Below are 136,364 nucleotides of genomic sequence, written 5' to 3'. Positions count from 1 at the left end.
GGCTATTTTAAATTACTAGGAATGGAACTGAGGTCTTGACACTTTACAGGTTATCTGCTGTGCCACAGGTGTTCAAAACCAGGAAGCTTCTAGCTCTTGTTTTGCTGCTATTTCTATTCCTGGGCTGTACGATGGGTTTGAATCAGCCTGGGGTTCCTGCTCCTTCCCATGAAGGGCACCAGGGGAAGTGGACAGACAAGGAGTCTCTTGGACTCAGGTGCAGTTTCCCCAGGACCCTAGCATGGCCGGGTAGACGGGAAGGCACACGCACATAGACACGGGTCATTTCAGAGGAGAGTCACGACGGGGACTTGAACACGAGAGAGACAAAAAAAGAAGCCAACCTCCAAATATGGTTTTCACTGGCTGCAATAAGCAAATGTGGCCATTTTAATCGCAGCAGGGCAACAAGGCGAAGGCATGATTCAGGGCCGGGTGGCCTCCTCCCAGCTCATGATAGGCTCTCCCTGATGGGAGGGCAAGGGGTTAGGAAACCCAGAGTCAGGAAAGGCCATTGTATTCCAAGATTCACAGGAAGGGGACGCTGGATCTTCTATCATTGGAAGAATGCTTCATGTATGCAAAGATTTGATATTTGTCTACAGTTCCCCTTCTTACAGACATGACCGCAGGGAATATCAGCCACTCTGAGCCTCCGTTTTCTCATCTCAATTGGAGAAGGAATCAATCATCGCTACTTTGCAGGATTGGTGTGAGATTAATATAATAAATATAATGCTCACACCGGAAGGATTGCCTGGTGCATGGTAGCTGTCTAATGAAGTAGCTGTTTTAAAGGCACCTTTGATAGGCTCATCTCTCTTTCTTCTCCTTATAATCCCTTGTGACCACCCCCTCCCTTCTCCCTGGCTACAGAAGCTGAGGTCCCAGGGCTGAGTGGCTGGCCCGCAGTCACATGGCTGGGCTGTGGTTGAGGTGGAAAGACCCAGACCTCCTGTGTCTGGTGAAGAACGAGGGGTCCCCAGAGGCGAAAGGGGGAGCAGCACTCCCTGGGCTGGTCCGTGCTCTGTAAGAGAAGACAGCGTGGAGGAGGCGGGCTGCAGGTGCACGGATGAGCCAGGCACCCTAACCGGAGTGTTTTTCTCTCTCCCCCACAGCTGGGCCTGCTGCCTCAGCCTCGGGGACTCAGGTGAGCTGGGCCCCCTGCCCTCCCCCCACCCTCTGTGTTACATCTGCCTCCTGATCCCGACCCGCCTCTCCCACAGGACAGTTCTGTCATCTACACGGAGGTGGCACAATCACAGCTTGGTGAGCTTCCAGCCGCGAAACGGAATCCGAGAAGCAGGACCCACAAGGCCCTCCCTGGTCACTTCGAGGAGGTTCTCCACTACTAACGGCATTCCCCCCAACACCACCCTCTGGTGCTCCCCAGGAGGCCAGCGGGGACCCCAGCCCCTTCTGTAGGTCCCCAGTCCCTGAGTCCGGCAGTGAGGGAGCCCCGTGTCCTGGCCAGGGTCCCCAGGAGACTCAAGGAGCGCCTAAATGATCTCGGAGCCCCCCTCTGAGCAGAACAGGCAGCGTGTGGGCAGGGACATCCGCACTCACTCATGACGAGGGGAGCGGACACGGGAGCCACAGATGTTTTCTTTCACACGAATGGAAGCATTGCAATCCCTTCTGTCTACACATCTGTAAGTGCTTTCTCCCACAGCCCTCGGTCCCCATGGATGTGCTTGGCCTCACCCTGCCGGAGAGAATTAATCTGCACACCCTGAGGGCTGGCCCTGGGCAGCTCCCATAAAGCATTTCCAACTTCCAAGCTTCTGCTGAGGCCCCTGAGTGACCGGAGGGCTGAGGGCCTCTCAGAGGCTCGGGGGCATCAAGGGGCGGGGCGGGGGGGGGGGGGGGGGGAAGGGCCTGGAGCCCACAATATCACACAACTCTTAACCCCTGAGCCAGAGCCCCCCCAGGCCCGGAGAACGCTGCCTTCGCATGCAACCCGTTTCTGTCCACACCCCTTCCAGGCTCCCAGGTTACCCACGTTTATGGAATGAGGCCTGCCCCGAATCCCCCCGTGGGGAGCACCGCAGAAAACTGTTACCCCTTGTGTTTGCAAAGATGCATGCTGGTAGAACGTATTTGTCCATAGAAAAGCATCAATATTATTCGCCAATACCAATCGCTTGTAGTGCCTGCTGGTTCAGTTTGGTCTGGGGTTGTGGAGCCCACACTCCGTGACGCTGAGAGGGTCGCACTAGTAACTAGGAAGATCAATTATCCCTGCTTCTCCTCCGAACCCCGGTTCCCTCCGGGTCCCTGCTCCCGGGTCACAGAGTGGGGTCCCGCAGACCCCGCCCGCCTCTCCTGGGAAGAGGTCCACATTTTCAGAGGACTCCGGCCCGGACTCCCGGAGCTGGACACGGTCAGGGTTCATCCTTGAGCTTAATAGACACGTAGCCACTCAGAGGCAACCCCACATCTGCTGAATCTCAGTCCGCATTGAAAATAAGATTTCTAGGGGCGCCTGGGTGGCTCAGTCGGTTAAGCATCCGACTTCAGCCAGGTCACGATCTCGCGGTCCATGAGTTCGAGCCCTGCGTCAGGCTCTGGGCTGATGGCTCAGAGCCTGGAGCCTGTTTCCGATTCTGTGTCTCCCTCTCTCTCTGCCCCTCCCCTGTTCATGCTCTGTCTCTCTCTGTCCCAAAAATAAATAAACTTTGAAAAAAAAAATTAAAAGAAAATAAGATTTCTAGGCGGTTCGTATTGCCCAGTAAAGTCTAAAAAGCCTGGTCTGCCTCCAAACTTCATGGGAATACCTCTGTCCACTCGCCTTCTGGAGCGTCACTGGATGACACAAGGGGGCCCAGAGAGCTACTAGGCCAACACATGTGCTGGCGTTTCTCACTTCCCTATGCCTTCTCTTCCTTCCCTCCCCCCACCTGACCTTCCTCTTCCGCAGCCTCTGCCTCCTCTTCCCCATCTCTCTCTTGGCTGGTCCAATCCACATCCAGGATACACCGGGGCCCCTCCCCGTCGCTTCTTGTCTGCCAGGCCGAGAAGCACATGCCAGGTCATTGGAAGCACAGGGTCCTATCTGGTCAATCAGGAAGCAACTGTAGAAGCCAAGCCTTGCCGCGCCCTCTATAAACGGGCCGGGCCCCTCGTAAAGAGTCCGGTCAAAGACAGGACAGCTCATGAAGGAGACACTGATGCTGAGGACCCGGAAGGAGCCGGCCCTGCCGGTCATCCCCAAGGACCGCCTCCTCCCTGAGAACTCACGCCTCTTGCCCTCTGCCCTACACCAGCGACAGGGGGCCCAGCTGGGGATGGTCTTTACCGTCCCAGGATGGGCTACGGGGAACAATGAAAAGCAAGAACTTAGACCCATTTATAGCACCCTGACGGAGCAATTTTGTTTGTTTAATATAGTCCTAAAAAAGAGCGCTTAGATTTTGTATGTTTCTTTTTCTTTTAGTTTTTAGTACATTGCTTTTATTGTATCCTACAAAAGTACGGGTCCGCGATGGATGGGAAAATAAAGAAAAACAGTTCCTTTGACCCAGATAGGTGAAAAGTCCCACCCTACACACACACAGACTCGGTCTACATACACGCCTGGCCGGGTCTCCGCCCCCCTCCCACTATGCTCCTCCCCCAGAATTCCTCCCCACCCCCACTTCTATTGACAGAGCCAAAAATAGCCTTTCCCCTCAGTTTAGAAAAGAGTGAGCCGCCATCTTTAAAAATGAACAATTACTCAGAAAAGTGAAGACAAAGAAAATCCCCCAAAAGAACATAGAGAAAGCAGCGGCACCCGGGTGGCTCGGTCAGTTCAGTGTCCAACTCTTGGTTTCCATTCAGATCATGATCTCACGGTTGGTGAGTTCGAGCCCTGCATGGGGCTTTGCGATGACAGTGCAGAGCCTGCTTGGGACTCTCTCCCTCTCTCAAAATAAATAAATCAACTTTAGAGGGGGAAAAAAGACCACAGAGAAGGCAGAGCCTTCAGAGGGGACCCCGGACGGGACCCCAGACTCTGGCTGCAGCAGGCGGGCCCCAGGGCTCGCTGCCAGCCCTGGAAGCAGGAACCTGCTGCTGGCCCTGGAAGGTAGTGGTGGCGAGGAGAAGAGGACTGTCACGGGTCTCTGGGGACAGACCCTGCAGACACCAAGGAAGGAGACACATGGCATCCCCAAGCACCGCTGCCCGCAAGGCCCTGCGCTGCAAAACATCATTCTCCTCTCTGAGTCAGAGCTAAATGCAAACAGCCCCCCCAGCCGCGGCGAGTTGTCTGCCTGCTCCAGGGACAGGGGCTCCGAGGGGCCACAGCACCTGCTGGGCAGGCGACAGAGATCACCCGCTGGGTGAGCGGGAGGGAAAGGACTCCAAGCCCAGCCGGGCTGAGGGCGGAGGCAGCCACCGCCCCTTCGGGGAGACTGAGAGCGGACGGGGCCTCGCGGCTGCCCTCTGCTGGCCCCCCTTGGGTCCGACCACCCGCCGGACAGCTTCACCGCGCGGTGCCATCAGGCACCGGGCCTTGCTTTGTGTGCGGCTCAAGGCTTTAGATGCCAACGACTAAAATGAAACGTGGCCCTTCCCTGAACCGGGCAGGTTGCAGATACTAGGATTTCTTTCAATTCTGGGTTTACTTTAGATTTGGCTAGAAAGTAAGGTCTTGGACAGTTTGTCCTAAGCAAGCATCCGCTAAGCAGCCCTGCAGGGGGCGCCTGGGTGGCTCAGTCGGTTAAGCATCAGACTTTAGCTCCGGCCACGATCTTTCAGTTCCTAGTTCGAGCCCCATGTCTGTGCTGACGGCTCGGAGCCCGCTTCGGATTATCTGTCTCTCTCTCTCTCTCTCCCCCTCCCCCAATTGCACTTGTCTCTTTCTCTCAAAAACAAATAAACATTTAAAAATAAAAAATAAAAGAAAAACAGAAACAGCCCTGTATCCTTCATCTTTATATTGACTCTCAGGCTCTTTGAAAGATCAGCCTGCGTTGTACTTGTTGGGGGATTCTTTCTGCCTGCGGGGTGCAGATGGGCGGTGACTAGGGCCGAGAACCGCCGTCCAGTCCTCTGCTCACGGGCTTACCGAGCTGAGTGCTCTACACACCCGCTCACCGGCGCAAGGTGCCCAGGGTGGGGATCCCGCAGATGTTTGCTGAATGACCGAATGAGAGTCCAGCCCCTCCTTCGCTACCCCCACGAAGCACAGTCCTGGCATTGTCGCTTTTGTATGCAGCCTGCCTTCAGCTCTCTGGGGAAGTATGTTTGTGCCTCAAAAGCAAATCCTACCAAGCCTCGGACCGCCCCACCCAGTTCCTACGGGCTGGTCCCCTTCTCTCCCACCTTCCGTCTCAAGCTGCCTGCACCTTGCTCCCGGGCACCAAAGAGCAAAGACTCCACTCCCTGTCCCCGGCAAGGCCAGGACCAGGGTGGGACAAGACAGGCACCATCCGCACAAATATTAAAGAGGCAGCTCAGGCCGTGCGCGCAGGCTGACAGTGTCCTCTGGTGGGAGGTCAGGTGCACCGTTTCCACACGTTCGGGCACTGCCCCTGCTGCCCAAGCTGGCTGCGGAGGGAGTGGCGGGCATGGGCTGCCCCACCCCGGGCAGCCTTGGGGGCCAGCAGGCGCCCGGTGGCACCGTGTCGGCTTAGGCGGGGCTCTACCTGGCCTCTCAGCCCCCACCCCCCCACCCCTCAGAAGGTAACATCTCTGCCCCCTTCGCCCACCCCGGCTCCCAAAAAGCCTGCTGAATGCCCCTCCTTCCTGCCCCCCTGCCTGCCTGCACCCCTTTTTGTCCCTCCTCCACCTCTCCCCTCTTCTGGGTGGCCCCATTCTGTGTCCAGGCCAGTCCGAGAATTAACGACAAGTGTGAGTGGGCAGGGCAGGTGCCTCCCTGACACGCACACCCTCCCCCAGATTCCACTGGCCCCGGACAGAGCTCAGGCGGCCCGCGTGGTCACTGGGGACACCTGCTCCCCGCCCCCGCCCGCAGTGGAGGTAGGCTGAGGGCGAGGTGCAGAGGGGGCCGCAGCCTGGAGCCCCAGCGTCTCCCTGGGTCAGGCTTCCCAGAAGGGCCCAGCTGCCAGCTGCTCTCTTAATTAAGGAATGTGGGAGTGGTGCCTTTGAACTCCCAGCCCGTGACTCGAGAGCCGTCCCCGCGGTGGGGTAATTACCGTGCTCTGCACCAGTGACCAGCAGCGGGGGCGAGCCTGTCTCCGCAGACCCAGCCCAGCCCGCACTGCGCCTGTCCATCTCTCTCCAGCCGTCACACAGCCTGGAGCTCTTCCCTTTGGGAGACGGAATGTCCGCTGACCCCCCGCCAACCCCCTCCTCACCCTTCCTTGGCTTCCCTGAAGTTCCCCTGTAGGTAAAGGGCACGGGGTGGGCTGGGAAGGCAGCGATTTCAACTCAGCGCCTGCTTGGATAGACCAAGTGGGAGAGGAGGGAGTACGACCGCCCACCGTCTGCTCTGCAGGAATTGGGCGCCCCTTTCCCCACATCCCCGCCACGGCCCCACTCCTGCGTCTCACGCCCTCGCCGTCCCAGGCCTGACACCTGACCGGACACCTGACCAGGGCACTCCGGCTTGGGAAGGCTGCCCGTGGCTATCGACGGGGGGCGAGGCGGGGGGCGGGGCGGGGGGGGTTGCCGGAAGGGGGAAGGGTAGGGACCTGGCCCTGTCCTCACCAAGCTTCCAGTCTGGGACCGGCGGATGGAGCTACTCACACCCGAACCCCCTTGCTCTGCATTAACCTGCTCTCCTCTCTTCCCCCCCTGGCCACTTAGTAGCAACGGTTAAGATTCTTGTGAGTGCTGACCACGCACCAGACCCCATTCTAAATAAGCCCTTGCAAGCCACCCTTACCAGGCTGACTGTCATTATCAGGTGACACAGCCCATCCCCTCCTCCAGACTGCAGACTCCTCGAGGGCAGGGCCACGCCTTCCATGTCTGTGTTCCCGGCACCTGGCACGTAACTAGGTGCTCAATAAACCCCTGATGAAGAAGGATGGAATTCGCAATGGGGTCATGAATGAGTCCCCTCCCCTGGCCTCTCTGCCCCAAAGCCAGGTGGCTTCCGAGTTCGGTCCCAGCTCTGCCTTGTCCCTTCCTCTCTGCTCTGGGGGCTTCCGTTCTAGTCCAGCCAGGACCATCCCAACGGCTGCCACCCAGGCTTCCCTGCCTCTTCTTTCTCTGCCCACCTGCCCCGCGTGTGGTCCTTCCACCAGCCAGGCGCCCTCAGCTCAGAAGGGGCCACATCCCCTCCCTCGGAGCCTTCCCTCGGCCCACCAGCTGCAGAATCTCCTGGAACACAGGCTGGTTCCACTAGATTCCCGGGTCCTGGCCCAGCCCCCACTGAACCAGAGTCTCCAAGCATTTGAGCCCAGCGAGGTTGAGAGCCGCTGCCCCCAGAACCACAACCTGATGCCTAAAAGCCAGTAGTCAAGGGATCTGACCTTCGACCTCCTTTTCCAACCCTACCCACGCCAGCCCTGAGGGGCTCCTCCCCTCCCTGCCCTCCTTCATCGTCCTGGAGCCCACCTGGGGCTCCCCCTGCCTGGCCTTATCCACTCGGCTCTTCTTTTCCGGCCTCTGGCTCATCCCTTTTCTCCACCTACCCAAATCGTGCCTATGTTCAAGGTGCGGCTCAAAGCCCACCTTCTAGGGAAGCGTCCCCTGCCCGCATCCACGGACGCCTCTTCCCCACCGCACCCTCTGCACGGAGAGGCCGTGCTGCCCATGGAACAGAGCCGTGCCTGTGGCACGGCCGACCTTCGTCCTGGGCATATCCAAGCCAGGACACTTGGCTTGTGAGCACCTGGAAGGCGGGAAGCCTATCCTCCTGCTGTCCCGACACCATGGCTGCCTCGTTCCTGGTCGGGTCCCTAGCAGAGGCCAGGAGTTCTGCGGGACCAGACACGGCGAGCCACGCTCGGGACGCGGGGACTCCCCTCGTCTTCCCGAAAAGCCTCCCCAGACTGGAGCGGCCACATAACCGGAAGCGCGAAGAGACTCGGGGCGGGGGGGGGGGGGGGGGGGGGGGGGGGACACAGCTCTGGCAACGTGGCCCGGGCTCCCAAGGGCGAGGCTCCTGTCCCAGCTCGCACTCGTGACCTCCGCACGGGGCTGACCTCAGCCCCACGCCTGACAGGCGGCTATGAGACCCTCGCGGAGGAGGCCTGTGACCGTGTGCAGGATTTGTGCGCTCCTTTCCAAGTGTTTATTAAACGCCCACGGTGTGCCGAGCGCCAAGGGGAACACAGACACGAACGGGTGAAGACCTCGCCGGCAAACAGTGCGTGGAGACAAGAAAGCCATCACAGGACAGCGTGCCAAGGGTCATGGCAGAGACCCGGCCGGCACCGGGCTCAGGAGAGGAGGTCCCTCACTCCGTCTGCTCAGGTGGGAGCCCACTGGCTGCAGCCTGCCCGGCCCGGAGGGGCGAAGGGAGCAGGGCGCCCACTGGAGGAGCCAGCACCGGGCTGGAGAGGGCGCTCCCAGGAGGAGCACTCCTGGCTTGGGATGGCCAGAGAGCAGGCTGGGCCGGGGAGGCCAGCTCGGACAAGCGTGCCAGAGTCGAACTTAGGAGAGTCTTGCACACCAGGCCGAGAGTTTCGTCTTTATTTTGAGGGCGGCGGGAGGTGCGGAAGAATTTTAGAGAAGTAACAGAGGGAATTGCGATCTGGAGGCCTCTCTGTGGCTGCGGCAGGAAAGGCGGCCAGCCAGGGGACCAGTGGGATGCAGGGAGGGCCGGCGGGTCCCACAGGAAGACGTGGGCTTGTGTTGGGGCGCCTGCCACTGGCAATGGTATTGGCCAACCACGGGCACATGAAAGAGGCTGACTTACAAGAATCCGCTCCTGAGAAAGTCCAGCTAGGCCGACGGCCAACTTCCACTTTCCTCTGGATATTTTCACTTTCGGGCCATCTTGTTCTGAGTCAAGATTCCTCCTTCTGAACATGGGACTTCCCAGAAGGACCACAGCTCCCTCTGGGTATCCACTTGACCCAGGATGTTCTGGATTGGGGTTGTGGAAAGAGCTTGCTGGCCTCTCTGGAGAAGGATGGCCACGTGGTCCCTGTGGAGTCTGCTTCTCTGGGAAGGTGAGTGGGGCAGGTGCGTGACCAGGGCCCCTCACCAGCCTTCTGGGCAGGGGCCTCATCCCAAGCAAGGACCCAGGGGCCGAGGAGGGCCAGGGAAGGCGGAAGCAGGTTCTCAGGCAACCTTGAAAAGCCGGAGGGAGCCAGAGATGCAGGGTCCTGGATGGGACGTGCTGGCTGCTCTAGAAGCATCCGCGTCCGTGAGACACGTCCTGTGGTCCAGGGCCGTTAGAACTTAGGCTGCTGGTGCCCGTGGTTCGGACAGAGACGGTTGTGAGAAGGGCGAGACGATTCTCGTAGAGGAAGACAGGGCAGAGCAGACTCTCACAAAGAGGCACGTCTTTCCATCAGCCTGCGGGAGGCCTGGGAGCCTCGACTGGGAACCAGCACCACTCTGCACGCCCAGTACGCGTGTTAGGGCCCCAGTCCGCATTAACACTGTAGCCTCTGCGGCCGGGCCCGATGCGTAGGGCCGGGGAGGGCAGCGAGAGGGGCAGGGGGCCGGCCGAGCGTCGCCCCCAGAACACGACTCCTCAAGCAGACGCCCGGCGCTTGGGTGCGTTCTCTACGGGCCGTGTTGTGCCCCGCACCCCGGGTGCCCCCTGTGCCAGGTGCCCCCTGTGCCAGGCACCAGGTGAGTCCCCCGGGAATCCCATCATCCACCCAGTACGGCGAGTTGAGTTTCTGAACGGTGGCGGGCAGGGGGTACGAAGAGGACGAGGGGCTCGCCGTCTCGCGACAGGCGCCTGACTCATCTATGGGCAATCGCAGCAGAGGAGCAGGGCGCCCCAGGGTGCTGGGCGCACAGAGAAGCAGCGTGGATGTTGCCCTGACGGGAGGGGGGGTTCAGGGGAGGCAGTGGGTCCGGATGAGCAGCGATCGGCCAGCAAAGGGCTCAGGGGTACCTCCCGCAGAGGCATCACCCCACCTCAGCCTCTCCCCTCTGCCAGCTCCTGACGGCAGAGACCGGCGCCCTCGGGTCCCTGGCATCCGTGACTCCCCCTCCTTGGCTCCCCGGACCACAACTAGGCTCAGGCCTCACTGATTGCACACCTGAGTCCCTCTCCACCCCTCCCACTTCTCCCCATCGCCGCTGCCCACCCCCCTGCAGCAGGAGTTCACTCACTGCAGGTGGAAAAGCAGCAGCCCGCCCCTGAAGCTTCCAGCACATTCCCCGCGCCCCCCCCCCCCACCATGGTCTTTCGAACCAGAATTTCATCCTGTTACTCTCTTACTTAAACCCTGTGCAAGGCCCCCGAAGGCTCTAAAGATAAAACCAGACGCTGCTTTCAGGCCCCGGCTGGCTCCCGCCACGGAGTCCACAGTACGGTTTCTGACTCCCCCCTGCAGAGAACTGGTTTCAGTTCCCCTGCACCCTGCCCTCCTGCTCGCCTGCTGGCCGGGCCTTCCTACCCTCCGCCATCCTTCCCTCTGCCTGAGACGCTTCCCGGCTCCAGACAGCCCTCTTCTCCTAGGCCTGGCGGATCCCCACTCCTCCTTCTGGTCTCAGCTTAGCCATTTCCCCTCTGAGCCCCTCAAGACCATTCACCCTCCCTGGGTTCTCCCGGAGCCTCCCTCTCTCCCCATCGTGGTGCTTACTATATTTTAATCATTCGCTTAGAGTCTGACTTCCTCTGTGAGCGTAAGGGATTCTCTCCCTTACGGTTTTATTCCCGGTCCCTGGCACGGTGCACCTGCTCAGCGTGGGTGGCGGGAGCGTGGGGAGAGGGGCCCTAATGTGCTTGCTTCACGGCAGCTTGGCGGGGTGCGGGAGGAGCAGAGGGAGCGAGGCGAGGAGCTGTGGGCCAGGCAGACTGATGGGCTCCATCCTTTCAGCCCTCCTTCCCGCCGCCGTCCATGGTGCCCAAGTGCACGGCCAGGTCGGGGGCTCCGTGCTGCTGGCGGCAGAGTGCCCCCCTGGCTTCCAAGTCCGAGAGGCCATCTGGAGATCGCTCTGGCCTTCGGAGGAGCTCGTGGCCACGTTTTTCCGGGGCGCCCCGGAGACCCTCTACCACTCCCGCTTCCTGGGCCGAGCCCAGCTGCACAAGAACCTGAGCCTGGCGCTCCAGCCGCTGGAGTCGGGAGACAGCGGCAACTTCTCTGTGCTGCTGGTGGACACGGGAGGTCGGGCCCGGACCCAGATCCTGCAGCTCAAGGTGCACGGTGAGTACCCCCGACACTGGAAAGGCATCCTGCGTCCTGGGAGCTGGGGAGGACAGGGTTCCAGGGGACCTCTGGCCTCTGACCTCCCGGCTGACGCAGGGCACAGCTGTCCCCACGGCACAGCTGAGAAAGTTCCTCCGGTGCTCCCAGGTGAGCTCCTGGCTGGGGCCGCCTGGCTTTGCCACCCCGCGGTCCTCGCCTGAACTCCAGAGCGGCCTCTTCTTGGCTCGGTGGCCAAGGACACAAGGTTAAGCCTCTCTGGCGCTCACCTTTCTCCCTTAGAAAATGGGCGTCGTGAGCAGTGTCACACGAGGCGCCTACAAAGGGGGAAATAGAGCGCATCTGAGAGGGCGCGGGGCCCGCACTGCAAACTTCTAAGCTCATAGGATGTGCCATTACCTGACAAACTCCTACAAGGGAAAAAAGTACGGCCCATCAGACTACGACACGATGTTTTTTATCATACAGTATGGAATTTTTATTTGACACTGCTTTCGAGAGTTCTTTTCGCCGTGTTTAGAGATTTTCCGACGTATAACGGTCACAGGTTCTCTCCGTTATTCACTGTCGCAGAGCGAACCGTCCCCAAACCTACGGGCTGAAAACAACGCTGTTAATTTCTCGTGATCTGTGGGTGGCGGGGCTCGGCTGGGTGGGCCTCCTGCTCCCCGAGGTCCGCCAAGGTCGTTCAGGCGGCTGCATTTGGCACCTCAGCTGGGGCGGCTGACTTCACTGCGGACTAGGTGGACCCTGCTTTCCAGCAACTTCCCCCCTACTCCCTCTGCCTCCTGCCACATCACCTCTGTCACCATCAAAACCTCTACTTCTGCGTCTACTGCCCCCACCTGCACTGTATTCCTGCCGATCAAGAAAAAAGCAGCGGCCTTTGAGCTCTCATTCATCTACCTAATGGCTCGGAAAAGGTGGGTGAGTTACCCCCAACCACTATTTCAGTAAAACCTCAGACATTTGGTAGAGTAGTGGGGGGAGCAAAGCCCAACTTTAAGAACTAAAAGCACGAGCGACCCCTGGGAGGAAGAAGACGGAGAGGGAGAGAAGGGCAGTCGTAAACTGGGAAGGAGAGAGAGCCCCCCACGAACCAACCCAAAGACAGCTGGCTGGCTGCCCTTGGGTGAGCCCCTGGGGGTGCCAGTGTGCGGTTAGATGGGCGTCCCGAATGCGCGCAGCCCTGAACCCAGCTGCCCAGCTTGGCAAGCAGAGGGGGGGCTGGATTTAGGCAGCCCCACCCTCACCTGTTATCCCCTCAGCCCCATTCCCTTGTGCAGTGAATAACCTCCACAACCACACAGGCAGCCCTGGAGCCTCTTCCTATTCTAAGTCTCAGCTGCTGCACATGTGAAGTGAGGACATTGAATGTGATAATACGTGCGGCACCCACACCACTAAGCTCTAAAATGCCTTGTTCTCAGCATCTGAATTACAGATTTTAAGGAAATTGCTGTTTTATTGCTTCCAAATACATAGCGTGATTAGAACTAATTGCACAAAGCTGCCAAGCAGCCGTCCTTGGGAGCTCTGCTTTGACAATAGATAAGAATGATTTGAATTAGCAGATCAGTTACTAGAAATGTCAATGGGTGTTTCTACTGTGCCTGATAGTGTTTGGAAGCAGCTTGTCCTCTTAAGTGATGTAAATATCCACCACACGCGCGCGCACACGCACACACACACACACACACGCGCGTGCGGTAATCTTTGTTTATACTATTAGTGTGCCCAGCAAATCTTTCCTTTTCCATCTCACAAATCCCCCCAGATTGAGCTGGCATTAATGAGGTTTTACTCGGCTTGACTTTGGAATACTGTCAGAGACTGAGCCCTCCCGTTGTCACTAGAATGCTCTCCCGCTGGCCTCCATTGCCACAGAGACTCAGGATTTACTCATCAAGCTACACAGGAAAGGGAAGCCACAGTCTAGGATGCCAGGACTCCAATTTGCGCAGTGCTCCAGGTGTCTGTGCACCTAGAGGGCTAGGGTTATGAAGATAACAAAACAGAACCCCCAACCCCTGCCGGGGTCTCCTTCATAGGGGGTTGCAGCCTTGTAATTATTTTCTTAGTCATTCGATCACTTGTCTTCTCCACCAAACTGTAAGCTCGAATAGTCCAGGAATGTGTCTGTTTTCTTGCCTGACTCAATATCTGCCGATCATCTCTCTGGCTGATATATCATGAAGAAAGTGCTATGACACGGGACAGACCGAGTTCTTGGAGAGTTCGGAGCCTGGAATGTGAGGGAAGGCTTCACAATCGGAGCAGTAAGCAACGTGTCCGAGCTGGGTTTGAAGGATTGGTAGGAGTTCCCTAGGAGGAAGAGAAGAGAAAGGCACACGTGCACAGGTGACCCATACGAGAGCATGAGAGACGCGGAAGGGCGCCGTGCTCCAGAGAACTGGAAATTCATTAGGGCAGGTGAGTCAGACCAGCAGGAGGCTACAACTGGAGAGGTTGGCATTGACTATCTCCTGAAGGGTCTCGACTCCCAGACTAAGGAACTCAGCTTCTGTCCTGGACAACGGGAAACCAGACTAGGCTCTGCAGCAAGAGTGCGGCGCCTGGTCAGAGGTGACCTCCAACCCTGCATGGATCCCGGGGCTGGCGCTCTGGGCCCTGCCAGCATCACTGTAACCCGTGCCTGCTCTTCTGTTCTTGCCTAGATGCAGTGCCCAGGCCCGTGGTGCAAGTATTCATCGCTGTGTCAGGGGACGCTCAGCCCCCCAAGACCTGCCAGGTCCTCCTGTCCTGTTGGGCCCCCAACACCAGTGACATAACCTATAGCTGGCGACGGGAGGGGACCACTGACTTTGGTATTGAGCCAAGCAGCCTCTTCACGGATGGACAGGTGCTGAAGGTTTCGCTGGGACCAGGAGACAAGAGTGTGGCCTATTCCTGCACTGTCTCCAACCCTGTCAGCCGGGACGTGGCCACCGTCACCCCTTGGGAGAGCTGCCATCACGAGGCAGGTATGCCAAGGGCCAGGGGTCAGTGGTTAAGGGATTGTGAAGCCTCCAGCCCCCCTCTGACCCTGCCCCCTCTGTGTCCAGCCCCAGGAAAGACCTCCTACAAAGACATGGTGCTGGTGGTGGTGCCCGTGGCCCTGCTCCTGACCCTGGCTGGTCTCCTCTCTGTCTGGCACCCCTGCTACCCAGGTAGGAGTCCTCCAGATGCCAGATGTCTTTGGAGGAGGAGGACCTACTGGGAAGGAAGGCAAGGTTGGACCTCTTCCGTTTTAGGCTTCACATGGTCTGTCCTCCTTCCCTCTATCACATCAGGTCCTGACTCTCACCGCATCCCCTGGTCTCCAATCAGATTGAACAAGGCGAAGTGTCTCTTGCACTTCTGAAAATGAACGCTCCTCTTGCCTGCCTCTTCAGGCCTTTGTGCCAGCCGTTCTCTCTGTCTGGAACGCACTTTCCATGGCTTCCCACCCCATCCCCCTCCTTGGTGTGACTATCTCCTCCACAGTCCCCAAGGCGCACCTGCTCCCGGAGGCCTTCCTGACCTGCTCCCCCAGCCCAGGCGCGGTTGGTGTTCTTCCTTTAATCTCCATTGCTCCCAGCCTTCATTGCATTCACTCTCCTGTTGCCTTCTCAACCCCTTAAAGGCAAAGGCTGACTTGCCACCAGGTATCTAGCGATGGTCCCTGGAACAGCGCTCGTAGGGATAAAGTTCTGTTGAGCGCAAGTCTAAATGAACGCCAGCCCCGTGCTTGCCCACCATTCCTAGGAAATGCTCCCTGAGAGAAGTACCTGTCTGGCCGGGAGCTGATAGGTCTTCCTTCTCCAGGAGAAGAGAAAAGGGGAAAGTCAGAGGTGGGGCTGGGTTCTGAGCCATCCCTCCGGCACAGCCCCTGCCTGGACCCCAGGATGCCCTGCCCCTGACAGACACACCCCACTGACCTGGGCTTCATGGGGAGGTCCACCCCAGGCTGTCCGGGATGGCTTCGGGCCAAGCTAAGATTCCAAACTGAGAGGGCAGATGTTGGAAGGTAACCTTTCTGGTGTCTTTGCCAGGGAAAAAGCAGAAGGACATCTGTACCGACAGAGTGGCTCCAGAGACGGAGAATCCCCTTGTGTAGGGTCTGCAAAGAGGGAGGATATAAACTGTTGCCTGGACCGTCAGGAGGTACACGATGCTCTGGGCCATAGCTGGTGTCTGGAAACGACCATGGTCCTCATGCCTCTGGTGACACTCCTGTCCCACCTCCTGGAGCAGCCCGGGAAGCTCTTGCACTGGGAGCCACCACACGGAAAACACTGGCACAACCTTCCACGTCCCCTCCTTCTCCGCCCGCCCCCCCACCCTCCGCTCCTTGCGTGTCCTGGCTCTGCTCGGGGCAAGATCCCAGAGCACCCCCTCCTTCACCTTTGTCTATCTCTATCTGGATCTCATGATAAGGCCTTGGTCATCAGGGGACATCGGGGTCTCAAACTACAGGGGTGGGGCTGGGGCCAGAGCTGGAAATGGGCGATTCAGAGTTTCTCTGTTAGTTCAAATATCTAATATCTTTCAGGATCCGGGACCCAGACTGGATGCAATTCTTTGGTGCCGATTAATACTTGCATCGGTCTGCTAGGGCCGCCGTAACAAGATATCACAGAATCGGCGGGGGCTTAAAGAACGGAAATTCACTTTCTCGCAGCCTTGGAGGCTAAAAGCAGAAGACCGAGGTGTAGGGAGCTTTGGTTTCTTGTGAGGCCTCTCTCCTTGGCTTGCAGATGCCTTCCTTCTCTAGGTGTCCTTCCGTGGCCTCTTCTCTACGTGTGCACGTATCCCTGGTGTCTCTCCCTCTTTTATAAGGACACCAGTCATAATGGACTAGGGCCCATCCCGGTGACCTCATTTAACTTTAATTATCTCTTTGAAGTCCTATTTGCAAGTACAGTCGTATTGTGAGATCTTAGGGGTTCTCACTTGGATGAATGGAGTTTGAAGAGACAAATCCAGCCCACAACAATAGTTCATCAGCAGTGGGGGAAGGGGGTGTGAATGCCTGAACAGTCAATGTCCCTGTGGATCCTGGAGAACATCCAGTGTCTTAGAGGGGATGTTCTGTGATCCCAGTGAGGAAACGGGGCAAGTTTTGAAGTATTTTCCCAGGGAAACTTCAGTCACTCACTAGGTCAGTCCTGTGCCAGGATCTCCTCTGTTTCTCCCAGTTGCTGGAAAGTCACTTTACCTTCAACGAATGGTCAGCACAGCTGGCCTCTAGCGTCACATCCCCACTCCTCCACTCAGCTTGTTCTGGAATTTCCCTGCCTGCCGGCTCTGCTCAGTGGTCCCCAGCGGGTCACCGGGGCTACACCTGTCTTCTTGCCTTTCCTGCACCCACTTGTCCCCACCCAACCTTCCCCCTGTCCCCCTAAACAGTGCCCATGGCCTCCCAACCTGGAAACGGGTCTTGCCCCCACCTGCCACCCAGAGGCATTCCCTGTGGTCACTGATTTCTCACGCAAAACTGGCCTCCATCCCTAAAAATGATGTGAAAGAGACAGCCCAGGAACTAGCAAGGAGCCATGGTGGCTGTGTGGAGGAAACACACACACAGACACACACAGACACACACACCCTGTATCCCCCCCCACTTTCTTCCCTCCATCTCCCAGGCCCCACCTCAGATCAGGCAAATTCTGGATGGGGGGTGGGACCCACATTTCTCCCTTCATGAGTTAACTCTTAGTGACCTCATTTAGCCGTGGTTCTGTGATGCGGTGCACCGGGGCCTTTTGAAATAGGCCCACGCCGCTCAAATAGACGGATGTTCCCATTCCCCACGATACACTTGTCAGCTGGTGGACTAATCAGCCCTCCACCGAAAAACTCAAAGAACTTCCGAGAGAACCACGTGCTAACAAGCACCGGGACCGATGGTTTAAAGGTCACACAGGACAAACATCGATTGAAGGTTCGGCACTTGCTGGGTACGGTCTGAGGCAAATCAGAAGCGGACAAAGCCCTTCCTTCGTGGAGTTTATATTCTAGAAATACAAACAAGCAAGGAGGTATGTGTCAGAGGTCGATGGGCTCTAATAAGAAGATAAAGCAGCGGGGCACCTGGGTGGCTCAGTCGGTTAGGCGTCTGGAGCTTGATTTCATGGTTCCAGTTATGATCTCGCGGTTCGTGGGTTCAAACCCCGAGTCAGGCTCCGCGCTGCTGGCACAGGGATTCTCTCTCTCTCTCCCTCTCTCTCTGCCACGCTCTTTCTCTCTCTCAAAATAAATAAACTTAAAAAAAAAAAAGAAGATAAAGCAGAGTAAAAGGCTAGAGAAGGGTGTGCTGGGGAGGCAGGGCCCATCTCAGATGGGCGAGTGGGGTGAACAGTGCGGTGGGTGGGCCAAGAGTAATCCAGAGAGCAGAGGATACAAAGAAAGGCCCGGAAGTGGGGGCATGGTGAGTGCTTTCCAAAACTCCACTCTAGTGGAGGCCAGGGAGGGTGCGGTGGGGGAGGGCGGAATGGGAGGGTCGGGGCGACTGGGGCCACAGCAGGGGGGACCTTGTGGTCTTCAGAATACACATCCCTGGGGTTGAGGTAGCCAGGAGCGCCCCCATCTGTTTGGGAGCCAGATTCCTCCCACGACAACCTTTATACCATTATTTCCGGTAGGCTCTGTTTTTCGCTGTTTGTTTTCATCCAACTTTCCTTGAGCAAGAGGCTTTGTACCTGTCCTTCTATGCCAAACACAAAAGCAAGAACTGCTAGGGTGGAGGGGTCCTGTGACACGATGCCGGAGAGAGTGGAGAGGGGGGCACGGCAGAAGAGAAGTGTGAGAGATACATGGTTTTTTGGCATCAGTGGGGATAGGAACGCCCAGTTCCGCATTTAAAAGAAGTTTCGCAGGGGCGCCTGGGTGGCTCAGTGGGTTTAGCGTCTGACTCTCGACTTTGACTCAGGTCGTGATCTCACGGTTTGTGAGTTCGAGCCCTGCCTCTGGCTCTGCTCTGACGCTGTGGAGCCTGCTTGGGATTCTCTCTCTCCCTTTCTCTCTGCCCTTCCCCTGCCTATGCTCTCTCTCTCTCTCTCTCTCTGTCTCTCAAAAATAGATAGACATTAAACAAATTAAATAAAAACAAAAAAGGACGACACAGAGCAACCATCTCAACCACCCCCAGATCCGGGAAAGTTTCAGTGGGTGCCTCCCCTCGGGTTGTACCCTGGTCAGCGTCGGCCCCGTCTACCGGGGGTGTGGGGGAATGGCAGGCTGAGCACACGGGTAAGTAATAGAGATACTCCCTCTGCACAACTAGCCAGTTCTGGGAGCCACACTTCCAGGGAACCACTGGAAAACTTGGGTGTCAAAAAGAGAATGACCCAAATCGCGCAAAGTCTAGAAACCTTATCGTCCGAGAAATGACGAAAGAAACTGGTCATACTGAGCCTAGAACAGAAGACTCAGGGGGTCCCCAAGTGTTCAAAGGGCTCTCCCGTAGGCAGGTTGTACAGCCGAGGCCACAGGAACACATCCCTGAGAGGCAGACGGTGACTCATACCAGTAATAGGACCTTCAAGGTGGAAGGAAACTTTGTGGTTTCTCAGTTCAGGTTTCTCATTTCTCAGGGGGAAAGCCAAGGCCCAAAGAGATGGTTACTCCTTGGAACAACATAATTGGTCAGTGGCAGAGTCAGAGTTAGCTTCAGGTTATCGAATCGGCCCAGCCCCTCCCCTGCACCGCACTGCCAGGGAAAAGCTCCCTGCCAGATGGAGAGCCCAATACGAAGTGAGCTGTTTCGGCGACAGCGGTGGCACAGAACCCATCGCAGAGCGATATTACAGACTAGAGCCTTTTCGTGTCAGATGGGAAGTCGCGGCACATCGGGAATGACAAATATGCGCTCCCTCCACGCCGCCCTCCAGCCCCGTGCCGGGCATAATTACTTATGACACACTGGTCCCACTGAGTCCCCAGGCAGCCCAACGCTCAAGTGACTCGGGCCAATTAACAGAAGTTGGGAGCCAAGATGAAACCTATTAGCCATCCCTGCCCTACACAACCCATAAGAGCCTTCCCACATCACACGAGAATTGTAAAGTAAGGGAAGAATGAGGGGACAGTGAAATGAAAGAGGCCGATGAGACGATGCAGCTTGTGTGTCAGAAACACGCCAGCTTCCTGCAAACAAGATTTCTCCCAGCTTCCTTTCCTCCGCCCTTCTCTCGGCCTGTTGCCCAGAAATGTACCAGAAATGAACAGGGGGAGGCATCAGTGGGAAAGCCAGGAAAGCACAAAACGGCAGGAAATCAGCCAAATAAGTCAATAGGATACATTTGGCCTTTTAATAAGTCATGTTCTTGGGGCGCCTGGGTGGCTCAGTCGGTTACGCATCCGAGTTCAGCTCAGGTCACGATCTCAGGGTTTGTGGGTTCGAGGCCCGCGTCGGGCTCTGTGCTGACAGCTCGAAGCCTGGAGCCTGTTTCGGATTCTGTGTCTGCCTCTCTTTCTGCCCCTCCCCCGCTCATTCTCTCTCTCTCTCTCTCTCTCTCTCTCTCTCAGATAAATAAACATTAAAAAAATTTAATAGATAAGTAAATAGCCATGTTCTTTAGGATATCTAACAATATTGTGAAACCCTGGCATCAGAGTTCTTTGGAGGCAAAGAACAGAAGCCAACTCTGGTTTTAACTAATGCAAAAGGAGGAATTTTCTAGAAAGCTGTAGGTAGCTCAGTGTCTTAGTTCAGGCTGCTGTAGAAGAATACCAGAGTCTAGGTGGCTTAGAAACAACAGAAATTTATTTCTTGTGGTTCTGGAGGCTGGGAAGTCCAAGATCAAGGTGCTGGCTGATTCGGTGTCCGGAGAGAACCCGCCTCCTGGCTCACGGATGGATGGCCATCTTCCCACCGTGTCCTCACATGGCAGAAGGGGAGAGAGAGCTCTCTGGGGTCCCTTCTATAAAGGCACTAATTCCATTCCCAGGGGCCCTGTCCTCAGGACCTGGTCTCTTCTGAAGGCCCCACCTCCAAATACCTTCACACTGGGAACAGGATTTCAGCATATGAATTTGGGGGGAGGGGGCACAAATGTTCGGTCTACAGCACTGGGAGAGCCAAAGAAACCACTGAGGAACCGGGCCTCAGAAAGGACAAAGCCAGGTGGCCTCGGGGATACAGGCATGGGCACAGCATCCTCGGGGCCGCCGTCGAATAAATCTGCTCTCTTTCTGTTCCCGAGTGGCTCACTGAAGATTGAAATTCCCGGCAAACAAACTGGGCGCAGTCGGTCTAGCTGGGGTCAGGGGTCCTCCCTGTGGGGAACGGAGAAGAGTCGCGGGACATCTTGTCCGAGGGGGTGTCGGTTTAACAAAATCAAGGGCAAGAAGAAGTCTGAACTGGGATCAGTAGGAAAGGCAATGCGTCTATCGGTCCATCTGGAACACACCGACCGCTCACCTGCCGGTCTCCTCTTGCCCCAGCACCAGCCGGGAGGCAGAGGAGGCCGGATAGAGGCGTCGCAGTCCGATGCCAGCGAGTAAACCGTCATGCAGCCCCCAGCGTGTGCGCCAAGGCATCTCCTGGCTCCTGAGACCTCGGTCCCCAAGGAGGGCAGTCAGGTCCCCGAAGAAAGTGACGAAAGGGACAGAGACTCCGGCTGGGAGTGAAGCTTCCATCAGGAGAAACTACGGCACAGAGGTTTCCAGGGGCCGGTCTTCCCAGGGCAGCATCCCCGGTGGGTCGGCGGGTTGTCCTTAGGGTCCCCTCCAGGGGACAGCAGCCAGGAGGAACTGGAGAGCTCTCGCGTATGACTCACCCGAGAGGGACCAGCTAGAGCCTCGGCCAACTCCGGGCAGCGGTCCCTGCAGAGTTTGTTCTTCCGAGGGTTGTGTCCAGCAAGGACAGGTACAACAGGGTGTCTGCCTCTCCACTCCCTGTCCAGTTACTCCCGGAGGCCGCGAGCATAGATAGTGTCACCCTTCTGCCAAGGCGAGAGGGCCGCGGCCCCGGGTCTGTACCGCAGAGCCTGCTCTGAGTCTCCTGCACAGGCAAGGGTCCGTCCACCTGGAGCTCCCTCTTACCCTTCCAGAACAATCCAGAATCCTGGAATCCCTTGTCCACATGGGAACCTGGGCCTTGTACAAGCCCTTTCCTGCACTCGCCCTCCCAAAGATGGACCAAAGTGCCTGTATGGGCACCCCTACGCCTGAGGGCAGCTAAGAGGCACCTTTGGGGGTCAGCGCGAAGCTCAGACACGGAGCCAGGGTGCCACGCAGGTGGGCAAGCCCTTCACAGTGTGGGACGGAGTTGTGGGCGAGAAGGGTGTCTTCTTTGGAGACTGAGCTCTGCTACGAAACCCCCAAAAGCCAAGATTTCGGAATCTGGATCTGGCCTTCCGGGTCATTTTGAAGGTGTACTTGTCAAAGCAGAAGGGCAGGACGTGTTTTATGTAACAAACTGTTAGCTTGGTTTAGCACTGCAAGTGTTAAGGGCAATATGGACACTTCTCCCCCTGGATTTCTTTCTATCATGATTCCCACCCACCTCTTGAACCTGAGACCTCCCCCCGTGGCGTCCCCCACCAGCTGTCACTGCAGCTCCAAAGGAACACGGGGGAGTGGGTCTTGATCAGACCGGGACAATGGCCCCTGGTTTCCCGGAGGACTGAGCAGTCTGTCCCCAGCAGTCACCACGCAGCGCATCTTGTAATGAGCGGGTAGCACCCTGGGAACACAGCCGTGAGCCAGACAGATGGGGCCCTGCACCCAGGAAGCTTGCAGTCTAGTCTAGAGACAGACAGACAATAAACAAATACACACAACCTCCAATTAAAACTGTGTTAAGCTCTTTGCAACTACGGGGATGGAACTGGAGGGTATCGTGCTAAGCGAAATTAGCCACTCAGAGAAAGACAAATATCCGAAGACTTCACTCATATGTGGAATTTAAGAGACGAAACAGATGAACACAAGGGAAGAGAAGCAAAAATAATATAAAAACAGGGAGGGGGACAGAACAGAAGAGACTCTTAAATATGGAGAACAAACTGAGGGCTGATGGGGGGGATTGTGGGGGGGGATGGGCTAAATGGGGGAGGGTCATCAAGGAGGACACTTGTTGGGATGAGCCTGGGGGTTATACTTGGGGATGAATCGCTGGAATCTACTCCTGAAATAAGTATCGCACTATATGCTGACTCGGATGCAAATTTAAAAATAAATAAAAATTTTTTTAAAAATGCGTTAAGCTCTACAGAGAAGAGCCAAAAATTGTGAGCAGGAGTAACGAGGGAGCCAAGTAGGGCCCGGGCAGGTCGACACAAAGGGTGACTCCGGGGACCAGCCCACGCTGAGACCCGCAGGGACGGCCGAGGGGGAAGGCCTGCCGTGCTGGGGAATGAGCCACCCGAAAGCCCTTCTGGAAAGATCCAGGAGTGTCTGCAGGAAGGTCCCTGTGGCCAGGCAGTGATGAGCAAGCTGCACTCTGGGAGGCAGGAATGGCAGAGGTCAGTTCACGCAGGGTCTGGTAGGACACGGGAAGATTTAATATTTAATTCTAATGCGAAAGGAGGCCACTGGAAAGTTTTACGAAGGGAAGGAAGGCAACCAGACTTGCATGTTTAAAAGCTCGCTCTGGGGCCTGGGGGGAACGGACGGAGCAGGAGAGCAGCAGGTGAGCTGTGGCAGTGACAGCAGCAAGATCGAGACCACGGGGACAGCGTGGCTGCGGGGAGGGGTCAGGGAAGACACCGGGGCGTCTGACCTTAGTAACCAGGAGGAAGGAGGTGCCGTGTACCCAAACTGGACACGCAGACAGAATTTCCGGGGAAGGGGGCTTTAAAAGAAACAAAATAGGGGCGCCTGGGTGGCTCAGGTAGTTGAGCGTCCGACTTCAGCTCAGGCGAGGATCTCACACTCCGTGAGTTCGAGCCCCACGTCGGGCTCTGTGCTGACAGCTTGGAGCCTGGAGCCTGCTTCAGATTCTGTGTCTCCCTCTGTCTCTGCCCCTCCCCTGCTCATGTTGTCTCTCTCTCTCTCTCTCTCTCTGTCAAAAATAAACATTAAAAACAATTTTTTAAAGAAACAAAATATCTGGAGGATGAACAGCATGTTGAATCATATGAAAATGGCCATTTGTAGAAGTTAAAAAAAAGGTCCCATATGGGTAATTTCATACAGTGCAAGCTAATGGTTTAAATGCAGATGATTTGAGGAAGAAAAGCCACCACTTCTGCTCTGCTCCACTCCCCGCCCACCCTGCCCCAGGACAATGGTTCATGCCTGGAGCGGGGTAGGTGTTTCCATTCCAGATCTTTCTACTCGAACTTGAGGCTGGAGGGGCTACAAGAGCCTCAGGCCAGAGGGCCCCCCCCCCCACCGCACCCTCACTGCACCATCGCGCTGCCCTTCCTGCCCTGGTCAGCTTCTCTGCCCGGCCTGAATCCTGCCAACCCGGCCCCGGAAAGCCTGGAACACTCGGCATCTGAGGCTAACAAGGGTGGGAGGTGCTGGAGCTGCACTGGTGGCCATGAAGGGCTGTCCTTGACCCCAACACTCTCCGAATGCAACCCACCTCATGCCCACTGCTGCAGCATCCTGCGTCCCACCTGGGTGGTCCAGGTGGAGCCCCCGATGTTACTCAGGAGCGCGTTTCCAACCAAAGGGACAGTGTCATGGTAGGGCACTTCAGAGGAGTGACGGTCAGACACCACACTGTCCCACACAGGTAAGTCGCGCTAGCCAGGTCAAGGCCACGGGGTAGTGAGGACATCGAGAGGAGTGGCCTCAGGGTCAGGCCGGCTGGTGGAAGCAGAGTCTGGTGAGCCTTGGTGGATGGTAGGGAGGGGAGGGTCCAGCCTTCCAAAATGGAGGCCAGCGCCTGCCTGCATGGGGCTCTCAGCCGCAGAGCTGGAGCAGGGTCGAAGCAGAGAATATCTAGCTACCGAGTCACTCTGGGCTGGAAATGTCCCAGATTCTCCTGAAGGGGCAATGAGTTACCTAGGAGAGCGGAGGGCAGGGCAGGGCAGAGAGCCAGGGGCAGCATGAGTCAGGGCCTAGGGGTGGGGGTGTTCTCAGGCCAACAGAGCGGGGCACTGGCGGTCTGCTGTGGCCCATCCCTTGGAGCTGAGGCCATCTGGCCACCACGGGCCGTGGTGAACATCCTACCCCTTCACACACAGCCTCCTGTGAGGTTGTCCAACCACCCAGTTTGAAGGACACACAAACATCCCATCACCAACGTCTCTTTGCCTTGGGGACCAGCATAGCCTCAATGCTGCCGTGAGATCGGGGCCTCCTTCCTGGTCCCTTACACCACCGAGAAGAGGAATGCTCCTGTCCTGCCTGGGGCAGCAGGCAGGGGAGACAGAGAACAAGCTGGAGTCCCGGAAGGATGAGGCCTCATTGGACATTTTCAGCAGAAGAAGTGAGGGCCCTCAGCCTACAGAATGGAAGAGGGAACAGCACATTCCCACACACCCTATCCCTGTCTGGCGAGCATCTCAGGCAACACACACACACACACACACACACACACACAGTGTGGCTGCTCTGCCCTGCGAGGCCTTATGTTAGAAATGACTGGGCATGGGGCACCAGCATGGCTCAGTCGGTTGAGCGTCCGACTTCAGCTCAGGTCATGATCTCGCGGTCTGTGAGTTCGAGCCCCGCATCGGGCTCTGTGCTGGCCGCTCAGAGCCTGGAGCCTGCTTTCGATTCTGTGTCTCCCTCTCTCTCTGCCCCTCCCCTGCTCATGCTCTGTATCTCTCTCTTATTAATGTTTTAATAAACATTAAAAAAAAAATTTTTTTAAATGACTGGGCAGTCAGCCACCTTCCATCACAGGGCCTGACACACTCACACACTTCGTCCCTTTTTCCAGGCTCTTCCTGCACCTGCCAGGGAGAATACAGCCCTTTATCCATCTTGTTCTCTGATCAAAGCTCTGAAACCAGCCCCAGCCACCCGGGGTCCCAGGACCCTTTCCTCCGGGGACCTCAGAGCGCCAAGTGTCCCCGCCTTGCAGGAAGCCGAATCAACCATCATGAGCATTATTCTTTCATTTTTCCGGATGAAGCTAACAGTCTCCCTAGGGAGCCCAGGAGCACCCAGAAGGTTTAGTAGCCCCTCCCACCACCGACACACAGGAAGTGCATGGCCAAAACGCACTCGGGAACAGCGCGGTCAGTGCAGGGTGTGGGGGGCGTGCAGGTGGAAAACAAGGCACTGTTCTCCAGACCACCCCTCGCTGAGGAAGCCGGGAGTCTCAGGGTGGGAGACTCGATACCTGGCTGTCCCCCTTCCAGGCAGCGTAGTCCTGTGGTTGGGCTCAGACCACCCTTGGGGCCTCCAAGGGAGCTCATGGGCACCCGGGAGGAGACGGGTTGCTTCCCATGAACTTCCCACCCCCTCAGGGGCCCTGGGCCGGGGGTTAACTCTCCCTGCTGAAGCTTGCCTGTCTTCCCGCATCCTCGCCAACCCTTTGAAACAACATGTATTGAGCGCCTACTGCGTGCCTGGCGTTTTTGCGTCTTAGGTACGTGAGCGAATAAGACAAAGATCTCTGTCCCCGTCACGGGGTCGAGGGTCAATCAGCAATCACCACGACAAATACACTCCTGTCCTAGCATGTTTAGAAGGGGCTGCATTCTAGGGGTTAAAGAAAAACGTAGAGGGGGTGGGCCATCAGAAGTGTGGGCGGAAGGGCACTATAACCTTAAATAAGACTCAGTGAGATACTCGAGCAGACTTGAAAGAGGTGAGGATTTAGTCGTTGGGAAGGCTGGAGGAAAGCCATTCTGGACAGAGAGACAGCCAGGGCTGATACTCTGTGGTGTTCAAGAAGCAAGAGTCAGCGTGGGTGGGTGGAGAGGAGAGGGCCAAAGGGAGAAGGGCTGTAGGGTATGTCCCTGTGGCACCATGACAGGTCTGGAGGATTAGTGTAAGGACCTTGACCTTGGTTCCAAGCAAAAGGGGAAGCCGTTTCGGTATTTGGAGCAGAAGAATGGCCTACGTATCACTCTGGCTTCTCCGCTGAGAATGACGTGTAGGTGGGCAAGGGGCGGGGGGGGGGGGGCAGGAAGCAGGGACCCCAGCCAGGACGCTGTTGCTGTAACTCAGGCTGGGAGCCTTCTGGAAGGAGGAGAGGAGGCTCAGACTCTGGAGCTCCTCTGAAGGTAGAGCCAACTGGACTTCTGACAGGTTGGATGTGTTGGGGGGAGGGCAGAGTGGGGGACAGAGCTGCCATCGACAGTTGGGGAAGACAGTACCAGAAGACACTCACCAAAGGTCAGGGGCGTGCTGAGTCTGAGATGCCCATTCGACATCTGAGCAGGTAGGGAGCATGGGGTGTCGGAGTGAGGTCTGGCCGTGGTGCGTAAGTCCGGGTGCTATCGGTGTATCGACTTTTAATTTTTTTTTTAAGTTTTTTTTAATTTATGAGCTGGGGAGGGGCAGAGAGAGGGGGAGACACAGAATCCGAAGCAGGCTCCAGGCTCTGAGCTGTCAGCACAGAGCCCGACGTGGGGCTCGAACTCACGAACCGTGAGATCATGACCTGGGCCGGAGTCGGACGCTCAACCGACTGAGCCACCCAGGTGCCCCATCGGTATATCGACTTTAGACGGCTAGGTGGAGAGCTTGGAAGGAAGTCATTGCCATCCCCACTCCTCTCCTTCTCCAGCTGTGCGTTACATTCTTGGAAAGGCTTATGGGCATTGAAAGGAGGGAATCCAGCTTCCCCGCAGGAACCCCGTTACAAGAACAGCTTAGGCTCCTGACCAAGCAATTTTCTGATGGCGATAATCACGAACATGCATTTCCTCAGGTCCGTAATAAGCTACCAATGAGAAGCCCCCTCCCAGGGCCCCAGGGTGGTTCAGTCGGTTAAGCGTCAGATTCTAGATCTTGGCTCAGGTCATGATCTCACGGTTTGTGGGTGTGAGCCCCACATCAGGCTCTGCGCTGACAGCGTGGAGCCTGCTTGGGATTCTCTCTCTCTGCCTCTCTCTCTGTCCCTACCCTGCACACTCATGCTCTCACTCTCTCTCTCAAAGTAAAGAAATAAACTTTAAAAGAAGAGGCAGAGGAGGAAAGAAGGAGAAGGAGAAGGAGAAGCCACTTGCCGCCACCCCATGCCATACAGGGAAGAGCTTCCTACCGAGCCTGGAAGTCAAAGGCATGGGGCACAGTGGCCTGCCCAGGAGAGTGCTGCCTGGTGGCCATCCCCCTGTTCTGGAAGGTCGGGAACACCAGTAGACTCTCCCCAGGTCCTACCTACCTGACTTGTTCATCAGCGGAAGAGCAATGTTCACCTTGAGGAGGACTTGGGGGGATTTGTGGGGCTTTTTCCGTCACGTACCCCCAAGGGAATCACAGCCATCGGCTGTTGGTGGTACCCAAGCTGGGGGAGAAGCGTCCAGCGTCATCTTTATCCGTCCCACTAATCTTAGGGAAGATCAGCCCAGGGAGAGAGTCTGAGCTCCCAGAGGGAGTAGATACTGGGAAAGGACGTGATCCAGCCCTGCCCTCAGTGGAAGTGTGATGGAGATAGGAGGGTGGCAGGACACTCCAGGACAGCTCAAAGATAGCAAAGTAAACATCCTCTCCCCTCCTCTGGGAGCATGTAGAGCCTGGGGTAATAGAACGAGATATGATCAGTCTGCCTCTGAAGACCTGATACAGGTTGAGAGAGACAGAGAGAGAGTTTGGGGGGAGATAGGGAGAGAAGTGGGGGAAGGAGGGAAGGAGGGAGAGAGGGAGAGAAAGAGAGGAAAAGGGAAAGAGAGAGGGGGAGGGGAGAGGGCGAGGAGGGGGAGGGGAAGGGAGGGGGAAGGAGAAGGGGAGGGGAGGGGAGGAAGTAAGAAGTGTGGCCGCAGTGGGGCTCAGGCCAGGTGGGGGCTGGGGCTGGAGGCGGGATTACGAGTTGGCTGAGCCCAGAAGCAAGCCAGTTCAGGCAGGTCGGACAGGGAGGGGCCTTGGGCTTCAAGTGGCGTCCAAGTGGGAGAGGGGGAGGGGCACAGACCAGGAGGTGTCCGGAGGGACCGACAGGCAGAGACAGGCAGGAAGTGGAACCTGTCCTGAGCTGAAGGAACTCAGCCCCAAGACTGAAGTGATTCTCCCAAAAATGTGTGAGAAACTCCTCTGCTGGGAAGGTGGCCCCTCAGCTTCGGGACAGCTGGGTGGGGACCCCTCAGCAGGGACTGCGCACCTGGGAGGGGCTGTCGAGGTCCCCGCTCCAGGGGTTGCCCCAGTGGGCACCGTGCCCAGAGGGCAGCAGACGCGGGCCTGAGTGCTAGTGGGTAGACAAGAAAGGGCACAGGAGGGCACGCCCCGCCCGGTCCATCCAGGGAGGTGGCCCTGAGGATCCTGGCAGCCGGTCCCCAGGCCTGACTCTGGGACCCTGCTGAGCTTGTGTTTCTGGTGCTTCCTGTTATTATTATTAGCAACCCTATTACTAATGAAGATTGTTGTCAATATTAATACCCGCGTGTGGATCCCGGAGCTCAGAGGCACGGCCTGGCTCTCCTCCCACTTCCCTATTGGCTGCTTTCTGGGCTCCTACCTCCTCCCCCACAGGGTAAGTCGCCTCCAGGTTCAAACCCAAGGCTTCATTCATTCCGTCCTCCTCCCCGTGTTGGGCCCGCCACCGACCCAGCCCCCACGCCCTCTGGCCCAGCGGAAGTCCCATACCAAGGGCAGGCGGGGAGGCTGCAAAGCCCCAGCGGTGTGCCAGGCTCCGTAATAAGCACTCACACAAAATAGCCCTATGACTAGTCCATTTTACAGATGAAGAAGCTGAGGGCTGGGGGCTTATTAAACACCAGGAGTAAATGGGAGATCGCTGATCGCTCCAGAGGGGCCGGGTGGGTGCAGAGCAGGGCTTTCCTGGCGGGGAGGGGGTTCCGGGGAGGGGGGGTTCCGGGGAGCGGGGGTTCCCGGGGAAGCACAGGGACAAGGCCAAAGTTCGAACCAGTCCCTAGCCTCCAGACAGTGATTGTGTAATTCTCAAAACCCCTTGGCTTCCGGGGAGGCAGGAGAAACAAGGAACCCCTCCCCAGAGTCACCCCGGGGTCTGCGGGTCCAGAGCAATGGAAATGTCATCGGGCAGCAGGATGTGGCTAGTTGAACGGCAGCCCAGAGAAGAAGATTCACTGGGATTCCGTGCCTCTGGGGTCTTGAGAATGGGGGCTTAAGAGAGGGTGACTGCAGCACGACTTCCTAAAACCTGCGGAGAGACTCAAGAGGAACTGGGTCAGGAGGGACTCGGCGTCTCGTGAAGAGACGTCATATTCATGGAAATTCCGTGGATGCCAAGCTAGGGATCTGGTGGTGACCAGGGACGCACAAGTTATCTAATGTTCCGGTGAGCAGAGGATCCGACCCCGGCAAGGCTGGGGAGGGACACCGAAGGCAGCGCTAGGAAGCAGAGCGGAGACAGCCGGCTTCGTGTTGCTGGTGTCTCCACGGAAAAGCACAGAACACCCGGGACCAGACTTGAGACTCCCTCTCCCGCGTTTGGGTGGCCCCCTGACAATGTACAAGCTCCCCCACCCCCCGCCCCGTTCAACACGGCCATTGTTAAAAATTAACTTCCAGAAATTTACAAATAAATTGCATCCAGAGGAGAGGTAGGTAGTCAAAAAACGCCTCACTTCCGAATTATTTCACTGAAGTTCACTACTGCCTCCGTGGTGGGGGTCATTTACCTCCACGGCACCTGCCTCGTGGAACAAGCGTCCTTCATGCTGCTCCCACTCGACGCGGGGACAGCTGGAAATCAGCCGCACGGCGGGGGGGGGGGGGGGGGGGGGGACGCGCGCATCTCAGAAAGGCCAGATGTTACCAGTCAGGGCGTCCCTGCCCCCGTCCCTCCCTCCACTCCGAAAGCCACTGTTAAACATTCACCGCAAGTGTTTTCTCCCCCACCCCTGCACCCCAGCGGTGAGCCCACAGGTACCCACTGAGAGCCCGCCTCTAGGCACTTCCCGGCGTGCACTGAGTCACCCTCTTGGAAGTTGTTTCCAGAACCTCTCTAAAATCTCTTACTGCTTTTTAATAAGCTTTCCTTGCCAGGGCCTCTCACTGTTCTCACCCTCCAAGGAAGGCTGTCTGAGCACAGCTCCCTGGTTCCTGGAATGAAGAAGATGATGTCACTCCACACAACCCCCGCAGCCAGCTGTCCATCCCTCGCCACCTTGCAGGAGGCTGAGCTGGAGGCTCCTCGGACTGGGAGGGCCCTCCCCAGTCATCCCGTTCAGTCCCCTGCCTTCGGGCCAGAGTGTGCCAGGCCCCGTCCCTGCCAAGGACCTAACTCTCTAGCTGCTACAGATGCTCGTGAATGTGTCCAAGCAAACAAGGGGATGAATTCGGTTCCTGCAATTCTCTGTTCCCCTCACCATTCAATGCCCTTCTCCCCTGTAACCCTGCCCCCACCCCAAAGCATTTGTCCCTGGTTCCTTCGGTCCCACTGTCTCTCCTTTCTCTTCCCACGCTCTAGCAAGGCAGAGCCTCCAACGCCAGCACCCTTTTGTGCATATCCCACACAACCGGAAGGGCTTCCTAAGCGGCATGTGACCACGCAGGGTTGCAGGGCTTCCTCGGTTCAGAGACTTGAAACCCAGGTGCTTTGAGGTGCACCCATACCCCACACTTCATGCGGTGGGTCGCAGGGTAGGAGCGGGGAGGGTTAGGAAGCCTCCAGGGGAAAAGAGGCAAACAGACAGAAATGCCCGGGCTCTCGACAGGCAGGTGGCTAGGCAGAGGCAGGCAGAACTATGCTCTTCAGAAGACCCTCCAACCCCCTAGGCCAGACACACTTCTGCTAGTGACTGCTGCAGCCATTGGGGGGGTGGGGGGGGGAGGGGACAACCACCTGGTCCCCTGGAGGCAGCCGAGAACTGAACATGTGATGCTTAGGGCTCCCTGAGGGCAGAACTGGGACCCAGGGATGAAAGCTCTGGGAATAAAAATTGGGCCCCCGCAGTAGCAATATCTCTCGGACAGAGGTCCAATGGACCGCTTTGGGAGGTAGTAAGATGACATTGGAGGTCTTCAAGGGGCTGGAACATCCTTGGTCAGAAATGCCGGGGAAGGAATTCAGGTATCAGAGAACCGGCCTGAGGTCCTAGAGTCCAACATGCCTGGATCCACACCTTCGTTATTACCTCTGTGGCCTTGGTCAAGATAGCTACTTCCTCAAGCCTCTGTTTCTTCATCTGCCCAATGGGAGAGTGCACGACTTCATGGGACTAAAGCGAGGATTGAAGAAGACAAAAAAAAAAACAAAACAAAAAAAAAAACGGGCAAGCGCCTGGCACCTCATGGGCACGCAATACATGCCCACCCCCTTTCCTTTCAAGCAGGCGTGGTGGGGGGGGGGGGAGTCGCTACATGAGATGCTGTGCAAGGTCTACAAGCCCCAAAGTATGGCTCTGAAATCCTTCCTGGTGGGTGATACAGAAGGAAGGCATACAGCCTGGGGAGAGAAGGAAGTCGGCAGGAGGTAGATGAGGGAGGAGGAAGAAGGCGCCGAGGGTGGCCGAGAACCTTTCGGGAGGTCAGCCCTGCCAGTCCCCCCCGGTCTCCCCTCGCCTGCTTCAGGAATGAGAGGGGAAAGCAGGACTCCGGGCCTACCAGGCGGTTCCCCGTCCGCAGGGCGACGGAGGGGGGTTGGCAGCCCCTCCCAGCCCAGCCCGACCGTCGACCTTCGGAGGTGGGAGGGGAGGGACCGGGGCGGAGGGGCAGCAGCCTCCCGCCCGCGCCCCCGGCCGCGCGCCGCCCCTCCGTGGAACCACAGCCACCACAATCTCGGGTCTTAACAGTCGCTTTATTGTGCTAACACCGCCGCTCGGGGGCTCAGACCTGACGCGCAACCATCCAGTCCGGACCCGCACCCACTGCCGGCCCCGGGGCCCTCCGCCTCGCCTGGGGACGCCGGGCCCCCGGCCTCGACCGCGCTCGGCGCTGCCCCCTACCCACCCCCCGCCGTCCCCCCCCACCCCCCGCCACCGCGCGCGGGCCCCGGGGGAGGCGCCGTGGGTCCCGGAGGCCCGGAGGCCCGGGCGGGCGCGGCGGGCGCGGGGCGGAGCGCGTCCCCGGCTGCGGGCGGGGAGCCCCGCGGCGCGCTCACACCAGGAGGCCGTCGGTGCGCTCCCGAGGCCCCTCGGCGCAGTCGGCGGGCTCCGCGCTCTTGACCTTGACGTAGACCGGGGAGGGGCCCGCTTCGCAGGCGGCGGCGGCGGCGGCGGCGGCGGCGCAGGGCGCCAGGGCCACGTCCTCGGGGCCGCCGCAGGGCGGGGGCGCGTACTTGCGGCGCAGGGAGCGGCTGACGGTCTGCGTCGGGTACCCCAGCAGGTGGGTGACGCTGCGGCCGCGCCCGCCGGCCTTGCACCCGGGCGCCTCGGCGTCCTCTCTGTGGAAACAACAGGCGGGCGGGTGAGCGGGCTCCTCCGGGCGCGGCGTGGGCACGGCCTGGCCGGAGCGGGGGCTGCCGGCAGCCTCTCGGCCCCGCGCCGCCCTCCACCGGCGCCTCGCCTCTCCCTCGGCCTCCGCCTGCTCTCCTCTGCCTCCTCCTGGCCGGCGACCCCACGCCGCACACGGGGCCCGTCCGCGAGCGTCCGCCAGCCCCCGGCGGGCAGCCCCACGGGCGCCCCCCGGCCCCTTCCGACGTGCGCACCCGTCCCCGAGACGGGGAGGGAGGCTCGGAGGCCCGGGAGGAGCCGCCTTCCCTGTCCTTCGCTCTCCTTAGCTAACACCAGCCTCGCCCTCGCCTTCTCCTCTCCTCACCCCTGCCCCTCGACCTCCTTCTCCACCTTTGCCTCCTTCCCCGGGGCTTTGCAGTCATTAGCACTCCTAGGCTTGTTCTATTTTTATTTCTAGTCGGTTTCTAATGTACCTTATTAGCACTATCCTTACTATTGACTCTTCTTAAATAAGCATGTCCAGAGTTGTCACCGGCGTGAAACAGGGCAAACACGGGGGGGGGGGGGGTGAAAAAAAATACGGTCCCTGCCCTCCAGGAGCTTACAGTCTAGACAAGATGCACAGAGAGGTGCATAGACAGGAGGGAAACGGAGGGCAGGGGAGCAGAGGTGAAGACTGGCGCGGGACGGGGAGAGAGGAGCCACGGCGGGTGGCAGGTCGACATGCTGCGGTCCCCGGCACTCCTGGCGATGGCCGGCAGGGTGGGGGTGGGGGTCCCGGCCGGCCCGGTGGCAGGCAGGGGTGAGGAGGGGCAGGGCGCCGGTCCCCTGCCGCTCGGCAGCATGCAGCATGCATCAGGTTTTACCTGATCTCACTAGCCAAGTCGCCGCAGGCCCCTCCGCCGACCCCGCCGCCGTTGCCGTAGCCGAAGGCACCGCGGGCGCCGCCGGCCCCGGCGCCCCCGCAGCAGCAGCAGACGAGCCCCCAGATGCCCACCAGCAGACAGCCCAGCATGAGCAGGGAGCCCAGCACTGCGCCTATGATCATGCCTATGCGCCGGGAGTCTGTGGAGACAAGTGAAGACAGTCAGGCTTCCTGCAGCCCGGCAGGTGCCTCCTAACCAGGAAGTGTGGGGCCGGCGGTCTGTGGGGAAGAGAGCGAGGGTCCCAGCGGGTGTCGGGGCCCGGGGACACCCAGTGAGGAAGGATGAGGAGATGCCTGTGCCCCCCCCCCCCCCCCGCCGCGGCTTCCCGGCCCTGATGGAAATGGGAAGGCAGAGCAGACAGCCCAGGCTCCTCCAGTCCCGCCCTCCCCGCCCCAGGGCCCCCAGGGCCGCTGCCACTGCACCCACCTGAGACCTTCACCTCCACCACGCACACACTGTAGCCCACGTGGTTGGCCACCGTGCACTGATAGAGCCCGTCATCCTCCCGGGAGATGTCCTTCAGCACCAGGTCGCCGTTGTTCAGGCCTGAAACTGAAAAGGCACCACAGGGCTGTGGCAAGGGCCCGGGGGCCACCCCAGCCTAGACCACTGCCGGTGGGGAGGGAAGGAGGGAAGGCGGATGCACACGCGCACACACACACACACACACACACACCGGCCCACCCCACTCTCCCGATGACTCACTCCCCCGGTGGTGCTGAAACGGAGAGAGAAGGCAGCCCCTCTCCCAGCAACGGGACGGAAACACCATTAATTAACTCTGCCACCTTGGGCAAATCTCTCCCCTCTCTGGACCTTGGTGTCCTTCTTGGTACAGTGAGGACAAGGTGAGACCAGAGGAATTCTCCAGGTCCCTCCAGCTCTGAGAGTCTCTGTTTGGCGGTGAGTACTGTCCAGCCTCCCTGTGGGCCTCGGCCCTCTGAGTCCCCCCCCATGGCCCCGGGAAGGCAGATGCTATCGCTCCCTCTCCCTCTGTGAGGCACCCAAGGCACGGAGGGGTGCAGCCAGCCGCCTGAGGCTCGCAGCGGGTCAGTGCAGCAGCCAGGACCCAGGCCTGGCTCTGTCGGTGTGTCCCCCCGAGGTCCCGCTGTTCGCGCAGACCCACCTTGGTTCAGGGAGCTGTGGAAGGACTCCTGGTAGGAGAGCTCCGAGTGGAAGCTGTGCTGTGAGTGGTAGGAACCGGCGCGGTAGGGGTGGGTGTGCCCGCTGATCTTGGCCCACTTGTAGGAGAGGGGCGGGGTGCCTCCGTTGGCAAAGCACTTGAGCACCACGTCGTTGCCGTGGGTCATGTGGCCCTCAGACCAGCACAGGGGCACGGCGGGCCGCGCTGCGGGGAACCGGGCAGGTGTGAGCCGGGGCCCGGCCGAGGGGCTCTGGAGCCTGGGGGGGGGGGGGTGGGGGGAGTGGGGGGCGCCCGGAGGAGTCCGGCCATACCTTGGACAGTGACAATGACCTTCCGGCTGGCCATGGTGGTCTTCTTCACCCGACACTCGTAGGTGGCCGTGTCAGACACCTGCAGGTTCATGAGGTTGATGGAGGCGTCATACTGGCTGGGGTCTGAGGCTGCAAAGCGGACCCTCTGCTGCAGGTGGGGAAGGTTGCCATGATTGATCCTCTTGTCCTGGTAACTAAGGAACTGGGAAGAAAGAGGAAATGGGAGTGGTGAGCCAGGCACGGCCAAGGAGGGCCACGTGGCTCGGTGGCCTCGGGCATGTCACCGAACTTCTCCGCGACTCCGCTTTCTCTGCTGAAAGACGATGACGATGATACCTGACCCATTCACCTCCCAGTGAATGTGCGAGAGCAGATGAGATCAGGCGCTTTGGAAAGCGTTGGAAAAGTGTCGGGTCAGGCTGGGACCGTCCTGAGGCCTCCCCTGCCCTCCGCAGCAGGTGGGAGAAGGCCAACTAATGGTGATTTGTGATTACAGAGCCCGCGGGCCTGTCGCCTCATCCCCGGAGAGGCCACTGGGGACGTTCAAGGTCTTCGTTTCCTCCTCTGCCCTCTTTTTCCCCTCAGGCTGGCCTACAGGTGGGGCAAGGGGAACCCTAAGCCCAGCACTCACCACATTCTCCCGGTGTGAGGGGTCTGAATTGACCTGCATCCACTCGATGTCCAGCCCATTGGGACCATAGTCCTCAGGGTCCAGGATGTAGGGGCAGCCCAGCCTCACATTATCACCTTCTGCCAGGTACAGGATCTCCTGGCCATCTCCGTTGATCCGCACAGCAGACAGCAGTGCTAAGGGAGGGGCAGGGCAGGTGGGGGAGGGGGGAGAGAAGACCAGGGGGCGGGGGCAGTCAGCTTCTGCCCCTCTCTCTGCTATCCTGCATGGAACTGCCTGGGGAGGAGTGGCTGCTGTGTGTGCGTGTGTGTGTGTGTGTGTGTGTGTGTAAGCACGCAAAGCGACCAGAGTTGAACGCTCCGATGGAAAATCCTGGCTCATTAAAAGATGGCTTTTTCTGGGCCAAGAGAGTGTTCCCACGTGGAGACCGGAGGGTGGATGCCATGGCCGCTGGGGTCCCTTTCCAGCCCAAGGAGTCGAAGACTTGACATGATTGCAGGTGTCTCTGCGTATGACACCTGCGTGTCTGTGGCTGTACCCTTGAGTGTGACCACGTGTGACTGGCTGTGTCAGGGCGCTGAGTGATCGCTCGTGCCTGTGTGTGATGGCAGGCAGCTGGGACCGGGAGCCTGGCTGCGTGGGTCTGGCGCTGCTCGTGGCCTGGGCCTGGGAATATGGCCACATGCATCCGTAGGACAGTCTGAGCCTTGTGTGATGACACATGGCATTGTGGATTTTGTGTCCGTCCCCCTGTGCCATCGAATGGCTCAGGCACAGCCGCCCACACATGCTGGCTCCAGTTGGGGCCCCTCCCACTGCTCACAGCCCTGGTTCCACTGAGTCAGCCCCACTGAGAAGCCAAGATCTGGAAGCTGAGGACCCAGCTCCTTGCCCTCCCTCCCCTGGAGCCCCAGGCAAGCACTAGCCCCAACCGGTTGGACCCAGAGAGGAATACAGAGTGTGGGGAGTGGTGGGGGGGGCCGCCCCGACCTTGGCAAGCAGGACAGGCAGGCTCCACCCCCCAGGCTCCTGCAGCCCTCCCTGCCCAGGCCCCTGGCCCGGCCTGGCTCACGCTCCGGCCCACCAGACAGCCAGCAAATCCCCGGAGTCCCAGCCCTGGTCTCGGCAACTCCCGCTCTGCCCTTCTCCGGATCTCTCGGGGCCTACGTCTCTGTTAGAGTGTCTCACACCTCCAGTTTCACACGGTCACCGCCCCACATCGCCACACTTAACAGACCTTCAAAACGCAGACACATCTCTGTGCGGGTCCCACTTTGCTACCCACACAGACACCCGTCAGATCCAGACAGACACGCGTCTGCACACACAGTGCGCGTTCATCTGGAAGGCATGCATCCCTGCCCACGGCGCCCTCCCCGTGCGCATCCGCTCAACACTACACGTCCCTGCAGAAGCTTGGTTCGCTTCCAGAGGGCCAGCAGGGGCCTTTTTAACACCCCCAGACACCTCAGGCATCCCCCGCCCCGCCCCCAACCCTGGCAGGGCCAGCAGCCCTAACCCCACAGGCTCCAGGGTGACCCAGAGCAGGCGGGCCGGCAACGGGGCACTAGCGGATCGTGGGGACACCTCCTCCAGCCCCGGGCCAAGGGAGATGTGATCGGCTCTCCCGAGATAAGGATCCTGGCACTGACTGCCAGCTCCTGGGGCGCCAGGAGGCACACCAGGGATGAGCCAGAGCCCAGAGAGCAGAGGCTCCACCCTGGGAAGGGCTGCCGGGAGGGCTGTCCCCATACCCAGGGGGCTGGCCCAGCAGCCCAGCAGGAGGGTAGATCTGTAGGGGAGGGGGCTGGGGAAGGAGGGGACAGGCTGAATGAGAGCGCCTCCACCCTGCACTAGGCAGTGTCTTCCCTTGTCCCGGGCCAGGGAGCCTCACCCTAGCCTTTCAGTCTCTCCAGAAGCCTCTCGACCTCCGCCCTGTCCGCGGGGCTCCAGCCTTTCCACACCCCTCACTCCTGGCTGTCTCACCTTGGTCCCTCCTGCTTCTGCACTGAGGAAGTCTTGCAGGGAGCATGAGACAAGAGAGGGAAGAGAGCCAAGGAGAGAGAGCTGGACAGGAGTCCCTGGAGAGCAGGAGGGAGGAAGGGGGCCAAGGCGACGCAGTGGGCCCCCTCCCCTCCCCCCGCCAAAGCACCAGAGACTGTGCGCCCCCTGTGGGCATCCTTGGTGCGTTTCCCAGCTGCCTGCACAGCTCCTAACCCTTCCTCTGGAGGTGACAGAGCAGAGAGAGGGTGTTGGAGCATAGACACACAGAGCGCTGGTCTGTCCTGCCCCGCACCACACACATGGACGTGTCCCGGGTCCCCAGACCACAGCTGGAGCTTCGTGAGGGGGCCCTGCCGTCACCCTGCCAGTAATGCAGTCTCTCTCTCTCCCTCTCTCCCTCTCTCTCTCTCTCTGTCACACACACACACGCGTGCACGAAGGCTGAAAATGCTCCCCGAGTTCCCCCCACAAACCCGCTCCTGCGAACCCAGACCCCAGGAGGGTCTCAGCCATTTCCAGCGATGCCCACACACAGGGGCTCCTGCTGGGACTTGCCCCAACAGGGGCAGGGGGCCACAGCATCAACCTCTGAGCCCTGCTCTCGAGGTGTGCCCCCTCGGGGTGAGGGGGCTCTGGGAGGCGCCATCCCCACCACCCATCTCATCCTGAGGGGTGGCGCTACCCTGGAGCTCTCAGAGCACAGCCCGTCTCCTAGGGGGCGCTGTCTCCTCTCAAAGCAACTCCCTGCCCTTGGCTCTAGCCTGGGGGTGGGAGTGGGTCCTCCCCAGGGGAACAGCACACAGAGAGGAAAAGGGGCCTTTCCGGGGAGAGCCTCCCCGGCGACGCCAGCCTCGCCATGCGCCTGACACCCTGCCCCACCCCCAGATCCCCAGGCAAGCTCTCCAGGCAAGCCCTGCTCTCCGTGCACAGCGTGTGCGCGCACGTCCGAGCCCCACACGGCTCACAGGCACCGCGAAGATCCATCAAGGCCTGTGCCCCAGACCCTCGGGCACGGGGCCGTCTTGGCCATATCCCCAGCCAGCTGGCAGCGGGGCCTCGGACCACCTCCGAGGCGCCTCTGCGGGCCCGTTGTGGTCCCTTTCCCTGCCCTCCTGGCATCGCGTGGGTGTCCCTGCCGGATGCCCAGCCCCATACCTGGGCTCAGGCACACGAGCAGAAGGTGGAACGCTCCTCGGACTGCCATGTCTCTAGGCTTGGTGTTTCCTCCGCTCGGGCTGGGTGTCCCTGGGGCCAGCGGTGGTGGGTGTGTGGGGACAGGTGGAGGGAGGGGGAGCGGAGGGCCCAGACACTGCCCGGGGTGGCAGGAAGGTGCAGTGAGTGCCGGGGCCACAGCCGGAGTTATTTCTATAGGAGGGAGGGGGCCCGGTCCCCGCCTTGGGGAGGAGCCCCGGGAGCCTTAATTATCGGGGTGACAGAGCGGCCTACCCAGGTATTACCCAGCCCTCACCCAAGCTCTTCCCTCTCCCGAGAGTGGCAAAGGGAGGCCGGCGGGACTTGTAATTAGGCACCTGTTAAGCTTCCACTTCCTCCTGGCCCCATGCTCGGGCTAACAACAGTCGCCTGGTTCTACAGCGTCCACAGAGCTCCCCTCACCACTCATTTGCTGCCTCCTTCCCCCGGGGAGACGGGGAAGCGGAAGGAGAGCCAGGCCTGGGGAGGAAAGGTGGCCAGGCTGGGAAGGGTTAACCCGGGCCCAGGGACACAGGGGTCTGACCCAGCCTTCCCTGCAAGCTCATCTGTGACCCTGGGGGAACCCCCCTACCGCCCCTGGTTGAGGTCTGTGGGAAGGGGCAGCAGGAAAGGGGACTCGGGCTGGAAGGAAGGCCCAGGCAGATGAAAGAGCCCCGGGAACGTCCAGCCCGCCTGCCCCTGAGGCCTCTGGCCCTTCAAAGGGAGCCGGGTCTCCCCAGGGCTGAAAGAGGGAGGCGTGCATGGCCACAGGGGCTTCCCCTGGCTGCCCCTAGGGAGCTGTGGCGCCCACACCTACCTGAGGTGAGGCCAGCCCCGAGCGCAGGGGGTTCCTGGGCGCGGGGGTGTTGGCGGCCACCGGAAAGACCAGGAAGGGGGCGTGTGTGCATCAAGTCTCTGCTCGTGCACACCTTTCAGGGGTCACTTGGTGCCCTTGCTTCCAGGCACAGGAGGGGAGACTAGGCCCCTCGAGACCTGGACTGCTCACTGGGGTGACCTGGGCAGCTTGGAGCTGGGTGGGTAGGGGAGGAGGCAGAGCGAGAAGGCGGAGGACCAGCCCCCGGCTCGTTGGCCTAGGGGGTCCCAGGACCGCCCAACCGCGATGGTGGGGGTCAGGTCCTGCGTGGTCCCATTCAGCAGCTCAGCTCCCTCAGAGGGGCCGTCGCTGACAGGGGCCACAGGGAGGGCAGGGGTGAAGAGCCTTGGGGAGCGTTACGGGCCAGGGCCAGCTCAACGAGGAAGCGCGAGGAGTCCACGCGCCTCTGTGCTCCAAATCCCTCCGCCCCCCCCTCCTCAGCAATGACAGGGTGCTCTAGGGCCCGCCAGAGGTACCAACAAATATCTGTATTTCCTTGTTTATTCTGAGGTTTATGAGATTGCCCTGCACCCTCGGGAGAGCAAGGATCATTATCCCCCCTTTACAGACCGGGGGTGGGGGGGTGGGGATTCAGCCCACCTGCTGCTGCTGAGCCTGGCAACGTGGGGGGACGCCCGGGCATCCTGACCCTCAACCCAGAGCGGCCCAAGGAAAGGGCTCGGTGGTCGTGTGGGTTAGTAGATGTACCCACGGGGTAGAAGCTTGGAAGGCCAGTGATGGGGGAGGGGGGGGCGGATAACCGGGGGGGCCAGGAAGAAGCGGGACTGCACGGCAAAGAGGAAAGCTGTGGCTCCATCAGGGTCAAGTGTAGGGCCGGTGGATTGGGTCCTGGCTGTCGGCTCATATCAGAGCCGGGGCGCAGGCTGGGTCGGGTGGTTGGGATCACCAATGAGCTCGAGGTCACGCTTGAGGAACTAGGGCTAGATTAGGCTAGAGTGACAGCGAGAGCTGAGGCTAGGGTGTGCGGCTGGGGTCCGTGTTAGGATAAGGCGCGAGCGAGGGGTTCATTCACAGCCACGTGTGGTAATGCGGCTACGGCCAAACTGGAGACTGGGCCGAGGCCGACTTAGGGTTGGGGTTCCAGTAGGTTGAGGCTGGGGTTTGTGGTTTCTGCGTTCGGGATTTGAGCTAGGGTGGACTGTGGTTAGGTTAGGGACGTGCGTTAAGCGGGCCGCACGATTCATGGGGATCCGAAATGAAGTTTGACTTGAGACACGGGAAGACTTCAGTCCCCATCTGCTAAAGGGCAGACTGGCCAGCCTATCTATCCCTTGGCTCTGGGACAACACCAGCAGCATCATACCAACACGGATCAGTGTGTGAATTGAGGGTTTGGGAGGGGGTCCCAAATAGGCGTGAGCCCACCAGAAGCAACCTAGCCCCCTAACAAAGGATCCCCCCCCCCCCGAGTCCTGCTCCACAGCTTAAGCCCGCCAGCAGTCAAGCTCCCCGAGCGACAGCTGGGGAGCTGGTGCAGGAAGCTATCAGCAGGGAGTGGGGCTTGGGCTCCAAAGTGATCCGGAAGACAGGGGCCACCAGGGGCACTTTTACTGGGTCGGAGTTGGGGGGGGTCCCAGGGGACACGTGCTGGGGGAAACTGAGGACCTAGATACTCCTAGAAGAACGGCCACTTTTGAGGGCTCCACACCGGGGGCCCTCAGAGCCTCAAAAGGCAAGTCACACTGTTGTTCTCCTTTGACCCACTAAGGGCTAATTGCCACCTCCTTGCAGTTTGGGGCCCATAAATGAAGCTGACGGCCTTCCTGCCTTGTGCCCTGAGCCCTGCAGGGTTTGGAGGCTGGTGACTGAGTGCCAGCTTGGTTTTCACAGCAGAGGCCCAGCCCCCTGGCTCTGAGACCAGCCCCCAGCCCGAGTCTCTCTCTGGGCTCATCCTCAACAGAGGAAGAGAGGCCGCTCCCGGGAGCCCCCCACCCCCACCCCAACTCCTCCTCTCCCTTTCCCTCACCCAGTCTCCACCCCAAACATCCCATCTTCCCACCCACTTTCTTTTCAGGTCTCAGAGAGGCCTGGACAGATCCAGGGGACTGTTGGGGTCTGTCTGTGCCCCAGGGAGAGAAGACGGTTGAGAGAGTCCGTGCTCAGCAAAGGGGCACAGAAACACCTCTGGCATCCAAATGGCCCGTCAGAGGCTCCGAGGGGGAGAGAGGAGGCAGAGGGCCCAGGCTGCCATCTGTGGTCCAGAGTACCCTAGACGGCCCCCCTTGCTTTTCCCTAAGAAATCCACAGTTCATTCAGCACAGGAGACGGGGCCTCCTTTGCACACACCCGCCAGTTGGGGCTGTATTTGCTTTTTTTTTTTAATTTATTTGTTCCATCTTTTTTAATGTTTATTTCTTTTCGAGAGAGAAAGAGAGACAGAGCGTGAGCAGGGGAGGGGCAGAGAGAGGAGGAGACACAGAATCCGAAGCAGGCTCCAGGCTCCAAGCTGTCAGCACAGAGCTCAACGCGGGGCTCGAACTCACAAACTGCGAGATGGTGACCTGAGCCAGAGTCGGACGCTTAACCGACTGAGCCACCCAGGTGCTTCTGCTTCTCTTTTTTTCAATGTTTATTTTGAGAGAGAGAGAGAGACAGTGAGCATGAGTGGGGGAGGGGAAGCGAGAGAGGGAGAGAGAGAATCCCAAGCAGGCTCTGCACCATCAGCACAGAGTCGGACGCGGGGCTTGATTCCACGAACCGTGAGATCAGGACCTGAGCCAAAACCAAGAGTCAGATGCTTAACCAACTGAGCCCCCCAGGCGCCCTGATTATATTTGCTTCTGTCCTAAGACAGAAACAGAATCCCAAGACACAGGCTTAGAAAGGAGTGAACAGAGACACAGAGGAGGGAAGAGGCAGATCCAGGACCCAGAGAGGCCCAGAGGCTACTTCTGAGATGAGGCGCAGCCCAGCCCCACGACGTCTTGGGGAAGGACAGGCAGAGGCCCCGGCCGACCTCCCCTTCCTCCAAAGCCTTGCACTGCAATTCCACACAACCGCTGCGGGCCCGGACCTCCTGCCCTGCCCCCAGGTCCCCAGGCTCAAGCTGGAGCTCCCATCTCCGCAGGTCTGCAACCTGCCCCCTGCTAAGCTACACACACACACACACACACACACACATGCACAATCAGCAGGCCCTTACTCCTCTCCCAGGCCCCCGTGTAGACCCAGGCTCACCCCTACAACACCCAGGAAGTGGACAGCAGACCCCAAGAGTGAGCGTGCCAAGAAAACCCCCAGAGGAGAGGGTCTGGACGACCATGGACGGACATCACCACAGAGTCTGAGAGAGGGCAGACAGGTGCCCACGGGGTGGTCACACAGAGGCAGGAAGCCCCTGCGGCTGATCCCTTTCGACAGCTCTCAGCAAGGGCTCGCGGCGGGAAGGCAGCCGGACCAGGCCACGGTGGGACCAGAAGAGTGGGGGGACGGGGTGGGGAGGCCCAGGTGACATGGGGAGACACTGCCGAGCTCAGACAAGGAACGGTTGGTCGGTGACAGAGAGAAGGCTGAGATCCATGGGTGGGCTCAGTTTCGGGAACTGGGCCGGGGCTCGGGGACCGAGGTCAGTGCTGCACGGTCAGGGGTGGTGGGCAAGAGCTCCTGACCCCTGCGCCTCCCCGAGCCCCTGCTCAGGCCTCCAGAGGCTCCACGATTCCTGCTGGTCCTCCCAGGAGGAGGGGGGCCCCTGGGAGGGGGCCCAGATGTACCCAAATCCCTCCCATCAAGCGATGGCCCAGACTCACGGGAGCAAGCAGCACAGAGGGGCCCCCAGCCTCTAGCAGAGTGGCCTGCCCACTACCGTGTCGGCACGGCAAGGCAGGGGGTGGGAGTGGAGGGTTGAAGGTTAGGACCGGACCTGCTGTCAACGGAACCACCTGGAAAGAGTACTTGAATTCCCGATGACAAACCGAAGAATTAAGAGACTCTGATGATAAGATGGGGCGCCTGGGTGGCTCCGTCGGTTGAGCGTCCGACTTCGGCTCAGGTCACGATCTCACGGTCTGTGAGTTCGAGCCCCGCGTCGGGCTCTGTGCTGACGGCTCGGAGCCTGGATCCTGCTGCGGATTCGGTGTCTCCCCCTCTCTCTGCCCCTCCCCCGCTCACGCTCTGTCCCTCTCTGTCTCTCGAAAATAAATAAAATGTTTAAAAAAAATTTTTTTTTAAAGAGACTCTGACGGTAAGAACTATGTCCACCTCAAGGAGGTCAACCGTATCCACCAGGACCCTCATCCACTGGACAAGTGGGCTGGGCCCTGGGGAGGCTGCAATTAGCACAACTGGGTCTGGTGGGGACGGCAGCGAGGAAGGGGGTGCCAGCTTGCTCCCAAGGTCACGAGCCGTGGTGATGTGCGGCAAGCCCCCTCACCTGCTGGAAGTGACCTCTGAACAGCTCTGGGGGTGACCCGTGATGGGCCCGGGGCACCGCAAGCGGCTGGGGGAGCATTTCAGTCCCTGGGAAAGAAACCAGGGGACGGTCCAGCAGGACGCAACTCAGAAGAGCAGAGCCAGGAGAGTCCGCTGATGGTTACTTTTGCCCCGAAGGGAAGAGCCTTGACGGCCGGATCTCTGGGGACCTTCTCCCCATTCCCGCAGAACATTCACCGGGGTTGGAGCCAGGCCTTCAGGATGGCCACACAACTCAGACCGGTCGTCCGGGACCGCGTGCACGTCTGTGTGCAGAGAGACCTTGGGATGGGTTCATTCACGCGTCCGGTGGGACTTCGGACTTTGAACTTATAGAAATAAAATTGCCTTTTGATTCTGCCGTGTGGATTCCCCCCAACACACATGGCGGACGGGTACTGTGGTCCCCCTCGGTGCCCGGGGGGCCGCCCCTGGCCCGCCTGGCCTGCCTGGCAGTTTCCAGGGAGGTTGTGGGGAAGCTGGCAGGGGCCGAGCAGGGCCGGGTGCGTGTCTGCCTCAGCCTTCCCCGCTAAGCCCGCCTGGCCCGCCCTCACTCTCCTCTCCCTGTTTGTTTCCGTTGCTGGGAGAGGGGAAGGCGGCGCCCGAGGGGTGGGGTTCAGGGGCAGCCGGGCCAGGGCTGGCTGGGACCATGGAAGTATTAACCATCAGGAGAGCTAACTGCCCAGCCCAAGGGATAAAGGTTCCCGGCTCTCCCCCGCCCTCTCCTTCCAACAGCCCACCCCACCCCACAAAATGCTCCGAAGAGTCCTGTGTTTCTAGAATTTCGAATGCTTGCCCACATGGCTGTGTGAGGTACCTGAAGGGGTGTGGTGTAAAAAGAGCCCGGACTTGTTTCGTGTGGTCCCGGCAGCCAGGCGGATGCAGAAGATGACACTCGGACCATCGGGGCTGATCTGAGACCGTTTGGGTTGCCTTTTGAGATAATGAGCATCCTGTCTCTCAAGGTGTGCAAGCCCGAACTGTCCAATCGTTTGGTTAGAGGTTGCAAAAGGGATTCAAGCGCGAGAGGGTCTCTGCGGCCCCTTCCAGATTTGAGACTCTGATTTGGTGCTCACCCCACTAGCCCCTGGACGGTCTCTCCCCAGGGGCCATGCAGAAAAGCTCCTTAGCTCTGGGCACTTTCTCCCGCTCTCCACTCCCACCCGGGGCCTTGACTCCTCTTTCCAGGAGTCTCCTGAGAAAGCCACCCAAAATCTCAACCCTATTCCTGTCCCAGCCTCAAAGTCATCAAAAGGGCATTGGGGCGATGGGCACGCCTTGCCGAGAGTGCATGCAGAGCACAAGGAAAATGCAGAACCGGCACTGGGACCGAGAGTGTCCCAGCAGGGAGGAAGCTTAGAGGGAAGGTCTGGCTGTGTAAAGCCAGGCAGATCGAGAACGACCTAGCCTCTCCTGGGACTCGAGATTTCTGTGATGTTGGAAATGAGCTTCTTCCGAGTAACCTTGGGTGATTTGCTGGGATACGTCCCAGAGTATGGGAGGGGGAGGAGAGGGGGAGAGGTCGCCCTCTGGTCTGGAGTGTTACCTGCCAGGCTCCCCCTCTGCAGGGGGAGTGGCCAGGGTGGATAAGAGGGGGAAACAGTGAGGGACTTCGTGGCCTCCACACCTCGACTCCTTGTCTGAGACTCCAGCGTCTCCCCTCCACTGTCACCCAGGCAGCTGTCACCCTTTCTCACCCCAAAAGCCCTGTCTGGCTTTGAACTCTCTGAGCCCCTTTCATCCGAGCCGAATCAAAGTGCTTTTACTGAGACCAATTAATGTCCGGCGGTGACCCGAGTCACAGACAGGAATGCTGAGGCTTTGGGGGTGCCGAGGACATCCCAGCACCCCGCTGAGTCAGGGACTGCCGGGCTTGGCCACCAGGGAAGCCTGCTGAGTCATGCAGCCACTTCTCCGGCAGGTGCGGGGGGCTTGAGCCCGCCTCCCAGCCCCAGCAGAGGGTGATGCAGGGGGCAGGTAGGGGCGCGGGGCCAGCCCAGAGCCGGGGGACATGTGCCCACGCGGCGGCCACCTGCAGAGCTGATCCAGGGCTCTTAGGTGGAGCCCCACCCCTGGATTTGCCAGACTACACCCACCCGGCCTGACCCTGTGAGGACCCGAGGACCCAAGGGGCAGAGGACAGGCAGTTGGGAAGATGCTCGGGAACCCAGACCACAGAGTCAGGAGCTGGAGCTTTGCTTTTCTCTTCTTTCTTTTTTGTTTTGTTTTGTTTTGTTGCATTTACGTCAACGAAGACACACCAAACAGCACTTCCTGGTCCCCCAGCCCTGCTTCCGCACACGCTTCTGCCTCAGAGCAGAGGGGGGAATGCTAGAGCCTTCCCTGGGAGAGAGCACGGCCCCCCCCCAAAGGCCCGATGTCTAGCTGGTTGTTCCTGAGCTGTGGGCCCCCCGCCCCCAAGTCCTCAGGAATTCCAGTTTTCTCTGTTCCTTGTCCCCCCCATCCCCCCCTCTGCAGAGCTGGGCTCACACGGTCCCCCCCCCTTGGCTCTGCCCCCATCCTCATGCGGCCTGACCCCACCAGCCCCCACTAACGCCAGGGACCTCTTCCCTGCCATCATGCCCCCTGCCCTTCGCAGTGAGAGGGGCGGAGGGTATAAAAGACGTAGCCCGCATGTAGCTGGCATCTGAAGCAAGCCGTCAGGAATGCCCCACTTCTAGGAGCCGACTCGGGCCGGCCCTGAAGCCTGCGGGAGCCTGTGCAGGGTGTCGAGGAATCCCAAGAGCAGCAACCAAGCCCGTCTTCCACATCACGGGCCGATTCCTGGATTCCTGGAGGGGAACGACTCCCAGACCGTCTGCACCTGCCCAGAGGTGGCCGTGTTCCCCCATCCCCGAAGCCAGGCCTTCATTCAGACCTGCCACCACCCCCCTCCCCCCCACCGCGGGTCTAGGCCACGGCAAGATGGTCTTGTTCTTAGGCCGCGGGAGCTGCCAGGCCCCGCACACCCGCGGTTTCACAGCAGCAGTTGTGGTGGGGTGCAGGCCATGCTTTAAGCCTGTGAACTCTGCCCGCTTCTCCGTACAGGGCCTCACAAGTCAGCAACGGGCCTGGAACACCCTTTCTTCCCGATCCGCACTCCGACAGGGCCCTTGCCTCCTTGGCCCTCAGATGGGTGACTCAGGAAGGGATCTGGGCAAACTCCAGGCACCCGAGGCCCTTTCTGGCTTTCCTGGCAAGAGGTTGCCCTGGCACGGGTAAGGGCTCACTGCCTGGTCCCCGCAGGTAGTAACTGCAGTTGAGGAGCCTGAGGAGCTAAACCACCACAGAAGGCGCCGGAATCCTCAGCGGCGTGCCCGTGAGGTCAAGGGGTGTCTCCCGTCCTGGGAGAGTACCACATCTTTCCAAGACGGGGGGGGGGGGGGGCGCACTCAGGGCCACTGAGCAGGAAGGAGGGAGCCCCCCGCCCCAGCAGCTAGCCCGGGCAGGGTGGGGCAGGCGGAGAAGGTGCCTGGGGAGGCTTCCCTGACGAAGACGAGGCACAGGGAGAAGCTTGCCTGCCCACTCTCCCCGGGCCCTATGAAAAGAGCACTCTTGCCCGAGGCCCTTATAACCTGGCGTTGCAAACAGCCAGGACGCGCCCGGCACTGCCCTCTGCCTCCTCTAGTGCGGGGCCCATGGAGGGAAGCAAGGCTGGGCTGTGGATTCGAGGCCTAGAGCACCGAGGGGGCGGGCTGGAGCCTTCCCCACCCCCCTGGCATACAGAACGGGGAAACGGCTCCACCCCTGGGCCACAGCTCTGCAGCCCACAAGGAGCCTGGTGAGCGGGGTCCTTCCAGAAAAGGCTGAGACTATTCTAGAGGCACAAGACATTTGGCGTGGGGCAGCCGAGGGAGGAGCAGGAGCAGACTGGCCAAGCGAGAAGCTTCGGGAGGGTGGACCCAGGTCCACTGCACCGGGTGCCTGGGGGGTACCCAGCCGAGGCGGGCGCTCAAGAAGCCTTTGAATGCGCGAATGAATCAGAGTGTTTGGGGGAAACGGGAGGCAAGCTGACTAACAGAGGCGACAGTGGCCTTGGGGAGCCCCAGCTGCCAGAGTTAGGAGAGAGCAGGTGACGGGGCAGCCGGGTCTGGGCGAGGAGCAGGGCCCTGGGTGGGCCTGGGGGTGGACAGGTGTCCGTGTTGAGGCACTGCCTGGAGTGGAGAGGGCAGAGCAGGAGGGTGCAAACGCCACCCCCACCCCCCACCCCCGCCACAGGAGGTGGGGTCTGAGCCACAGGTGGGGGCCCAGCCCGGGTCCCTCCTGCCCCAGCCCCTCCCTGAGAGACAGCTCCAACCACTGGCACTGAAATACCTCTAAACCAGGCGTGGGACAGGGGCAGAGCAAGGCCGTGCTGAAGGAGGACACGAAGGCCACATCTCGGGGCCCCAAAAAGGCCAGAGGACGCAGGGTGAAGGGCCCGAGAGGCTGGGAGGGACCACCTGCAGAGGGCACCTTTCGGTCCCCTGCCCCAGGCCATCGCGCCGCCCTCGGCCCTGGCTCCCGCTCAGTACCCTGCAGCAGACACAGCCCCCCGCCCCCAAGAAAGCTGAGCCGTTCCTTAAAGAAGTGGGATAAATTTAATCTGTACCTCTAAAATGTCTAGGCTAGCGGCAGTCATGGACGCCCAGAGACTGGGCAGAGCCTGTCCCCTTGCAGGCGTCCCCGGGGACACGGAGGCCCCCCTCAGTTCACAGAGGCAGCTGGCAGGATGTTGGCTTTGCGCTCGGCTTCCACACAGTACTTCTCAGGGAGGCCGGTGGCTCTGCAGGGGGCAGGGGGCGGGACAGGCGTGCGTGGGCTGTGGGACCAGACAGGAGCAGCAGGAAGCAGGCCCCGGCGGGGGTTCCGGGACCTGGGGGCCCGCGCCCCCCATCCCGGCTCCTACAATCCGTCCCCCAGCCACGTTCCCGTCAGGGCTCCGGCCCCTGCCACGGATCCAGGAGGCCCCGGGACCAGAACCTTCTGCGGCAGCCGCCCCCCTCCGGAGCCAGGAGTCGCCCCGACTCCCGCACACCCCGTCCTTGGGAGAGGGGGGCACGGGGCAGGGCGCAGGGATCCGGGCGCACCTCAGTTCCTGGATCTTCTTCTTCTTGAGGTCATCGATGCGCTCGCGCCGCTTCTGGGCCTCCTCCTGGAGACGCCGGCCCTCCTCAAAGGTGGCAATGCGGTCCTGCACCTGCTTCTGCTGGTTCTCGCGCACTTGGCGCCGGAGCTCGTCCGCGTGCCGCAGGCGCCCCGCCGCCTTTTTCTCCGCCTCCAGCCGCTCCTTCTCGATCTGCTCTCTCTGAGCCCTGGAGGAGGGACACCGGCTGCCGAACGGCCCGTCTGGGCCGGCCCAGCGAGGAGAGGCACCCCGGGAACCTTCCGGAAGGGCTCCTCCGGTGGACATGCTTCAGAGACTGCAGCCCCGCACACTGCGGCCCTTTTCCGGGGCTCAGAGACCAGAGCTGCCCCCAGGCATGCCGCCCCCTCCTCAGCCAGGCCCGGCACTGCGGGCGGGCCCCGTGCGCGCTCTGGTTCTCCTCCATCACTGTTTTGAAATTTTTTTTTAAATTTTTTTAATGTTGATTTATTTCCAAGAAAGAGGGAGACAGACAAAGTGTGAGCAGGGGAGAAGCAGAGAGAGGGAGACACAGAATCCGAAGCAGGCCCCGGGCTCTGAGCTGTCGGCACAGAGCCCGACGCGGGGCCCGAACCCACAAACCATGAGACCTGAGCCGAAATCGGACGCTTAACCGACTGAGCCACCCAGGCGCCCACTGTTTGGAAATTCTTAATACTTTTTGAACGAGAGATCCCGCATTCTTATATTTCACCAGGAGCCAGCCCACGCTCAGGGTTTCGCCCACTGGAAGCTACTGTTCCAGCTCTTTCTGTAGTACAATGCAGAACTCGTCTCTGGCTTGTTCTAAGATAGTCTCTCTCTCTCTCTCCCTCCCTCCCTCCCTTCCTTCCCACAAACAATAACAATGACATTAACAAAACTGCAACGGGGATGCTTAGAAGTGACAAGGACTGACACCTGCCGTGCAGGCTCTCCTGTTTGCGGGAAGAAGGCGGGAGCTCGCCAAATTCCCCACAGGGGCCTCCTCACGAGGGGACTTTTACGGGCCCTGATTTCCCCGGCCAAGCAGCCAAGCAGCCCGTGTGGGCCAGACAGGCTCCGGAAAACTCAAAGGTACTGTGTTCACATCCCAGGGGGAGCGCGGTGCTAGGCCACCCTGGGCTATCATCTTAGTTCTTCTTTTTTATTTTTATTAAATTGTTTTTTTCATGTTTATTTATTGAGAGAGAGACAGACAAAGCATGAGCAGGGGAAGGGCAGAGAGAGAGAGAGAGGGAGACACAGAATCCGCAGCAGGCTCCAGGCTCTGAGCCATCAGCACAGAGCCCGACGTGGGACTCGAACCCACGAACCTCGAGATCATGACCTGAGCCGAAGTCGGACACTTAACCAACGGAGCCACCCAGATGCCTCTTGACAGAATCAAAAACCAAAACAACATGTAAAATCATCTCGGGCAGGGATTCCTTACCTGCCCCCCAGCCCTGAGGGTACTCGTGTCCCCGACAGAGCTTCCAAAAGCACAAGTCACTTACTCATCTCCCCAGACCCACAACACGCAGCATCGTCTCAACTCCGGGCACGTCCCTTACACCGGCGGGCACCTCCCAAACCCTGCACCTGCCACGGAGCCTCCCAGGCTGTCAGGAGACACGCGCTGGCTTCCTCACCCCTCTGTATTTAGACTCCAAACCTCCACCGCTCAGACACATCTGTGACAGCAGGAAGCCTTGCCTCTTTGCCTCGCCCTTATTTTCCTGGATGGATAAGGGTTTTCTGTTGTTTTACATCCTGCGAGACAGGGTGGAAATGGGAAGCTGCTTGTGTCACTGGAGATCCCCCGGGCTGGCAGGCAGTGAGAAATCTGAGTGGGGAAGAACCTCGTCACTTCACGGGGTTAGGGCAGTGACCTTGGAGCCTGGGCCTCACCCCCGGCCAGTTACATCAGAATCTGTGGAGGTGGAGCCCAGGGCCACGGTACTTGGTGAAAGCTCCAAGGCAATTCTCAGCACCACGGGGGAGGGGAGGTCAGCTCTCCCTGCCTAGTCGGTGAGCTGAGAGTCAAAGGCATCCCTCTGTCCGGAAGCAGGAAGCCCGTGTAGAGGCCATCCACAAGGTCATGCTTTGAAGTAGGAAAAGTTGGATTGCTGGCTACGGGCAGGGACATTCCTAGCACTTGAAGACACCTGGCCTGGTGGTCACGTGGCCCTGGAGACACCAGGTCTAGATGCTAACCCAGAACAGCAGGTGAGACCGAACATCTCCGAGGGGCTGGTCTCGCTTTAATAACTGGCTGGTGCATATGCTTCAGGCAAACAAAGCAAAGAAGGGACAAATGGGTCAGGGGCAGAAGGAGGACCTTAATTTCTTTCCATTAATATCTATTAGTGCCTGCTAAAGGCATGTGGCAGTGAGGGCAGGCATCTGAAAGGTAGTTTGGAGCCCAGGGGCAGAATCTTCGGGGCCATTAAGGAAGCTGCCTTCCTCGGCAGGCTTCCGGAGACCACGGCATGACCCTTGAGGGCAGGCAAAGGCCACCGCGGCTGGGGGAGCAGGCGCGGGGGGCCCAGGGTCCAATAAAAGACCAGGACCCCGGCCCTGGCAGGGACGGAGATTCCTACAGATCTGCGCTGCCTCTGGCGGGGGGCCCTGGGGTCTGGCATGCAACTAATGGGGTCAATACCAAGGAGGACCTCCGGCACATAGACCAGGTAGACGAGAAGGCCGGGCCGCACCTCTCAGTCTCTACTCACCGGAGCACGATTTCTGTAATCTCGTATCCGCACCCCCATCGCAGTTCGGTTTGTTTCTTTGAAAGCTGCTGCTATCACAGAGTCCGAACCAGAGCAAGAAAGGAGTCACTCCTGGTGAGCCCAGAACACTTAGCCCAGGGGGTGGGGTCCGGTGGCGGCAGGTGACCCCGACTGACGCCAGAGCAGCCGTGACGGCTGGCGGCTCTGGGGGTGACCCCGACTGACGCCAGAGCAGCCGTGACGGCTGGCGGCTCTGGGGGTGAACGACGGGCAGGGAGAGCGACAGTTGTGAACACCTCGCTTCCACTTACAGGCGGGAATTATCGCGGAGACAAAAGACAACGAAAATAAAAGGATGACGCGCTGGCAGGAAAGACAGATGGATACAGGGGAGGTCAATCCAAGCAGGAGTTGCTCACATCCTTCCCACAGCGATGGCCGACGACTGTGTTTTGTTCACCTCCAATATGTCCCACGGCGGAGCCTTGAGTTTCCGTGTTGGATACTGTTTATCAAATGAATGGCAAAGACACCCCCCGCCCCCCGGAGCTCTTCTCCAGTGACTCACGAGCTTGGTGTCCGAAGCTCTCTCCGTTCCTCGTATTCTCCCCCACTGTCTGCTTTATCCTCACCCCTAGCCAGCGGGGGTACGTCGAGGCAGGGGAGGGCAGAGGGACCAGATGTATCCTTTTACCTATGCCTTTAATCCTCCGGGATAAACAATCCAAATAATACCCAATTCTTTAGACACCTCCGGGTGCTGGTTTCCAAATCCCTAATCGGAAAATTCTTGGCTCCTGGGGCTCCTGGGTGGCTCAGTCGGTGGAGTGTCCAACTTTGGCTCAGGTCATGCATGATCTCACAGCTCATGAGTTCGAGCCCCGCGTCGGGCTCTATGCTGACGGCTCGGAGCCTGCTTCGGATTCTGGGTCTCCCTCTCTCTCTGCCCCTCCCACTCTCAAGCTCTGTCTCTCTCTCTCTCAAAAATAAACATTAAAAGTTCAATAAAAAACCAAAAACAAAAACCTCTCGGCTCTCCATTCTTGTCTTTGAAACATTTCAACTACCCATCCATTCAGAATGGCTCCACCGTCCCGGGCAGGAGGAGGGCACCTCTGTCTGTGCACCTGCCAGCAGGGTCCTCCCCCCTCCGGTGTGGGCCATCCCTGCCGCAGGCCAAGGAAAGGAAGCCGGGGTGCCCGGCCCCACCTACCGAAGAATCCTCTCGAAGTCGTCCCGGTCCCGTTGCACCTGAACGGCCAGAGCGTGCTCCTTGAAAGCCACCTGTTCCAGCCGGCTCTGGCGCAGTTTGGCCTCTGTCTCCATCTTCTTCTGCGCGTTTTCCTTTTCCTTCCTGCGCCACTCCCTGTCCGCAACCTCCTGGTTGCGCTTGGCCCGCAAGGCGTCCTGGGAAAGGAGAGGGTGGGGAGACCAGCGAGGGTGCAAACCGACCCCGAGACCCAGCGGGCACCTCAGGAAGACACCGGCTGCAGACTCCGACACGGCCTGCTTTGAGGCGTGGCGTGGATTTCCCTGGCGACGAGGTCATTGCAGGGAAGAGCACACGGAATCTCGTAGAACTTTCTGGTCCGCAGATACCCCGAGGGGTCACCTTGCCCTCCCTCGCCGCCACCCATCCCAATGCTCTCCTCCCCAGACCTCGAACACCTCCAGGCGGTCCTGCGATTGCCTCTCGTTTTAAAAACTGCTAATGATCGGGGCGCCTGGGTGGCTCTGTCGGTTAGGCGTCTGACTTCGGCTCCAGTCATGCTCTTGCGGTTCGTGGGTTCAAGCCCCGCATCGGGCTCCTGCTTCAGATTCTGTGTCTCCCTCTCTCTCTGCTCCTCCCCGCCCTCATCAGACTGTTCAAGTCTATGTAACCTGCATCCCCTCTTCCGCACCTCTGCCCTCCAGGGTGGTTTCGCAGGCTGTCAAAGGGGGTAGTTAAGGGAGTGGGGGAGGCACAGGGGAGCCGAGACAGAGCGGGTACCTGCTGTGCCTGGTGATCCTGCGCCTTCTCCTGCATGGCCCTCAGCCGGGCGATCTCCTTCTCTTTCTCCCTCCGGATTCTCTCCTGCTCAGCCTCAAACTCTGCTTCTCGAGCCTGCCAGGAAGAAAAGGTCTCGTAGAGCAGCCCCCACCGCTGCAGCCTTGCAGAGACACGAAGCCCCCGCCACGGTCTGTCCGGGGTCTCCACTCCCTGACTGCTTTTCGGGTTGGACAAAACAAAGCTAGCAACGCACGCAGGCATCCCAAGCCCAGCCTTCACGCTCCATCCACCGCGTCGCAGACCGTGTCCGAGTAGCAAGGCCAGTGGGCCGTCTCTCCAAGTACCAACTGCGGCATCCTGCGTGTCGTGTAAAACGCAGCAGGTGGGGGTTACCTCATTAGTCCCCGGGCACACGGCCAGCCACGCTTCGGGCAGTCCTGCAGGGGCCAGCAGATACCCAAGGAGCGAACCATCAGAGTCGGCGCCCTTTGCCACTTCTCGGAAAGAGCAGACATATCCCTACAATCTTCCCAAACCCGGCTTCCCAACTAGCATTCTTGGGTAGTCATAAGACTAATGGCTTGGGTCGGGCGGAAACGTGATCCTCCCATAAAGAATGTTCCGTAGCCATCATTCTACCTGCCCAGCCTTCTGTGAAGCCCAGTGAGTTGCCCGCTTGTGAGTTGTGCACAGGGGGCTGTGTGTCAAGCTGGCCTCGGTTTCACCTCGCCCCAGATGGCAGGGCAGGGAACTCTGGAGACTTCCACAACCAGTCTCTGCCTGTAGCCCTAGAGGGGCAGCCCCGGCTGCAAGAGCAGAGGCCCCTGTGAGGTGAGTCCGGTGACATGGGCTGTGGGCGTGCCCAAGCGCCCGACCGCTCTGCCGGTCGCCAGCCTATCCCAGCTCCGCCCCCCGGTGTCCCTTCCACATGTGAAGACCAGCCCTACTCTTCTCCTGCTCGGAAATCTCCGGTGACTTCCCCACCATCCCCGTCCCCAACCATCGCTGTCCCCAACCATCCCCGCCCCCAACCATCCCTGCCCCCAACCTCTGTTCCTGCTGTTGCCTGCATCTCCTGGCATCTGATAAGCAAGCCAAAGCCAAACAATAAATACGTTAAAAAGCTTTGTTGAGCTTCATTTTCTGTGGCTTGCATTTGGAGCACACAGGTATATCCGATCCGCCGTTTTCAGAACACGCCCGCGATGCCCCCCTGCCTGTCATCCCTACTACAGGGAAGTAGGGCACGTTCTCTGTCACCACGGAGCCTCGGAGCCAGCAGGAGGGGGCACGCACATGCAGCCCTGAGCGCCTTTCCTGCCACCTTCAGCCCTTCCTTCTTGTTTTACCTAACCCCACGTTCGCTCCGTCTAAGCCACGTTCGCTCTGTTTTCCACTCGCCGCTCCTCACTGACCCTGGTCCCTCCGGTTCTCAGCCCGGCTCCTGAGTGAGCCCACGTGGCGTGAGCGGCCTCTCCTGGATCCCCTGCTCTGCGCCACACCTGTGCTTGCGGCTTGCACAGCCACTGCGGGAGAAGGCTCTATTTTCCGACACCCAGGACAGGATGCCCAATCTAGGAATTTTCACAAGAAAGTTATGGGGCGGGTGACCCATGATTACCGGGGATATAATTACGCAGAGGCCACCAGGAATCCACAAAAACTTCCCTTTCCCCGACAGTTTTCATTTCGTTCCCTGCCGGTACCTAACCCTCATCCAACTTCTAATCAAAGGTGTTAACAAGGATATAACACCCTAAATTGGGTGTCCCTCGAGCCTGCTCTCTGTTAATGAATAAGTGAACCGGCCAACACGAAGAGGAAAAGGAGCCAGGTCCTTGAATGAAGGACATCCGTTTTGAAAGGGAGGCATGGCTGCCTGCGGCGAGTCCCCTTAGATCTCAGGCCTGCCTCTCCGTGTCGTAGATGTTTCGCTCGTGGCCACAAGCAACAGGCCTCGGAAACCTACTGTCTTCAGGGGCGCCTCGGTGGCTCAGTCCGTGGAGCGTCCAGCTTCGGCTCAGGTCGTGATCTCGCGGTTCATGAGTTCGAGCCCCACGTCGGGCTCTGTGCTGACAGCATGGAACCTGCTTCGGATGCTCTGCCCGCCCCCCCCCCCCCCACCCCTTCCCTGCTTGCGCTCAGAGGAAGAAAGAAAGAAACCCTACCATCTTCTTCTTGGTGAACTCCATCACCATCTGGTCCGCCAGCTTCTCCTGGGCGAGCAGCTCTGCTTTCTGTCTCTGGTTTTCGTCGTTAATGCGCTTAATCTCGGCTTGCATCTTCAATTTTTCCTGGTGCCTTCGTTCCATGTCCTGAAGGAAGGAAGCCTCCAAGTGGAAGGGGGCAAGACCAGGAGACACTGGCACGTGGGGGCAGAGAGAGGCAGGGGGACGCGCGCCGTCTCCGGTCTAGCCACCGCCGCTGGCCCCTGGTCAAGGGGCCCTCCAGCGTCGCCGGTGACCCCTCGCAGCCCCTCTTTGCCGTCTGTACCCTCTTGGCTTGGGGGCGGTCCTGACACTCTTGATTTCTATACACTCTCAGGGAAGCAGAGGCTCTTAAAACTCTACCCGGGGGGCGCCTGGGTGGCGCAGTCGGTTAAGCGTCCGACTTCAGCCAGGTCATGATCTCGCGGTCCGTGAGTTCGAGCCCCGCGTCAGGCTCTGGGCTGATGGCTCAGAGCCTGGAGCCTGTTTCCGATTCTGTGTCTCCCTCTCTCTCTGCCCCTTCCCCGTTCATGCTCTGTCTCTCTCTGTCCCAAAAATAAATAAACGTTGAAAAAAAAAAATTAAAAAAAAAACAACTCTACCCGGAGTCTCCATGTGTCCTGCAAAGTCCTACCCACTGTTCCCGGGCTTTTCCCCTGCCTTCAGTTTTCTTTTCTTAGGCAAACCCTAGCTTTTGGTCTCGACTCAATGGCGATGACCGAAATAATAAAGCGTTGCCCTCATTGAGTATGTTCTACCCGTTGGGCACTTTATGCAGCCTAGCTCTGAAACCTAAATGCACCCCAAGACCCTGAAGGGTGAAGCTTGTTATGTCTCTCCTGCAGATGAAGACACTGAGGCCCTGAATTTAAGTGACTTGTCCGGGGCCATCCAGCTAACAAACGCCAGTTCCAGAATTTTGGAACCTGGTCTTTCTAAATTAAAGTTCCAGTCTTCCCTGGAAGATTCTCTGTCAGTTCTCTCTGCACCTCTGAATCCCCTCTGCACTCAAGACGGTGCCACAGCTCAGGCACTGCCTTGTGGGTCCCCATTCATTCTTGTGGATTTACTCTGTCCCAGCCAGGGGACGGCAACCACGTCACGTTTCCTGTCTTCCCTGGCAACATGAGGCCCAGTGAGAGGAAAACAGCAAATACTCAATAAACTAGAACAGGGATAAAGGAGAACCAAAGTGAATGGCATGTGAGCAAAAGAAAAAAAAAAAGGTAGACACAGAGAAACACGATGAATGAATGATGGCGGTCAAGGCACCTGACCCTGAGGGACAAGATCCCTTCTAAGGAAGGAGCCTGAACTTGCAAAGCCCCCGATGATCCGACGGAGCACATTCTCAGGGCCCCATGCGGAGTCTTGTGCACAAGATGGAATGTTGGAATCTGGCCCACCTATACTCTCCCAGGAATCTCCATCTCTTTGTGCCCAATTCTTCTACCCATCAACTCCCGCCGTGTGCTGTTTCCAGTTCCTTCCATCTGTCAAAGGCCAGGACCCACCCAAGACTTCCAGCTCCTCCCCAGCCGCGCTTCTGACCTGACTCATCTGAGGCAACTTCGGGCTCTCCCCAAGCTTGACTCACAGCCGAGTTCAGGGCTCCCGGGAAGCCTCATGCACCAGATCAACACAGCACTGACTGTCCCCCCCCACCTCCCCCCCCAGGCCTGTGATGCATGAGTCATGGCCGTCAGCGCTCCCCCACTCTCGCCGTGCCTACCTCTTCACTCACCCCACTTTTCCCCACCTGGCCCAGCGACTCTCCACCCCTTTCCCCCTTCTCCCTTTCTTCCTTTCCTTTCTATCTGCTTCCCACCAGAGCTGGGGCTGCCACTGGTACCCATGCACTATTTAATCCCTTGACCCGCTCAACTAGAAAACCCACCGACTTCCCATCCACGATGCATACAACCATGCATTGACTCACGTCTTTGCCTATTTATTTACTTTTCAGTTTGTCGTTTTTGTTGGCTCACTAGACTTCCAAGAAACTGAAGGACTTTCACTGTCTCTGATCTCTGAAGCCATTGCAAAGCAACCCCAGGAACCACCCCCCCGCCCTGCTCTTCTCCCTCTTGCTAGCAAGGTAGGGAGCACTGCCCTGCACCACCCAGAGATCATAAGGCAGGCCTGAGCTGGGAGACACACGTTCCTATCTTAAATTTTTTTTTAATGTTTGTTTACTTATTTTTGAGAGTGAGAGAGAGACAGAGACAGAGCACGAGCAGGGGACGAGCAGAGAGGGAGACACAGAATCCGAATCAGGCTCCAGGCTCTGAGCTGTCAGCACAGAGCCCGACACGGGGCTCGAACTCACGAATCAGGAGATCATGACCTGAGCCGAAGCAGGACGCTCAGCCGCCCAGGGGAGTCAGCCACCTGGGGAGCCACCCAGGCGCCCCAACACATTCCTATCTTCAAGTCGCCTAAGAGCACTTCCTGGAAGCTCGGAAAGTGCCTCTTCGAAGGACAGTACCAGTACGACGAGACACATCAGGCGACGGTGTTGACTCACGGACGCCTGGAACTTTCTCAGGGAGTCCACCAATTCCCCCTCCGACAATCTAGCCGGATCTCCCGGCCTTCCTTTCCCACCCCTTCCCTGCATGCCGAAGCCCTGTCTCCTCTTCCGGGCTCTTTCCCTTGCTCCCTGAGCCAGGAGCTCGGCCAGGCCTCTCTGGCTTCTCAGCCCAGCTTCTCAAGCAGCTCACAAGGCTGCCTGCCCCCCCCCCGCCCCAGTCTTCCTGACTCTCCCAGTGCTCCTCCCCTCACCCCCCACCCAGGCCCTCACACTGTGAGGCACTCTGAGAAGCCTCCATAACCGTGAGGCTGCCCCCCAAGACCCCTCAGGGACCCCATCCCTCACCGCCATCACAGCCCAGGGTGGAGGTGGGGGGGGGGGGGGACGACAGCCATCTTAACGTGGGGAATGAGGAGAAAAAGGAAAGAATGCACACTCCACGAGTTAAATGACACCCGAGGACATAACCCGACAGGCCGGAGAGGGGGACGCTCCTCAAGTCTAGCTAGCCTGGGCGCTCCAAAATCCCAGTGCCATAGCAATGAAAGCAGGAAGGAACCAGAGTTCTTCCAGGTGAAAGCTGACAGAGGAGGCCCAAGTGAATGCAAGGTGGGGACCTTGACTGGATCCTGGTTGGAGCGACAGAAGACAACTCAAGGCGCCTTCAGGGAGCCACTGGGGGACGGAATGTGGACTCGGTATTAAACGATATCAGAGAATCATTGGATTCCGCTTTTCCAAGAGGGGCTGTGAGTGTCGTAGCGTCCACTGGACAGAGAACGTCTCTGCGCTTCCCAGACAAGGGCTGCAGCATTTAGTAGCAAAGAGCCAAGACACCTGCAGCTCACCGCCGAATAGCGCAACAGTGACAGAACGCGTTTGTGCTCCGAAAAGAGACAAGCGAGCAAGGCAGACTGGCAACCGGAAAGTCTCGAAGTCTCGGCCCAGCGCTGATGGGTGTGATACAATTCTTCTAGTTTGCCTGTGTATATAAAAATGTTTGCAGGCAAGGGGCGCCTGGGTGGCTCAGTCGGTTGAGCGACCGCCTTCGGCTCAGGCTCACAGTCCGTGAGTTCGAGCCCCGCGTCGGGCTCTGTGCTGACAGCTCAGAGCCTGGAGCCCGCTTAGGATTCTGTGTCTCCCTCTCTCTCTGCCCCTCCCCCTCTCATGCTCTGTCTCTGTCTCAGAAATAAATAAACATTAAAAAAATTTTTTTGATTTTTTTTTTAAATGTTCACAGGCCAAAAAAACGGAGTGGGGAGGGGAGAGCAAATAAATGTGCCAAATGCTCGCCAGCCAAGGGCCTCCGCCTAATCCCAGCAGACCAGACCCGCAAACAGGAGAGGATTTAAGTCTCCGGAGTTGGGGCGGGTAGTTCGGGCGGGTATGTCATCGTTTCTTCTGTGATGGATGTGCCCACGGGTTTTATTTGGACGAACGGGTTGGGGGGGGGGGGGGGTTGTGGGGGCGGCAGGGGGAAGGCTTGGTTCTTGCACACAATCACACTGGGGTGCCCTGCGCTTTGAATGAGGGAACCGCGGGGAGCCTGGGCCAAGGACCCCGGTCCGGTCCACCTGCCCGGCACATCGTGTCCCCGGATAATGGCAAGAGGGCTAGAAAACATCCCTAGGGGCTTGCGTGTGCGAGGCAGACAGCTACGTATTTCCTTTCTGCGTCCACTCACGCAGACGCGTTGGTGTCGGACCCCGCGCCCCGGGGAGGGGGGCGGAAGGCCACGCGTCCAAGTCCCTGCCCACCCCCGCCCCCCAGCGCGGCGCCACGGCCCAACGCGTGCTCAGTGCGGCCGCGACGAGCTAAGGGCGGCGACGTGAAACGCGCAGGTGCCTCACAGAAAAGCAGTGCACGCCCCAGTCCCCCGGATCTCGAGCGCCTTGGCGCCGGAGCCGCTGGGAGCGGCGCTCGGTGGGGCGCGTTACCCGCAGATCTTCCTCCTGGAGCTGCTGCATGGACGCCAGCACCTGCTCCTTCTCCTGCTCCCGCTGCTCCGCCAGCAGCGACCGCTCCTCCCGGTTCTTTTCCATCTGCTGCACGATGTGCCGTCTGCCCCTAGGAGCGAACGGCAGCGCAGGGGCTCAGGAACCCGGGGCCCGCGCTTCTCTGCTCCAGCCTCCACCCACACAGCCCCCACGATGGGAGGTGGCAGTCACAGGGACAACTCGACGAGCGCCCCGTAAAACATCGCCGTGCTTCCTGAGACCAGACTGTCCTGAGGGGGCCGGTTCCCTACCTTCCAAGCCCCCTTTCTTCTAAAATAATTTTTTAACGTTGATTTATTTTTGAGAGAGACAGACACAGAGACAGAGCGTGGGCAGGGGAGGGGCAGAGAGAGAGGGAGACACAGAATCCCAAGCAGGCTCGGGGCTCCCGGCTGTCAGCACAGAGCCCGACGCGGGGCTCGAACCCACGAACCTTGAGATCGCGATCTGAGCCGAAGTCAGATGCTTAACTGACCGAGCCCCCCCGGGCGCCCCAAGCTGCCTTGCCTGAGATTCCCCTTCTTCGTTTGTTTGCCCACGAGTGCACCCCACATCGCAACGCGCCTTCTCCCTTTCAGTGTGTCAAGGGCTTCTGAAATCCTATCGTCGCCCCCCGCAAGCCCGCCAGAGCAATCGTGGGGCACCGGCCCCCCCTATGCTCGCTTCAGTTAGAAAGCCCACCGTCTCCTTCCTGGGCTGCCTCTTGCTGCGTCCTGTCTTGTCCCCCAGCCACCTCCCCCGCCCACTTCGCTAGCCGTCCGTCTGTCTTATGCCCCGGCCCTCACCGCCGGTGGACAGGGCTGGGTGTGAGCAAGCCTCTCGGCTCAGCTCCACAGTAAAAAGCAGAGAACCCAGAGTCTGCAATCAGCGTGGCCGGTGACTCCGTGTGTGTCGTTGGGGTGACAATAAACCCAGAGGCGTCCAGACCCCATGACGGATGAGTAAAGGCAGGGACGATGAGGGAGGACACAGGTCGGGGTGAGCATGGGGAGGAAGGACTACGAGACTCCCATCCAGGTGGAGCCCTTGAATGGCTTCCTGACTCCAGATGAAATAAACGGGAGGAATGAGTAAAAGAGTCTCAGGGAGGCAGGGCTGGGGCTCAATATAAGGACCAGCTCAGATCATTAGAGCGGCCTAATGAGGCAGGCAGAGATTTTTTCCTTAATTAGAGCCGTTTGTGCAGGAGATTAAGAACTACTGAGCTAATGAGTAAATGTTTATAGGGAGCCTACTGTAGTCTGCCAGGGACCTACGAGAAGAACAGGGATGGATGGTTCCGGAAGACTGAATCAGACGGAGAGAGACACCAGCCAGTCAGTGTGGTTCAAGGACTGTTTATGGAAATCTTTCTTGCTTTCCACGGTGGGTGTTCTATCTAGCTCTGGGACACCATGATTCTATGATTTACCTCCTCTGGGGCTTGTCCTTTCCTGCAAAGGGAAGGGGACTGAATTTATTCATTCTAACAGGTGTTAACCACCGGCCAAACTCTCTGCGAGGCCCCGGAGCTACGGAAGTGAGTTAAGACGGGGACGCCGTCCTCAGGGAGCACGCAGTCTGGCGCGGGCCGGGGAGCCGCCGTGCGAGAAGCATAACAGTGTGGGAGACCACACCACGGTGTGGCCGGGCACCAGAAGGGAGCCACCGGGCCTGCCTGGTGCAGGGAGAGGGGTTTCCGGGGGAGGTGACGGCAAAAGTGTCATACACGGAAAGAAGAGAAGGCGTTTTCCAGGGGCAAAGGGGGGAAAGAAGAGGCTTCAAAGCAGGACGAAGGACACAAGCGTGAACTGTGACAAGCCCAGGGGTGCTGGGGGAAGGGGGTGGGGGGGACGCGCAGAGGGGACGGCAGGGAAAGGTGGGAAACGAGGCTGAAGGGGGGCCAGGTCGTGAAGCAACCATCTTGGGAATCAGCCTTGAGAAGCTCTGCGGTTCTCGGAATCCCTTCCTCAGGCTCTGAGATGCTCACAGATGGTGATCGTGACCATTTCTCCTCTCCTCCCTTGGCAAGGCTACCCGCACCCAAAGAGCCACGGAAGCGCCAGGGAGGGAGGCCCCCAAACCACCGCTTTACCGGATTCTCTCCTCCCTCCTCTTCCTGTCCAGCTCCTCCTGCCTTTGAATGGCCTTCTGCCGTTCCACCTCCATCATGTGATCCAAACGCCTCTCCTCCGCGTCCAGCTCTCTTTGAATCAGCTGCTTCTCCAGGATTTGGGCATCCCGGATGGCCTGGCACTTGGCATTGAGGATGATCTGGAGGCGGGGAGACGACAGGGGCCCTGGGTCAAGGCACGCGGATCGGGCGGGATGCACCGGGGGTGTGGAAGGTGGGGGCGAGAAACGGGTCCCGCTGGGTATGCTGGACACGCGCACAGCCTCGCGCAAGCCCGGGAGAGCGAGAGCATCCTGTGCTTGCCCTCGCCTCGGCGGAGCTCCACGCCATGTGCCAGGCCCCTGGTCTGGGCGAGGAGAGGCCACGGTAGCACCTTGCAGGGTATCGGGCCTTCGTGTTTCGGGGGGTCATCGCGCTTCGAGAACATAAGGAAAGCTATGGACCCCGTCCTCCTTAAGATTCACTCACACACACGCACGTTACATTTCCATGAAACTTCAGAGGTTCAAGGTTCCCCCTGGGGGACCCATGAACCCCCATATTCAGACCCTCTGTCCTGCTTCTCAGGGAACCTAAGACACTCTTGCAGAGACCAAGCCGCTAGAGTTTTAAGGGGGAAGAGCCCCACGTGACACATCAGGGGACGGCCATCCGTGAGAATGAGCGAGAGAAAGTTCTGGAAAATAAAAGGAGGTGTGAGGAGAAGGTGTAGATGAGGGGGTTGGGGGTCAGCGGTGTGCATTTGCTTGGGACCCACGTGCAACTGAGAAACAAAAGTCCAAACGAGCCTCGGGTCTTCACGCTCTGGGCTAAAGGAGGCGCTTTGGTGTCTTGAGAAGAAGCCCGCTACGGGGGAAGGGCAGGGCGCGCGGCCAGAACGGAGCCAGCAGGACAGACGCGGAAGTCGCGTCCTCACCTTCATGTGCCCGCCACACTTGGGAAAGCCTCTGCTGTGGGTTAGCCCGTTCACCCCCGCCAATCACCCTGCTAAGCGGTTTCACCACTCTCGCTCTACAAATGAAGGGAGCGAGGGGCGCCTGGGGGGCTGGGTCGTTGAGCGTCCAACTTCAGCTCGGGTCACCATCTCATGGTTCGTGGGTTCGAGCCCCGCATCGGGCTCTGTGCAGACGGCTCGGAGCCTGGAGCCCGCTTCCGATTCTGTGTCTACTCCTCTCTCTGCCCCTCCCCCGCTCATGCTCTGTCTCTCTCTCAAAAATAAACATTAAAAAAAAAAACAAACAAACACAAACAGATGAAGGAAGTGAGTCCCAGGGTGGGTATGTGACTTGCTGGGGGTCACACAGCTAGCCTGTGGCAAGGCCGGTCCTCCCTCCGACCGCAGCAACACGCCCCCTCCATCAGCCCCTCACCGGTCACCCCTGCTTTCCCCACGTCCAGCTGGGGCGGAGCCTGTCCGGGCGGGGGGGGTGGGGTAAGAGGAGGGAGGGGGTGGCAGTGGGTCCTGGGGGTGCGGGAGGAGCGAGGCCCCCACCTTGCTCATGCCCCTGAGCTCCTCCTCCTGCTCGGCCTGCAGCTGGCTGGCTCTCTGCAGCAGGTCCTGGGCCCTCTCCTTGGCCGCCTCCTCCAGGTCGCTGAGCTTCCTGTTGGTTCTCCACACCATCTCCTTGTGCTTCATGATCTTCTTACGTGTGGCCACTGCGTCCTACGGGACGCGGTCTGGATCAGTGGGGGGATTGCCCTGGGCGCTGGCCCCGCTACCACGGGTGACCCAGTGTGACCCCAGGGATGGCTTCACCCCGTCATGCCCTCGAAACCCAGAAGTTTCTCCGCCTGGCTTCCTGCTCGCCCCGCCCCCGCCCCCGCCCCCAGCAGCATCCACACCTGGCGTGCGCTCTACGGTCTCCAGGAAGCACACGTGGGTGCCTCCTGCCAAGGCCCCCTGACCAGAGCTCCCCGCTCCCATCGGCAGAGATCGGGGCTCGGGGAGGGCAGCTACCATGATGGCCTCCTTCTCCTTCTGGAAGGCCTGCTCCCTGGCCTCCAGCTCTTCTCTGCTCAGGACGTGGGACGCCCACCTGATGCGCTCAAAGTCCTCAGGGCTCATGATGAGGGACTCCCCCGAGGGATCCTTGGCGGGAACACTGACGCAGGGGATGAGCAGTCAGTGGGGAGGAGGGGGAAGCTCTCAGCACTGCTCCGCCCTCCCCTCCTCCCTCACCACTGCCAGCATCCCCCAGTGCCACCCCATGGGCCCCCTGGGGAGAAGGGGTCCCAGGCGAGGGACGGGCCAAACAGAGACGTCTTAAGGACTTTTGCTAAGAGGCCTGGTGCGTACGTTGCCCTGTCTGTGCAGCCGCGAGCCCCTGCGCCATGTGCACAGACGCGCATCCCCGCACCGGGCTGGGAGCTGACCTCCTGGGAGCCCATGCGTGCGGCTCCCGCTGCCTGTGCCGTGGCCCCACGGGTGCAGCCTGTGTGCTGGGCCACACGCTCCTCCAGGACTCAGACTCTGCTGACCGCACGCCTGGCGGCCCAGGCCGCGGCACAGAGCTGGGCCCAGAGGCAGAGCTCAAAACGACGCTGGCGACCTGAACTCCAAAAATAGCTTATTCCTCGAAGACGACTTAAAAAGGGCGAGGGGACGCCGGACAAGGTCGAAACGGATGCTGTGAGAAACCTAGGCATCCCTGTCCATCCGGCCCAGAGAGAAGCTTTGAACCCTAAATATTAATTAAAATCTCTGATCAACAACAGTTGGAGGCATGTCTGTGGCCCTCTCCTCCTAGCCGCCCAGCACATTCAACAAACCAATAGTTAATTATAATGATTACAAACAAATGACATACATAGAGGATGCAGGCGGGAGCAGCAGGGGCCAGGACTAAAGCTGCTTCTGGGTGAGGCCATTTAACAGGGACACGGCAGCGAGACGCAGCCGGTCTGAGGCAGGAAGTGAACCTCATCCCATAAAACTTGTGTGCGCACGCATGCGTGTGTATGTGTGTGAGCACGCGTGTGAGTATAAGTGTGCGCGCGCACGTGCATGTGTGCACGTGCGCGCGTGCGTGTGTATGTGTGTGAGTGTGTGAGCACGCGTGTGAGTATAAGTGTGCGCGTGCGTGTGTATGTGTGTGAGTCTGCGTGTGCAAGTGTGTGAGTCTGCGTGCGTGTATGTGCATGTGTGAGCATGTGGCTGTATGTGTACACGTGTGAGCGAGTGTGAGTGTATGTGTGCAAGTGCATGTGTGTGCATGCATGTATGTGAGCATGTGCACGTGTGTGTACTGTGCATGCACATGTGTGTGCGTGCATATGTGAGAGTATGTGTGCATGTGAGTGTGTTCACGTGTGTGTGAATATGTGCATGTGTGTGCGAGCGTGAGCATGTGTGTGTGCACGCGCACGTGTGAATTGTGTGGGTATATGTGACCATGTGTACACAAGTGTGTGCATGTGTATGTGTGTGCACGCATGTGTGTGCATGCAGGCGTGTGTGCACGTGTGTGCATGTGGCAGGTGCGCGTGCGTGTGTGTGCAGGTGTGTGTGTGTGCGTGCGCGCGTGCCCATGTGTGTGTTGGGGAGGGTCCGGGAGGAGGCCCGAATGAGTGATGGATCCGGGACGTGGCCCGGGACCTGAAGGACCAGAAACGGTCGCATCTGAGACGGCATCCCGGCCGGCAGGACTAGACCCCTCCAGGGAAGAACGCTGCCTTGGGCCCCACCAGCAGCTGCAGCTCTGCTGACCATAAAGGGCCATCTGACGCCAGGGGCTGAGCCGACCGTGCTCGCCGAGCCGTGTCGCAGCCCAGCCGGGCTTCCCCAGCTCCCGACGCGGGCGGCGCAGCGGGGAGCTCCAGTTCTCTGAGGTGCGGCCAGAGTTGGGAGAACGGTCCTGAGGGTGCAGCCGGGCCCCTGAGCGAAAGCTCGGTTCACACTGCCGAGGGGGGGGGCCTAACCCCAGGGCGCCCGGCAAGGAGGCGGCTCCAGGCAGGAAGCCGGGCTGATCCCAGAGGAACTTGGGAATCCCCCTTGGGAATTTCCTCTTCTGGCCTCAGAGCCCCGGAAGAAGCCAGGGGCCTAAGCAGCATCTGGGCAGTTCCCCCTTACTTCAGATTCTTGGTGCAGCCAGAGCAGTAGGGGGGCTCGGCCGGGACCCACCGAGCACGGCCCCTCTGCCAATAGGTCCGTCAGCAGCCAGAGGAAAGGGAAAAGGAAGATGCTGGGGGTCAAGGGTAAAGGCAAGAAGAGATACAAAAAGAAGAGAAAAAGAGAGGCCGAAATGCCGAGGAAGGAGAGCTAGGAGGCAAACAGGGGAGACGAGTAGGAAAGAAGCGGGGGCCAGACCAACTTCATGAACCCAGGGAGCCCCCTCTCCCCGCACGGGTCTTCGGCAGAAGGGCAGGCTGGGACAGGAAGGCCGGGCACCGCGCCCTGGGCACTCACATGAGTTTCCGGACCATGTCCCGGGTGACGACCTGGATGGTCTCCGGCTTGTGGTCCAAGCTCAGGGCAGCGAGAGTCTTCCGAATGGCGTGCTTATCTCGGAGCAGCACGGTAGGACTGTTGTCCTGGGTCAGAGGCTACGGGGTCAGGAAGGACGGCTTAGAAGCTGGTCAGCCCACACCTGCCAGTCAATCCTAACTTCTTCAAGGGTAGCCTTCCCCTCTTTCTTCCACCCCAGCCGGTGGCAGAGGAGGCTGGCCGGCACCCGGTCCTGTGGGGACCGCCGAGAGTTGCTGGGGCACTGAGAAAACAGTGTGGTGTTCTGCACTTGAACCTGGCTGCATGTGTTCTGTACTGACCAGCTTCTCCGAGAACAAGCCCCCCCAACCCTCCGTGTCTTGTGCAGACACTCCTGGGTGGATGGGGAGGGGAGTGCCTAGTATGTGTCCATTCCCAACCCCAAACCATCAGGAATGAAAATCTGGGGTCTCCGGGGTCCTCTCCCTCCATGAAATATTTACGAAGAGAGAATGGTCCCTCTCGGACGCACGGTGGGTTCGAGATAACACACTTTGATACAGACTCATCCAGTCTATGATATTTGGGAGTGTTTAATCTTTCCTTATGATTAATTTACTTGGACTCCCCCCCCCAAAAAAAATCATATGGAGGGAGTTAGAAACGGCTAAAGGGCCTGGTAGAGAACTGCTCTTACAACTAACGTGGTGAGAAAGTCAGGGAGTCAGAATTAGCAAGAATACATATTAAATGTATGATTTTTTTTCCAAAATGTTCCAACCGTGAAAGAGTCTGATAATAAGAACGCGAAACCACTGGGGCACCTGGGTGCCTCTGTCAGTTAAGGACTCTTGAAAATAAAAAAATTAAATTAAATTAAATTAAATTAAATTAAATTAAAATAAAAATTAAATTAAATTAAATTAAAATGAAAATAAAAAAATAAAATAAAATAAAATAAAACAAAACCAAATAAAATAAAAATAAAATAAAATAAATAAAATAAAACAAAACAAAATAAAAGAAAACAAAACAAAACAAAAGAAAAGAAAAGAAAAATAAAAAATAAAATAAAATAAAATAAAACAAAACAAAACAAAATAAAATAAAACAAAACAAAACAAAATAAAATAAAATAAAAATAAAAATAAAAAATAAAATAAATAAAATAAAACAAAACAAAACAAAACAAAATAAAATAAAACAAAACAAAACAAAACAAAAGAAAAATAAAAAATAAAATAAAATAAATAAAATAAAACAAAATAAAATAAAAATAAAATAAAATAAAATAAAATAAAATAAAATAAAATAAAACAAAATAAAATAGGGGCACCTGGGTGGGTGACTCAGTCGGTTAAGCGTCTGACTTTAGCTCAGGTCATGATCTCACGGTTTGTGGGTTCAAGCCCCGCGTGGGGCTCTGTGCTGACAGCTCAGAGCCTGGAGCCTGCTTCGGATTCTGTGTCTCCCCCTCTCTCTGCCCCTCCCCTGCTCACACTCTGTGTCTGTCTGTCTCTCAATAACAAATAAGCATTAAAAACAATTTTTTTAGTAAAATAAAATAAAGTAAAATAAAATAAAAGCACTTATTTCAGGAAAATTTTGAGCACAGGAGAGAATTTCACTTGTCCCAAATGCAGTAACTGTGATCCCAAGTGGAGGCAGGGGGATGGCCTCAGTGGAGGTCCTCCTGGTCCTGAGCTCACTTTGCAGGGACGTCCCCGGGGTGCTGCTGCCCCCTGCTGCCCATCTGCTGCCAAGAGGGCGCAACTCAGGCGCGCCGCGGGCCGCGTCTGCCCCCTACTGCCGGCTCAGAGACTTCTGACTCCCCCCGCAAGAGGCCAAAGAAATGGGCCAGGAGCGGGCATTTTTCCCACTGCCCCTCCCGCCAGCCAGCTGGACGACTCCTGGAGAAGGCGGCCCTTTCCAAACCTATCTTCGCTGCAACTAGGAAACCCCCCAAGGGCCCCAAACAAGAGCTGCCTGCAAGTGACAGTGAGCTCCTCCGATTTTCCCTTGTCCGTAGGAAACTGCTGCAGGTGGGGGTCTCCTAATGGAGAGAGATGGCCGCCTTGAACCCTCTGGAAAGCCCTTTGCGGTTCACGGTGAGAATAGCAAGCGCGGACCCTCCCCACCCCACCGCTCCCCCCACCTGCCCGCCGCCCAGGTGTTCACAGCTGGTCTTTTCTCCGTCTCTCCGTCTCTCTCTCCTGGCCTCCCTTCTTCCTTCTTACCTGCTGCACGTCCCCAGTACCAAGAATATCTCAAGCCGCTCTAGCTAGCTCTCCCTCTCGGCACCTTCTCTCCTTCGCTTCGTGTGGGCGACATCAGCACACGAAGACCTGCTTGGGGTTTCCCAAAGCTCAGTAACCCTGCTGGCTGAGCCCCCGGGGTGGGGGTGGGGGCTGGGTTTCTCCCTGATGCTGTTCTTGGACGGAGGGGAAACACCTTACTCCCTCCCCATCTGCAAACTCGACCTTGACCCTCAGACGTCTCCATCCTGGGGCACTGACTGGGCGGCGATCTGCTCTCGGCAACAGAACCCCCTCGATGTTACACCAGATTTTACACGCCGGGCGGACGTGAGGCTGGCAGGGGTGGGGGAAGCCACGTGCAGCTGTTCCCAGGGGCTGCTCGGGTCTTCCTCGGGGGGCCACCTGGAAGGGGCTGGGCGAGGGTTACCTTGACACCTCCGAAGAGGCTCTCGTCCACCTCGGAGCTCACGGCTTTGGTCCGATAGCGAGTTTTATTCCTCGACCTGTTGGAAGTGGTGGAAGAGGAACTCAGGATGCCAGCGGCGCTCAGCGGCTGCAGGGAGAGGCAGAAAGTTGGGCTCGTCAGCACCCAGCGCCGTCTGCACCCTGGGCAAGGTAAACCCTCCGGCAGCCCGTAGTGGGGAGAAGCAGGTGGAAAGCCACTGAGGGAAAGCAGCCGGGAAACCCTGAGACGTAGGAGACACCCCACAGAAGCGGGGGATCCTCTGGGTAGGGGCCGGGTGAGAAGGCCTGAGGGAGGCCAGGTCCCCGTGTGGCACCGAAGCAGGGAGGAGGAACATGGGGATGGAAGGAGGAGGACGTCATTGTCATCCCGGTCCCAGTTTCCCACAAGGACACTCTCTCGTGAGGCCACTTGGGCTGCCTCCCCAGAAACGCAGCGTCCTCTCCACCGCCCAGCCTCTCAGCCTGAGCTCGGAGCCCCCTTGGCAACTAACACGGCTCTCTGCCCTCCTCCATGTCTCCACCAGCTCACGAGGTTCCGGGGGGGAGACCAGAGGACACCGAGGATGGAAAGGCACCTGGCCCACGGCTTGGCGCGCGGTGGGTGCCCCGTAAACTCCAGTGGATCAAAGGCTCCTCTACAATCAGGCAAACTGCTTGATGGTGTCCACACTGTGGCTTTCACTCCACTCCTGGGACCCCAAAAGCGTGCACCAGTCTGCATTTAACCACCCGGTATCTCCCACCATTTGGAGAAGTCCTCATCTAATGAGTTGTGAGAGCTAAGGCCCATCTCCTCCAACTATAGACGCTAAAAACACCAGATACACATGCGCCTTCTGAGCCTGGGCAGAGGGCCTCGGCTTCACCGATCGGATCTCCTGAGCCGGAGAACGGAGGGGAGCTGGCGGCCCAGAGAGGTGCTGGCGAAGGCAGCAGCAGCAGCCGCACCCAGCGCCTGGGGCCCTGCTGATAAGGACGCCCACGGCAGCACCCACCAAGCTGCCCGTGCGTCAAGGGTCCTTGCCAGGCCAGGTCCGGGTTGTGATTTTGGCCCCGGTTCCGGCTGCAGCATCTCCCTGGGTCGCCGTTTTCCAAGCATACTTTCCCAGCCGGGAGCTCTCCCAAATCCCCTCAGTATATGCCCTTGTACTCAAAGTAGAATTCTGGCCCTTGGCCTGCAACCAAGGAGACTGGCTAAGACACCCTCCGCGCCCAAGGCTCAGTGAGGCTTCAGCTCTGCCCGGAGGGAAGTCTGTCCCCAGGAGGCGGTTTCTGTGAGAACTGTGGGGCGACTCCAGGCTTCATCTAAAGCTGATCCAAATCCCCCTTTGGAGGAGCCACGCGGTCCCACAGTTCTCTAAGCTGGGCCGTCTCGGGGGCACAAGCTACCCACTTTGGGTCTCCCGAGCCTGGGAATCGGCAGCCGTCCAGGGAAACAGACTCTGTCATTCAAGGTCACCAGACCCTGGGCAGTGTGTTCTAAAAGCTCTCTCCGACCTGCCCTGACCAACCAGACAGCCCTGGGCACCTGTTCCACCTGGATCAGGCTTTCACACCAAATCGGGAGATTATTCTCCAGCTGAGCGCACCGCCTGGCTTCCAGTGGGAGCCTCCCTTTACAGCCTCAGGCAGCCCCGGGGACGGCAGAGCAGGCAAGCTTGGATTTATTAAAAGGCAAATATAGCAGGCCCCGAGGATGCCTAATAACAGAGTCTGAAGGGTTATTATATGGTAAGTGGTGAGCAATGGCTCCCCTTTCCACCAAAAATAGAATAAGAAGAAATGAATAGAAGCTACGAAAGGGAGGAGGAGGGAACGCATTGGGAGACCTGGAAAAGGTGGAAGGCGTTGGCTCAGCAGGGATGGCGAGAGCTCTGGGTCTAATTAAGGGGAACGGTGTGGGGCCTGGCACACAGTAGACGCTTAGGATGCATTTGATGAAGAATGAATGAATAAAACCCGGCCAGGTGACCTCCACGAGGGCCAGAACACGCCTGGCTCCGGGTCACTACACCGCTCCGCGTTTTCCGAATCACTGTGGCAACGAATGTATGTGAGAGAGCTTGGAATACAGATGGAAAGTATGATTATTGTTTTGCATTTGTTTTCTCGGTTCTTTTCCAGGGCTCCTGCAGGTTTTCTTCTTCGCTCAGGTGTCCACGAGACTACGGGTTCCTCCAGGGCTGAGATCCAATCCCTCTTTCCTGCACCCTTGGGACCCGGGTCCAGAGGAAGTCACTCAAGAGATACGAGAGCCTGCCTGAGCCTAGAAGGCCGATGAGAGGAAGGAAAAGAGATGACCACAGGAAAGTGGCCCGTGGGCAGCGCAGAGGGAAGCACTGAGCTCTCTAGGGTTGGGTGGCTGAGAAACCTCACGGGGGAAATGCTGACTTTGAAGCCACAAGCCACGCACCATGGTTAGCACAGCCAGTTTCGCCAAGAGTTACAAGGACTAGGGAGGTCACCGTGTAAAAGCACTAGGAAAAATGAAGAACCAAGCAGAAATGGAAAGTTAGATCCCTCTAGGCCAGAGACGGTAGCCAAAAGGTTCTTTCAGGAAGTGAAGGGCTGGTTTTATTTCTTGCATGACCAAATAAATATCCCCAAGAAGCTGAGCGGAGCCCACGGGGGGAGGCGGCTTCCGAAGGAAGGGAAGGAAGAGAGACCGTTAAAACTGGCTATAGCTGGGGAGGCAAGAGCGACTGGGAGGATCGGGGACCGATAAAAATGCCAGCCCCGCTTTGATATTTTCATCTTGCTGACCTAGCTGACTCTCTCTCTCTCTCTTCAAATACCATCCCACCCCAGGACCACAGGAATTTGGCCTCTGCTAGGAATCTGGGGAGAGACTCTGATGCAGAAAGATTAGCTGGTCAGTCGGATGGCTTTCACTTTGTCATCGATACAGGACAATCTCCATAATACACCAACTTTTGCAGAAAGCAGGTTATAAGAAACGTGCAGGTTATTCCTGCGGAAATGTGTGTTTGGAGGGCACACGCCCAGAATGCGTATCCACAAAAATGTTGGACAGAAACTTGGGGTGACCATTAGTATCTTAAGACGGTTCTTGTAGTGGATAGTTTTCCGCCGTGGAGCAGGTAACTATTTTTATAGATAACACACTGTATTTATTTGAGAACAAAACAGGGCCGTGGGCCTGATGCTCTGACTCTGAACACAGAAAAGTGACAGCCTTAAAAACCAGATCTGGTACGTTCGGCTCAAATCCAGCAAGACAGCTGAAGCATGGATGACGTGGACGGCTGTGGACTTTGTCCTGTTACACCTGTCAGCTGAACAAAGACCTTTCACGCCCTCTCCTGGACGTGCTCTCCATCCCGGGTTCCAGTCTCTCTTTTCATATAGATTCGCACCACCAGCAGGCAAATGCAGACTTCCAGCTCTTGGCCAGATTCTATTTCCCCTTCTGTGGCCTTTGGTGGCCAAGAAGGTGGGGATGTCCACGCACCAGGCACCTGCCTTTTGCTGAGTGATCCACTCAGGCCACCTCTTTCGCCAGCCGGGACACAAGGTTGGCCATCTGTACTGAGGTCCCAACCCTCCTTCTGAAGGGTGTTGCTGTTTATTGTTTTTGCAAGAGTCCTGGAAATCTGCCTAGGTGTGACCCCTGCCTTCCTGCGGCCATCAGCACCCCTCCCAACCTCCCCACTCCTCCGAACACTCTCCAAAGCTAGTGAGCAGCACCATACATGCGCACGAGCACGCACACACACACACACACACACACACACAAGGCCTGCCGAAAGAGCAGAGATCACTCACTTGACCCACTACTTCTCAAAGGTGCCCACATGCCCAGTCCTGTCCAAGGGATTTCAGCAGGCCAACCCCGACCCTGAGTGGCCCTTAGGTGAGGAATCCCTCATCTGAATCCTCTAAAGACGACAATTCTGGGGGCACCTGGGGGGCTCAGTCAGTTAAGCATCCAACTCTTGATTTCGGTTCAGGTCATGATCTGCTGGTTCCTGAGTCCCAGCCCTGAATCAGGCTCTGTGCTGACAGTGCGGAGTCTGCTTGGGATTCTCTGTCTCCCTCTCTCTCAAAAATAAATACATAAACATTAAAAAAATTTTTGGGGGGTGCTTGGGTGGCTCAGTCTGTTGGGTGTCCGACTTCGGCTCAGGTCATGATCTCACGGTCTGTGAGTTCGAGCCCCGCATTGGGCTCTGTGCTGACGGCTCAGAGCCTGGAGCCTGCTTTGGATTCTGTCTCCCTCTCTCTCTACCCCTCCTCCGCTCATGCTCTGTCTCTCTCTGTCTCAAAAATTAAAAAAATTAAGACCACAAGTCTAGTTTAAGTGCAATTCCCTGATTAATTTGCACTTGAAATATGAAATTTTTAAAACAGGAGAAAAAGGAACTAACATTCACTGTATGCCTTAGCTGCCAGGCGTGATGATAGGCCATCACAGACAGACCCACACCCTGTGCTCACAAGCGCTGAGGACAGCTTGGAATAGGTATGCATGATAAAAGGGATAAATGAGGGGCACCTGGGTGGCTCTGCTGGCTGAGCGTCTGACTTTGGCTCAGGTCGTGGTCTCGCAGTTCGTGGGTTTGAGCCCGGTGTTGGGCTCTGTGCTGACAGCTCGGAGCCTGGAGCCTGCTTCGGATTCTGGGTCTCCCTCTCTCTCTCTGCCCCTCCCCTGCTCATGCTCTGTCTCTCTCTGTCTCTCAAAAATAGATAAATATTAAAAAGAAAAGAAAAGAAAAAAGTGATAAACGAAAGGGGATCCCCCACTACAATACCCCAGGGAATCCTCAGATATGGGGAGCTGCTCTTTGTTGGAGACTTGTTTGTTTTATAATTAACAAACCACTTCTGAAATTCCAACTTGGGGACGCTGCATTTATTTGAACCACTGAGCCCTAGAAAAGCAGGGGGACCTATGGGCATGAAACGTGTCTACGATACACCCAGGGCAGCTGGTGTGCCCCAGAAATTCTCAGGTTATTTCCCACACCCAACCAAGGCTCCATCGCCTGTCCTCTGTCCCTCGCCCTTATCCTTCAGGGACCAACACAGTCCTCACCGGAACCCAGACACCCCTTCTCGGCTCCTCCCAGGCCTGGTGCACCTGTCAAGGTTCAGGACTCCGTGATCCTTCCCACCCCGGGGAACCCCCAGGCCTGCCACAGCAGACCCAGTCCCTCTGCAGGGCTTTTCAAACCTTTCATTCACAAACGTTTGTTGAGTACCTGCTGAGTGAACCAAGCCCCCCCCCCCATCGCTATCCGAAGAGAGAAAACTGAGGGGCTCGGGACCCTAGGTGACTTGTGCATTGTCACTCTGCTAATCGGTGGCCTAACAGGTGCTATCACCCGTCACGTGGCCTCCTCACTAGTGGTTTTCCCACATCACGGTCCACAGGCCCCAGCCAGTGGGGGCCCTAGCCTGAGGGACAGGGACGAGAACATCTCTTTCTCCGCAGCTCCCCGGCTCAGCACCACCCCACGCTTTCAATCCCTAGCGACCCCACCCATCATTCCTCCTTTGGACTTCCCTTGTTTCTTCTAGCCTCGCTCCTGGGCCTTCCTGACCCCAGACTTCGACACCACTTCTGCGCTTCCCAGCCCCCCGCTCTCCCCGCTCGGAACCCCAACCCAGTTCAGGACACCTGAGGCCCCCCTCCTTGGTTCTCCCGGGACCTCACCATCTCAGCCGCAGGCTCTGGCTGCGCGCCTCCGCCGCCTCCAAAGCCCACACCGCCACCAGGGCGCTGGATGTTGATGCGTTACCATAGCAACAAGAGCGCGCGGGCTCCGGCCCCGCCCCCGGCCCTGGCCCCGCCCCTCGGCTCTTGCGGACGCACCCGGCGTCGGGCGCGGTCTGGGGACCCGAACCCCTGCCCCGCGTGGGAACAGTGGCCCGCAAAGGCTGAGCCGCGCGGGCGCCCCCGGCTCTCCTCTCCAGCTCTGGCTGGACCGTAGGGTCGGAACCCGAACCCTCAGGGGCCTGGCATAGGCCCAGGACGTCTAGCAAAGGGCCCTCCTGCAAGAGCCAGGCCCCGGGACACCCCCTGGGTTACCATGGTTACCGTTGCGCCGGTGCCCCGGAGGTGCCCGCCAACCGTGGATCAGAAGAAACAAGTTTCACAAAAGGAGAGAGTCTGGTTAGACCACAGAAGACTTCCCGCCTTGAGGATGTGTGTGTCATTTCAGGAGCAGTTCCTTGAAGTGTGGGGCCTCTGACCTCCAGCTCGGAGACCGGGGAGTTTATTCAAAAAAAAAAAAAAAAAAAAAACGCATGCCCTGTCGACTGTCTGAATGGAAATCTACGGAACCGGCTTTGGGAAACCTGCCTTTTAACCGCTTCCCAGTTTGTGCATGGACTGTTCTAGAAGTGTTTTTAGAAGTTTGATGATTTTCCCAGTCTGGTTCAGCCTCTTATACCTCCCCAACCTGCAGGGACGAAACTGAACTGACCCGGGCAGTCTGTGTGCCCCAAGCCTCACAAAGCCTCTGCACCGTCCAAGTACGTTTTCTCCTCCAGGCCCGGTGAGCAGAACGGGGGCCGAAGTGCCATGATGACTCTGTGACCCTGTGAGCCGCTCTCCCCCTCGCAAACCTCTCCCCGGTCCCTGGCAGCCTGCCGGTCCGAAGCTCACCGCCACTTGACTTCTGTGCTGCAAAGCCACAGGGTGCATTCGAGACGCTCTCTGGGCTGAAGGGTTGTCTGCAGGGGCACGAGCGCTGTTCACAGCCCCCGGGGGAAGGCAGGAAGGGAGCTGGGGTCACCTCTAGTTGTTCTTAAAAGGACCTACTCCAGCAGCCTCCACATTCTTTCTCTGGAGTTCCAGCCTTGTCTCCTTTGGGATCCTCAGAATAACAAGGGGGTGGTGAGGGCGGTGGCCACAGCTTTGGAGGTGGGATCAGGGTGGGGGTGATCCAAGCTAGCATACCCCGCAGGCCCGAAAGGGGGGGCACGACCCTGCCCGCAGTCAAGTGGGGGAAGGACTTTTCCAGGCACCTCTCCTCTCCCAGCCTCTTCCCAGCAGCCCCAGGAGGAGCCACGACAAAGTCAGCAGCCTGCTGACTGCTGGCTGATGCTTCCCGTAAGTCCATCGAACCCTCATCCCTGGGGGGTAATTATCCGCATCGCCAAAGAGGAGACTGAGGCCAAGAGAGATCACTGTCCAAACTCACAAGTCTGTGTTCTCTTCTCAACCCAGGCCGCCTCTCTGAAGGAAAGGTGTCAAGTCAAGGCAGGAAGGACAGGGTGACAGTGTAGTGTCAGGGAATCCCCTGCCAGGCTTTCTCTGAATATACCCCAAAGCTCTCAGTGCTTAAGTTTCAGGACTTCCCTAAGCAGAAGCCCTTGCAAGACTCACATCAGGGCTCGCAGCCATGTGTCTGCTTGGCCGTGTGTTTTGTAGATTTTTGGATTTCTGTGAAACCTGTGTGTGTGGTTCTCCATCAGCTGCAATAGTGAAGTCGTTGCCTACTGTCCTGCTGGCGGAATGGGTGCCTGGAACATTCCCTCTGCCGGCCTGCCACGCCACCTCACCTCACGCCAGGACCCGGAAAGTGCCAGCCGTATTCTCGGTGGGAATAGGTGCTGTGGCACCCAACACCAAAAGTACGTGCAAAGCAGAAGAAAAACAAGGGTTGACATTGTTTCAAAAGCCAGAAGCCAGTCTGTGAAAAACTTCCAATACCCCCCATCGTGTGATATTGTAAGTAGAGATGCCGTTCTTCTCACTGCCTGGCCAAAACGGAAGTTCTCTCTGGCCAGGAAGAGACCCAGTAATGCAGCAAATATAATTATGAACACATCGTATGCCTCACCAGAGAGAAAGCTGCCTCCAGAGGACCTACACTTGTCGGCTACTTCTGTTTTTCCAACAGTGATAGGGGTTTTCGTTTTTACATTCTTCTCTGAGATCATCTCAAACACATAAGCCCACTTGAACTTTTCTGAGTAGAAGGAAACAGTCTTTCCATTGAAAAACGTTTCAGGCCTTGTGTATTAGTTTTCTACTCCTGCTCTAGCAAACCACCACAAATTTCCTGGCTTAAAACAGCACAAGTATATTATCTTACCGTTGAGGAGTTCTCACTGGCCTAAAACTAAGGTGTCAGCAGAATTGTGTTCCTTACTTACCAAGGCTCTAGAGTGAATCCTCAATCCAGTTTCTGAAGCCCACGATATTCCTTGGCCCGTGGCCCGCTTCCTCCATCTGTAAAGCCAGTAGCCCTTCGTCTCTGAGCACTCTACATGAGTCACGTTTCCTTCTGCTGGGAAAGTGTCTCTGGTTTTAAGGACTCCTGTGATTAGATTAGGCTGAGCTCACCAGGATAACCCAAAAGAATCTTCCCCTCTCGGGATCCTTCACGGAGCCATATCTGCAAAGTCGTCTTACCGTGCAAGGTAAATATTTAGACGTTTTGGGAATTGAGAGATGTCTGGAGGAGGGGAGGGGCCTACCACACCTTGCCAGGTAACAGTGACCTTTTAAGGATCTGAAACATTTCTTGGGAGAGAAACACAAAATACAAAATGCAAAAAAAAAAAAAAAAATTACTCAAAAAGTTGTTACAACTTGAACATGCCTTTTTTTTTAATATGAAATTTATTGTCAAATTGGTTTCCATACAATTTGCGCTCATCCCAACAGGTGCCCTCCTCAATGCCCCTCACCCCCTTTCCCCTCCCTCCCACCCCCCATCAACCCTCAGTTTATCGTGCCTTTCTTAACTGCATCTTGGAAAGTCTCTTTGAAGATTTAAATAATACAAGTGAGATTTAACAGATATGGGCAGATGTCAAGAGTACATCCTCTTCAGGATGCCTGGCAGGCACAGTGGGAACAGCATGTGACTCCTGATCTCAGGGTCGCAAGTTTGAGCCCCATACTGGGCACAGAGCTTACTTAAAAAATTTTTTTTAATATTTTAAAGAGAGTACATTCTCTTTCATCAACTTTAAATGTATGTGTTGAAGAACAGAAAATTTACTTTAAAATTAATGAGCTTGAGGCTCCTGGGTGGCTCAGTCGGTTGAGCGTCCAACTTCGGCTCAGGTCATGATCTCGCAGTCTGTGAGATCAAGCCCCGCGTCGGGCTCTGTGCTGACAGCTCAGAGCCTGGAGCCTGCTTCGGATTCTGGGTCTCCCTCTTTCTCTGCCCCTCCCCTGCTCATGCTCTATCTCTCTCTGTCAAAAATAAATAAACATTAACAAAAATTAACGAGTTTATTCTGTACAAAAAAAGGAAACGATCAGCAAAATGAAAAGGCAGCCTACTGAATGAGAGAAAATATTTACCAATCGCATATCTGATAAGGGATTAATATCCAAAAGACACAAAGAACTACAATGTAATTGCAAAAAAAAAAAATCCAATTAAAAAATGGGCAGAGGCTCTGAGTAGACATTTTTCCAAAGAAGACATACACATGGCCAACAGGTACATTAAAAGGGGCTCAACGTCAGTAATCATCAGGGAAATCCAAATCAAAACCACAATGAGATATCACCTCACACCTGTCGGACGGGTCATTATCAAAAAGACAAGAAGTAACAAATGTTGGCAAGGATGCAGAAAAAAGGAAACTCTCGAGTGCTGCTGGTGGGAACGCAAATGGCGCAGCCACAGTGCAAACGAGTATGGAGTTTCTTCAAAAACTTAAAAATAGAAATACCATATCACCCAGCAATCACTTCTGGGTATTTACCCAAAGGAAACAAAAACACTTAACTCAAAAAGATATATGTACTTCTATGTTCATTGCACCATTATTGACAATAGCCAAGACATAAAAACAACCTAAGCGTCCACTGATGAATAAATGAATACAAAAAATGTGGTACATAGGGGGCGCCTGGGTGGCTCGGTCAGTTAAGCATCCGACTTTGGCTCAGCTCATGATCTGGTGGTTTGTGAGTTCAGGGCTCACCCATTGGGCTCTGTGCTAACAACACGGAGCCTGGAGTCTGCTTCAGATTCTGTGTCTCCCTCTCTCTCTGCCCCGTCTCTCTCTCTCTCTCTCTCTCTCTCTCTCTCTCTCTCTCTCCCTCTCTCTCTCAAAAATAAATAAACATTAAACATTTCTTAACAAAACAAAATAAAATAAAATTAAAATAAACAATAAAATTCTCTCTCAAAAAAAAAAAAAAGAAAAAGGAAAAAATGTGGTATATATAGACAACAGAATGCTAGTCGACAATAAAAAAAAAGAGTGAAATCTTGCCATTTGTGATAATATGGGTGCATCTTCAGGGTATTATGCTAAGTGAAATAAGTCAGACGGGGAAAGACAAATGATATGATCTCACTGTTGGGGGAGGTCATCAAAGACCTGACCTCGGTTGACCCATGAGCTGGACCCGGGCAATCCGAGGCTCCTTAGCCCCTCCTCTGTCCTTGGTTTATGGTTCCGCTTGGCTTTCCCCCTCCCAGAGGCTGCTCCAAGGACACAGCCTTGAGATAATGATGCGGCCCTGAGAGCATCTGGCCAGTATATGTGAACGAACCCCGTTAAGCCTTCTATATAAACTATTATGATTGGGGGGAAGCGGGGCAGGATCTACTAGTCTGGCTCCCATCCTTGTACGTAAGTTCCCTCACTCTTCAACCTGCCACCTTCCAACCTGCAGTGCTCATTTCTTTCTTTGGTCTCTCTCTGTCCTCCACATACAGGGCCAGTTTGAGATTCCATCCAGGAAGCTCCTGAGAGGGTTGCAGAGCAACACTCACTTCTGTGTAGAATCGAAAACAACAACAAAGAAACAAAACCCAACTCAGAGGTACAGAGAACAGATGTGCGGGGATCTGTGTGGCTAGACGTGGGGAGTCAGGGCTGGGGGAATTGAGCGAAGATGGTCAAAAGGCACTAGTTCCCAATTATAAGACAAATAAGTCATGGGGTGTAATTATAACATGATGGCTATAGTTAATAATACTCTATTGTCTATTTGGGAGATGCTAAGAGAGGCGATCTTAAAATCTCTCATGATAAGAAAGCTAACGGATGTTAACTAGATGTACAGCCGTGATCGGTTCGCAATATATACAAATACTGCATCATTATGTTGCCCACCTGGAACTGATGCAATGTTATGTGTCAATCATATGTCAACAAAAGTACTTCATAGGTTTATGAAACAAAAGTGGTAAAAATGAGCCATGAAATCAGGACAAATTATTTTGAAATTGAGAAGTAAATTGGAGCAAAAGTTCTTTCAAAAAAGGCAATCCAATAAGAGAAATAGACAGAGTTTGAATAAACAGGCACTTGGATTGTTTAATAATCCAACTAACAAGAAGAAAATCATAGGAACACATTGGGGATATCTTACATTTCTTACTGGTTTGACATAAAATATCGCCATTGATAGAGCTTGCGTAAACTCCTCTTAGTACACAAAAACTAGGACCTATGACGAGTTGGTTAATGAGTGCCATCAATTCAAAGAACATTTACGACTAATTACTGAACAATGTCCTGAAATTCTGCAACTCCTATAAGAAATTTAGCTCAGATTTTCCCAAATTCGACAATTATAAAAATTGCTATTTTGCCCACAGCAAACTGTGACATGAAAGAAACATCCTAATCTATTAATAATAATAAAAGTGTCGATCAACCCCTATCAGAGGAAAGAATGAATTATCACTGTATTCTGTCTGTGTAAAATAATATTATAAAATCACTGTCATTTGGAGAGACAAAGAATAAATAGCCAGATGGGGCCCCTGGGTGGCTGAGTCAGTTAGGCATCTGACTTCCGTTCGGGTCATGATCTCACAGTTCATGGGTTGGAGCCCTGCATCGGGCTCTGTGCTGACAGTTCAGAGCCTGGAGCCTGCTTCCGATTCTGTGTCTCCCTCTCTCTCTCTCTGCTCCTCCCCCACTCATGCTCTGTCTCTCTCTGTCTCTCAAAAATACATGTTTAAAAATTAAAAAAAAAAAAAAAAAACAGGGACACCTGGGTGGCTCAGTTGGTTACGCATCCAACTTCGGCGCAGGTCATGATCTCGCGGTTCGTGGGTTCGAGCCCTGCATCAGGCTCTGTGCTGATGGCTCAGAGCTGGAGCCTGCTTCGGATTCTGTGTCTCCCTCTCTCTCTCTGCCCCTCCCTGGCTCACACTCTGTCTCTCTCCCTCTCTCTCAAAAATAAATAAACATTAAAAAAAGATTTTTTTTAAGAAGCCAGAAAAGGTAAGGGCGACAGCTATTTTAGAGCTGAATTCAGGGAATTCACGCAGATTTTACGTGACTCTTTCAGATGTTACAATGTTTATAGTATTTGCCAGATTTGAAAACATTTCTACCTTGTCATGATTTGTTATTCTAAATAAATGTTTACTCCTGTAATTCGTTTTGTCTTAATAATTTTGCCTTGTCACTCTTCAATAGGGCTTCCAAAACTCTACAAGCCTGGGGCCTCACAAAGCCGGTTCCACCCCGATAAGTAGGGAGGCGACCTTCCCCTTCTCAGCAAAACTTGGCTGCAAAGTGCAGCCATATCCGGTGGGGTCGGGGTGGGGTGCCCTTGCTCTCCCCTCCCAGCCTCAGCCAGCTCTGCCCACTCCTCCCTGCCTTCCTCTCCCACCTTCTCCCCTGCGCCCCGCCCTGTCCTGGCCGTACTCCCTGTTATGCGTCTGGGTCACCCGCCTCCTTTGGGTCCCATCCCCATGCTCCCCTTTGCTCCCGTCCTCTACTCCGCCCCTTTGCGGCCCGACTGACTCCAGGCCACCCCCTGGCCAGAGCAATCAAGGCTTAAAAGGGCTAAGAGCCTGAGGAAGAGGGCAGGTCCCCACCCCCGGGCCCCACTCCCAGGCTCCCTGACCCTTCCTAGCCAGTCACCACTCCCAAAGGAGCCTCAGAGTAAACCCTGCGTGTGGTCCCAGACCCGGGCCGCGCTGGGTCCCCGGCAGCTCCTTCTCACCCCTCTGGGCCTTGAAACCGTCCTGGGGCTTCACCTGACCCCACCCTGCCAGCCTCCAGAGGTACTCCCACCCGGGCTGAGGCCACAGGGATCAGAATTTTGACTCTGCTGGATAAGCACATGTCAATGGGAGGAGCCTGGGAGATGAGAGCCATCAAGAGAGTCATCAAGTCACAGTTAAAACGAAAAGTCTGGCCTGTCGCTTGAGCTGGTGTCCCGTCCGGGAGCCAGGAGAAGGGACAGTGGTTCCCTGCTTCTGTCTCTCTTCCTCTTTCTCTCTCTGTGTCTCTCTGTCCTTGAAATGCATCTCGGAGGAGCCCTGTAGCCCAGGGATCAGTGAGGCTTCTCAGAGTGGCTTGGGGGCAACTGGGCCACATACAGAGAACGGCCAAGAGACTCCCACGCCTCCTGTGGGAGAACATAGTTCTTCGGTCGCTTATGTTGTCTCTGAACTCCTTTGATACGTACACCTTGGGACTTCTTCAAAATGGGAGCCCCACCTCCTTCCTCTGGACCTGCCCCTCCGCCCCAGCTTCTGCAGCCTCCACCCCTCTTCAAACCCAACTTCTGCTCCCCGTTGGAGCAGTGACCATCTGTCTGAGGAGGGAATTCTGCAATGCTCACTCAGTTCTCAGTTTAGCACAATTTCTTCCAGGCTGCCTCACAGCCAAGAAAAGTCCCTCCAAGGGGCAGCTCCGAAGAAGCTCTCCTGTGATCTGTGCTCCCTGGGTAGCACAGCGAAGAAGGAAAGCGGGACTCATTTTTGGAGCCAGACCAGCAGGGTTAGGACCCTGGCCCGGCCACTGGCAGCCGAGAGACCTTGGGCCACCTGCCTAACCACCTGGGCCTTTGTTTCCTCTTGTGTGACGTTCGGAAATAGCCCCAAAGAGGGCTCAGAAATCCATTTGCACGGGGCCTGGTGGTTTTTCGTCCCTTCTCCTTCCCCCAGAGCAGGGGGCTAAGCAGGAAGAGGGGAGGGCGGATATCTTCATCCTCTGTAGTATAAATACGGTCAGGCATCCGACTGTAAATCCTCTAAGTTGCAAGGGTGCCTGAAAGCCTATCTCACTGCCCCCTTCTTCCTGGAGCCCTTGAACTCTCGAACCGGCCGTCAATTCTTCCCAAAGTAGAGTAGAGCCGAACACATAAATAAATGCTTGAAGGCACGAGTTGTTTCACTCAAAGTATTTGCTGCCTCCCCTCTTTCTTCAAAACTCGCTCTCCCATCCTTAAATACTGTGGGGCCTCCCTGCTGCAGCCAGAGAGCCCAGGCATGGGGCCGGGATTGGGGAGAGGGTTTGAGGACCCCGGGGAAAGATGTTGAGCACCAGGAAAAGAGCAGAGGGGAGAGGGAAGGTTAGGAGAGTGTGCAGGGGGCCCGGGGTGGGGGTGGGGGGGCTGGAGGCCCTGGGTCCAGAGGGAAGAAGGAGGGAAGGAGAGGAGAGGACACTGGCCAGGAGGCAATACCACATTCGGGGCTGGGGGGGATGGTGGGGAGTGGGGCGCTGAACCTCCAGGGGACTGACAGAGACTTCTGGCCGCACATCGCACCCTCTACCTGGCCAGGGTCCCCCTGGGCGGACAGCCCCCGGGCCAAGGAGAAGGACGTTAAGCAATCTGCAGCCTCCACCCCTCTTCAGAACCACATCCCCACGCTCCTCCCTGCCCCAGGACCTGGGGCCAGCGTTTCCCCGGTGCCCTGAGTACGCCTCCACACGCCTGGCACCGGCTTCCTCTCCTACGTGACCAGCACAGACCCTGGACTGGGTGGCGGATGTTGAGATAAGGCCAAGGAGGGAAAGCCGCCAAAGTCAGGAAGTTACACAGCCTGTTTCCCCTGGCAACTCAGCCACAGTCGCCAAACAGTGCAGGGTGGGGGGTAGGGCCAACTCCCATCCAAGGCCTCGAGCCAGGGCCCTCCCAGACCTCTGTCTTCTGGTTGGAGAAACCTCTCTGCATCCCCTACGACAGGGCTGCCTAAGAATGATGGGGGGAGCCAGTGTAAAAAGCAAATTCAAGAGGCGCCTGGGTGGCTCAGTCAGTTCAGCCTCCGACTCTTGACCTCAGTTCGGGTCGTGACCTCCCGGTCCTTGGGCCCGAGCCCCGCGTCCGGCCCTGTACAGAGCATGGAGCTTGCTTGAGGTTCTCTCTCTCTCTCCCTCTCTCTCTGCCCCTCCCTCTCTCTCTCTCAAAATAAATAAATAACCTTAAAAAAGAAAAAGACGATGCAAATTCAAGACAGCACCCGCATCAACTCCACCAAATATTCCCAGTCTAGCAGTTCTAAAAGGACAAACTGGGCTCTGCATTTCGAGCCGGCACCCTGGGTGACTCCAATCTTGGCCGTCTGAGGACAGATGTCACTGAGAGAGCAGAAGAGGTCTGAGCAAGCTGGGATTCCTTGCGGCAGGCCTGCGGGAGGCACAGGACGGGGAGCAGCGTCGCCCAGCCCTCTGTGTCTGCTTGAGTCAGCCCCAGCCCCAGGGATGGGTACGCACTTTGGGTATTTTCAGTGTCCACTGAGCGACCAGGAGTCCAGAGATCTGAGTTCTAGGACATGCAGAAGCAATTCAAAACCATGAACTTCCCCTGAGCCACCCTCTGGGCCGGGTCGTATGGGGCCAAGAACCATGAGGCATTCGAAGATGCAGAAAGTGTGCAAGCACCCAGGGACCTTGAGCATGTCGCTCCCGGTGTCTGGGTTTTTCTCTTTTTTCCAAAGGGTATAAAAATACTAAAGCCCCGGCGGCGGCTGGGTGGCTCAGTTGGTTAAGTGTCTGACTTCGGCTCAGGTCATGATCTCACAGTTTGTGGGTTCGAGCCCACATGAGTTCGTGAGTTCGAGCCCCACATCGGGCTCTGTGCTGACAGCTCGAGGCCTGGAGCCTGCTTCGGAGTCTGTGTCTCCGTCTCTCTCTGCCCCTTCCCAGCTTGTGCTCTCACTCTCTCTCTCTCTCTCTCTCTCTCAATAACAAATCAATAAACTTAAAAAAATATTTGAAAAAAATCCTAAAGCCCCACCAAGAGGGGACAAGTCTGTCCGGATCTAGTAGCTATGGGGGTGCCTTGAAAGTGCACCTCTCCGTACATCATGGGGGTCGTGGTAGCTTTTGTTGCTGGAGGTGAACACTGGGCCGTCAGGAAGCTCCAGAAAGTCAGAGAGCGTTGGGGACGGGAACCCCGAGTCACGGGATCCAGGGGCTGGGCCTCGGGGTCCCTCCATTAGTCCTTTTCTGAAGCTGCCAGATCTTCGCTGGCCTTGGAGGGGCGTTTGCTGTGAGCTGAACTTCCTGCACGGCTCCTCAGGCCCTGACGTCTCCCTTCCTCACTGTGGCCCCGGCCTCCACCCACAGAAAAACCGCAGCTCCTGCTGGCCGCCGGTTGAACCCTTCCCGGGGTCAGCGAGCTCAGAGGGGACCCCTGCCAGGGGCGGGCAGTGAGTGTGGACGGCTTTTGCCATCAACCCCAATCCCGGTTCGGCCGCCAGCTGGGTTCTGAAGCTCCCGTTGCTCCTGGCCCCGGTCTCCTCACCTGCAAAATGGGACAGAAGAACCTGTGCGGTGGCGTCCAAAGCAGATACGCTGCTCCTGGATTTCCCATCCCAGAGACGACACTGCCCTTACCTGGTTGCTGAAGCCCTCTTCCTCACTCGCCACAGTCAACCAGAAAGCGCTGACCACCCCCCGCCCCAACAAAGCCACTCTCAGTCCAGCCTAGACCAGTGCAGTAGCCTTCTAAGGTCGACCTGCCTCCAGAGTCTTCCCAAGCCCAGGCCTATCTCTACCCTACAGCCCGAGGAAGCTTTCTAAAGAAGATACAACTCTCTTCCCTTCGGCCCCCTGCTTAAAATTTTCAGGGGTGCCCCAAGCGCTTGAGGAAGGGTCTAAAATCTTTCAGTTGACTTTGAAGCTCCTCTGAAGGGCTGGTCCCGACTTCCTTTCCCAACTGCACTCAGCCTCCAAGCCCACGTTCCACGGTCAGGTTCCACCCGTTCTCACCTCCAGGCAGTGCCCACGCCGGATCTCCGCCTGGAACATTCTCCTCACTACCGTGGACCACCCCTTCAGGTTTCTTCCCGTCCTTAGATCTCCCGGCGCAGACATCAGCATCTTCCAGAGATCCTCACTGATGTCCTCCCCACGAGGCTGAGTGGTCCCCTCCTGTGGGATCGCATGGCACCTATGCTCCCCTCACCACGCCCCAAATCACATTATACCTGGCTCTTTGCTTTTGCTTTTCTAGCTCCTCCGAGGAGGCCAGAGATTCCACCTGTCTTGCCGAGGCTACGTCCCCCAGCACCCCCAGCACCCCCAGCACCCGGTGCATACCTTGCCCTCAGTGGGTGCTCAAGAAATGTTTGCCGAAATAATTAAAGAACAAATACAAAATACAGATAAAGCTCGTAGCTCCGGGACCCGCAGAAGGTGGCAATGAATGTCAGCATCCCCCCCCACGATGGCCCAGCCCACACCAAGCCCCACTCTTTTTTCTCTCATGGAAACACAATTCAGAACTCAGGTCCTGCCAGTGGCAGGGTGAAATGGTGAGACAGCCCCAGCGTCCGAGGAGTTGTGTGATTGTCCCCCCATCCCTACCCCGCGACCTTGCTCTGTCCCGACCCGGTCTCTGGTTCGTACCCGACTCGGGCCTCTTTGCCCACCCCCACTCCAGGCTGGAAGGGAACAGCCCCTCACCCCCCACTAAAAGTTGACCTCTGATCACACAAGCGAGTATGACAGCACCTACCCGACCCCCAGAATCTGCTCAGGGGAGCAGATCCCTGAGATACACAGCCTCAGCTCCCCCACGACATCACCACTAGCCTCCACTCCAGAAATGACCCGGGGCTGCGGGAGGTTGGCATTTCTCCGATGGCACGTACCGCTGGCTTCCTGAATGATCACTGGCTGGGCTCATATCCGTTTTATCTCCCCTCCAGGACTATGTGCTCTGCGAGCAAAGAAATCGTATTAATAATCGTCACATCCCCCGTAAGGCCTGACGCAGAGAACCCCAATAATTGCCGAACGAATACATGAACTTAAAAACTGCATGCATGCGTATGCGTCCCCAGGCAGAATTGCCCACTTTCCACCTTAGGATGGGATGTGTCCTATTATCGAAAACATTCCTCTTGACCCTGAAGAGATCCCAGAGGCTAATAACCTTGGGAGTCAAGAGGATCGTTTTTCCTCGTCTAAAGTACATTTCTCTAGATGCAACCTCAGTGCGTTTTCTTTTAATATCCCCCTCTGTAGCCACTGGGACGAAAACTCATTTCTCTGCAAGGAGACAGTTACTAACTTACTCTTCAGGCTTCTCTTCAACACATTTAATCCCAGACCCTTTACAGTTCCCTCCCTGGGGCCCCTTTGTCCAGGCTTCTCCCCTGTTCTGCGGCCTTTTGCCAAGCTCTCAAAGGCCTTCCCCCCCCACCACCCCTCCCGCCCCGGCTGTAGACGCAGGAATGGGACATACTGTTCTCCACGGAGCCATGTGCAAACTCACGGATGCTTACACTCTGCCTACGCACACGGACACACACCTCTCTGCACCCGGAACCCCCGGTCCTTGGCAGACACAGCCTCACAGGCGGCCTCCACACGCGGTCAGATTCCTCTGCTCCCACCTGCTCCCCGGAGCACCCCCCCCCCCACCGTGAATTCTCACACACCTAAACACACGCTCAGAGGCGCAAGAGGAGGCCACACAGACCTCGCCATGCTTTTACCCCAAGGATGAGCCAAGCTAGGCCAAGCAGGGGGAGCCATCTTCCTCCTCCTCCCCCCCCCTCACCCCCCATCTTTCTTCTCCAGGCCTTTCCATTGGTCACAATAGGCCTAACCTGCTTTCTCTCCACCTCCGAGGTGATTTTTCAAGGCAAGGAGAAAATGAACTGAAGTTGGCTCCTCCCTCCTCCCACCCCCCCCCTCCCATTTCTCCCCCCAAATCCTCAGTGTGACCTCCATTTGCCCAGAACACATCCCCTTCCCAACCCACCCCTGGCCTCCCCCACCCCCAACACTGGATTCACAGGTTTGCACCTGTTAGAAAAGAACCACGAGGGAGCATTGGAAGCCGACAAGACAGATGAGCCGGGTCCATCTCGGACCCAATGACAGGCTGGCTGACTTGCGACCGTGGTCTGGCTGGGCACCATGTCACTGGGGCAGGCGATTCAGGAACGTGAGCGTAGGGTGACACTCATTCATTGGCTCGACAAATATTTATCCAGCAGCTACAACGTGCCAGGCACCTCGTCGCATCCACAAAACCAACACAAACCTGCCTTTTCGCGGTGTACATTCTGTGGGTGGAGAGAGAAAATAAATAAGTCAAATACACTGTGTGTCGGGTGGTGATAGGAGAAAGCAGGGAAGGAGGACAGGGTGCAGGCGGAGGGTGGGATGTGCAATTTTAAGGACGCTGGCTGGGGAAGGCCTTACGTGGAAGGGGACATTTGAACCAAGACCTGGAAGAAGGAGGGAGCCGTGGTGAGGACGGGAGGGGGACAGTCCCTGGGCGCAGAGCACTGGGAGACACCCGTGTGGACAACCTTGGAGAACGAGGTGCCATTCGGAGAGGCTCTTGCCCTCAACCCCAGGGCTGGGACCCCGAAGTGGAGGGATGGGCAGGAGAGACGAAGGAGGCCATATTAGGCACAAAACCGCGGCCTCCCGTGGCCACGAAAAGGCAAACCGAAAACAAAGCGAGTTTGGAGGTGTCCGCGCAGGCCATTTCCAGGAGGAGGGAGGTGAAGCTTCGTTGAGGGGAGACGGGGGTTTCCCACAGAGCTTGTGGGCGGGTGGCGGTCACGGGCAGAAGCGAGGCGCACCCTGTGGCCAAGCCTTTCTCCAAACCCGCCCATGTTTGCCTTGAAGAAGGGGTTATTCCCGGGGCGGGGAGGGGGGGTAGAGCTCCCTGAAGCATCGCTGAGCAAGATCAGGGCAGCAGGACGGTCAGGCGACACCAACCCCAGCGCAGGGGCCCCACAAACCCCACTGACCCCTCACTTCCGCTTCCCGGGTGCTCGCTGTGCCAGGGACGTTGCCCTGCTTTCTGCACGGGGCCAGCAACACCCTCGCGGCAACACGAGGAAGGAGCCGGTGTCTAGAGTCCTCGGGTGAGGGCCACCCCCACCTCCACACCCCTTTGGGCCATCTGTTCTTCTCCAGCCCCACTCCTTGCTGAGCAGAACCGCACAGGCCCGCGGCCAGGCCGACCTGGGCTCAAACCCACGTCCCCCCATTGACTCCTTACGTGGCCCTGGGTCGCCCTGAGACCCAGCACGCTCATCTGGGGACCAAATGGGGGGAAGCGACGCAGGAATAGCCACCTCGGGGACCGCTGTGGGAATCTGCCCCGAGAAGGCAGGGATTCTCAGTCTTGGCTCTGAGACAGGCCGAAGTGTCTCAGAAAGTCGTGAGGCGTGTGGCCAATAAGCCGTAGCTGTAAATCGTTCAATCAGGGAAGGCTTGGTTTTTTACGTAGAACTGTTAGTGAATTCAGTGTTGTCTCTGCAATGACATCACTCTCTGGCTCGGCATCCCACAGAATCTCCAGAACCAAAGGGGCAGAATGACAGCTAATCCCCTGGGAATTTGCATATAAACTGCAGCCTATCTTATCTGTGTCTCAGCCTGAGGGACCACGGCCCCCAAGCAAATACCATCTCCCCCTGCAGCATGGCGTCAGGATCAGGGGCTAATGTCCCCAGGCACAGAGCCTAGCACAAAGGAGATGCTCCTTGGCAGAAGTCACCACAACAGGGCAGTGAGAGGAGGATGAAAGTCACCCTTGGGCACAATGCTGTGGCTCTGCCCCCCTCAGGAAACAGCTGCCCTGAAGGAGAAAGCGGGGAGGGAGGAACCCACTGTGGGGGGCTGGCCCGGGGTCTGTCCAGTTCTCCGAGGAAGATCCGGGGTGTGACAGGGAGGCCGTGGGGTAAAGACACCTGGGAGCTGGAAACCACAGGGCGGAACGCCCATGCCTCGGTCAGGGCCAGCTCAGGACAGCCTGACCCCAAGATTGGTTATCTTGGTACGAGGCCGCCCACCCAGAAGGGAAGCGCTCCCGCCTGCTCTCCCAAGCACGTGGGGTCAATCAACAAGGCTTCCTCCCTCCAGCCACCACCACTGACTACTTCCTGCTCACTCACAGCCTGTCAATTCCTCCCCACCACTGCACCCTTGGCCCCTAGCCCCCAAGCTGATCTGGCCAACTGGACAGGGGCCACCATGTCCCAAGCCTGCCCGAGGGGCCTCCCACCCAGCCCCACCCTCCTCTGGCTGGGGGAGGGGGCCGACCAGGAGCACCAGGTGGGATCTCTCGGGTAGCTGTGGGCACCGCCCGCATATCCTCCAAGGGCAGCTGCGAAGCCCCGTCCTCAACCCCAACCTACCCTCACCTAAACCACAGGAGCCAGAGAACAGGGAAGAAAATCACAGATGGGGGTGAGGATCGCAGCCTTTCATCCGAAATCCTTCTCCCCTGTACCAATCACCACGCTGCCCCCCACGTTTCCTCCCTTCCCAGTGGAGGGCTCAAGGCCCTAGACACAACCAGAGTCCATCCAAAAAAAGGCAGAGATATTTATTCAAATCAGCAAACTCAGGTTTTTCAAGCCCCAGCCACAGCAAGGGGAATGGAAAATGGGAAGCCAAGAGGACCCCTGCCAGGAGCCGGCTGCCTTGATGTGTGGTGAGCGCAGCCCGGCTGTGGCTGGGGAGGCGGCCGCCACAGGCCTCTCCCTATAAATTAGGTCCCTGCAGCCACAGCTGGGGGCGAGGCATGCTTGCGGAAGGAAGGCCGGAAGGCGGCGTCTCTGACCCCCGGCCAAGGAATGGATTGAGGGCACGGAGCTCAGGGGTCGTGGGGAGAGAAGCCAAAGGGCAAGTGAAGAGGTATGCGGCTGGGGGGTGGCGAGGCCCCCAAATTTTGGTCCCAGGAGAAAAGAGGCCAGTTGTGGTTGGTCCAGTTTGGGTGGGTTTGAGGAAGGGAATGTATTAGTAAGCCCGGGGGGGGGGAGCCCGCCGTCGGGTGCCCCCCAGAGGAGGCAGGCCAGGCCCCCGCCCTGGCAGAGGGGAGTCTGCAAGCCCCAGGGGCTCTCGGGGAATGTCACTGCTGAAATATACATATATATTAACCATCCGTGGGAGGGCGGGGCAGGGCACGGTGGGATCAGAGGATCTGGCGGGGCATCCCGTAGCCGGTCATGCCTGCCTGGGACGCCCCGCGGTTGGTACCCATCTGTAGCCCGATCACATTCTTGCCCTCTTGTAGCTGGTTGTCCGAGAAGTTGCGAGGGTTCTCCTTGGATTTCCTGGGCCAAGAGAGAGTGCTGGTGAGGAAGGGGCTGGAGGCGGCCCCGGTGAGTGTCTTCCCTGGGGGCTCGGGTGCTGCCGCCAGCTTCGCTCTCCCCGGAGCCACCTCCCTCCCCGTGTCTCAGAAGGGACAGTCCTTTGCCGTCCCAGGAGAGCAGCGAGGACTCGGGATGGTGAGGGATGTAAACGTGCTTTGAGCGGGACCATTTTCTAGGGACAGGGACAGGCCCGGGACGCCCCGCGATACTCACTTAGGAAACCAGTTGGGATCTCCAGAGAAAAGCCCATCGTCCCGGGCGACCGCCAGCCCACCCAGGTTCATCAGCGTCCGCTGCACACATGCCATGTTCTTTCCTGGGAAGGGGAAGGCGGTGTGTTGGCCTCGGCCGTGCCGGGGCCCTGGGTGCCGGGGTTCCACCTCCACCCACGTGGTCAGCAAGCCTGGCTTCCCAATTCTTCTCCTCTTCATCCCCACACCCTCCACCACCCCATCCCCCAACACGGCCCACTCCTCCATGAAACACACACACACACACACGCACACACACACACACCCCTGTGCGCGAGGTGCCAGAAACCCGCCCCCTTCTCCCTTCAAGACTGCCCAGCCCAGCCTCTGGCCTCCAGGGTGACGGCGCCCCCGGCCCCGGCCCCGGCCCCAGCCCACCTTCCCAGAGGTCCACGGTCTGGAAGATGTCGGTGGTGTTGATGCCATAGCGTTCGGCCGCCTGTAAGAACTGAGAGATCTGCTCCATCTGCTTGAAGGCCATGGTGGAGGCCTGGATCTTCTTCACGGGGGCCTGCCCCTCGGGGTACAGCCCGTTGATGAGCTCACACAGCACCTGGGTGAGGACAGCAGGGGTGCAGAGGTGAGGCCGTGCTGCTGCCAGAGACGCTCAGCCCCCGCGGTTCCTGTCCTACCTGAAGGCGCTCCGCCTCCACCGGGAGGGATGCCCGGGCTCCCTCCCGCCCAGCCCCTGCCTCTGAACCCAGAGTGAAAGCCTTGCTGTTCCAGCATCACTGCCTAGAACACCTCCCTCCCCCCCCACCCCGGTTCTTCCCTGTGTCCCCCTCGGGCCTCCCTTTCGCTCCACGGGAGGGAGGAAAACACGGGTCCTCTGCAAGATAGGTGCCCGGGCTGAGGAGGAAGTGGGACGGGCGTGCCCACAGTTCCGCAGCTGCAATAACCCCAGGCGCCCCCAGGCCCGGCTCTGTCCCGGGCACCTGCAGTCCGAAGGGCCCAGCTCTCACCGTGCCATCCTTGAGCCAGTTCTGGAAGTTCTCGCGCCCAGGCTGGGGCCGGCCCACATCCTTGCGGCACTGGGTGGTGATCCACTGGATCAGGATCTGCTCCAGGTCCGCGTCATACTGTTTCTCAATCTTCTGCTGCACCTCCCGGCTCAGGCCGTAGGCGGGTCCCCTGTTGGCCATTCCAAAGGGCAGCGGTGGCTGTGGGAGCTGGGGAGAAGACACGGCCAGGACCGCAGTCAGGTCTCTGCAGCCTGCAGGGACACACTCCCTATCCCCTCGAGACCCGCCATCAAAGGAGGGAACTTTCGGCCTGACTCCGGGGCACAGGCTGAATTAGCACTGCTCAGAGCTCTAGGCTTAAGGGGCCACACAGGCCATCTCTGGGTTCCCCCAACCCTATGATGAGCAGTCTGTTTATTACACGGAGTCCTCCCATCAGATGTCGTTTGAACAGCCCCACTACTCAGATGAGACAGAAAACCCACTGGAATAGAATCTGGGGTAAATGAGGCCAAGCCTGGGGGTTCAGCTCCTCACTGGGGGTGGTCAGCTTTAGCAAAGGCAAGCTGGCCATTCTAACCCTTCAGCCCTGGGAAGGGAGATGATTTGGGGAGAGGAGGAAGACCTGGAATGGCTTGGCAGATCTCTGCCAGGAGCTAGAGAACTGGACACAACTGCCCTCACTTAGCCACTGGCTTTCACTGAGCACCCACTATTTGTGCTGGGGGTTGCGGGAGAGACAGAAGCCTTGGGTCCCAGAATGCCAACAAAGAGGCCAAGTGAGCACCCAGGAAAGGGTAAGGCTTGTACACGACAAATACCGCACAGGCCTACACAGTCAGACCCTACATCACGGAAATGCAGAAGAGAGTGTGGGCAGAAGCAACCTGGAAGGCTTCCTGGAAGAGGAGGTCTAAGTAGGTCCTTAAAAGATTTCGGCAAGCCAAAGGAAACTCCCACGAGAAACCACTGGGCAGTCAAAACAAATTCTACTTTCCTTTCTAGAAGCTGTGGTGGGCAGAGTCATGGTCCCCCAGAGGCAGCTACACCCTAATTCCCAGAACCTGTGAATGTTACATCGCAAAAAAAAAAAAAAAGGACTTGCTGATGTCACTGAATGAAGGGGAGAGTCCCCTGGACCATCCAGGTGGGCCCAGTGTCCTCACAGCCAGGGTCTCTATAAGCGGAGGAGGGAGGTAGGCAAGTCAGAGCAGGAGAAGCAAGAAGAAAGCAGAGTCAGGTCAGGGTCAGGCCCACGTCCTGGACAAGGCCCGGAGAGGGATTCTCCCCTAAACTCCCCAAGGAGGAACGCAGCCTCGCTGCCACTTCGGTTTTACCAGTGAGACCTCCGGGGGGATTTCTAGAGCCGCATGATGTGCTTTAAGTCACTAAGTTTGTGCTCATTTGCGAGGGCAGGAATAGGGAACTGACACGGGAGCCTCGGGTGGTATTTTTAGGGAAACCTGGGAGGGGAGGGAGGGTTGGGGAAATGCGCGGGAGGGTTTAGCTTCATTTGAGGACCTCACTTAGGAAGAACTGGGTGGTTTCCAGACCTGGCCCGTGGGCAGTCTGTCCCCACCTACTACCTCACTACCTAGGTCCCCCCTCCGGGACCCCAAGGAGCTGTCTCAGGAATGCTACTCATGCAAGGGGGAGCCAGGACCAGAGAAAGGACAGGACCTCACTTCCTGTCCCCATCCGCTCTATAAATGAGCTTCCCTTTCCATTCTGAAATGCAGCCAGCTGCCTGCTGCTCATACAGGGGGAGTCCCCAGAACAAGCACCTGTATTCAAGGACAGGAAAGGGAGACACTCTCGCCCCCCACATCCGGCTCTAGACCAGGTCAGACTTAAGGGCTGAAGTCACTCAGGCTCCCTCTCTCCCACACACCCCAGGCTAAACAATCCTGCCCCCCCCCCCGCCATGGGTCTTGGGGCTCAGGAGAAGAGTCAGGTCACAGGGGCAGAGTCACCTCAAACCCCTCTGGCCGCTCAGCCTTGGGTCTCAGGCTAGTCCCCTCCCCCGCACTCCAACATGGCTGTTCCTTTCCACTCCAGCTTATCTAGCAGCACATTTCCCGAAGGAATCCTCCCCACAAATCAGTTATTTTTATACCTCATTAAGAGCAACCCCCCCCCACTTCCCCTCCCCCCCTTCCCCCGCCTAAAGGCTGGGCCAGATAAATGTCGGTCTGGGCCTTGACCCACATCACCAGGCACACACACACACACACACACACACACACACACACACACTCAGCTGGGGGAGGGCAGGCTGAAGCCTGCGGAGCAAGGAGGACAAGTGTCTCTCCTCCCAGCCCAGCCCCAGCAGCCCGGCGCCCCTGGCACACAGGGGCATGTCCAGGAGACCTGAGATGAAGGACAGCCACCAGTAAGCCCCTTTTCTTGGCCCAATGTCTAGACCTCTCTCCTGGGAGCAGCTTCACTACGGTCCCCTGGGCCTCAGGGCTGTGTCTCCTTGGAGCCACGTGGCCTGAGGCCAAGGGATCACGATGGCCCGGGGAGAGAAAGGGCAGGAGAATCATTAACTCAGGCAGCAGGGTTAGCAGGGGAGAGCAGTGGAGAGCAGTGTCCCCTCCACAGGGGCAGACCGGACTTGGCCTCCCAGACCCACCTCTGGGCACAGGGAGAACGCTGAGGGTCCCTCCCCAACTCTGGAGACTGGACCCAGCCCCACTCTGGGGCCACAGCCCGTGAGCCCTGAGGTGCCACAGCTGTGGGGCAGAGAACTGGGAAGGGGAGGGGCCTGGGGAAGGGGCGGGGCAGCCCAGCCAGCCTGTCCACAGCTGTTTCTCCTCCGGCTCCCTGGGGTAGGCGCCAGCCGATGGGCCGCGGCTGGCCGGCTGGAGCTGGAGCGGCCCACCCTAGTGACGCCCAGGGGAACTTCCGCAGCCCTCCCTCAAAGGAAGGGAAGACAGCCAGGTGCCTACTGGGGTGGGGAGCGGTGTAGGAGATGCCTGGGGCTGGGGGTCCCAACAGAGACGACCGCTGAACCACCTGGGGGGCAGGCCTGGCGCGGGAACACCCCTCACCCCCACCAGAGACCCCGGGGCAGGACGCTCACCTCGCCCCACCCCACGCAGATGTCAAGGGAAAGGGTCCCTGGCTGGGGTGTTTCGTGCGGAAGACAGAGATTCTCCATTCATCGTGCACGCGGGGGAACTTCCTAACTCAGAGTCGGGGGGTCAGGGCTATTCTAAAAGGGCGAGATGGGGGTCCCTGTCCCCAAAGTGAAGCGCACAGGAAGCAGGCGGAAGCAAGGATGATGGACACCTGTGACCAAGGAGCCACGCGGGGCAGCCCCCCACCGTCAAGTCAGTGAGCAGAAGAGAAAGCTGAGGCTGCACAAACAGGAAGCCTCAAGGCTTGCGGGAGGAGGGGTGAGGTGGGGGCCGTTGCCATGGCTTCTGTGTACCAAACACAGGAACCCGGCAGGGTGGGGGCACCAGGCAGAGACACGCACTCCACACACATGGAGTGGTGACGAGGCTCTGGGCACCGGGGCCGCAGGCGGCATCCTTGGAAAGGGGCCCCTGGCCGCATTCTCAGGTGTGGGCAGGTGCAAGGGATCCCGCAGCCGGAGAGGCGGGGGGCAGCTGCGGAGGCCATGGGGGGGGGGCATCTGGAGGAGTGGGAAGTTAGGAGTTTGGGGGCAGAGAAACAGACTCCGGGAAACAGTTCAGGAGAAGAAATGCCCCGGGAACCGAAGGCCTGTCGGGAGCCAGAGAGCCCCATACCTGAAAATCCTGGAGGGAGAAGGGCTGGGGTGGAGAAAGCAGTAGAGGCCAATCCCCAGGGGGCAGGAGAGGGCTGGGGCGCTGGAGGGGGGGGTGCAGTCGGCCAAAGACGACCGCGCCGCCTCCGCGGGGCGGGCCCCCCCCTCCCCAGCCTGCCTTGGCCTTCTCTGCAGCTGTGGGTCTTCCCGGGGGACTAGGGAGGAGAAATGGGGGGTGGCGTCGGAGAGGGGGAGCTGTCCCTCTCTTTGGTGCTCCGCAGTCAGAACTCGGGAAAGCCCATCCAAGCCACTGGGCCCCCCCATCCCCGGGACCCTCACTCCCGCCTCGCTCCTTTCTGCTCCCAGATGCCAGGCTCCCCCCAGAACTTCCCGGGCACGGGCTGCAAGGGGGCTCTGGGAGGCCTGCGGGGCCGGGAAGGCGGCCGTCCACTTCCGGTCCTGCAGGTCCGGCCCCGCCGCCCCGCCTCGCCACACCCAGGGCCGTTACAGCCGGATGAGTCACCCACAGCCCGCCGCTGGGGTGACGCAGTGGTCTGGGCAGCCCGCCCGCCCGCCCGCCCGCGGCCCCCGCCGGCTTTCCCAGCAGCAGGGGGCGCGGGGTGGGGGCCCCGGCCGGGGGGGGGGGGCGGGGGGTGGACCGGAGCTCCTGCAAGCAGCCCCCTCCCCACACCACCCGCGCGCGCCGGCGGCCACCCCCCGAGGTCGGGGGCCTCTCCTCCCCAGCCCGCGACCCCGAGTCCCCAGGAAGACGGCCGGCGGGAGGAGGCACAGAGAGGGCGGCCCCCGCACGTGCTCCTGCAACCGGGAAGTGAGGGGTCGCGGGGAAGCTCGGGCGCGCGGTCCCTCGGAGCCCGCCAGCCACGCCCCGACGCCCTCCACTCGTCAACCCCGACGGCCCGGTCCCCGTTGCGGACGGACGCCCCGTCGGTGCACCCGCACCCTCGCCTGACCTCATCGCCCGGCAATGCCGGGTCGGGGCTTGGGGACAGGATCCGACAGCACCGGGCGAGCAGAGCCGTCGTCGGACCCTCGCGCCGGCCCCGGGAGCAAGTCGCCGGCGCGGGCCTCCCGCTTCCCGGAGGCGCGCCCCCCGCCCTCCCCCTGCTCACCGTTGGCGGGCCGGCGCGGCGCACTCTGGGCGGGGGCTGCGGGCCGAGTGGCGCGCCCGGCCCGGGCCGGGGGTTTTCAGCGGCTCCCGCCTCGGACGGGGCGGACCCGGGGCGGGGCGAGCGCCCAGAGGCTTTAAAGGCGCCGCAGCGCCGGGGCGGAGGGCAGAGCTTGGGGAGAGAGGGGCAGTGGGCGGCAGGGTCTGGGGAGTCGGGCCTACGCGGGCGGCTGCGGTGGTCTCCACCCAGGAGAACCACCGTCTGCACCTGGGAGCTCACGACGTGTGCCTCGGTGGGAAGCTTTTTGCCTGGAAGATTAGCGCAAGACTGTGGGCGTGTTTATGTGGGAAGAAGCGTCTTGATTTAAAAAGGGTGGTTAGGTAAACGGAGGCACGAGAAGACCCCACCCCCACCCCCACCCCCCATCCCCAGCTGGCTAAGGTGGGACAGTACCGGGGTGCAGGCCAGGACAGTACCCGCATGTGCTCCCGCTCTCCACCTACTTCAGGCCTGGGCAGGAACTGACAGTGAGGTCATTCTTTGCCCCCGGGGCCCAGGGGGCGTGACCACTGTTGGGACCCAGGGTTCAGACCTGATTTCTTCCCCTTAGTCTCCTCTCTCTGACCCGGCACCTCTTCCTAATCCTGGAGGGATCAGAAGAGGAGGACTTAGGGGGAGGAGGGGGAGGCTGGCAGTTCTGTGTCTGTGAATGGAGGGCAGCATAGCTTAGGGGTTGAAGGAGCACCCCTCTTCCGGCTTCTGCTGAGCAGTCCCCCTGGGGTGGAGCCCCTGCCGACACCCACCAGTGGGGTTCTTCCTGTAATACAGAAGCTACTGTTTGGCCTGGCTTCCAAGGACATCCACCACCAGCGTCCTTCCACCTTTCTGTCCCTCGTTCCCCAATCCTGCCCGGCCCTGAGAGCCAGGTCCACCAAGTGATTCCCTGGGAGACCCACTGTTCTCACTCCTCTGTGCTTTCTGCCTGGGATGCTTTCCCTCCCTTGACCCACTTCTGATCTGCTCTACCCCATGCCCACTGTGTGACCTCTGGGCAAATGACTAAAGCCTCTATGCTTCAGCGGGCCAGCCTAGAAAATAGATAATCCTACCGACCCCATGGTTACAGAAAAGGAAATGATATACATGAATAGCCTAGAGCAGTGCCTGGCCCATAGCAGGTGCTCAGTGACGACTAGCTATTACTGTTACTCCCATCCCGTGAGGAGCTCCCCAGGGGAAGCACTGTCCCCAGTTCGTGCTGTAAGCACACACATTGTTTGTGGGCTCCTTCCTCTGTGCTACCACAATACCCAACACCTAGCTTTATCGCAGAACCTATCCCATCACACCGTAACCGCTTCTTTGCCTGCTTCACCAACTGGCAAAAACTCACCAAGGGCAAGGGCTTGACTTCGGGAACTTTGTTCATTCTCAGCGTCTAGCTCAACGGTTGGTCTTCAGGAGATGCCCGCAGCAGGCACTCAATAAATGCTTTTTGAAAGGATGTTGAGTGCAGCCCTGTCCACTCAGGAAGGGCCGCCTCCTTTTTAAGGGTTCGGGGCTCTTCCTACCTCCCTCTCAGATGCAAAGGCAGAAGACACACAGAAACATTTGTCAGACTTTCTTTATTCACCTGTAAAAAACCTCACCCACACCACAAACACCATCACCGTCACCACACACACTCACACACACACGGGCAGATCTAAGATCCCTGTCCCAGTCCCCGGACTCCGGGGGCCCGGCATGTACACCTCCTAGCAAGCCCACCCAAGCCCACCACCACCAGAGCTGCGGGAGCAGTGTTCCGGGCCGGAGCTAGGGCTTGCTGGGGCCTCCCCTCTGCAGGCTCTGTGTGCCTTCACCCAGCCTCCGATCAGGCGCTCTCACAGCAGAGTGGCCTGTTCGGGGTGGGGCACTGGCTGTCTATAGACCGGTGGCCGGACCCTAGTGGCATCGCGGCGGCGACGGAAAGCTAGGAATTCCTCCCGGAGGACAGCACAGCGGGCCTCGGGGCCAGAAGCACGGGCAGCGTTCAAGAGGCCACCCTCCTCTGGAGTCTTCACATCTGCAAGAGGGGGGCACAGCAAGGACAGGGCTGGGGGTCACTGGTGCACATGAGCCAAGGGAGAGCAGGAGGAGCAAGGCTGGGGCCCGGGGCCCGGCTGGGAACAGACGGGGGAGACGTGGAACGGGGGGTGCCGCACCGCCTTCCTGGGGGGGCTCACGCACCTAGCTCTGGCTCAGCTTCAGGTCGGGGTCGAGGGCCAGCCGCGCCCAGGTGCAGAGTGTCCAGCAATTCCATGTCCCCGGGGAATTCTGAGTCCCACTCATAGTTTTCATCCACAGATGTGTTTCTCCTGTCACAGGGACAAATGCGTGGTACGGTGAGAAGAACAGAGGGTGAGCAGAAAAGCCCAAACCCAGAGTCCCCCAACTCAGCTTGGGCCATGGGTTTCCCCCCGAAGATCCCCAGACCTTGGCAAAAGCTTCTAAAAGGAGACAAGTTCTCCTGGTCCCAGGGTGGGAGAGCCCAGAAGGCACAGTGTATTAGGAGAGGGGTGGGGCAGTCTGGGCAGGGACTGGAGCCAAGGTGGGGAAGGGCAGGGACTGTCCTCACCTCTTGCTGACTGTCACCACGTGTTCCCTTCGGGGCCACCTCTCAGGGCCACTGGCCCAGCTGCCGGTGTCTCCCGGAGCAGGGCTGAGGTAGCTGCCTCCCGCAGAGGGGGCTGTGGAGGGGGGCCGAAGGAACGAGGCGCTGCCCCGCCCGCTGCTCTGGCTGGTGAGGCTACCCCGAGGGGCGGCAGGGAGAAGGCTTGGCAGCAGCCGTTCCCTCAGTGTCCAGTCGGCCAGTGCCGTGTACAGGGGCTCTGGGGTGGCCCCGGCCCCGACCACAGCCCCAGGAAGCGCTGCCCTGGGGGACACGGTGGCGGAGTCCAGGGGCTGAAGGAGAGATGAGGTGGGGCAGGGCCGGGTATCCATGTAATCTGGGGGTGGAGCAGGCCCGGGCTCCTCGAAAGGGGGCCAGTCCCCGTCCACATTCATCTCCCGGAAGAAGGGCAGGCTCAGGTACTGAAGCAGGGGTCCTGGACCAGGCAGAGGACTGGGCGGGGCCTCGGGAGGGGGCCCCACAGGGCTGATGTCTGCAATGCAGAGGGGCTGGGGCATCCCACTGGGGCTGCTGCTGCTGCAGTCATAGGACCTGGCCTGGTGCTGGGATGGGGTCCGAGGTTCAGCTCGCTCAGAGCCTGACCTTTCTTGGGGGGTCCCGGCGCTGGGTCCCATCACAAAGCGGCCGTCTGGTCCCCGGCAAATGGGCTCCAGGGGTAAGGGGCCCCGGCTAGGTGGAGGATCCGGAGGGGGGCTGGGGGGACCAGCGGGCTCCCCCCAGAGCAGACTCTGGCGCAGGCTGGGAACCGGGGAGCCCTGGAGCTTCAGCTTTGCCACGCTGTCAGGACTGCCCGAACCCGGAGCAGAGCTGCGGAAGGACAGGGGATCCGGCTCTGTGGCAGGGAGCCAGGCCCCTTCCCAGGACCAGCCTTGAGAGGTTTGGTGAACAGAGCAGAGCTAGGGACAGCGAACAGACACCAGGACCCACGTGGTGGAGGGGTGGCAGAAAGGCGCACAGCCAACAGTGGGCAGCCCCAGGGGGGGACCTCTGCACTCCCACCCTCACCTCCTTCCAACTTCTGTTCCGCCCCTCCCCGCCCACCCCAAGACACCACCAAGGAGGCCAAGACAGCGGCAAGACAGAGGGAAGGCCGAAGGAAGCGGAGGAGGTGGAGGGACTTACTGCGGAGCTGACTTCCCGGGCGGGGAGAAGATAAGAGGCGCATCTGTTCGGGCAGAACCAGAGGTGACACCGGCAAACCTCAGGCCCTCCAGAGCCCCAGGCGCACAGCCTCACCCAACACCCGCCGGCAAACCCTCGCCGCTGGGGACAGACAAGTGCGGACAGACAGGACGCACCTGCCCTGCGCGGGAGGCGGGTGGCCACCTCCGGGGGGGCGGGGCTGGGGCGGGAGGCGGGGCCCGCGGGGGCGTGGCCTCGGGGGCCTACCTTGGCGGAGGCGCTTGCGGCGGCGGCGGGCTGCCCTGCGCCGGTTGGTCAGGCAGGCGGCCAGGACGCTCACGAGGACAGCCACGCCCAGGAAGCAGACCCCGCCCACCACGCCGGCCAGGACCGGCTGGGGCAGGAGGCCCGGCAGCTGCGTGCGGGAGGGGTACACCTCCAGGCCTGGGCGAGGGGTCACGAGGGGCGGTCGGTGCCCGCGACAGTGGGCTCAGCGCCCCCCCCCCCACCGTGCTTACGCTCTGCCCTCCCGCCGGGTTCTCACCGGAAGTGGACACGTTGGCCGTGTTGCTCGGATCGCTGACATAGCTGCCTGCGAGGGCCACGAGGCGGAACTCGTACAGAACGTCCTGGGGGGGGGGGGGTCCGGGGAGGGGGTCAGGACCCAGCACCGCCCACCCCAGCTCTGTCCAGAAAGACCGTGCAGTTGGGAAGGGAGGGTGAGAAGCCCAGGTTTGGGGAACGGAGCCGGGGCCCGGAGCACCGCGGGGAGGAACCTCCCGGTGCCTGCCTCGCACACATACCTTGATGAGTCCAGGTACCAGCAGCTGCATGTCTGTGCCTGCCACGGCCCGGTCTAGCACCTCCCAGCCCTGGGAGCCTTGCCGCCCCTCCAGGACATAGCCATCCAGTGTTTTAGGGACCAGTTCTGGGGGATCCCAATGCAGGAGCACCCCCCGGGGTGTCCTCACTGCCACCAGGCCTCGGGGAGGTGACAGGGCAGGTGACATCTCAGTGGGCGGAAGACTGGGGGCAGCTGGCGTGGTGGGAAGCCCTAAGCAGGGCAGACAGGCATGAGATGGGCAGACAGACAACATGCCAACCCCTCTGTTCCCCGCCCCCAACTCCATGCTCAGCCATTCTCCCAGAGCCCCTAAAGACACCCCCGAATCACGTTCCATAAACCCCTGTGGACCGCAAGCTGCCCGGCTCCTCTGCCCCCTCCCACCCAGGTCGTGCCAAATCCAGGTTTTCCCTATCAGTCCTATCCCGTCCGGTCAGGTGCTGGCGTTGGGGCGGGGGGGAGATCTCTCACCCTCGGGGGCAGACAAGACGATCTCACTGAAGGGCCCACTGCCCAGCTTGTTCTGCGCTAGGACGCTGAACTGGTACTGGATATGGGGCTGCAGCCCCAGCACCAGGAGGTAAGCAGCCCCCACAGGCACCGCCAGCGACACCCAGTCGTGGTGGGTTCGGTCCGGACGCTTGGCCCTGGAGGACATGAGGAAACGGGGGGACTTCGTTACTAGGGGGGCCAGGAAGCTCTGGAGTCCAGAGACCGACCTGTCCCCTCCCCTCAGCCGTCCAGGATCTCGGGACCTGGGCCCTGAACACCAAAGATCCCCCTGGAAACAGGGCAGCAGAGTTAGGGCGGGGCTGGGATGGAAGGGTGGTGGGAGGAAGGGCAGAGGGCCAGAGGGAATCGGGTGGGGGGACAGGAGCGGCAGATCACTCACAGTGGGGTATACCAGACACTGAATCTCTGCAGATAGCCACCATCGAAGCCGGGCTCCCAGGAGACATTGGCACCCTTGGGCAAAGGCACCACGGACACATTGGTGACAACGTGTGGGCTGGTGCCTGGGGAGGGGGAATTGAGTCGGGGGGGAGGGGAGGCTGGTCAGGTAAAGAGCTAAGGAGGGTTCCCAGGGCCTCTGACCTCCAACCCATCATCCCAGGGCCCCCTGCCCCCCATCCCCATGTGGACCTCCACAAATGATTCTCCCGTCCCCTGTCCCACATGGGTTCCTCTGGCCCCCAGCCTGCTCTCCAGCCACTAACCCAGCACGTAGACATGTGTGGAGGCGGCCACTCGGGCCACAGCATTGCTAGCGGTGCACTCCCAGCGCCCATGGGCCTCCTTGGTCAGCGGTCGCAGGATGAGGCTACTGTTGCTGCCCACCTGGGCCTGGCCCTGCGGCCCCCGGCCCACCTACGGAACCACTGGTCAGCCCTGAGGACACATGCGGCCACCCCTCACCGAGGGCAGCTCCAGCGTCCTCCCCACCCTGCCTCCGATGGCTCCCTCCTTCCCGCAGAATGACGAGGGGCAGGGAGAGGCAGGGGTGCAGAGCGTGTGCGCGTGGGCAGAGCGGGGCTAGGAGCCTTACCTTGGCCCAAGAGATAGCAGGAGGGGGGTCTCCCTGGGCAGAGCAGGGGATGAGTAGCTCCCGCCCTACTTCTTGGAAATATTCTTCCTTAGGTCGTTCTAGAAAAGCTGGGGGAGCCTGCAAGCCAGATCTGGCATTGGGAGGGGCCTCCTGCACTGCCGTCTAAGGGCCGCTCCCCACTCTGGGGCTCCCATCACACCCCATCTCCCAGGGTCTCCCTACCTGTTGTCTCTGCTCCCCGGCGGGGCTGGAGGGAAATGGGGGTCTGGGAGGCCTCTCTGGGGGGCACACACCTCCCCGGAACACCCTTCACCCTCTCCTCTGCTCCACCCCCCTTTTCCTCGAGGCCAAGGTTAGCTAGTTGGGCAGGCAGGTATCTTACTTTGGGGACGTACGCGCCCTCACACCCCACCTCGCCAGCACCACCTCTACAGAAATCGCCAGCACGGAGTCTGACAGCTGCCGCCGCCACCGTTGGACTCCGAAGTGACTGCTCTGCCCCCCTCGCCAGGGCGCCCGCAGCCACCCTCACCTTGAGCAGCACGCGGGTCACCGGGGAGGGCCCTGCAGTACCGAGACTGTTGTAGGGGGTGCAGGAGTATTCTCCCAGGGCATCCTCGTTCCCCAGGGCAATGATCAGGGAGCCCTCGGGGCCCTGGGACCAGCCAGGGAGCTGCGGGGAAGTGAAAGCGGTTCAGCAGAGGCTGGGGAGGAAGGAGAAGGCCACATCCCTGCAGAGGACTCCTCCTCCAGGCCTGACCCCTCTCTGAACTCCAGGCCTACGCCTCTCTTTCCAGCGGCGCCCCCTGGAGCTGAGCCCTGCCTGCCGGGGGGTCCGGCACCCCGGTAATGAAAGTCAGCATCTTCCACTCCAAATCCTTTCCTTTCCCTGCCTTCCCTGTTCTTTGTCAAGGGCCCCACTGTCCCCACTAACCCGGACTCCTCGCTCCCCCATCGAATTGCTCACCAGATCTCTCCTCCGGGAAGGCCTCCCTCTAGGCATGAAGCCCGTCCACGCCCAGGACCCCCTCACCTCTCACCTGGACCACTTCGCAGCCTCTGAACCCCTCTCCCTGTGTCCACTCTGCCCTCCATCCACCCGACAGACTCAACTCCCGCTCACAGCTCCGATGCTGTCGCACCACTGCTCAACAGCTGCGGACTTTTTTTGTAACTTCCAACGAAAACGTATCCAGTCCTCCTATCGCAGAAGCCCCCGGGGATGGGGACACTAGGACCAAAAGATGTGGTGGTCGCCCACGAGGGCGGACAAAGACCCCAACTGCTTGTAAGAACGTAATATTCACTTGGTACCCACGCTTCTCCCTCTTGGCCCCAACCTGTTTCTCTGCAGCACCGTGTACCCACGGGCATGTGGCTCCCCCCAAACTCGAGGACTCGTCACGCCCTACACGCGAGGTACCATTTCCTGCCTCGGGGCCCTGGTTCCTGCTCCGAATGTCTGTCCACCCCCCCAAGGCCCATCACCAAGGTCCCAGAAGTTGTTGCTGATCTGTCCTCAACCAGCCCTGGCCTTCCAGCAGAGTGTCTGTGCTCTGTCCTACCCCTTCTAGGCTGTGCCCTCCTTCAAGACGGATGCTGTGCTCCTCCACAAACACCCCCACACAGCCCCCCCGGGGAAGGGGTGTATCCCTAGTCACTGACTTGAATTAGACTGAGCTAACTCCACCCCAGCTGGCCTGCCCAGGATCACACCAAGCCACACCCTTCCTTCCCCCGCTCAGAGGTCTGTACCTTATCCAGCTGCAGGGCCTGCCCATCCTTGGTCCAGCTGACGAAGAGCAGTGGGGGGTTGGCGCGGACCGGGCACCGGATCACCCCCCGCATGCCTACGGGCAGGGGGGTCTCAGGAGGCATCGCTGTCACCTGCGCTGGGTCTGGTGGGGGAAGCAGTGGCAGGTTGTGGGGCAGGAACTTGGCCTGGCCCAGGGGGAGGGAGCAGGCTTGGGGAGGGAGCAGGCTTGGGGAGGGAGCCGGGTGAGGCTTACAGAGCACAGTGAGGTAGGCAGAGGCCGAGGGCGGGCGCCGGAGGCCGTTGCTGGGCACGCAGGTGTAGCGGCCCGCATCGTCCGGCTGGGCGGCCAGCAGCCGCAGGCTCCCGTCTACCAGGATCCGCACTCGGGGCTGCAGGCGGCTGCAATGTGGCACGTGTGGGCAGGGGTCCAGGCTCGCTGAGCCGGGGGACTCCTCCAAGGCTGCCCACGGGTCCCCCGCCCACCCCCAAGCCCCACCTAACGTGGAACACGTTGACGCTGTCCTGGAACCAGCTATAAGTGAGGTTGGTGGGGTACGCCTCAGCCCGGCAGGCCAAGGAAACATCCTGGGAGGCATTGACCGTGCTGTTCTTGGGGGGCACCACGATGACCGGGGGGCCTGTGGGGGAGCACATGGGAAGAGAGAGGCCTCAGCCCTGAGGTCCCCTCTACAGTTCTTCCTGCCATCTGCCCTCTGGAATAGGGGAACTGAAACAGCCCTAACCCCTGTACCTAACGCAAGTTCCTTCTCTTCCCCAGACCAGATCCCCTTCCCACCAGGGACAACCCAATTCACCCGGACTCCCCCGCCTAGAACCTGCGTGTGCGTGTATGTTGGGGAGGGGGAGGCAGGCTCACTCTCTGCTCATTTACCCTTGACCTCCCTCCGCTGTCGCCTGCTAAATCACCTCCACGTGTCCTACCCTAATGCAGGTGCCCAACACCTCACCAGCAGATACAGCACGATCCCCGACCGAAGCTCCCCCGTCTGGCCACTCCAGCGGCCATTCGCACAGAGACACCCCCTTTGGCCAGAACACAACGCTTCTGTTCAAGAACTCACAACTCCTGGGGCGCCTGGGTGGCTCAGTCGGTTGAGCGACCGACTTTGGCTTAGGTCATGATCTCACGGTTTGGGAGTTCGAGCCCCATATTGGGCTGTGTGCTGGCAGCTCGGAGCCTGGAGCCCACTTGGGATTCTGTGTCTCCCTCTCTCTCTGCTCCTCCCCCACCCATGCTCTCTCTCTGTCTCCGAAATAAATAAACATTAAAAAAATCTTTTTTTCAAGAACTCACAACTCCTGGCTCCCACCACATCAAGCTCGAACTTCTCGATCCAGCCTCGTGGGCACTCGGGATCCAACCCCTCCCGGCCCGACCAACTGTCTTTTCATTCGCCAACCCTTAAGAACCCTTTCAGCTCAGGGTGGGCGTGTCGTGCCCCGGGCTGGCTGCACCGCCTTTGCTCTCCCCGGTCTGGAACGCTCTTTCCACAGCGTCTGGCCAGGCCGCATCATCCCTGCAAATCCGCCTCTCCCTTCTACCGCCCCACTGCTCTCTCCCCTCCCCGGGCTCCGCTGCCTGGGTCGTCGGGAATAGGAGGTGACGATCCGAGCCGGGGGGCCTATAGAACACGACAGACACGCGGGGCGCTCCGCTGAGCACCTCCCTGCACCATTTCTTTTAATCCTCACAAGAGCCTTCTGTGCCAGGAATTACTGTCTCCACGGATGAAGCAGTGGAGGCCGAGAGGCAGAGAGAAGTGAGGGCCCAAAGTTAGCAGGGTAGGCAAGACTCGTTCAGGCCTTCCTGACCCTGGCGGGCTTGGCCCTTAACAGTTCGTCAGCGCTGCCTTCCCACAGAACCAGGGAAAAGTGACACTTCGCTAACTCATCTGCCTTCCCTTTAGAAGAGGCTCTCCGAAGGCAGAGTCCAGGCCATCTCTTAGCTTTCCTTCTAGACGGAAGGTCTCGGACAGGAGTTACTAAGTGCTGATCGCTGTACTCAACTGAACCTGATTAAATTCTTACCTAGTCCTAAAACGTAGATATGAACTTCTTTATATATAGATGAGAACCTGGGGGGCTGGGGGGGTTTACACACCACACTGCTGGGCCCTAAATATCTACTCGTCCATTCACTGCTCCTTTTAAAATTAAGATGCTGGTTTTTAGGGCGCCTGGGTGGCGCAGTCGGTTAAGCGTCCGACTTCAGCCAGGTCACGATCTCGCGGTCCGTGAGTTCGAGCCCCACGTCAGGCTCTGGGCTGATGGCTCGGAGCCTGGAGCCTGTTTCCGATTCTGTGTCTCCCTCTCTCTCTGCCCCTCCCCCGTTCATGCTCTGTCTCTCTCTGTCCCAAAAATAAATAAAAATGTTGAAAAAAAAAAAAGATGCTGGTTTTTAGAGGGGCGCCTGGGTGGCTCAGGCAGTTAAGCATCCGACTTCGGCTCAGGTCGTGATCTCACGGTTGGTGAGTTCGAGCCCCCCATCTGGCTCACTGCTGTCAGCGCAGAGCTCACTTCAGATTCTCTGTTCCCCTCTCTCTGCCTGAACTCTCTCAAAACTAAATAAAACATTAAAAAAATTATATATATATATATATATATATACAGAGAGAGAGAGAGAGAGAGATGTGGTTTTAGAGCACCAGCCTGCATTGGTAGCTCCCTTTCTCTCCACGCCCCTGTGTCCTCTCCTGCTACGTGCACCCCCAGCCACAGGTCAGAGCCCCCCCATACAGGTCCCTAGTTCCGGCCCGCAGCACCCCCACCAGAGCACCTAGCACCAGCAGCTGGGTGGCGTGGGAGGCACTGCCCTCGGTGCTGGAGGCTTGACAGGTGTAGACCCCAGAGCTGCGGCGTTCCACCCGCCGGATCCACAGCGTCCCATTCTGCACCTAGGGTAGGAGGGGATGAGGAAGGTTCCAACCCCCCCCCCCCCCCCCCCCCCCCCCCCCCCCCCCCCCCCCCCCCCCCCCCCCCCCCCCCCCCCCCCCCCCCCCCCCCCCCCCCCCCCCCCCCCCCCCCCCCCCCCCCCCCCCCCCCCCCCCCCCCCCCCCCCCCCGCTCCCTGCCTCCCCTTCCCTCCTTCCCGCGGGCCTCAGACCCTGCACTTCCGAGTCTGGCCGGCAGAGGGCAGCAGCACCCCAGGCTCAGGAAGCCAGTGAGGCGTCCCTCCCTGGCCAGTCTCCCAGCGCGGCCTTTGGCCCCTGGGCCTCTAGCCCCGCCCCCAAGCCTCCCCCTCACACCCTATCAGGCCCACTTAGCCCAGCCCCGGGACTCACTTGCACCTGGCCCTGGCCCTGGCCCTGGCCAAGATCCTGTCCTCGGAGCTTCCAAGTCACATGAGGCTGTGGGCTGCCACGGGCCACACAACGCAGGGTCACAGGCTCCAGTTCCTGAACTTCCAGCACCTGGGGAGGGGTCTCCAGGAACTGAGGGGGTGCTGCAGAGAGAGAGGCATCAGGGGATGCCAGAGGGGCTCTCAGTCCAAAGAGCAGGGACACTGGTCAGGGCTGCAGGCCTCAGCCCACCGGCCGGTCCCACTGCTCGGGAGTCCCCAGCCCTGGGCCACCCTGCCTGCTGAGCTCAGGCCAAGTGAGGGTGGCACCAGCCCATCCCCACACTGGCCTGCGGACTTAGCAACTGGGGCTGTGCACAGGAGGGGTGTCAGAGCCGGGGGAGAGCTAGTGGCCCCTGGCACTGCTCTGGGGGTCCGGAGGCCTGGGTCCAGACTCCGCTCTGCCCCTAAGCAGCGGCAGGATCCAGTCTCCCCATCCGTGAAAGGGGAAGGATTCTGACCTTCCTTCCTTCTGAGGGTTGACAGAGAATTCATGAGGTCCTGGGTGAAAAGGTGTTTTGAGAAAACAAAACGCCGTCTCAACACGTGAGCCGTGTTTCGCTCAGGGCCCGGCAGCCCCCTACCCATGCCCCTCTCCCGGCCAGAGGCTCAGGGACGGGGAAGACAGAGGAAGTTCCAACACTGGAGGGCAGGCGTGGCGGTGGCAGGGGCAAGATGCAGACAGTGAGCCAGCAAACAGGAGCGTCAGCGAGGGTGGGGCCCCGGAACCACCCCCCCCAAAGGCCCTCATCATGCGGCCCCCCCCCCCCCACGCGCCCCCAGGTTCATACAATTGACTGTAAGGTGCACCCAGGAGCCGTTAACAGAGTCGTCCTCAGGGCTGTGCTTGTCCAGGAAGAGCACCCGGCACTCGTACCAGCCCTGGTCTTCCGCTCGGAGCCCCTCAATCCGGAGAGATGCCCCCTTCTGCAGCCGGACTCGCCCTGGGGGAGGAGTCCCAAACCCTGGTCACGCTGGTTACTCTCAGAGGTCAAGAGCGAGGCCCTGTCTCCTCCAGTCACCGTGATCCAGCGGGGACCGGAGAGACACGGGTGGGGCTGGGGTCACCGAGGGCAGATCCCTCCATTCAGCCGCGGATCACTCCTGCCTTTTAGCAGCTGAGATCCAGTTTAGACCAAGAGAAACCCAGAGTGGTAGCAGGCGCACAAGACATCCTACTGAACCGCAGGTGGCTTCAAGGACCATTGGGAGAAGGGCGGTTTAAGAGCCACACTTAGGGGCGCCTGGGTGGCTCAGTCGGTGAAGCGTCCAACTTGGGCTCGGGTCATAATCTCGCGGTTCGTGAGTTCGAGCCCCGCGTCGGGATCTATGCTTACAGCTCGGAGCCTGGAGCATTCTGTGTCTCCCTCTCTCCGCCCCTAACCCACTCGCATTCCGTCTCTGTCTCTCTCAAAAATACATATACATTAAAAAAAAAAAAAATTTAGAGCCACACTTAGTCTCCTCGTGAGTCTTACAGGATCTGCCCCAGCCCTGGGCACTTCGGAGGGGCAACGTATGGCTCCTGGAGGACCCCTCCCACCAGAGCACTGGCCCTGGAAACCTCAGCAGTGTTTGGGGCCCAAGCAGGGACCCAGACCTCGCCTACCAAAGCCCCTAATCCCTCGGGGCTATTATCAACGGCCTAAGCGCCTTAGGGTGGCCAGAGTCCAGCCCAGCCAGGCAGCAAGGTCAGCAGCCTCCTCACCCCATCCCTTCACGCCCCAGGGCACCCGGGGCCCCGGCTGACTGGCCACACGGAGCTCCACAAAGCCACACGGCCACAGCACAGGCAGACACACACGCCCCCCCCCCTCCGTCAGCATCCACTACGCCACCAGATTCAGACTGAGGCTGCCCCCCACATCCCTCGGCCCCCTCCCCACACAGCTTCGGGGGTCACCGGCAGTGCCGCCTAGTGAGAGAGGCCCACACTCGGGAGCCAGGGAGACCCAGAGCCCAGCTCTGCGGTGTATTCCCTTGGGCAAACTGGCCAACTCGGGTTTCATCCGGAAAAAGAGGTTAAGACAAATCTGGCTGGGGAGGGAGGCGGGAAGGGACGCGGGGCAGGCGGGCGGCTCACTGCTCACATACTGAACAAACGGATGAGCACAAGGTGCGAAATCAGAAGCGGGACTCGATCTCAGGCCTCCCCTTACCTGGTGGCAGGTCCTCTCCGCCCACCCCCAGCAGCGGCCGGCCCCACCGCGCACCGCACCGCCCTGCCAGCACCTGGGACTGCCTAGACCCCTCTCCGTCACCGCCCACGTCTGCGTGTTCAGCACGGCTTTGAGATTCTGCCCCCTGATCTGTTCCTTCTCTTCTGTCTTCACCTTAGTGTGGTCCCGGAGGATCCCTCGACTTACTCCACAGCCCACCCCGACGCCTCCTGGCCCCGAGCCCGCCTTCTGTTACGTTCATCAGCCCACCACACCTTGGCTTTCGATGTGGACAAATGAGATTTTCTAAATCTTTAGGCTGACACAGAACAACTACTGCTCTGAGACAGTCCCTGAGCACGTGCCCCTCCCAACAACCAGCCGGTGCCCCCGACTGGCCCTCCGAATACCAGAAATTCTGAAGCTGTCCTCCCGCTTCCCTTCTACCTCCAGGGTGATCTTTCCAAAATATAATCGAAGCCTGTAGGGATATAATCTAGTGCCGTCAGGGAAGAAGAGGACACTGAACAGGCTGAGGCTGGCGTGGTGGTCTTAGGCAAGGGACTTTTTCCTTCCAAGGATGAGGTCCAGGGGTGTGAACTCTCCAGGATGGGCGGACCTGGTTCCAGGGCTAGGTGTTGAAGTCTCCACCTAGGAGATAAGCCTAGGCCTTGCGGGTAAATATTTAACACGATCACACCCTTCCACACACACCCCCTTCGGGATTCCTCCGTAACCCCCATCTGCGTGGCCACGGAGCCCTGCGACCCCAGAGTGCAAAGTCCCCTTAAGTTCCAAAAGATAGCCACTTCTCATTACGGTTGTCTTTGAGCTCTACGAGAAAAGCAAGAAGAAGAAGGGATATTGAGCACTGAATGTGGACCATGTAACATTTAATCCTCGCAGGAAATCCATTAGAGAGGAAAGGACGGACACGAAGCTTCCTTCCAAAATCCCACGGCTCGTAAGTGACAAAGTCAGGCCTTCTTCCTCCAGATGGGGAACACTTTCCAGTGCACCATGGGGTTAGGATCAAGTGACGCTCGGGGCACCCAGCACTGACCACATCCAGGGTGTTCCCACTCAGGGTGTTGGTGGTCAGCGGATAACAGTTCTAAATGTCTGCGGATCTGAACATTCAAGGAGGCATACTGCGTGCCCTCCCTTTTCTGGGAGATACGGGCCGCTAGACTTGTGGCACGGCACAGGAAGATGGCCAGGGGCAGGCAGGCAGTCCTGAGTCCTCCTGAGTCCCGTAGGCCCACCCTCCACCCGCAGGGCCACAGCCTGGTGGACTTCAGACCCTCCCCCGCCGCGCCCTGCCCCGCCCCGCACATGCAGGAGTGCGTCAAGGAAGCGCGAGACACTGACTGCTCTCTCCAGCTCTCAGAAGGCAGAGAACCCACACGCACGTGCATGTACAAGCTCACATACACAGTTCAAGAGATGCTCCTTGCTGTGTTCAGAGGTTCCAAGGACCACGAAGCGAGAGGACTACTGCTTCCCGGGAGCTGTGACCACAAGGAAGGTTTTGCAGGAAAAAAGGGGACAGGCCTGGAGGGTGGAGTGTTCTGAGAATAAGAGAATTGCCTTGGGGCGCCCGGGTGGCTCAGTCGGTTAAGCATCGGACTTCGGCTCAGGTCACGATCTCGCGGTTTGTGAGTTCAAGCCCCACGTCAGGCTCTGTGCTGACCGCTCAGAGCCTGGAGCCTGCTTCGGATTCTGTGTCCCCCTCTCTCTCGACCCCCCCCCCCCCCCGCTCACACTATGTCTCTCTCTGTCTCAAAAATAAATAAACACTAGAAAAGGAAGGAAAAAAAAGAGAACTGCCTTGCAGCAAACAACTCGGGACAGAGAGAAAACTCATGCCTTTCTGCCAGCCGCGCTGTCCCGAAGTTCCCAAGAAAGACAGCATGAAAGTCAAAGACCAAGTCAGCGCGAGGGTTAGGAAGGCGTCCCAGCCTGTTTTATACCACTTTTCACCACTTTGTGCTAGTCTGTAAATCCCGGCCCCCCCGCCAGATGGATTCTGGAGTCCTCAAAGGTTGGGAGCTGGGGTCTCAGGCGTGGTCCCTCCCACGTTCTAGGCCACCAGCCTCACACTCGCAGTCCCAGACCATCTCTCCTTCACTCGCCCAGAGGGCTTATGACAGGACGGCATTGTCCTTAGCAACCTCCACCTCCCGTTGCTTAGCAACTGCGGGTTCGGAGTCCCCTGCACAAAGGCCGAGAGGCCCCTTAGACGGGAGGCAGTAAGAGAGTTAATGGGCACAGGGCCCTCCCCGCCAGCTCTGACTCCCCAGACTGGCTGGACTAGCTACTGGGGGGCGGGGGCAGGGGTGGGCACTAAGGGCAGGGGCAGGAAGAAGCCCCGAGGGGTTACTGCTCACAGTTCCCACAGCTCAGAGCGACACGGAGAAAGGAAACCCACAGGTAGCAAAGTGGCCAGCCGGCCAGCCAGCGGCTTGTCTGCCCGAGGGACCCCAAGACGGGCAGAGAGAAGGACAGCTAGGAATCCCAGGAAAATTCCTCTCCCTCCTCCGCTCCACCTGCCCCTGCCCCGTCCTCAGTCAGGCAACATTCTGTATCTACCCAGCCTCAGCCCTCAGCCCAAACCCCTCCCGGCCCAGCCCCGGCCCCGCAGAGGCAGGGAGGGTGGGCTGGTGGGCACAGCCAGTTTTTTTTTTTTTTTTTTTTTTTACCCCACTTGTCCTAATTGGGCCCTGCTTTCATCAGCTCTCACGGGGCTTGTGTAGACACATCCGCTCCCACCAGGCTGTTTGCCAACAACTGCCCCCGGTTTGAAAATAAACTCTCCTTCCGGAGGCACCTGCCTGAGCTCAGCCTGCCCCTCAGGGACAGCTCAGCCAATCCCAGAGCCGCTCTCAGGATTCAAACTAAAGAGGGGAAAGGTGGGGGTCCCCTCCCCCATCAGCGTCCCCAAGGTGGCCTTTCCTGGGTTTCCCTCTAAAGACTGTCTGGCCCAGCAGCCCCCAGCCCTCGCCTCGGGCCCTCCCACACGCTGCCCTCTGAGGCCTGCACTAAACCGCTCAGATTAAGACTCCATTCGGGATTAGGAGGAAGCCCAGCCCTCTGAGGGAGCCAGCAGGGGTGCGGAAGGCAGCTCCGGGGGAGGGGGGAGGGTCCATACGTTAGTACAGGAGCCACATAACCCAGCCTGGCCCCATCCATTCCCTGACCCTTAGGGACCCTGGTCCTCCCCAGCCCACCCTCCGTGCACATGCACCTCTGGACGGAGACCCCCCCCCCCGCCCCCACCCAGCCTCCGCTGGAGAAGCACACAGGCCACAGACCCACCCACCCCGCTGCCCGTCAACCCACTTGCCAGCCGCCTAGAGCCCCCCAACTGGCATGACGCAGTGGGGGAGGGGGAGGCAGAGCAGTGAAGAAGAGGTCTTGCCCGCCCCCCACCCAGCCCCCCTCTGTTGGGGTGTTCACAGTACCCCCTTGTCTTACCCACGTAATTGGGGTCAATTCTGGGAGAGTAGAGGCCGAACTGGATGAAGATGGGGAGCAGGAATCCAAAGCGCAGCCACTCGATGACATGTAGCGGGGGCCGGCCAGCCGGGGGCAGCAGGTCACAGCCCAGCACCGCACTGTCGCCAGCCCGGCCCACCACTGACCCCACCTCAGGCTTCCCTCGACCTGCGCAGACAACAGGGACCAGAATCAGGGCTGGGACAGGAGGCTCCCTCGGGGTCTCTGCGCGATCCCTAGGACTCTGTGAAGTGGCTGAGAGAAGCCTCGACTTCTCCAGAACCAGCGCTCTTCGTCCCCTACCCCGCGTGCTCACAGAGAACCCCCTCCCCCCGGCCCCGGGGAATGCCCCCCCCCTCCAAGGCCGGCGGGGAGCTCTTGAGCCCAGGGAATCCGGCTCACCGTCAGCCCCCTGGCTGATGACCAGGCTGAGGACGGCCAGACCGAGGCAGCAAACCATAGCCCAGCTGCCTGCTCGGCCGGCCCCTCCTATCCACGGGGCCCAGACGGAGGGGCCCGGGAGGTGTCCACAGCCCAGCAAGCCCCGGGAGGGATGCCTTCTGATCCGGTAGCAGGTTTCAGCTCTCACTCTTCTGCACGGTTAGGGCTTGGCTCACGTAACACCTGATGCAGCCGCTCCCTGGAGCACCACCAGATCTAAACACAAAACGCAAGGCAACATGCCGAGTGGGCCAATACTGGGAACCAGAAGAAACCCCACCGTCAGAGACAGGCCAGGAGGAGAGCAAACGAAGAGAGAGGAGAGCAGAGAAGCAGGGGAGGAACGAAGACACCAGAGATCTTGCCGCCCTGGGGGATAAGGGCCGGGGTGGGGGCTCTGGGAGAACCGGGGAGCACTGGGTGGGGAGACCTGACAGGGGAGGACACGGGGAGGGTGGGGCAGAGGAGTTGGAAAGATCTGAAGAGCATTCTGGGGAAACCCGGGTTACTGACGTGCCCGGAAAGCTGAGCTTGGAAAAAGATTTGTCAGAAAATGGGAGATGAAGGGTCCCCATGGCTCAGCCTCTTCTCTGTTCTTTCCCTAGTCCTGATGCTGATAACAAGTAGCAGATTGCCAGGGAGAACCAGGATTACTCCTTCACCCCACAGTGACAAATAAGGACCCTGCTCAGGGCTTGCTCAGGGGCACAGAGCCAGTGAAGGGCAAAACCTGGGCGGGAACCCCCAGAAAGCGGCCCCCAGGGTACCCACGCACACAATCCCTTGCCCACCTCCCCCGCCTCTGTGACTCCTGGAAGCTGGGGAGGGACGCCCTATCTCTTTCTCCACTCAGCCTCCCAACACTGCTTTAGCAGTGACTGAGTCAGGCAGCGGGAAGAGGAGATGCCTCCCCCACCTGCTGGAATTGGGGGCCGGGACGGCACCCTCCAGGCCCGGGCAGGTCCCGGGACAGGCAGCTGGCACCACTTTCCCTTCATGATGCTGCCAAGCAGCCCTCGCTCCGCCAGACAGCACGACCCGAGTGCCTCACCCCAAAGCTTCCCATTCGCTCTCCTCCAGTGTCCTCAGGGCCCAGACTTTGCCAGGCTTTCCCTTCCCCAGCCCTAGAGGCATGGTCCCTGAAGCCGGAAGCCTGCCAGTCCCTAGTGAGTACAAAGTGAGCCCTGGGGTGCGCAGGGTAGGAACTCCTGCGGGCCCCAGAGGGTGGTCACAGTGGGCTGGGGGCGGGACTGCTGCGGCCTTGGGCCCCGCAGATCCAAGCGGACTCTGCTCTGGCCTCCACCCCGCTCCCGGCCTCCCGGTCCCGAACTGGCTGTAAAGCATCCCGCCCTCCCCCACCGTGTCTCTCAGCCCGACCCCTGCCTCTACTTAATGGCCCCGCGTAGGTAACTCCGCACGACTCACCAGCAAACCTTCCCCTGGCTTCCCTCTGCCCGCGGCGGGCTCTCCCATTCTTCCCCGACAGACCTTCTCCCAAACGGATGGGAGCCCCAGTTCCCTCGCGGCTCAGCTTTCCGAGCACCCCAGTAACCCGGGTTTCCCCAGCATTCCTCTGCTTTCCCTATGATCTCCCAACTCCTCTGCCCACCGCGCCCCCTCCCCATGCCCTCACCCGTCTGGTCTCCCCACCAAGTGCTCCGATTCCTGCTATCCCTACTTCTCACAGCCCCCCCCCCCCCACCTCCCCGCAAATTCCCATTTTCCACACCTGATCTCCAACTGCACCAGGTCCTCCGCGGTTCCAGGCACTCCCTTCCCGTCGCCCGCAGAGTCCCCACCCATCCTCTCCGCGGGAATCGCCCTCCCGAAAATTCTCCGGCCCCAGCCCACAATACTCTCCGGATACCCCACCCTCAATTCCCTTCTCCTTCGCCTGCTCCGGACCCCTGAACTTCCCCCCCTTGCTTTTGGACACCCCCCCCAAGACCCACCCCCCTGCACCGACGCGCGCACACACACACACACACACACGCGCGCGCGCGTTACCTCCAGTCGCCTCCGGTTCTCCGGGAATCCCCCTCCCCGACCCGCCCCCCCAAAACCCCACTTCACTCCCCACAACTCGAGTTCTGCTTCCCCCGAAGAATCCCACGGCGCCCCCAGCCCCCGCCGCCTCGGCTCCCCCGGAACTCGCGAGCCCCGCCGGCGGCCGTCCCTGCCCCGGAGCGCCCCCGCCCTCACCTGCCCGGCGCCGCGCGGCCCGGCTCCCGCAGCCACACAATAGGGGGCGGGCCCGCCTCCCGCCCGGCGCCCCAGCGCCCGCGTCGCCAGGGAGACCGCCGCGCCCCGCCCCCCGCCGCCGAGGGGGCCGACCCGCGGGGCGGGGCGGGGCGGCCGCGACCCCCGAGCGGCCTGGGAGTTGTAGTTTCGGGAGGGCGGGACGCGCGGCGGCGGGCTCGGGTCGCCCCCTGGCGGAGCTCCGGGCGCCGGGCGCCGGCCGGGGAGGGAGCGGGAGAGACCCGCCGCGCGGGCCCCGGGTCGCCGGAGCTGGCCCGCCGTCCTCCCGGGCCTCGCCACCCGCGAGCCCCCGCCGTCCGCGCGCGGCCGGGGAGAGGCGCGGGGCCGACAGCCCAGCCGAGCCGTGCCGGGAGCGGGACCCCCGGGGGGATCCGCGCAGCTCGGGGGTGGGGGGGGGGGGGGGGGCGGCTCGCGTTCCCCGCCCCGCCCGCCCCTTCCCCGGCCAGACTGGAAATACCTGTCTGCACCCGCGAGCTCCCAGGTCCCGGCCCGGCGCCTCCCGCAGGGTGCCGAGGGGACCGTGCGCCCGGGCCCGGCCTGCCGAGTCGCCCCCTCCCCGCTGCAGCTGCCAGCGCCTGCGACCCGGCGACACAGGCCCGGGGCGGGACGGCAGGACGAGAGGCATCCCGGGGCCGGGCCCTGCAGGGTGCGCGGGCTTCGTAGCGCTCGGGTCACCCGCGCAGAGACCCCGCGAGGCGGGCATGACTCTGCTTGACTCGGGAGAAAACGGAGGCTCAACCAGGTGGAGCGACTGGCCCCAGACTTCCCACCTCGGGGACGGATGTCCTGCCGAGCCCCGAGAGGAACTCACACCCAACCTGGACGTCATCAAACCCACCTCCTTAGAGACCTCAGGCCGACAGATGGCTGGCATTTCTGCTCCTCGGAGCTTTCTGCTTGGTGAACTTGGACCCCCTCCGGGATGGGGGGGCCATCGTGCCTTCCCCAGCAGGCTTCATTAAGCAGCGCACCTGCCCAGGTCCTTTCCATTGACCGCTCACCCCAGCCCGAACCCCCGTGACCCCGCCTGACCACGCCAGGCATTTCATTCATGGAATCATGGCCTCAACCAGCGTCCTGTCAGGAGAGACCCTGCAGGGTGGGGTCAAGGGCTCACACCAGCATCCCAGCCTCCCCCTCCTTCCGGATGATCTCAGCCCCAAGGGCCCACATCCTGGCCCAGGAAGCTCGCCGGCCCTCCTAGGAGTCCATTCCATCCTTAGAGAGGGACTGCTGGAAAGTTCTTCCAGATGTAAACATCTGTGGGCTTTTTGCCACAGCCTGAGGTGAAAATGTGTGGGGGGAGGCAGGAGCAGGGAGGGGTGTGGTGTCCCCTGTTACCCCTCCAGCAAATTCCCCCAAAGTGACTGCTTTACTTGACAATGTAACAGACTCACCCAGCAGTGATAGGAGGAAGTTCGTTGAGGTAGTGTGAATCAGGCCTAGAAAAGATGGCCCTTGGGAGCCTTTTTTTAATCCCTTGGACCCCTCCCTGGCCAACAGGTAAAATCCCCCCCACCCCGGGGAGGGGAGGAATCAGCCACCCCTCTAGTCCAGACATTCATTTCTGCTGTCTCCACAGTGTTTTCTTGAAGAAGAGCCCATTTCTTTCAGTTGTTAAAGTCACGTTTTGTAAGCTTGGGATTTAAAACAGGTTTCCATTTTAGAAAGGTTTTGATAGGATCATTTTTTTTTTTTCTGGACACCTATTTTGTGAGCTGTATTATTATTATCATTTTGCTCTGGGTCACAGGTATCTTCTGGGCTTTTTGGCAAGGACAGGAACCTAGCCCTGCAACTGGCTCCTTCACCAGGCCAGAAGTGAAACTCTGAGTCCCTGAGGCTCAAAAGTAATATTTTCTTCTGGGTTGCCCGCCATCCACGCTTCCTACTCTCTGGGAAAGTTTGTTCAACCAACTAGGATTTTACCTAATCCGGGTATCAGGCAACCCACGTATTTTCAGCCTGTTCACAAGATCAGACAATGTTGTCAGTTCCAGGGACACTTGACCGCTGTGAGCGGTGGCCCGCCCGTTCACCGGGGCAGAAAAACAGTGTGGCTTCTCGGGGCGCCTGGGAGGCTCGGTCGGTTAAGGGTCCGACTCTTGATTTCATCTCAGGCCACGATCTCATGGTCTGTGAGATCTAAGCCCCAGGTGGGGTTCTGCACTGGCATCAGGGAGCCTGCATGGGATTCTGTCTCTCCCCCTCTCTCTGCCCTTCCCCTCCTCGCACATGCGTGCTCTCTCTCTCTCTCTCTCTCTCTCAAAAATAAATAATGAAACTTTTCAAAAAGAAGAAAAGCAGTGTGATTTCTCAGACTGTCACCTAGCTGTCGGCGTGCCTGGTTCCTGCACCCAGTGAGACCAGAGGTCCAAGAGCCTGCGGTGTTTGTCTGGTTCATGCTTGAATTCTCCCACAGCCCTGAGTACGTCAGGGGGGCCCTGCCTCCTCTCCAGACCCGCCTCTTACCTCCCGCTTTAACACACGGGTGTGGACCTCACTGTGCTCTCACAAATCCGTGTGCCTTCGGGTTCATCCTCTGTCAGGCTAGGATGTCCTTTCTCTCCCTTCCCTGGACTCCCTACTAATCCGGGGTCAGAATTCTATTCACCTCTTGCCTCCAAGGCACGGTCCTGCCCCTCCCACCTCACCCTCGCCCTCACCTTCACCAGGGCCCTGGTCACACCTCACTGTAATGACACCTTCACACACTCCAGGAAGACTTCCTTGAGGGCACACAGTGTCCTTCCTGCCTCTCCAGTGCCAGCCCAGCGCCGGACTCTCGGTAGGGCCTCGACTAGCACCCTTCTCCCTCCCTATTTGCTTTCACCTATTTCAAAGGACAGGCAAATGCTGCAAAGTGCTACCAGGTGGGTATTGTCCCGGCTTCCTGCAGAGCGAGAGGCCTGGGCCTCCCTGAGCTTCGATTCCACCTTCTGCCTTCCAATTCCAGGGGCCTGGGATGGTTTGGGGCCTCAGCCCTTCTCTGTCTGGAGATGGCGTGAGAAGTACTTGGCCGAGTCCCGGGGGAGAGCCCCGGGCCAGCTGCACAGGGACTGTCTGTTCCTTCATTCACTTTCCGTGGGCCTGACCCTGAAACACAGGGAAATCCGTTGCCCTGTATCTAACTTCCCAGTCAGTCTCCAGAAGCTGTATTACAGGAGTCGGAGGAACTGGGGCTGCGGTTTTGGCCCTGAACCTCAGGCCTGTTTGAAGGTGGGACTGCTTGGGAGACCTCAGGCCAGGGACCTTCTTCCAGGGGCGCCAGGGCTTGGGCCCTCAGGGACTAGAGCGGATCAGTTGCCTGCCTGAGGAGCTCTGTGAGGACTGGTCCCCAACCTCAATACCTCCTTCCCAGGTCCCAAGGGGCTCTGTCTCCTGCATAGAAACGTCACCAAGACGGGGCATCCGGGTGGCTCAGTTGGTTAAGCATCCGGCTTTGGCTCAGGTCACCATCTCGTGGTTTGTGAGTTCAAGCCACATGTTGGGCACCATGCTGAGAGTGTGGAACCTGCTTGGGATTCCCTCTCTCCCCCTCTATATCTCAAAATAAAACAAGGAAGGAAGGAGGGAAGGAAGGGAGGGAAGAAAAGAAGGAAGGAAGGAAGGAAGGAAGGAAGGAAGGAAGGAAGGAAGGAAGGAAAGGAAGGGAAGGAAGGAAGGAAGGGAGGGAGGGGGGAGGAGAGAGCGAGGGAGGGAAGGAGGGAGAAAGGAATGAAGGGAGGGAGGGAGGGAGGAAGGAAGGAAGGAGGGAAGGAAGGAAGGGAGGAAGGAAGGAAGGAAGGAAGGAAGGAAGGAAGGAAGGAAGAGAAAAGCGTGCCTGGTCCCCTGTCCTGTTTCCCAGGCTGTGTCCTTTGTCCCCACAACCCCTGTGCATCCCACTCCCCTTCACAGCCTGACATTCCTTCTCTTGGAAGTCCCTTTGGAGATCAGCATCCTTCTCACTGAGAGGGGAAGGTGAGATCTGGAGGAAGGTCAGGAATGTTGGCCCCTAGTCCCTCAGACTCCTCTTCCCATGGTCCCCAGGGGCATAGTCCTGTCTCCACCTCCGCAGCCACGTCTCTGGTAAGAGCCCCATTGGCTGCACCTATGCCTGCCCCTATGCAGAGTTTCCTTGTAAAAACAGACCGAGTCCGGATGCTGAACAAAATGTCCCAAGCGAGTGGCAGAGCAGAGCCCCGAGCTCTGCCGTCTTCCCCAGTGCTGTCACCCTATCCTACACCACCTCCTCCAAGTCACTGTCGACCCTCGACCCTCGAGCCTCACCACCTGTCACCTGGGCGGCTTCCTGTTCCCCTCCCTAATGCTTCCCCACCTGCCCCGCGTGGCGGCTGCATTGAGTGACACCCACAAGATCCGACGTGGGAGGGTGACCAACATAGTGGTTCAGCAGGCCCGGGGTGGGGGGGTGGGGAACGTGGACGGCTTGAGGGGATCGGGAAGGAGCAAGAGAATCAGCTTAAGGTCCTTTGCTTACAGGTGTGCGTGGAAGGGGTGGGCAGGAGCCGGGGACAAAGGTCCAGAGAGAAGGTCTGAGACATGGGGATCTTTAGGGGAGGACAGGACAATAAGACCAACCACAGACAGCGATCAGGGGTCCAGACTTCAGCTACTGGTCCAGCCGAGTTGTTGTCCCCCTGGGTCAGGCGTCAGAGGCTCTGAGCAGCTAGCGTCAGGCAGATAGGGAGGTGACTGAGGGTCATCGGGCTCGCCTCAGCCCCAGATAGGACAGCTGGAACAGAAGGAAGTTCAGGGAAGCAGGTTTGGCCCGGAATCATCCAGCCAAGGACCAAAGGCCGGCTCCTCCAGAGTGGCGGTCACCTGATTTGACTTTATTGCCGGATAATCTTCCCTCGGGGAGTATGTCCCTTGGGACACCCACCCGGTGGCCCCCTGGGAGGAGAAGCACGGTGGGGGGGTGGCGGGAAGGACTCCGGGGTGGGGGGAGAGGTTGGGAAGAAAGAGTGCTCAGCACAGGGGTCCCCAAGGGGCGATCGGGCCAGGCCGGGGAGAGGCTTCAGCCTCGTTTCTCCCGGGGGTCCTCATCCCTGGCATTCTGCATCTTTTCTGGGCTCAGATGAGCCAGAGCCCCACGGCCAGAGTGACCACGAGGAAGGAGAAGAGCAGCCCTTTGGCCCAGAGGCAGAAGTAAGTGGACGTGTCCGAGGCATAGCCAGGATCTGGGGGCAGAAGGAGGCAAGGAGAGCGGGGCTTGCCAGAGGGAGAGGGAGGTCCCCGTTAAGAGGCAGACCCCGGGCCCAGATCCCACACGGGGGGCTCGAGTCAGCAGTCAGTTGCTGTTCCTTTTCAAGTGTCTCTGGACATACGTGTTCTAGTCACGGAAGCTCAGAAACTAAGATCCGGGGGGGGGGGGGGGGCGGGTGATCTTAAGCTAAGCCAGAGAGTAGAGAACCTTTGGAAACTGGGGAGCACTGCCCCCCTGCCCAGTGCAGTGGTCAAGTCCCCCTGGGAAGGAGGGAGGTTCTGGATCCCAGGCACTCTCTTGGGAGGGGTTGAGGGAGGGAGGTGGCCACCTGTCTCTGGGGTCCCGGTACCTGCACAGAAGGGCCCGGCAAGGACCAGACGGGAACAGACGCTGCTGACGGGGTTGGTGGCCCTGCAGGTATAGGAGAGGGCATTGTCCCCAGGTCTCCAGGACGCGCTGAGGGCAGAGCCCTCACAGACTGTCTCAGTGTCTCAGGTGCTATGTTCCCAGGACAGCCAGCTGTGGGTCACATCCAGTCCCGCCTTCTCTACGGAGCACGTCAGGGACACATTAAAGCCACCTTCCCTGGAGTTCTCAAAGCCCACCGTGACGCCAGGCTCCGACAGCCGTCCTAGATGAAAGAGGAACGTGCAAAGGCCCTCTACGTAATCGGGGGTCAGATCTGTTTCCTTAAGCTCCTCAATAGTGGGGTGAAGGGTGTGTCCCCTGAGAGTCCCTTCACGTAAACAGAGACTAACAGAACCCATCCACCGTAACATCTGCTTCCAGGGTCCCCCGGGCAGCTGCTAAGGTAGACACACCTGCCTTTGGCATTTCCTACTCCCCCCGCCCCCACCGCCCAATGTCTCGCCTTCTCTCTCTCCCTTTTGCACCCCACCTCCCTCTAAACCCTATTCTGCCTCCTTGATCCCAGAAAATATTGTCACATGTTCTGCGTTGCGGAGGGGCAGGGGGGGGCATTTATAGTTTAGTCAGCGTCTCTGCAAGATTCGAGGTAGAACATCAGTCAATGTCACAGGCACTAAGAGACTTGGTCCAGGTAGAGAGGAGACGTTGGTTAGGAGCCCTCGCATCACACAGAAAGATAAAAAGCTCGGAACTAGAGGTGGCATCCAATGCCAGGAGGCAGAATCTCGGTGGGAGGGAGAGACACCCCCCCCCCGGCAAGGTCTGGGGCACCTGCCCCTCTCACCATGTTGGGAAGGTCCAGGGGAACAGCCTTAGGGCCCAGGGCCTCACTGCACCGGTGGCTGCAGCTCAGATCCTGGGGTTGGGCACACCGGAGACACTCTGCCTTCTGGTCCCAGCCCCTCAAACCACAGCCCTGAGTCCTGAGACCACTACTCCTCTGCGTGCAAAGCCCAGGAGAGCCCCAAAAAGCAGCTTTAGAATTCCCAGCCTCGACTCACGGTAGACACGGAGACTGTAATGCTGCCTGGCAGAGATCTGGGACGTCCTCAGGTTGACCTGAGCCTTGTAAGGCCCTGAGTCCCCCCAGCTCAGATTGCTGGTGAGCAGGGAGTAGCTGGGGTCCGGGAAACTCACTCTGCCCGCGTATCGAGCGTTGGTCACCATGATGGTAGCCAGCTGTCCCTCTCTCCCCAGAACCACCGTGGCAAGCCTTATGCGAGAGGACCAGATGACATTGAATGGTACCTCCAGGGGAAGGCTGACGGACTCCTGAAGCACAGCGACTACTTCCTCGGCCTCCACGCCATCTCCAGAATCCCCGTCGGCTGCAAGGAAAGTAGGAGACGGAGGCAAAGTCCCCACCGGTGTCTCGGGGCCGCCGAGCCTGGCAGTGGGGCTGTGGCGCATGCACACGGCCCCCGGACCGTGCGGCTTCCGGGCCCTGCACTCAGCCTCGCCCCCAGCCGCCTGTCTGGCTCTAGCTTTCCGCTGTGCCTGACTTGAGCACCTGCCAGGGGCTGGCTTCCGTCTGGGTCGTCCCCCTCCGGGTTTTACCTTCGTGGCTGCTGCGGGCTGGTCCCCTTTCTAGAGCCCAGGCTTCCTCATCTCTCGATCCTGCACGAAAGCCATACCCTACTCCTCTTTAGTCCAGAAGGGCCGAAGCATCCGGCCCCAGAGAAGGTGCCCAGCCAGCCCAAGCCCCAGCAGAACAGCAGAGCAGAGGGGAGGAGACTCTCTTGTCCCGGGACTGCAGTCTCTCACCTGCCCGAAGCAGCGGAAGCAGGAACAGCATCCGAAGGGCCCCCATGTCAGCGGCCCTGCGCCCGAGGAGGTTGGCCTGCTCGGCCCCCAAGACTATGAAGAAGACAGGCTGCTAGAGACAGAGCGACTGATTGACAGTCCCTAGGAGGGGAAATACATCCCACCCCCCAGCAGCCTCCGACTTCCCTTATCCTCACCAAGCCCTTCCCTGTCGGTCTTGGGAACTTCTCTCTGAGCCCAACTGCTGATCTGGTTCACTCCCTGACTCATGCTTCCTGTCCATCGAACACCACTCGGATCCCGCTTCCTCCAGGAAGCCTTCCTAGACTCCTTGCCCCCTGTATTCCCAACCCACCCCCCCACACACACACCACCTGTCCTGAGCCCTCAGCATACTCTGTGTCAGCTCTCGTTTGGAAGTTCCTGTGTCGCTGTGGTCATCTGACCTTATAAGCATCTTTCTCTCCCCAGATGGACTCCAACTTTTGGGACATCTCTCTAAGTCCCACACTAGACACAGGTGGCAACCAAGTGATATTTCTGGAATGGATGAATAAATGAAGTATTTCTCTCTCTTTTTTTTTAAGTTTATTTATTTATTTTGAGAAAGGGGAGTAGGGAGAGAGAGAGAAGGAGCCCGTTGCAGGGCTTGAACTCGTGAACCACCAGATCATGACCTGACCTGAACCAAATCTGAGAGTCAGAGGCTCACGCGACTGAGCCACCAAGGTGCCCCTGGAGTATTTCTAGTTTGCTCTTGCTAGGTCCCCACTTGAGAGACTATTCGGAGAAAGAAAACTTTCGACCCCCTTAACAAAAGCACTTTGGGCCAGAGAGCCCATTTAGGTTGTCCACATTATGGAAAGAGTAAATGGTGTGAATATGATGTGGACCAAAGCTGTAGGAAATCTGACAGTCAGAGCTGTCCAGGAGGCAGTGGTGGCCTTGCGAGGTAGTCTCCACCCCTGGTAGTCAAGCTAACACTGGAAAATCTTGGATTGTTGGATGTTGCACAACCTGTCTGGCATCAGATGGGATAACCCTTAGGGTTTTTTTAAACACTCAACTCTACGGGTCTCTGCTGTGATCAGGAAGCAAGAGTGATGTCCCCAAGACCGAGGACACAATGGGGGCAGATACATCAGTTCTGGTCAAGGGCCAGCTTTTCAAGCCTTTAGGTTGGCAGATTCAGCACTCTGTCAGCTATTTACTAAGCAGCTTCTGTGGCCGAGGCACTGGCCTGAGAGATCAGGGGCAAGGATCTGACCTCGGACAACTAACTGAGAGCTTGATGAGTTTCACCAAGGACTCATCTGGGGAGGCTAGGACAAGGGGGTCTAGCAAATTGAAGTCAGGAGGTCAGGAAAAGCTTTCAAGGAGAAACGATCTCAAGGGTAGCAGGATCTGCTGAGAGAATGAGGTGGGGTGTCCCGAAAGTTCAATTTCAGGAGCATCAAACCTCAGGGATTGGAGTTTTTTTGAAAACGTAGATCAGGTCCCAGTCTGAGTATGAAAACGTTCTTATGTAATCTTCCCATTAAAAAAAGAAATCAGAACAAACCAAAACAAAGTCACATGCCTAATGTGCAGAGTTTAAAGGGTGAGTCTATCCGTTGGGGTCTCCGAGAAGCAGGTGCTGGCGTTGGGGGTGAACGAAGTTCCACGTGGGTGGAGGGAAAAGCCCATAAAAGATAAAAAGGAAGGAAGCAGGGTCAGGCAGGGAGAGGCCACCAGCACCACTGTGCAAAGCGGACAGTCCCTGCTCTGCAGCAAAGATCCCTCACCTCTCTGCGCAGTCAAGGAAGAGCCTCCCCAGGCTGGGCCTCCCCAGGAAGAGCAGGGGCCCCGGGGGGCTGTGCTGGAGGCTGTCCGTCAGCTGCACCCCTGCAGAGGAAGACGAGTTCTCTCTTGACGGGGATCCAGGATCACCTTCGTGGCCGCTGCAGTGAACACGGTGTGACCAGATTGGTTGGACCTGTCTTCATAAATAAGCATAAACAATATGTCATGCTTCTTGTGTAGAGGGACATAATTCTCTCTCTCTCTCTCTCTCTCTCTCTCTCTCTCTCTCGCACACCGCCATCCTCCCTAAGCTCTCTCAGTCCGATGTGCAGAAGGGACTTCTCAGAAGATGATTTTCAAGCGCTCTGAAAATCTGATTTTCATTCTGCCTCGTGGGAACTCAACTCCATATCTGTCGCTCACTGCCCCTTCACTGTTGCTGTGGTTCAAAGATTTTATTTTTCAGTAATGCCTACACCCCACGTGGGGCTCGAACCCACAACCCCAAGATCAAGAGTCGCACGCTCCACCGAGCGAGCCAGCCGGGTGCCCCCGGCCCCTTCATTTTTGTCCAGTAGGGTGGTCTTCCCCTGCCTCGGATGAGAACTCTGGTCTTGGCTTCTGGTCGGAGTTCAGAAATGAGAACTTCCTGTCCCGAGTAATAACACAAAATTGCAACCTTAACTTCAAGTCGGTCTCCCCCTCCCCCGGCTTGGGTGTGTCTCAGGTTGGGAGCCTACACCGGGGAACGGGAAAGAGTGTCTGCTCGATGAAAGTTTAAAAAAACTTTTTTTTTTTAATAAAAATAAAAAATAAAAAGAGTGTCTCTGCTCGCTCCCAGCTTACCAGGCACTTCTGCCCGGAGCTCCCTGCCCCCAGCTCCTGCCCCACCTCTCCAGCAGGGTGAGCGCCTGAAGGAGAGGTGATGACGTCCGGCTAAGTGGCTTTGCTGTCTGTGGGTCTGGCAGATGGTTAAGATGGTCTCTTCCTCTGAGGAGCAGTTTTGTGGCTTCTGGAGAGTTTCTGCTGGTCCTCTCCCTCCTACCCTTGACCCAGGGCAGATGCATCTCTACTCTGGGTGGTCCTTCGAAAGGCCCTCCACAGCCCCTGGACATGTGACCAACGTTCTGTCCCCTCTTCCCGCCCCTCCGCTGTCCCCGCTGTGTGGCACCAGAGACTCAGGCAGCAGGCTGTCTCAATGCTGGCCCTCGGTGATCTGTCATATTCCTCCCTGACAGGTGCCGGGATCTACAGCACATCGCACTCCTGCCTGCCTCGAGGGGGTCAGATCTCAGCGCACAACGCTCCCAGGCCTTGGACCCTCCCCCACGGGACCCATGTCCAACCTCCCCAAGTCCTCACCTTGACCACCCCTCCCTTGGCCCGCGTCCTTTAGGGGGAAGCGGCGGGAACTCAGAATAAAACAACAGCTGTGTCAAAGAACTCTCTTTCCAGCGACCCACCCTGAATCCCCACCCCCCGGGTGAGGGGTCCCAGAGCAGGGACCCAGGCTGCCCTTCGATCCTGCTGTAAATCCCACCAGGGGAGAGGGGTCCCCCTCACTCTGCTTTGCTCTCCTGACACCTGGCTCATAGACACGGTGGTGGAACCACGCAGAGAGGCTCCCGGCTAACACCTGGCATGCGACGGACACTTTGGGTTCCCTTCCCGCAGCCTCCGGCCCGGCTGATTCCGGCGTTGCTGTTGGACGGCGTCGTGACGGTCCCCCCCCCGCACCCCCCATGCCTGCACCTCTGCTTTTCCGCTTCTGGGCTTTCTCAGAAGCAGTGGAGGCCACTCAGCCCAGGTGCGGAGGCGCAGGGGGGCCGTGTACAGACCCGGAGGCCACCCCAGCCAGTGAGGCGCCGACTTGGTGGCTAAACGCCCCCCTGCCCTTCCCTGCGACCCTGCTGAGGCTTGTGCTCTGTGGTTCTTCAAGGGTTGAGCCCCACTTGCCCACGGCAGTGACCCACCCTTGACACGGCCCGTGTTGGCTTTCCTCCCCTCCCAGGCTCGTCTTCCTCATTCTTTCAGGTTGGCTTCCCGGGTCACCTCCCCATAAAGACTTCCTCCACCCAAGCCCTTGTCCAAGGCCCGGCTCTGGGAGGAACCCAGAGTAAGATACTGTTGTCCGTGATAAAAATAGTTGCGCCCGTGACATTTAGCTCCCCGGTGTCTCCCACCGGGTTTTCTTAGGGACAAATAAGTTTCTCCTGCCATAATAGCCCTGGGAAAGAGGGGCCAGGGAGAAGCCGGTCCTGCTCCGACGGAGGGGAGGGGCAGTAATAAAGGGTCCGACCTTTCATCAGACTCTCTCTCCTCAGCTTCTCTTCGGGTCTGGACAGATGGGGACCCGCACAGCAAAGCCATGGCCCTGCAGGAGCCATTAGCAGATAAGTCCCAAATAAACCACCTCCTCACGTCTCTGTTCTATTCCACCTGCCCGGTTCGCCTTCTTCTTCAAGGTCAGGGTTAAAAGCGATGACTGAGCAGGGCCGTGAAGGTGGCAGGAGAACCCTAAAATAGCGTGCAGGTGGTTAAAGGGCGCCCAGAAGGGCCCAGAGCTCCCCCTGCACAGGGACCAGCCCTTGCGGGGTCCCTGAGGTGGGAGAGAACAGCCCCCACGCACGGCAGGGCACGTGGATCCCGCCAGGATCCCACCAGGCGAGGCCGAGAGACTGAGGTGAAGGAGCTGAGCCGGGCAGCGAAGGGGGCAGGAGGCAGCTCCCAGGGCCTCGAGGGCAGCTCGAGTATATAAGGCCCGCTCTCCCCAGAGGTCACCTGTCACGGCTGGAGAAACACAGGACGGGCCAGAGGCACACGGAGGGGGGGAGGGGGGGTGGGGGTGGAGGGTTAGGTAGAAAATCTGTTTTAAGATAGGAGACAGTTGAACATATTTAAATGCTGAGGAGAGAAGCAAGCAGGAAGCAGGAAATGAATGACAGGGTGGACGCAGAGGGGCCCCCACCGCTCCCAGAAGATGCGAGGGAGCTGAGATTCAGGGCCCGGGAGGAAGCCCCAGCCTCGGGGTGCGAGATCATCTTTTATTTTAGGAAAAGACGGCCAGAGATGGGGTGGGTTTGTAAGTGGCAAGAAGCTGAGGGGAGTCCTGCCTGGTGGTTTTAATTTTCTCGGCAAAGTAGAGGTAACGTTATCTGCTGAAACTGAGGGTTTGAGTGGGTGTGTCAAAGGCAGACATTTTGGGAGAAAGGACAGGGTTCGAAACACATCAGGTGACTCTGTGTCCAGGTTTCTGGGGACTGTCCCAGTTTACGCCTGTTGTCCTGGCCTGGGTATCAATAATGCCCCTTTTTGCTCTTAGGAAGGGTCCTGGTTTGTAGGATAAATTACGTGGATACTCTAGAACAGGAGCAAAATCTTACTAAAGGAGTCTCAGTGAGCTAGCTAAGCTTTATTATTTTTTTTTAAAGTTTATCTATTTTGAGAGAGAGAGAGAGAGAGAGAGAGGGAGGGAGGGGCAGAGGGAGAGGGAGAGAGAGGGAATCCCAAGCAGGCTCCACGCTGTCAACACGAAGCCCAGGGCAGGGCTCGAACCCGTGAGCCATGAGATCATGACCTGAGCTGAAATCAGGACTTGAACGTCCAAAGACTGAGCCACCCAGGCGCCCCGCTAGCTAAGCTTTAAGAGTTGAGGACCACCCTTAGCTCTTCTGGCCAACGAATGGCCCCGACGGTCCGGAGGAGGCGGTGGGGCGGGCAGCGGGTACAAGAACGCACCTGCAACTGTCACACTGCCTGGGCTCCTCCCTCTGAGGAGTGGGGTCCTCACCGCACCTGCTCCACCTGCAGGCAGCGGTGGAACGAAATGAGGTGTCAAAGGAAATGAGCCTGCAAAGGGTGACAACCGGGAGGGTCCATGCCTGTGGGATGTGCTTCTCACTGATGGCCCGCGACTCGGAAAGCTCAAGGGCTTTGGCCTCAGGACGACCCAGAGCCCCTCGGTCATCAGCCATGGGGCCACTGAGGAGAATACACAGGAAGTCTCTAATGCTGGACACATGCCCAGGCTTATTCGAGAAGGTTCTCTGGCAGCACCGATCCGCCGCGGTCGGGGAGGCAGAGGGCGTCGCTGGCGGAGGCGGCCCAGCTGGGAGTTACCGGGAGTTCGCGCCCCCTCCCCACCCCCCTGTGCCAGGTCAGCCCAGCACGCTCGCTGCCCTGAGCCCCGGGTGCGCCGCGCCCGGCAACTCATTCCTCGTCCCTCCCGGGCATCCAGACCCCAGAGCGACTCCTGCACACCCGCCGCCCTCGACTTCTCCCAAGTGCCATCGAGCTCAGAACGCAGGGATCAGCGCGTGCACCGCAGAGCCGCACAGAGTCCCTCGGAGGGACGTTTACCTCACCGGTTCCTCTGGCCCCGCTCCAGACCCGGGGAACCAGAGGGGGGGGGGGGGGCTGTGGGGGGAGGGGTTGCAAATCCGCCTGCTGCTCCAGGTCCCCCGGGGGGTCTGCTGCAGGCTAACATCGGACAACACCCCACTCTGCCTGCTCCTCTGTTTCACTGAGACGGAGAGGAAATTCCCCGGCCATAAATCTTTGTCTCCGCGTGAGTAGGGCTCTGAGACTGCCTGCTTCTTGGGCTGGGCTTCCCAGAACAGGAGAGGGTCTCTGGGGCTTTCAGTGCGTCCTCCTGGGGGTCCCCTGGCAACTTGGGGGCGCTCTGTCCCCGATCATGCAGGGGAAGCGGGAGCGAGGCCTGGGAGCGTCCACCTGACACGGCCCGGGTCCCGGGTCCTGTGTCTGTGCTTATCCTTTGACAGTGGCCGGGGCGGGGGGCGGGGGGCGGGGGGAGGTGGGGGCTGTTGAAACAGAAGCTGTTGGAAAACAGGGTGCCGTCGCCCAAAGAAGAAAAGTTCAGAATCTATTGGTCTCGTCCAACCCCTTATTTTATGAATTAAAACCGCAAAAAGGAAAACCAAAAACCAGAGGTCCAGATGCTAGAGGGCCGTTTCTCGGGGGCCACACGAGGCCAAGCAGACGCCCACCCCCAGGTCACCGGGTGTCTTGTCTCTCAACGGAGACTTGACTCAGTTGGACTGACTTGAGCTGTAACAGAGCTACATCTGGTGATGTCCCCGCGCACGGAAAACCCGCGCGGTACAAGTTACTCGTGTTTTGGTGGAATTGTCAGTTTGCACTTGTACACGCTTTTCACTTTTAATTGTATTTGAGGCTGGAGGCGCTCAAGGAGCCGGAAGGGTGCGGACGCCCGTGGCCAGAGGAAAGCCAAGGCCGCAGCCCGGGCAGGGGGGCCCCCCGAGAGTACTTTTCTCACTGACTTTAGCACTCACAGAGCAGGCTCCAAAGCCCAGCACTTCGACGTCCCAGAATTTATCAGAATCTGGGATGCTGCCTCGTTTTATCAGAGGTGACATCGTCAAGTGGCGCACTAAACGATGTTCATCCCGCAAATATTCACGAAGCTTCGGGTAAGCGCCGGGCGCCACTCTGGATGCGGGCGGCGGCCGTGAGCTGGGAAATGCGGCGGCTACAGCATCACGCAGGGGCTCGGGGGGCATGAGCAACGCACACGGGCAAACAACAGCCAGCAGGAAGTGGCGAGGTGAGGACAGAGCCGCCCGAAGGAACGACCCGGACGGCGGCAAGGTGTCCACTGGGCCCAGCGCTCAGACCAAACCCGCCAGCCGCAGCTGCGCCCCGACGCCTCCCGCTCGCTCGGTAAGCGTGAGGAGTTGGCGACCGAAGGCTGCCGGAGAGCACGGTGCTCGGGGAAAGGAGACGGCCTGTGGCTCAACAATTCGGCCCCAACCCCCCGCGCCCTTCTCCACGGTGCTCCCTCTGCCAGGCTGCGGCGGGCCGGCTGCAGGAGCCCCAGCCAGAAGCCAGAAGCCACCGTCGGGGTTTACCTCTGTGACTCTGCGTGCCAAGGCCACGGCCACCCCACCTCGTTCTTCTAACACGGTAGACGCTTCCAATGGACCAGCTGGTTCTTTGGAGAGATTTTGCAAATTTCATCTCTGATCCACTGAGTAGCGATTTACTAATTTAGGATTCAGAAAGCGCCCCCCCCAGCCCCATGCGCAAACACACATGCACACGTACATGTACACACACGTATGCACACATGCTCACACATGAACACACGTGTGTGTACTCACACATGCACGCGCGTGCTCGCACGCACACACACACGTACTCACACCTGCACACACCCATACACACGTACTCACACATGCACGCGTGTGCACGCTCGCATGCGTACACGCACACGTACTCACACCTGCACATGCACCCATGCACACGTACTCACACCTGCACACGCACCGTGCACACGTATTCACACATGCACACACTCACGTGTACTCACACATGCACGCGTGTGCACACTCGCACACGTACAAGCACACGTACCCACACCTGCACACACCCATACACATACTCACACATGCACACGTGCACGCACACACACACTAAACACTTCTCCTGAGAAAGGCTGCAGACCTTCATTATCCAATACAAACACTCTCACCAGAGAAAACCTTATCCCCTGTAGAGATTTCATGACACCCTATGGGGTCGCTCTGCTCTCTGGGTCAAATCCTTCTTCCCGGGCAAGAGAGGGTCTGTCTGGGGTCCTGACCCAGGGCACTGAGAGTGGCTTGGGGGTCAGGCCACCTGGAAGGGAGAGGCTTCCCTTCCCCAAGGGGGCAGCAAGCTGATAACAGAACAGCAAGGGTGCAACGTTTTCTCCCCATCTGTGAACAGGGCTAAGGACAGGGGAGGCCTCGGGGATCCCCCCCCCCAGTCTCCCAGAAGAGGAAATGGAGGGACAGGACAAGTGGAGCATCTCGGAGCAGCCACCAGGCCGCTCTGTGGGAGGGGGCAGGAGAGGCGGGAAGAATGACCCCGGCATGGACGAGGCCTGGCACTCGGGATGTCCAGTCGGGCTGACTGCGCATGGCCTCGTCGGAAGGGGTGTGCAGGGGAGAGGGGAGGCAGGGGTCCGTGCCTAACTCGACACCTTCCAGAAGCTCGCCTGGTGCCGTGTCACCCGAAGTCCGTGCCATCCAGTCCTCTTTGGAACACTGGTTTCTGAACTTTAGGAAACATCCACACAGCCCTTCCCTCCAAGGAAATATTACCAGAAACCCAGTTCGTGAAGCATAAATGGACTTTTCTGGTGGAGGCTGGGGGCTGCAGCCCCTCTCAGCGTAAAACCCGATGGCAGCGCCTCGGGGCCCTGAGGGTTCCGTGGCGGCTCCGGGCTTGCAGGGGGGCAAAGAAACGAGGCATCGAGGCACTGCCAGAGGTCGAATTCCAGGCCCCCCCCATTTACATATCAGGCTTATGAAAAGATTTCTTGGCGGGAGGGGGAACTTCCCTTTAAAAAAGCCATCCCCCAGTATACTTGAAATTCTTTAAAATAGTGTTTATTACTGCTTCTGTGGCTGTAAACGAGTAAGAGAATACCGTGTGCTCTCGTAAGCAAGTCACCATGGCTTGTCCCGGCAGAGGCCATCAAAACTGGGGTGTGGGTAGTTCGTCCCCCTGGAGAATCACAAGCCGGGTCAGGCGGGTGATCAGAAAGCAGAGAGGCAAACCCCATCCCACAAGGGCCATGCCCACTCGCCTTCTCAAGCGCTTTTGCTGCAACACCCAGAGCCCGTGGGGGACGCGCGGACAACGCAGGAGTTGCCGACGGGGTGGCCGAAAGACGCGGCTAAAGACAGTGTTCGCGGCGGCCACACCGTTTCCCGAGCAGTCCTGTGATTGCGCAGATGCCTCGCCGCCCTCCCAGACCCGTGCTGTCGAGGGGAGACCCACCCTTGTGGCCCTGCCTTAGCGGGGACACAGCGCGAGAGACGCCATTTGGATAGTGACCTTGCTCCTGGCTCCAGCTTATCTGCCTACCCCGCTGGCTTTTCATCTGATTTTCCTAACCGACTGGTGTCTTCTCTCGGACGCATTTGCAAACCGCGTGCAAGAGGGCGGCCCGGCCCACAGCGGGAGAACACGGTCCACACGAGACCACCCTCGCCTCTGACGCCCGCTGCACGTTCCACAGGGTTCCCGGAACCACCTCAGGTTCAGTAATTTGCTAGAAGGACTCACGGAACACACTGAAAGCCTTTAGGTTCGCCATTGTGCCTTATGACAGGGAAAGGCAGCCTCGAGCAGAAGGGCACGGGCCCGGGGAAAGTACCAAACGCGTCCTGTCCCCGGTTACGCTCCGCACCCACATGACAACAATGAGCTTGATGACCTCAGCCCACGAGGCTGCCCGTTAGCGTCCCACCCTTCCGAAGGAAGGCCCGGCTCGTCCGCATCCAGTCCCTCTGGCAGTAGAAATGATGCCTCATGTCCCGAAACCCTCTCATCATAAGCCACGTTGTTAGACTGTCTGGTGGCCGAGGTCCCCGTGCAAACAGAGACACTCCTATGGGACACGACACCCCTAAGGACGAACCCAGCAGCCCCTGGCAAAGGCCAGACCTCTCCTTGGGTAAAGTTAATTCTGCACGACACAACGTTAAATTCACTTGCAGACAAGGTGACGAGGAGGAAAGAAGAAACGCGCCAACCTTCCAAAGTGCGTCCATCCAGGCGCGACCGGACCCCTGACCGCTGCCCGTCGCTGGAGGTAACACCCCCAGGGAGAAGCGAAGGGACACCGTGTGCCCACAGCCTCTGAGCCCCTCTGTGAGCTGGCTGTGCCGCTCGCGTGGGAGCAGGGGGCAGGGGGGTGCCCGGCCCTGAGCAGGAGAAGAGGGACATCTCCCAGCACCCTCTGGGAGGAGGAACAGCACGGAGATGCCGGTGGACTCCGGGGTGGACAGGCCTCACCCCCCTCTGCTCTGTGACCAGGTGAGGGATTCCCAGGCCGAGTAGGTGATGTGGACACCATGCGGTACCAGGGGAGGCCTGGTGGCTTTGCAGAAGTGTCTGGAAAGGACGTCGAGTCAAGCTCAGAGCTGGCGCCCAGGGCCCGGGGCCTCAGAGCCGGTCTCACCAGGGTCCAGGTAGAGGTTCCTCTCATGCAGACAAGACAGGCCGCGGGGTGTGCCGCGTACCGAAAGCCTGTGTCCCCCCAAATTCGCATGCCGAAGCCCCACCGCCCCCAAGAGATGGTCTTTGGAGTTGCAGCCTATGGGAGGTCACGAGGCGGGGCCTCATGGCGACATTAGCACCCTGAGAAGAAGAGATAGCAGAGGGTCTCCTCCCCCCACCCCTCCCCCACCCCCCAAGCCTAAAGAAGGGAACCCAGCATGAG

The 136,364-nt window shown here is 58.9% G+C and overlaps 6 protein-coding genes across 12 annotated transcripts; 1 reads left to right on the top strand and 5 right to left on the bottom strand.

Annotated features, from left to right (window-relative positions):
- The first annotated feature begins 8,512 nt into the window (after positions 1 to 8,512).
- SLAMF8 (SLAM family member 8) lies at positions 8,513 to 17,256 on the top strand. The gene is made up of 5 exons (XM_043567961.1): positions 8,513 to 9,074; positions 10,908 to 11,234; positions 13,913 to 14,218; positions 14,300 to 14,404; positions 15,269 to 17,256. The coding sequence occupies exons 1-5, from the start codon at positions 8,984 to 8,986 to the stop codon at positions 15,331 to 15,333; spliced, it is 894 nt and encodes a 297-aa protein (XP_043423896.1). The 5' UTR covers positions 8,513 to 8,983; the 3' UTR covers positions 15,334 to 17,256.
- Positions 17,257 to 32,280: 15,024 nt separating this feature from the next.
- VSIG8 (V-set and immunoglobulin domain containing 8) lies at positions 32,281 to 38,985 on the bottom strand. The gene is made up of 7 exons (XM_043567928.1): positions 38,774 to 38,985; positions 35,615 to 35,790; positions 34,984 to 35,185; positions 34,655 to 34,876; positions 33,955 to 34,080; positions 33,469 to 33,667; positions 32,281 to 32,592 (listed from the first exon to the last, which is right to left on the bottom strand). The coding sequence occupies exons 1-7, from the start codon at positions 38,820 to 38,822 to the stop codon at positions 32,307 to 32,309; spliced, it is 1,260 nt and encodes a 419-aa protein (XP_043423863.1). The 5' UTR covers positions 38,823 to 38,985; the 3' UTR covers positions 32,281 to 32,306.
- A 9,687-nt stretch (positions 38,986 to 48,672) lies between these two features.
- CFAP45 (cilia and flagella associated protein 45) lies at positions 48,673 to 75,676 on the bottom strand. Its single transcript, XM_043567766.1, has 12 exons — positions 75,596 to 75,676; positions 69,881 to 70,006; positions 67,178 to 67,314; positions 64,730 to 64,874; positions 64,265 to 64,435; positions 62,734 to 62,912; positions 60,600 to 60,729; positions 56,091 to 56,237; positions 53,923 to 54,036; positions 53,146 to 53,339; positions 49,181 to 49,405; positions 48,673 to 48,876 (listed from the first exon to the last, which is right to left on the bottom strand). Exons 1-12 carry the CDS (start codon positions 75,596 to 75,598, stop codon positions 48,798 to 48,800), a joined length of 1,650 nt encoding a protein of 549 aa, XP_043423701.1. The 5' UTR covers positions 75,599 to 75,676; the 3' UTR covers positions 48,673 to 48,797.
- A 15,729-nt stretch (positions 75,677 to 91,405) lies between these two features.
- TAGLN2 (transgelin 2) lies at positions 91,406 to 98,388 on the bottom strand. 3 transcript variants are annotated; one of them, XM_043568949.1, is made up of 5 exons: positions 98,275 to 98,388; positions 93,409 to 93,615; positions 92,825 to 92,999; positions 92,409 to 92,511; positions 91,406 to 92,156 (listed from the first exon to the last, which is right to left on the bottom strand). In XM_043568949.1, the coding sequence occupies exons 2-5, from the start codon at positions 93,586 to 93,588 to the stop codon at positions 92,015 to 92,017; spliced, it is 600 nt and encodes a 199-aa protein (XP_043424884.1). In that variant the 5' UTR covers positions 93,589 to 93,615; positions 98,275 to 98,388; the 3' UTR covers positions 91,406 to 92,014. The 3 variants fall into 3 exon arrangements, with proteins under 3 accessions (XP_043424884.1, XP_043424885.1, XP_043424883.1); XM_043568950.1 differs by having other exon boundaries at positions 98,116 to 98,321; XM_043568948.1 differs by lacking the exon at positions 98,275 to 98,388 and adding an exon at positions 97,167 to 97,608.
- A 1,489-nt stretch (positions 98,389 to 99,877) lies between these two features.
- Positions 99,878 to 117,956, bottom strand: IGSF9 (immunoglobulin superfamily member 9). Of its 5 annotated transcripts, none has more exons than XM_043568944.1 (20): positions 117,871 to 117,956; positions 115,630 to 115,884; positions 115,207 to 115,395; positions 110,362 to 110,514; positions 109,515 to 109,675; positions 109,011 to 109,128; positions 106,710 to 106,851; positions 106,213 to 106,612; positions 104,990 to 105,130; positions 104,458 to 104,574; positions 104,129 to 104,279; positions 103,804 to 103,927; positions 103,383 to 103,558; positions 102,871 to 103,121; positions 102,612 to 102,696; positions 102,335 to 102,511; positions 102,068 to 102,110; positions 100,892 to 101,752; positions 100,504 to 100,631; positions 99,878 to 100,339 (listed from the first exon to the last, which is right to left on the bottom strand). In XM_043568944.1, exons 2-20 carry the CDS (start codon positions 115,685 to 115,687, stop codon positions 100,158 to 100,160), a joined length of 3,657 nt encoding a protein of 1,218 aa, XP_043424879.1. In that variant the 5' UTR covers positions 115,688 to 115,884; positions 117,871 to 117,956; the 3' UTR covers positions 99,878 to 100,157. The 5 variants fall into 5 exon arrangements, with proteins under 5 accessions (XP_043424879.1, XP_043424881.1, XP_043424878.1 ...); XM_043568946.1 differs by lacking the exon at positions 117,871 to 117,956 and adding an exon at positions 117,676 to 117,721; XM_043568943.1 differs by lacking the exon at positions 117,871 to 117,956 and adding an exon at positions 117,398 to 117,525.
- Positions 117,957 to 122,741: 4,785 nt separating this feature from the next.
- Positions 122,742 to 124,975, bottom strand: SLAMF9 (SLAM family member 9). The gene is given in 3 exon segments (XM_043568069.1): positions 122,742 to 123,110; positions 123,486 to 123,767; positions 124,567 to 124,975. Coding segments are annotated over 3 exon segments (903 nt in total). The 3' UTR covers positions 122,742 to 122,898.
- Positions 124,976 to 136,364: the final 11,389 nt, after the last annotated feature.

This window comes from Prionailurus bengalensis, chromosome E4 (assembly GCF_016509475.1).
Source record: "Prionailurus bengalensis isolate Pbe53 chromosome E4, Fcat_Pben_1.1_paternal_pri, whole genome shotgun sequence".
Taxonomy (NCBI): Eukaryota; Metazoa; Chordata; class Mammalia; order Carnivora; family Felidae; genus Prionailurus; species Prionailurus bengalensis.
The sequence above is the reverse complement of the archived record's forward strand: the minus strand, read 5'-3'. Positions and strand labels throughout refer to the sequence as shown.

Coding starts and splice junctions, on each gene's coding strand:
- SLAMF8 (XM_043567961.1), top strand. CDS start 8,984: ATGTTCTGGATTGGGGTTGTGGAAAGAGCTTGCTGGCCTCTCTGGAGA. Junction 14,219..14,299: donor GAGCTGCCATCACGAGGCAG/GTATGCCAAGGG, acceptor CTCTGTGTCCAG/CCCCAGGAAAGACCTCCTAC. Junction 14,405..15,268: donor CTGGCACCCCTGCTACCCAG/GTAGGAGTCCTC, acceptor TGTCTTTGCCAG/GGAAAAAGCAGAAGGACATC.
- VSIG8 (XM_043567928.1), bottom strand. CDS start 38,822: ATGGCAGTCCGAGGAGCGTTCCACCTTCTGCTCGTGTGCCTGAGCCCA. Junction 34,877..34,983: donor GGTCATTGTCACTGTCCAAG/GTATGGCCGGAC, acceptor GGTTCCCCGCAG/CGCGGCCCGCCGTGCCCCTG. Junction 33,668..33,954: donor GGTGGAGGTGAAGGTCTCAG/GTGGGTGCAGTG, acceptor TTGTCTCCACAG/ACTCCCGGCGCATAGGCATG.
- CFAP45 (XM_043567766.1), bottom strand. Junction 54,037..56,090: donor AGTTCACCAAGAAGAAGATG/GTAGGGTTTCTT, acceptor TCTTCCTGGCAG/GCTCGAGAAGCAGAGTTTGA. Junction 48,877..49,180: donor AAGAAGATCCAGGAACTGAG/GTGCGCCCGGAT, acceptor TGCCCCCTGCAG/AGCCACCGGCCTCCCTGAGA.
- TAGLN2 (XM_043568949.1), bottom strand. CDS start 93,588: ATGGCCAACAGGGGACCCGCCTACGGCCTGAGCCGGGAGGTGCAGCAG. Junction 92,512..92,824: donor GACCGTGGACCTCTGGGAAG/GTGGGCTGGGGC, acceptor TCCCCTTCCCAG/GAAAGAACATGGCATGTGTG. Junction 92,157..92,408: donor GATCCCAACTGGTTTCCTAA/GTGAGTATCGCG, acceptor CTCTTGGCCCAG/GAAATCCAAGGAGAACCCTC.
- IGSF9 (XM_043568944.1), bottom strand. CDS start 115,687: ATGGTTTGCTGCCTCGGTCTGGCCGTCCTCAGCCTGGTCATCAGCCAG. Junction 102,697..102,870: donor TGGTACCTGGACTCATCAAG/GTATGTGTGCGA, acceptor CCCCCCCCCCAG/GACGTTCTGTACGAGTTCCG. Junction 102,111..102,334: donor CCGCAAGCGCCTCCGCCAAG/GTAGGCCCCCGA, acceptor CTGCCCGAACAG/ATGCGCCTCTTATCTTCTCC.